General features: G+C 46.1%; 4 protein-coding genes and 1 long non-coding RNA gene across 8 annotated transcripts; 1 reads left to right on the forward strand and 4 right to left on the reverse strand.

The window, feature by feature from the left end:
• The first annotated feature begins 13,224 nt into the window (after positions 1-13,224).
• On the forward strand, positions 13,225-27,582 carry LOC124012568 (probable histone deacetylase 1-B). Its single transcript, XM_046326343.1, has 14 exons — positions 13,225-13,381; positions 14,396-14,508; positions 15,594-15,711; positions 15,988-16,062; positions 16,171-16,309; positions 20,193-20,334; positions 20,998-21,090; positions 21,306-21,414; positions 22,401-22,541; positions 23,182-23,290; positions 23,380-23,510; positions 26,197-26,352; positions 26,660-26,708; positions 27,445-27,582. Exons 1-14 carry the CDS (start codon positions 13,327-13,329, stop codon positions 27,470-27,472), a joined length of 1,458 nt encoding a protein of 485 aa, XP_046182299.1. The 5' UTR covers positions 13,225-13,326; the 3' UTR covers positions 27,473-27,582.
• Positions 27,583-32,992: 5,410 nt separating this feature from the next.
• On the reverse strand, positions 32,993-38,712 carry eif3i (eukaryotic translation initiation factor 3, subunit I). The gene is made up of 10 exons (XM_046327386.1): positions 38,555-38,712; positions 37,913-38,005; positions 37,615-37,702; positions 36,996-37,061; positions 36,626-36,775; positions 36,237-36,364; positions 34,388-34,498; positions 34,179-34,268; positions 33,932-34,098; positions 32,993-33,507 (listed from the first exon to the last, which is right to left on the reverse strand). Exons 1-10 carry the CDS (start codon positions 38,555-38,557, stop codon positions 33,426-33,428), a joined length of 978 nt encoding a protein of 325 aa, XP_046183342.1. The 5' UTR covers positions 38,558-38,712; the 3' UTR covers positions 32,993-33,425.
• A 2,172-nt stretch (positions 38,713-40,884) lies between these two features.
• Positions 40,885-56,677, reverse strand: txlna (taxilin alpha). Its single transcript, XM_046326263.1, has 12 exons — positions 56,558-56,677; positions 55,660-55,862; positions 51,912-52,355; positions 51,516-51,607; positions 49,339-49,509; positions 47,095-47,160; positions 46,605-46,733; positions 44,847-44,966; positions 44,361-44,435; positions 43,917-44,009; positions 43,451-43,546; positions 40,885-42,224 (listed from the first exon to the last, which is right to left on the reverse strand). The coding sequence occupies exons 2-12, from the start codon at positions 55,850-55,852 to the stop codon at positions 41,913-41,915; spliced, it is 1,791 nt and encodes a 596-aa protein (XP_046182219.1). The 5' UTR covers positions 55,853-55,862; positions 56,558-56,677; the 3' UTR covers positions 40,885-41,912.
• An 8,217-nt stretch (positions 56,678-64,894) lies between these two features.
• On the reverse strand, positions 64,895-67,842 carry LOC124012623. Of its 3 annotated transcripts, none has more exons than XR_006834750.1 (3): positions 67,193-67,842; positions 66,274-66,944; positions 64,895-66,208 (listed from the first exon to the last, which is right to left on the reverse strand). It is a non-coding gene; the product is annotated as an uncharacterized LOC124012623 (long non-coding RNA). The 3 variants fall into 3 exon arrangements; XR_006834749.1 differs by having other exon boundaries at positions 64,895-66,171; positions 66,302-66,944; positions 67,001-67,842; XR_006834748.1 differs by having other exon boundaries at positions 67,001-67,842.
• A 1,400-nt stretch (positions 67,843-69,242) lies between these two features.
• kpna6 (karyopherin alpha 6 (importin alpha 7)) lies at positions 69,243-96,865 on the reverse strand. 2 transcript variants are annotated; one of them, XM_046326443.1, is made up of 12 exons: positions 96,739-96,865; positions 89,946-90,079; positions 89,062-89,257; positions 88,353-88,447; positions 87,998-88,129; positions 87,797-87,885; positions 87,588-87,687; positions 82,629-82,792; positions 82,033-82,237; positions 77,562-77,689; positions 72,436-72,626; positions 69,243-70,622 (listed from the first exon to the last, which is right to left on the reverse strand). In XM_046326443.1, the coding sequence occupies exons 1-12, from the start codon at positions 96,740-96,742 to the stop codon at positions 70,435-70,437; spliced, it is 1,626 nt and encodes a 541-aa protein (XP_046182399.1). In that variant the 5' UTR covers positions 96,743-96,865; the 3' UTR covers positions 69,243-70,434. The 2 variants fall into 2 exon arrangements, with proteins under 2 accessions (XP_046182399.1, XP_046182396.1); XM_046326440.1 differs by lacking the exon at positions 96,739-96,865 and having other exon boundaries at positions 89,946-90,098.
• Between the last annotated feature and the right edge of the window lie 47,314 nt (positions 96,866-144,179).

The raw sequence follows: 144,179 nt of genomic DNA on the forward strand, positions 1-144,179 counted from the left end.
TAGGAATGTGATTCCTCTAGCTACTAGGTGCTTTCCAATTCCAACAAATCAATACGTTTAGGAATGTGATTCCTCTAGCTACTAGGTGCTTTCCAATTCTAACAAATCAATACGTTTAGGAATGTGATTCTTATACATTTACATTTAAGTCATTTAGCACATTGGTGTGTTTCAGACTTGTCGTAGTCTACAATCCAAATACTATTATCCAGCAGAGAGAGAGCCTCACATTCTTGAAAAACCTGACCAATTACATGTGTCATCAATCACACATAGCAGTAAACCACTGGTCTGTGTCCCCCACTACCAACCATATCATGCACAGATATTCACAAATGTGACGAAGAGTGGACAATACCTCATTTGTCATACTTTTGGACAACGGCTACTAAGTATCGGTAAGCGCTGACAGAGTGGAGGGACTACTGCGGACTGAGATGCACACCCCACGGTTCCACCTGTGATGCTATATTCTAGGAATCTCAATTGAGTTTCCTTGGCTCATTGCCTCCTCAAAGCCAATCGGATGAGTTAAGAGGTGCCTACCATCTGACCTCCAATAGGTTTTGAGGACGCGAGGAGTCAAGGAAACAATAGAGATTGTACCATGATCTCTCCACCCCAAAGTGCACTGTTCCCTTCACTGAGTTGAAAGGAAATGATTGGTATAAAAAACAGGGTTGAAAACTCCCACTAGCCCCTCCATCAATCCAATATTTTTAGTTTTCTAAGAACAAGCTCACACTTCCGGAGATTTATTTTAATTTTATTTTACCTTTATTTAACCAGGCAAGTCGGTTAAGAACAAATTCTTATTTTCAATGACGGCCTACCTGGGAACAGTGGGTTAACTGCCTGTTCAGGGGCTGAACGACAGATTTGTACCTTGTCAGCTCGGGGGTTTGAACTTGCAACCTTCCGGTTACTCTAACCACTAGGCTACCCTGCTGAGAATTGGAAGACAGCCAATGACCGACCTTTGGTTGCAACCCAACATTATCCCCGTGACCTCTGTAGCCCCTGTAGCACCTCTCAAGAAGTCACAACGAAGAGCTTCCTCACATCTCTACCATTTAACCCATTTAAGAAATAACTTCTCAACATTGTTTATTTTTTTTACCTAAAATAAAGTTCATTCAATTCAAATTGAGCTATAAATCGTTGATCCTGATCAGGGTTGGTTGTAAGAGTGAGAGCATGCATCCCAAATGGTACTCTATTCCCTACGTAGGGCACTACTTTGGACAGAGTCCTATGGGCAATAGGGCTGTCATGCAGGTGAAAGAGGACCCAAAAGCGACTTAACAGAAACAGAGTTTATTTAAGTCCAAAACGGAATAACAGAAATCCTCTAGACTTGTAGAGGGGAAACAACTGGAGAAGCGGCCACAGACTGCAGGTCGCTTCGGGTAGGCGCAGGCCGTAGTCGACAGAGACACCTGCTCACACGCAGCATCTGATGAAGGCAAAAAACACGACAGGACAGGGCGATACACAATCACAGCAAAAACACGACAGGACAGGGCGAAACGCAATCACAGCATGGTGAATACAATACAAGGAACCGACGGGACAGGAACGGATCACAAAGGAATAAATAGGGACTCTAATCAGGGGAAAGGATCGGGAACAGGTGTGGGAAGACTAAATGATGATTAGGGGAATAGGAACAGCTGGGAGCAGGAACGGAACGATAGAGAGAAGAGAGAGCGAGAGAGTGAGAGAGGGAGGGGGAGAGAGAGGGATAGAAGGAGGGAAAGAACCAAATAAGACCAGCAGAGGGAAACGAATAGCATGGGGAGCACAGGGACAAGACATGATAATAAATGACAAACATGACAGTACCCCCCCACTCACCGAGCGCCTCCTGGCGCACTCGAGGAGGAATCCTGGCGGCAACGGAGGAAATCATCGATGAGTGAACGGTCCAGCACGTCCCGAGACGGAACCCAACTCCTCTCCTCAGGACCGTAACCCTATTGGCGGCTCTCACCGTCTGTGCCCTGTAACGGCAAAGTGCAGACCTCACCCTCCTCCAGGTGCGCTCACAACGTTGGACAAACGCTTGAGCGGAGGGAACGCTGGACTCGGCAAGCTGGGATGAGAACAGAGGAGGCTGGTAACCCAGACTACTCTGAAACGGAGATAACCCGGTAGCAGACGAAGGAAGCGAATTGTGAGCGTATTCTGCCCAGGGGAGCTGTTCTGCCCAAGACGCAGGGTTTCTGAAAGAAAGGCTGCGTAGTATGCGACCAATCGTCTGATTGGCCCTCTCTGCTTGACCGTTAGACTGGGGATGAAACCCGGAAGAGAGACTGACGGACGCACCAATCAAACGACAGAACTCCTCCAAAACTGTGACGTGAATTGCGGGCCTCTGTCTGAAACGGCGTCTAACGGGAGGCCATGAATTCTGAATACATTCTCAATAATGATTTGTGCCGTCTCCTTAGCGGAAGGAAGTTTAGCGAGGGGAATGAAATGTGCCGCCTTAGAGAACCTATCGACAACCGTCAGAATCACAGTCTTCCCCGCAGACAAAGGCAGACCGGTAATGAAGTCTAAGGCAATGTGAGACCATGGTCGAGAAGGAATGGGGAGCGGTCTGAGACGACCGGCAGGAGGAGAGTTACCCGACTTAGTCTGCGCGCAGTCCGAACAAGCAGCCACGAAACGGCGCGTGTCACGCTCCTGAGTCGGCCACCAAAAGCGCTGGCGAATAGACGCAAGAGTGCCTCGAACACCGGGATGACCAGCTAACTTGGCAGAGTGAGCCCACTGAAGAACAGCCAGACGAGTGGAAACAGGAACGAAAAGGAGGTTACTAGGACAAGCGCGCGGCGACGCAGTGTGCGTGAGTGCTTGCTTAACCTGTCTTTCAATTCCCCAGACTGTTAACCCGACAACACGCCCATAAGGAAGAATCCCCTCGGGATCAGTAGAAGCCACAGAAGAACTAAACAGACGGGATAAGGCATCAGGCTTGGTGTTCTTGCTACCCGGACGGTAAGAAATCACAAACTCGAAACGAGCGAAAAACAACGCCCAACGAGCTTGACGGGCATTAAGTCGTTTGGCAGAACGGATGTACTCAAGGTTCTTATGGTCTGTCCAAACGACAAAAGGAACGGTCGCCCCCCAACCACTGTCGCCATTCGCCTAGGGCTAAGCGGATGGCGAGCAGTTCACGGTTACCCACATCATAGTTGCGCTCAGATGGCGACAGGCGATGAGAAAAATAAGCGCAAGGATGAACCTTATCGTCAGACTGGAAGCGCTGGGATAGGATGGCTCCCACGCCTACCTCTGAAGCGTCAACCTCGACAATGAATTGTCTAGTGACGTCAGGAGTAACGAGGATAGGAGCGGACGTAAAACGTTCTTTTAGAAGATCAAAAGCTCCCTGGGCGGAACCGGACCACTTAAAACACGTCTTGACAGAAGTAAGAGCTGTGAGAGGGGCAGCAACTTGACCGAAATTACGAATGAAACGCCGATAGAAATTAGCGAAACCTAAAAAGCGCTGCAACTCGACACGTGACCTTGGAACGGGCCAATCACTGACAGCTTGGACCTTAGCGGAATCCATCTGAATGCCTTCAGCGGAAATAACGGAACCGAGAAAAGTAACGGAGGAGACATGAAAAGAGCACTTCTCAGCCTTTACGTAGAGACAATTCTCTAAAAGGCGCTGTAGAACACGTCGAACGTGCTGAACATGAATCTCGAGTGACGGAGAAAAAATCAGGATATCGTCAAGATAGACAAAAACAAAAATGTTCAGCATGTCTCTCAGAACATCATTAACTAATGCCTGAAAAACAGCTGGCGCATTGGCGAGACCGAACGGCAGAACCCGGTACTCAAAATGCCCTAACGGAGTGTTAAACGCCGTTTTCCACTCGTCCCCCTCTCTGATGCGCACGAGATGGTAAGCGTTACGAAGGTCCAACTTAGTAAAGCACCTGGCTCCCTGCAGAATCTCGAAGGCTGATGACATAAGGGGAAGCGGATAACGATTCTTAACCGTTATGTCATTCAGCCCTCGATATCCACGCAGGGGCGCAGAGTACCGTCCTTTTTTTAACAAAAAGAACCCCGCCCCGGCCGGAGAAGAAGAAGGCACTATGGTACCGGCGTCAAGAGACACAGACAAATAATCCTCGAGAGCCTTACGTTCGGGAGCCGACAGAGAGTATAGTCTACCTCGAGGAGGAGTGGTCCCCGGAAGGAGATCAATACTACAATCATACGACCGGTGAGGAGGAAGGGAGTTGGCTCGGGACCGACTGAAGACCGTGCGCAGATCATGATATTCCTCCGGCACTCCTGTCAAATCGCCAGGTTCCTCCTGAGAAGTAGGGACAGAAGAAACGGGAGGGATGGCAGACATTAAACACTTCACATGACAAGAAACGTTCCAGGATAGGATAGAATTACTAGACCAATTAATAGAAGGATTATGACATACAAGCCAGGGATGACCCAAAACAACAGGTGTAAACGGTGAACGGAAAATCAAAAAAGAAATAGTCTCACTGTGGTTACCAGATACTGTGAGAGTTAAAGGTAGTGTCTCAAATTTGATACTGGGAAGATGACTACCATCTAAGGCAAACATGGGCGTAGGCCTGTCTAACGGTCTGAAAGGAATGTTATGTTTCCGAGCCCATGCTTCGTCCATGAAACAACCCTCAGCCCCAGAGTCAATCAAAGCACTGCATGTAGCACCCGAACCGGTCCAGCGTAGATGGACCGACATAGTAGTACAAGATCTAGATGAAGGGACCTGAGTAGTAGCGCTCACCAGTAGCCCTCCGCTTACTGATGGGCTCTGGCCTCTTACTGGACATGAATAAACAAAATGTCCAGCAACTCCGCAATAGAGGCACAGGCGGTTGGTGATCCTCCATTCCCTCTCCTTATTCGAGATGCGAATCCCTCCCAGCTGCATGGGCTCAGTCTCAAAGCCAGAGGAGGGAGATGGTTGCGATGCGGAGCAGGGAAACACCGTTGATGCGAGCTCTCTTCCACGAGCCCGGTGACGAAGATCTACCCGTCGTTCTATGCGGATGGCGAGAGCAATCAAAGAATCCACATCTGATGGAACCTCCCGGGAGAGAATCTCATCCTTAACCACTGCGTGGAGTCCCTCCAGAAAACGAGCGAGCAGCGCCGGCTCGTTCCACTCACTAGAGGCAGCAAGAGTGCGAAACTCAATAGAATAATCCGTTATGGACCGTTCACCTTGGCATAAGGAAGCCAGGGCCCTAGAAGCCTCCCTACCAAAAACTGAACGGTCAAAAACCCGAATCATCTCCTCTTTAAAGTTCTGGAATTTGTTAGAGCAATCAGCCCTTGCCTCCCAGATAGCTGTGCCCCATTCTCGAGCCCGGCCAGTAAGGAGTGAAATGACGTAAGCAACCCGAGCTCTCTCTCTAGAGTATGTGTTGGGTTGGAGAGAGAACACAATCTCACACTGCGTGAGAAAGGAGCGACACTCAGTGGGCTGCCCGGAGTAGCAAGGTGGGTTATTAACCCTAGGTTCTGGAGGCTCGGCAGGCCAGGAAGTAACAGGTGGCACGAGACGTAGACTCTGGAACTGTCCAGAGAGGTCGGAAACCTGAGCGGCCAGGTTCTCCACGGCATGGCGAGCAGCAGACAATTCCTGCTCGTGTCTGCCGAGCATGGCTCCTTGGATCTCGACGGCAGTGTAACGAGCGTCTGTAGTCGCTGGGTCCATTCCTTGGTCGGTTCCTTCTGTCATGCAGGTGAAAGAGGACCCAAAAGCGACTTAACAGAAACAGAGTTTATTTAAGTCCAAAACGGAATAACAGAAATCCTCTAGACTTGTAGAGGGGAAACAACTGGAGAAGCGGCCACAGACTGCAGGTCGCTTCGGGTAGGCGCAGGCCGTAGTCGACAGAGACACCTGCTCACACGCAGCATCTGATGAAGGCAAAAAACACGACAGGACAGGGCGATACACAATCACAGCAAAAACACGACAGGACAGGGCGAAACGCAATCACAGCATGGTGAATACAATACAAGGAACCGACGGGACAGGAACGGATCACAAAGGAATAAATAGGGACTCTAATCAGGGGAAAGGATCGGGAACAGGTGTGGGAAGACTAAATGATGATTAGGGGAATAGGAACAGCTGGGAGCAGGAACGGAACGATAGAGAGAAGAGAGAGCGAGAGAGTGAGAGAGGGAGGGGGAGAGAGAGGGATAGAAGGAGGGAAAGAACCAAATAAGACCAGCAGAGGGAAACGAATAGCATGGGGAGCACAGGGACAAGACATGATAATAAATGACAAACATGACAAGGGCACCATTTGAGACCCACTGACCTAGTTCACATGCTGACATGATGAGTTCAGAGCAGAGTTCATTTTAGTCCTCACAGCCTTCAAACAACGATTCATTATTCAAACACGGATGTAGCCTCACATTTTGGTATGCTTCAGGCATTTGTCACAGATTTCAGAGGCATTTGTTGAACTCACAACGCATGTTGATATAATCACTGAACGGACAATATGTGATTGAGGTCGTTAGGTAGCTTAACACTGTGATTGAGTTCTTTAGGTAGCTTACAACTGTGATTGAGGTCGTTAGGGAGCTTAACACTGTGAATGAGGTCGTTAGCTAGCTTACAACTGTGATTGAGGTCGTTAGGTAGCTTAACACTGTGATTGAGGTCGTTAGGTAGCTTAACACTGTGATTGAGTTCTTTAGGTAGCTTACAACTGTGATTGAGGTCGTTAGGGAGCTTAACACTGTGAATGAGGTCGTTAGCTAGCTTACAACTGTGATTGAGGTCGTTAGGTAGCTTAACACTGTGAATGAGGTCATTAGGTAGCTTACAACTGTGATTGAGGTCGTTAGGTAGCTTAACACTGTGATTGAGGTCGTTAGGTAGCTTAACACTGTGATTGAGTTCTTTAGGTAGCTTACAACTGTGATTGAGGTCGTTAGGGAGCTTAACACTGTGAATGAGGTCGTTAGGTAGCTTACAACTGTGATTGAGGTCGTTAGGTAGCTTAACACTGTGAATGAGGTCATTAGGTAGCTTACAACTGTGATTGAGGTCGTTAGGTAGCTTAACACTGTGATTGAGGTCGTTAGGTAGCTTAACACTGTGATTGAGTTCTTTAGGTAGCTTACAACTGTGATTGAGGTCGTTAGGGAGCTTAACACTGTGAATGAGGTCGTTAAGCTTACAACTGTGATTGAGGTCGTTAGGTAGCTTAACACTGTGAATGAGGTCATTAGGTAGCTTACAACTGTGATTGAGGTCGTTAGGTAGCTTACAACTGTGATTGAGGTCGTTAGGGAGCTTAACACTGTGAATGAGGTCGTTAGGTATCTTACAACTGTGAATGAGGTCATTAGGTAGCTTACAACTGTGATTGAGGTCGTTAGGTATCTTAACACTGTGAATGAGGTCATTAGGTAGCTTAACACTGTGATTGAGGTCATTAGGTAGCTTACAACTGTGAATGAGGTCGTTAGGTAGCTTACAACTGTGAATGAGGTCGTTAGGTAGCTTAACACTGTGAATGAGGTAGTAAGGTAGCATACAACTGTGATTGAGGTCGTTAGGTAGCTTACTACTGTGGATGAGGTCGTTAGGTAGCTTACTACTGTGATTGAGGTTGTTAGGTCTTACTACTGTGAATGAGGTAGTAAGGTAGCATACTACTGTGATTGAGGTAGTAAGGTAGCATACTACTGTGATTGAGGTCGTTAGGTAGCTTACTACTGTGAATGAGGTAGTAAGGTAGCATACTACTGTGATTGAGGTAGTAAGGTAGCATACTACTGTGATTGAGGTCGTTAGGTAGCTTACTACTGTGAATGAGGTTGTTAGGTCTTACTACTGTGAATGAGGTAGTAAGGTAGCATACTACTGTGATTGAGGTAGTAAGGTAGCATACTACTGTGATTGAGGTTGTTAGGTAGCTTAACACTGTGAATGAGGTCATTAGGTAGCTTACAACTGTGATTGAGGTCGTTAGGTAGCTTACAACTGTGATTGAGGTCGTTAGGTAGCTTACAACTGTGATTGAGGTCGTTAGGTAGCTTAACACTGTGAATGAGGTCATTAGGTAGCTTACAACTGTGATTGAGGTCGTTAGGTAGCTTACAACTGTGATTGAGGTCGTTAGGGAGCTTAACACTGTGAATGAGGTCGTTAGGTAGCTTACAACTGTGAATGAGGTCGTTAGGTAGTTTACAACTGTGATTGAGGTCGTTAGGTAGCTTAACACTGTGAATGAGGTCATTAGGTAGCTTAACACTGTGATTGAGGTCATTAGGTAGCTTACAACTGTGAATGAGGTCGTTAGGTAGCTTACAACTGTGAATGAGGTCGTTAGGTAGCTTAACACTGTGAATGAGGTAGTAAGGTAGCATACAACTGTGATTGAGGTCGTTAGGTAGCTTACTACTGTGGATGAGGTCGTTAGGTAGCTTACTACTGTGATTGAGGTTGTTAGGTCTTACTACTGTGAATGAGGTAGTAAGGTAGCATACTACTGTGTTTGAGGTAGTAAGGTAGCATACTACTGTGATTGAGGTCGTTAGGTAGCTTACTACTGTGAATGAGGTAGTAAGGTAGCATACTACTGTGATTGAGGTAGTAAGGTAGCATACTACTGTGATTGAGGTCGTTAGGTAGCTTACTACTGTGAATGAGGTTATTAGGTCTTACTACTGTGAATGAGGTAGTAAGGTAGCATACTACTGTGATTGAGGTAGTAAGGTAGCATACTACTGTGATTGAGGTCGTTAGGTAGCTTACTACTGTGATTGAGGTTGTTAGGTCTTACTACTGTGAATGAGGTAGTAAGGTAGCATACTACTGTGATTGAGGTAGTAAGGTAGCATACTACTGTGATTGAGGTAGTAAGGTAGCATACTACTGTGATTGAGGTAGTAAGGTAGCATACTACTGTGAATGAGGTAGTAAGGTAGCATACTACTGTGATTGAGGTAGTAAGGTAGCATACTACTGTGATTGAGGTCGTTAGGTAGCTTACTACTGTGAATGAGGTAGTAAGGTAGCATACTACTGTGATTGAGGTCGTTAGGTAGCTTACAACTGTGATTGAGGTCGTTAGGTAGCTTACTACTGTGCTTGAGGTAGTAAGGTAGCATACTACTGTGCTTGAGGTCGTTAGGTAGCTTACAACTGTGATTGAGGTCGTTAGGTAGCTTACTACTGTGAATGAAGTAGTTAGGTAGCATACTACTAGTGTACTACTATAGCCCAGTGTGTACTACTATAGCCCAGTGTGTACTACTATAGCCCAGTGTGTACTACTATAGCCCAGTGTGTACTACTATAGCCCAGTGTGTACTACTATAGTCCAGTGTGTACTACTATAGCCCAGTGTGTACTACTATATTCCAGTGTGTACTACTATAGCCCAGTGTGTACTACTATAGCCCCGTGTGTACTACTATAGCCCAGTGTGTACTACTATAGCCCAGTGTGTACTACTATAGCCCAGTGTGTACTACTATAGCCCAGTGTGTACTACTATAGTCCAGTGTGTACTACTATAGCCCAGTGTGTACTACTATAGCCCAGTGTGTACTACTATAGCCCAGTGTGTACTACTATAGCCCAGTGTGTACTACTATAGCCCAGTGTGTACTACTATAGCCCAGTGTGTACTACTATAGCCCATACTGACTCCTTCCTGGTCTACTACTCTGGCTGATCTGGTACTGCATGTCTCTCTAGGCCTGATGTAACACACACTTCCACAGTATCTCTGGTCTCCATGCATCTCCCCTTCTCCTTACAGGGAAAGAACAGGCCAACTCTGGCAGGTCTGAACAACAGTCTGAAACGGTCAGCGTGTCATAGTCCGAGTTCACTAACTTGCCCCTCTGGTAGAGATGGATGGAGCTTCCAGGTGTGGAATCATCTGCATTGGTGAACTCGAGTGACTCATTCGTCTTCTTAAAATCCACAAATGCACTGAGAGCCTTAGTGAATCTCTTCCTGTTCTCCTTGGTTCTGAATCAGGGCTGACTGTCCTTGAAGGTGCATGGGTAAGGCCCGGTCTGGTAGATTGAACCAGGCCCGGTCTGGTAGGTTGAACCAGGCCCGGTCTGGTAGGTTGAACCAGGCCCGGACTGGTAGGTTGAACCAGGCCCGGTCTAGTCGGTTGAACCAGGCCCGGACTGGTGGGTTGAACCAGGCCCGGTCTGGTAGGTTCAACCAAGCCCGGTCTGGTAGGTAGAACCAGGCCCGATCTGGTAGGTTGAACCAGGCCCGGTCTGGTAGGTTGAACCAGGCCCGGTCTGGTACGTTGAACCAGGCCCGGCCTGGTAGGTAGAACCAGGCCCGATCTGGTAGGTTGAACCAGGCCCGGTCTGGTAGGTTGAACCAGGCCCGATCTGGTAGGTTGAACCAGGCCCGGCCTGGTAGGTTGAACCAAGCCTGGTCTGTGTGTTTGACTGCGTCAGGGCTAAGTTAGGGGTTTTAGAGTGAAATGCTCTGTCATTGGGTCACTGATATCTCGAACATTGTCCTATGAATGTGATCAAATCGAATCATATTGTATTTGTCACATGCGCCGAATACAACAGGTGTAGACCTTACAATGAAATGCTTACTTGCATGCCCTTAACCTGGGCTGAGATAAGGCAGGGCTTTACCTAGCAGAGACTTGTAGATAGTGACTATGCATAGATATCATTAGCCCTTTGATTTCATTGTGACTCGATGACAGTAACTTTATCTCAGCCGTTGCCTAGTTGCACCAGCACTGAAAAGGGTCAGAGAATGATCATTTAGGGCTACTCTCAGTGCCTCCTCATCCTCCTCTCCTGACCCCACAGACACCAGAGCTCTTCCCAGCTTCCCTTGGAGTTGGGTGTGATACTTTAGAAGCAGATCATTGAACTGGACCAATTTAGTCTTGGGCTTTGGTGACCCAATCATGAGTTTGTCAACTCTTTTACACCTTCCTCCTTCCTCTCGGTGTGTCTGCAGCACTCAGGGTTTCTCTTTACCTTTGTACTGCAGGTTTTCAGTCATCTCCCGCCCACAAGCTAATGCACAGTCAAACTGTCAGAGGAACAGTATTCTCTTCACCGGGCCCCAGCAGCTTTGGGAGAGACTTTTACAGAACTCAACTATGTCTTTGTAACCAGTTACCTCTCTCTCTCTGCCCTCCACAAATCGTTGAAGTACATGCAGAAGAAATAGAATTGGTAGAAATGAACACATTTATCATATTCAGGGGTTTCGGTCTCTTCTGCTCAATGAAAGATCATGTCCTTCATAACTTCAATGAGTGTTCTCCCATTCACAAAGTATTTGTTTGTTTGAAAGACGAGGAAGGCCTGACCATGTGTGTTACTGAATCAGTTCAGGAATAGTAACCTCTAACAGGTTAAGAGTCAACTGAAGCCTTTTGGATTGTTCACCTATAGTGAAGAGTGACACGGCCATATGTGTCCTTTGGACGGTGTAAATACACTGCAGCTCCACCCACCTCCAGACAGAAAGCTGGCTCTGATTGGCTGATTCAGCCCCAGAGCTGTGAACCTATCTGTCTCTATTATGCAGGGCCTTTCACAGAGACACTAGCGAGCACAAATAAGTATTCAGACCCTTTACTCAGTGCTTTGTTAAAGCACCTTTGGCAGAGATTCCAGCCTCTAGTCTTCTTGGGTATAACACTACAAGCTTGGCACACCTGTATTTGGGGAGTTTCTCCCATTTTTCTCTGCAGATCCTCTCAAGCTCTGTCAGGTTGGATGTAGAGCGTCGCTGCACAGCTATTTTCAGGACTCGCCAGAGATGTTCGATCGGGTTCAAGTCCGGGCTCTGACTGGGCCACTCAAGGACATTCAGAGACTTGTCCCGAATCCACTCCTGCATTGTCTTGGCTGTGTGCTTAGGGTCGTTGTCCTGTTGGAAGGTGAAACTTTGTCCCAGTCTGAGGTCCTGACCGCTCTGGAGCAGGTTTTCATCAAGGTTCTCTCTGTGCTTTGCTCAGTTATTTTTTCCCTTGATCGTGACTAATCTCCCAGTCCATGCCTGTGAAAAACATCCCCACAGCATGATGCTGCCACCACCATGCTTCACCGTAGGGATGGTGCCAGGTATCTCCAGACGTGACGCTTGGCATTCAGGCCAAAGTTTCAATCTTGGTTTCATCAAACCAGAGAATCTTTTTTCTCATGGTCTGAGAGCCTTTAGGTGCCTTTTGGCAACTCCAAGGGAGCAACCTCCATGTGTGCCTTTTACTGAGGAGTGGTTGCCGCCTGGCCACTCTACCATAAAGAACTGATTGGTAGAGTGCTGCAGAGATTGGAGAACCCTCCAGAAGGACAAGGACAATGCTGCAGAGCGACCATCAGTGCCAGAGATAGTAGGCCTATAGCCAACAACTCTGTGAGCAGATTTTGATAAGTAACACACATGTAACACGGAGCAGATTGCTTATTGTATAGTACAATGGCACCATCTGGTGGCTAAAAGCTGAACTATTGTAGTACAATGGCACCATCTGGTGGCTAAAAGCTGAACTATTGAAAATGATGTGTGAAAACGACTTACTGTATACAGTATATAGTAGGCTGTCATCATCATCCTTTTCATCATATTTTTGACTATGTACTTCAGTATCCAGCTCAATGAGAAAAACAACTATTAATGTGCAAGATCAAAGTACAGGAATGTGCCGATTTATGTGCAATATCATTAGTGTTGCAGTGTTAGGTGGCAACGTTGGCGTTCATCATACAGCAATAGGAGGAATATATATAAGGGTTTATTTATTCAATGTACACTTGGGGGAGTGGGGGGTTGTTAGCAGCACATAACTGACACCACAGACCGGTGCACCACAGATAGTGGGTAGAACATCTTTTGGTCCTTCTGTAGCTCAGTTGGTAGAGCATGGCGCTTGTAACGCCAGGGTAGTGGGTTCAATCCCCGGGACCACCCATACGTAGAATGTATGCACACATGACTGTAAGTCGCTTTGGATAAAAGCGTCTGCTAAATGGCATATATTATTATTATTATTATATTATCTTTGGGTGGCACCACAGATAGATGACTAGAACATCTTTGCGTGGCACCACAGATAGATGACTAGAACATCTTTGGGTGGCACCACAGATAGATGACTAGAACATCTCTGGGTGGCACCATGCAAACAGAAAGAGTGCAACAACGCCTTCGAGCAGAGCAGACTTCGGTGATTGGACGAGACGACAGTGGGGGGAAAAAATCCCCGGCGTGGACACAAAGAACTGTGCGCTTACTAATTGTGGAGTAAAATGGCGCTGTCGTCCGCAGGAGGAACAAAGAAGAAAGTTTGCTATTATTACGACGGTAAGAGTTGATGTTATATTGTAGCTCGTCGGTTTTTCCGTGGTATTATTAGTTTTGTCGGAGAGGATTCGCTGTGTCGAAAGGCCCTTATGTCCCCTCTGAGAGAGAAGTGCCGTAAGGCGAGTTAGCAGCTAACTAGCTACCGAGTGGTTAGCTTACCATCATCAGCTAGTTAGGAAGAAGACTTTTAGTTAGCTTGCCAAAGCAACTTGAGACTCGTTTTTTCCCTCCCCACCCTCATTATTTTGTAATGTTGCAATCAAATGAATTGCCAATCTCTAGCTAACTAGTAAATGGAGTATATTAATTTGTGCCAACTTGGCTAGCTAACGTTATAGCAGGCTTATGACTGAGTTAGCATGCACAACTAGCTAACGTTAAAATAGCCAGAAAAATGTTTTTTTTTAGTGTTACTTATAAGTATCTTTGAATCACGAATAACCTCTTGTACGTTTTTAGTAAAGTGGGGTTTTTGTCAGTTAAACGTGGCTAGCGGTGTTTTGATAGACACCTTGTGGGTTAGTAGTGAATTGTGCTGGAGGGAGGTTGTTGTATCTGCGCTATGAAGACTTAGACCTCTTTGCAGAGGCTGATCATTTGATTTAAAATGATTTAAAATATAAAAACTAGTACAGGTATGTTGTTTCGTGCTGTGCAGTTACCAGGCTGTATGTTTGATAGTGCTGCTCAAAGCGGCAGGAAGCCTATAGCGGTTAAGGGCGCTGGGACAGTAACCGGATGGTCGCTGGTTCGAATCCCAGAACCGACTAGATGAATTTTATTTTATATGTATATATATATATATTACATACATATATATATATATATGCCGATGTGTCCTTGAGCAAGGCACTTAATCCTAATTGCTCGTGTAAATCGTTCTGGATAAGAGGGTCTGCTAAATGACTAAAATGTAAAGCCCAGAGTTACTCTACATCTGGGTTCAGGGAAGGACATATGGTTTGTTGTTTCACTAGTTTTGTCTAAAACTCTTTGTTTCTTTCTCTCCCCCAGGCGACGTGGGTAATTATTACTATGGTCAGGGTCATCCCATGAAACCCCACAGGATCCGTATGACCCACAACCTGCTGCTCAACTATGGACTGTACAGGAAGATGGAGATCTACGTGAGTACAACAAGCCACAGGCCACAGTGGGCTTATGTATAGATATTATTTTTTTCTTCGATAGATTAGTTTGATATTTATGGTATAAATACATGTTTTCAACTGCACTGTTGAATAATTGTTTCTGATTGGCTAGGATGGCATTCTAAATTGGCCATTTATAGCCAGATAACGGGACAGTTGGAAAAGCTATCGGCACATCTTGCAATCATGAGGCAGTATGCTCATACAAATGCAGACAGTACTTGCTACAAATGTACAGAAAGCTAAACCAACAACCACACGAACTGAAATTAGATGCATAGGTCCAACAATGGGGGAAGAAAGCGTAGCTAGCATTTATTTGTTTTTGCAGAGACATGTTATTTTTGGGGCAGGTTATTCTGGCTGCAGAGGTTAACTGTGTAGCTAGTTGACTGGCTAGACGCAAGCAAGGGATAGTAATAATAACAACGTTGCCACTGAGCATGGCAGCTGCACGTAAAGAACTGAACGATTGGGTCACGTCTGTAAATATCGAACAAATGACAAACCCAAATATGAATTAACTTTTTCAAAATGGATGTCAACAAACCCCCCCCCCCCAAAAAAAAAACAAAATGTCTCTTCGGTAAATGTGTGCTTCCGTATTGATTTATTTGGCAGCTGTGGTATCAGCGGGTCAAACACCTCCATTCTGTAACGTTACATTACCTGGGTAAATTAACTCCACAAAGGGACTCGGCTCCTCTTCATAACGCTGCGTTTTCCATTATTTCCAAGGTGACGTACAGAATATGTGGCCATTTTATCACTTAGATATTGTATAGAATTGAAGCTGATGGGACTGGACTCATTCTTCAACGCAGAAAATTACTTTTTTTTTCAACACGTGTTTGAAGTAACATTCTGTATAGTTGAGCTGTCCTCTAGACTTTGTAAAAGACTAAATTGGATAGTTGTGGACTACAAGTTTTCTGACCGCCCCGTATGTTTTGATTATTGAAAAATACATTATCTAAAGTGAAATCAGGCGAACGTTTTTAGCAACGAATGTTTTTCTACATATTGCATCCCCCTTGCAACACACTTTTCTGACCTCCTAGAGACCCCACAAGGCCAGTGGAGAGGAGATGACCAAGTACCACAGTGACGACTACATCAAGTTCCTACGTTCCATCCGGCCAGACAACATGTCAGAGCACAGCAAGCAGATGCAGAGATGTGAGTAGCAGACAGTGTTTTCCCCCTAGCATTGCTCAGGTGGGGGGGGGGTGCATTTTTAAAGGGATATTTCACCCCAAAACTATAGCTTAGCATACCTTGTAATACCTTGTTTTTTTGTCGTGTTTTCATATGGGCTAATGTTGAGCTGAGTCGAGTCTAGACTCCACACTCGCATCTGTTGTGTAGGTTACAGCTTTACACATTGAAACAAACCTGCAGGCCTCAATCAAACATCTCAAATGAATGTCTTTTATCCTTGCTGCTCTCTAACAGTTAATGTGGGAGAGGACTGCCCAGTGTTTGACGGCCTGTTTGAGTTCTGTCAGCTCTCAACGGGAGGCTCTGTCGGTAAGTCTAGTTTCTTTCTCCATCTGCCTTACTGTCTACCACTGACTTCGCTTGCCTCTCTACCTCTCACTTCCTATGTTGACTCTTCCCTCCTCCCTCTGTGTGTAGCGGGGGCAGTGAAGCTGAACAAGCAGCAGACGGACATCGCCATCAACTGGGCCGGAGGACTCCATCATGCCAAGAAGTCTGAGGCCTCTGGGTTCTGCTACGTCAACGACATCGTCCTCGCCATCCTGGAGCTGCTCAAGTAAGAGCCCTGTGTGGTCACCCCCTCACCCCGGTGGGCCCGCCAACTCCCCCCACCCCGGTGGGCCCCATCTTCTTGTCTGTGTCTTTCTCCTTCTCTTTCACTTTTGAAGAAAGACAGTAGAGGTCGACCGACTCCCTAAATAAAATTAAATCCGATACCGATTTATTGGCGGACCAAAAAAAGCCGATAACGATAAATCGACCGAGTTTAAAAAAAATATATATATATTTGTAATAATGACAATTACAACAATACTGAATGAACACTTATTTTAACTTAATATAATACATCAATAAAATCTATTTAGTCTCAAATAAATAATGAAACATGTAGTCTTCATTTAGTTCGCAACGAGCCAGGCGGCCCAAACTGCTGCATATACTCTGCTTGCACAGAATTCAAGAGGAGTGACACAATTTCCCTAGTTAATATTACCTGTTAACATGCATTTCTTTAAACTGAATATGCAGGTTTAAAAAGATACACTTCTGTGTATTGATTTTAAAGGCATTGATGTTAGTGGTTAGGTACATTTGTGCAACGATTCTGCTTTTTTCGTTAATGTGCTTTTGCTAAATCATCACCCGTTTGGAGACATTGAAGTAGACTGTAATTTGATGATAAATGAACAGGCACCGCATTGATTACATGCATCGCAGGACAAGCTAGTTAACTACACATGGTTGGTGATATTACTTGGTTAACTAGTGATTATGTTAAGATTTATTTTTATTTTTACAAGATACGTTTAATGCTAGCTAGCAACGTACCATGGCTCCTTGCTGCACTCGCATAACTGGTAGTCAGCCTGCCACGCAGTCTCCTCGTGGAGTAACAGCCTGCCACGCAGTCTCCTCGTGGAGTAACAGGCGGTCAGCCTGCCACGCAGTCTCCTCGTGGAGTAACAGGTGGTCAGCAGTCTCCTCGTGGAGTAACAGGTGGTCAGCCTGCCACTCAGTCTCCTCGTGGAGTAACAGGCGGTCAGCAGTCTCCTCGTGGAGTAACAGGTGGTCAGCCTGCCACTCAGTCTCCTCGTGGAGTAACAGGTGGTCAGCCTGCCACGCAGTCTCCTCGTGGAGTAACAGGTGGTCAGCCTGCCACACAGTCTCCTCGTGGAGTAACAGGTGGTCAGCCTGCCACACAGTCTCCTCGTGGAGTAACAGGTGGTCAGCCTGCCACGCAGTCTCCTCCTGAAGTAACAGGTGGTCAGCCTGCCACGCAGTCTCCTCGTGGAGTAACAGGTGGTCAGCCTGCCACGCAGTCTCCTCGTGGAGTAACAGCCTGCCACGCAGTCTCCTCGTGGAGTAACAGGTAGTCAGCCTGCCACGCAGTCTCCTCGTGGAGTGACAGGTGGTCAGCCTGCCACGCAGTCTCCTCGTGGAGTAACAGGTGGTCAGCCTGCCACGCAGTCTCCTCGTGGAGTAACAGGCGGTCAGCAGTCTCCTCGTGGAGTAACAGGCGGTCAGCAGTCTCCTCGTGGAGTAACAGGCGGTCAGCAGTCTCCTCGTGGAGTAACAGGCGGTCAGCAGTCTCCTCGTGGAGTAACAGGCGGTCAGCAGTCTCCTCGTGGAGTGACAGGTGGTCAGCCTGCCACGCAGTCTCCTCGTGGAGTAACAGGTGGTCAGCCTGCCACGCAGTCTCCTCGTGGAGTAACAGGTGGTCAGCCTGCCACGCAGTCTCCTCGTGGAGTAACAGGTGGTCAGCCTGCCACGCAGTCTCCTCGTGGAGTAACAGGTGGTCAGCCTGCCACGCAGTCTCCTCGTGGAGTAACAGGTGGTCAGCCTGCCACGCAGTCTCCTCGTGGAGTAACAGGTGGTCAGCCTGCCACGCAGTCTCCTCGTGGAGTAACAGGTGGTCAGCCTGCCACGCAGTCTCCTCGTGGAGTAACAGGCGGTCAGCCTGCCACGCAGTCTCCTCGTGGAGTAACAGGCGGTCAGCCTGCCACGCAGTCTCCTCGTGGAGTAACAGGTGGTCAGCAGTCTCCTCGTGGAGTAACAGCCTGCCACGCAGTCTCCTCGTGGAGTAACGGGTGGTCAGCCTGCCACTCAGTCTCCTCGTGGAGTAACAGGCGGTCAGCAGTCTCCTCGTGGAGTAACAGGCGGTCAGCAGTCTCCTCGTGGAGTAACAGGTGGTCAGCCTGCCACTCAGTCTCCTCGTGGAGTAACAGGCGGTCAGCAGTCTCCTCGTGGAGTAACAGGCGGTCAGCAGTCTCCTCGTGGAGTAACAGGCGGTCAGCAGTCTCCTCGTGGAGTAACAGCCTGCCACGCAGTCTCCTCGTGGAGTAACAGGTGGTCAGCCTGCCACGCAGTCTCCTCGTGGAGTAACAGGTGGTCAGCCTGCCACGCAGTCTCCTCGTGGAGTAACAGGCGGTCAGCAGTCTCCTCGTGGAGTAACAGGCGGTCAGCAGTCTCCTCGTGGAGTAACAGGCGGTCAGCAGTCTCCTCGTGGAGTAACAGGCGGTCAGCAGTCTCCTCGTGGAGTGCAATATAATTGGCATCCAAAAAGGCCGATTTATATGATTTTTGTTATGAAAACTTGAAATCGGCCCTAATTCATCGGTCAGCCTCTAAAAAACAGAACAGTATGGTGACGTGTCCTTGGCTTGTCATGGTGTGTGTTTCTCTTGTTGAAATGAATAGTCACCCAGGCTCTGATGAGAAACCTAGATATGGGTGTATTCATTTAATTGAATAGTCTGTCTTGTCAGGTAATGTGAATCTAACATAGATATTGTCTGTCCTGTCAGGCAATAGAATAGAATGTAGATATTGTATGTAATGAGTTGTCTGTCCTGTCAGGTAATAGAATCTAACGTAGATATTGTCTGTCCTGTCAGGTAATAGAATAGAATGTAGATATTGTATGTAATGAGTTGTCTGTCCTGTCAGGTAATAGAATCTAACGTAGATATTGTCTGTCCTGTCAGGTAATAGAATAGAATGTAGATATTGTATGTAATGAGTTGTCTGTCCTGTCAGGTAATAGAATCTAACGTAGATATTGTCTGTCCTGTCAGGTAATAGAATCTAACGTAGATATTGTCTTTCCTGTCAGGTAATAGAATCTAATGTAGATATTGTCTGTCCTGTCAGGTAATAGAATCTAATGTAGATGTTGTCTGTCCTGTCAGGTAATAGAATCTAATGTAGATGTTGTCTGTCCTGTCAGGTAATAGAATAGAATGTAGATGTTGTCTGTCCTGTCAGGTAATAGAATCTAATGTAGATGTTGTCTGTCCTGTCAGGTAATAGAATAGAATGTAGATATTGTATGTAATGAGTTGTCTGTCCTGTCAGGTAATAGAATCTAACGTAGATATTGTCTGTCCTGTCAGGTAATAGAATAGAATGTAGATATTGTATGTAATGAGTTGTCTGTCCTGTCAGGTAATAGAATCTAACGTAGATATTGTCTGTCCTGTCAGGTAATAGAATCTAATGTAGATGTTGTCTGTCCTGTCAGGTAATAGAATCTAATGTAGATGTTGTCTGTCCTGTCAGGTAATAGAATCTAATGTAGATGTTGTCTGTCCTGTCAGGTAATAGAATCTAACGTAGATATTGTCTGTCCTGTCAGGTAATAGAATCTAATGTAGATGTTGTCTGTCCTGTCAGGTAATAGAATCTAACGTAGATATTGTCTGTCCTGTCAGGTAATAGAATCTAATGTAGATGTTGTCTGTCCTGTCAGGTAATAGAATCTAACGTAGATATTGTCTGTCCTGTCAGGTAATAGAATCTAATGTAGATGTTGTCTGTCCTGTCAGGTAATAGAATCTAATGTAGATGTTGTCTGTCCTGTCAGGTAATAGAATCTAATGTAGATGTTGTCTGTCCTGTCAGGTAATAGAATCTAATGTAGATGTTGTCTGTCCTGTCAGGTACCACCAGAGGGTCTTGTACATAGACATCGACATTCACCATGGAGACGGAGTGGAAGAGGCTTTCTTCACCACAGACCGGGTCATGACGGCCTCCTTCCACAAGTATGGAGAATACTTCCCTGGTACCGGAGACCTGAGGGTGAGTGTGTCCTCTGGGAGAATACTTCCCTGGTACCGGAGACCTGAGGGTGAGTGTGTGTGTGTCCTCTGGGAGAATACTTCCCTGGTACCGGAGACCTGAGGGTGAGTGTGTGTGTGTCCTCTGGGAGAATACTTCCCTGGTACCGGAGACCTGAGGGTGAGTGTGTGTGTGTCCTCTGGGAGAATACTTCCCTGGTACCGGAGACCTGAGGGTGAGTGTGTGTGTGTCCTCTGGGAGAATACTTCCCTGGTACCAGAGACCTGAGGGTGAGTGTGTCCTCTGGGAGAATACTTCCCTGGTACCGGAGACCTGAGGGTGAGTGTGTGTGTGTCCTCTGGGAGAATACTTCCCTGGTACCAGAGACCTGAGGGTGAGTGTGTCCTCTGGGAGAATACTTCCCTGGTACCAGAGACCTGAGTGTGTGTGTGTGTCCTCTGGGAGAATACTTCCCTGGTACTGGAGACCTGAGGGTGAGTGTGTGTGGAAGAAGGGAAAAAATAAATAGGGGGAATCAGAAATAAGCAAAGTACATTTCAGTGTGTGTTCCGGTGTGTGTGACTGCACTCCCCTTTCAGTGTGTGTGTGTTGGATTGTCAACCTACATTTGAGTAATTTTGTATTCTAGTATGTACACTAACGTGTGTGTGTGTGTGTGTGTAGGACATTGGAGCAGGGAAGGGGAAGTACTACGCTGTAAACTACCCTCTCAGAGACGGCATCGACGATGAGTCTTACGAAGCCATCTTCAAACCTGTGAGTCTCCTGCTGCAAGGCATTCAGTGTTTTGGTTCCTTACAGAGGTCAAATGGATTCTACCTCTTTTTGTTTGTGTGTTTCTCACTTTCTATACATTTATCATCTTATTAATTTGGTGTTGTTGTTGTAATCCGTGTGTGTGTGTTGCTAGGTGATATTTTTGTGTGTTTCTCACTTTCTCTTTTTTATTTTGTGTGTGTGTGTGTTGCTAGGTGATGGCTAAAGTGATGGAGATGTTCCAGCCCAGTGCAGTCGTGTTACAGTGTGGAGCCGACTCTCTCTCAGGAGACAGACTGGGCTGTTTCAACCTCACCATCAAAGGTAACGCACCTGAAGGAGGGCTGTCTTCACTGTGTGTGTGTGTGTGTGTTGTCTTCAGGGCTCTGACGGCCGTGGGATGTTTAGACGACCGTTTGTTGGTCAGCCAAACGTCTGGGAGGAAAACCCTGGTTGTCTGCTGGGAGACATTGTGCATTCTGGGAAAAGTATTCAGACCCCTTCACTATTTTCTACATTTTGTTACGTTACAGTCTTATTCTAAAATTTATTATTATTATTTTTTTAAACAACCCTGTCAATCTACACACGACACCCCATAATGACCAAACGAAAACAGGTTTTTAGAAAAATGTAGCAAATTTATTTAAAAAAAAAAACAGATACCTTATTTACATGAAGTAGTCAGACCCTTTTGCTATGAGACTTTTTAATTTATCTCGGGTAAAAGGCACATACACAGCCCCACTTGGAGTTTGCCTGAAGGTCATTATGGGCTATTGTGTGTAGATTGACAACAACAACAAAAACAACAACGATTGAATACATTTTCTAATAAGGCTGTAATGTTAAGGTAGGAATACACATTACTGAATGTCCTGTGCCTTTCTACACGACAAAAACCTAAAACAAGAAGGCCAAAGATACAGTAGCTTACCAAGACATTGAATGTTCCTGAATGGCTTTAGTTTCAGTTTAAACTGAAATCCGCTTGAAAATGGCTGTCGAGTAACGATCAACGATGACAGCAGAGCTTGAAGACTGTACAAGAGCTTGAAAATTGTACAATCCAGGTGTGGAACAGATTAAGAGATTTACCCAGAATGCCTCACAAGCTCAAATCACTGCCCAAGGTGATTCTAACATGTATTGATTCAGGGGTGGGAGTGATTTTGTAAATGAGATTTAATTCTCAGAACATTTGAAAACATGTTTTTCACTTTTGTTATGGGGTTGTGTGGGGATGGGTGAGAAACGCAACAAAATGAGGAATAAGTCGAAGGGTAATTAGTTAAGGCGCTGTGTTTCAGGTCATGCTAAGTGTGTTGAGTACATAAAGAGTTTCAACCTGCCTCTGTTGATGTTGGGAGGAGGAGGTTATACCATCCGTAACGTGGCTCGCTGCTGGACCTACGAGACCGCCGTGGCTCTGGACAGCATTATACCTAACGGTACACACACACACACACACACACACACACACACACACACACACACACACACACACACACACACACACACACACACACACACACACACACACACACACACACACACACACAGCATTATACCTAACGGTACACACACACCATCATACCTAACGGTACACACACACACACACACACACACACACACACACACACACACACACACACACACACACACACACACCATCATACCTAACGGCACACACACACACCCACAACACCATACCTAACGACACACACACACACACACACACACACAGCACCATACCTAACGACACACACACACACACACACACACAGCACCATACCTAACGACACACACACACACACACAGCACCATACCTAACGACACACACACACACACCATCATACCTAACGGTACACACACACACACACACACCATCATACCTAACAGTACACACACAGCATTATACCTAACGACACACACACACACACACAGCACCATACCTAACGACACACACACACACACACACACACACACCATCATACCTAACGACACACACACTCTGTTCATGTATTACTTTGATGTAACCTGGTAGGTTGTTTTATTACAACAACCTGACGATCTCTCTCGTCCAATCAGAGCTGCCGTACAACGACTACTTTGAGTACTTTGGTCCTGACTTCAAGCTCCACATCAGCCCGTCTAACATGACCAACCAGAACACTAATGATTACCTGGAGAAGATCAAGTAAGTTACACAGACAGATGTGTGTGGTGTGTATATACGGACAGACATACTGTGGTACAACGCACACTAACGTCTCTCTCCCTCCCCAGACAGAGGTTGTTTGAGAACCTGCGCATGCTGCCCCACGCCCCGGGGGTGCAGATACAGGCCATCCCAGAAGACGCTCCACACCCGGACTCTGGAGATGAGGAGGACGAGGACCCTGACAAACGCATCTCCAGTAAGTATGGTTTCAGTCAGGGTCCAGGATAAGAGGATGGTTTTGTTTCAGTCAGGGTCCAGGATAAGAGGATGGTATTGTTTCAGTCAGGGCCCAGGATAAGAGGATGGTTTTGTTTCAGTCAGGGTCCAGGATAAGAGGATGGTTTTGTTTCAGTCAGGGTCCAGGATAAGAGGATGGTATTGTTTCAGTCAGGGCCCAGGATAAGAGGATGGTTTTGTTTCAGTCAGGGCCCAGGATAAGAGGATGGTATTGTTTCAGTCAGGGCCCAGGATAAGAGGATGGTATTGTTTCAGTCAGGGTCCAGGATAAGAGGATGGTATTGTTTCAGTCAGGGCCCAGGATAAGAGGATGGTATTGTTTCAGTCAGGGCCCAGGATAAGAGGATGGTTTTGTTTCAGTCAGGGTCCAGGATAAGAGGATGGTATTGTTTCAGTCAGGGCCCAGGATAAGAGGATGGTTTTGTTTCAGTCAGGGCCCAGGATAAGAGGATGGTATTGTTTCAGTCAGGGCCCAGGATAAGAGGATGGTATTGTTTCAGTCAGGGTCCAGGATAAGAGGATGGTATTGTTTCAGTCAGGGCCCAGGATAAGAGGATGGTATTGTTTCAGTCAGGGCCCAGGATAAGAGGATGGTTTTGTTTCAGTCAGGGTCCAGGATAAGAGGATGGTATTGTTTCAGTCAGGGCCCAGGATAAGAGGATGGTATTGTTTCAGTCAGGGCCCAGGATAAGAGGATGGTATTGTTTCAGTCAGGGTCCAGGATAAGAGGATGGTATTGTTTCAGTCAGGGCCCAGGATAAGAGGATGGTATTGTTTCAGTCAGGGCCCAGGATAAGAGGATGGTATTGTTTCAGTCAGGGTCCAGGATAAGAGGATGGTATTGTTTCAGTCAGGGCCCAGGATAAGAGGATGGTATTGTTTCAGTCAGGGCCCAGGATAAGAGGATGGTATTGTTTCAGTCAGGGCCCAGGATAAGAGGATGGTATTGTTTCAGTCAGGGTCCAGGATAAGAGGATGGTATTGTTTCAGTCAGGGTCCAGGATAAGAGGATGGTATTGTTTCAGTCAGGGCCCAGGATAAGAGGATGGTATTGTTTCAGTCAGGGCCCAGGATAAGAGGATGGTAATTGTTTCAGTCAGGGCCCAGGATAAGAGGATGGTATTGTTTCAGTCAGGGCCCAGGATAAGAGGATGGTATTGTTTCAGTCAGGGCCCAGGATAAGAGGATGGTATTGTTTCAGTCAGGGCCCAGGATAAGAGGATGGTATTGTTTCAGTCAGGGCCCAGGATAAGAGGATGGTATTGTTTCAGTCAGGGTCCAGGATAAGAGGATGGTATTGTTTCAGTCAGGGCCCAGGATAAGAGGATGGTATTGTTTCAGTCAGGGCCCAGGATAAGAGGATGGTATTGTTTCAGTCAGGGCCCAGGATAAGAGGATGGTATTGTTTCAGTCAGGGCCCAGGATAAGAGGATGGTATTGTTTCAGTCAGGGCCCAGGATAAGAGGATGGTATTGTTTCAGTCAGGGCCCAGGATAAGAGGATGGTATATTGTTTCAGTCAGGGCCCAGGATAAGAGGATGGTATTGTTTCAGTCAGGGCCCATGATAAGAGGATGGTTTTGTTTCAGTCAGGGCCCAGGATAAGAGGATGGTATTGTTTCAGTCAGGGCCCAGGATAGGAGGATGGTATACTGTTTCAGTCAGGGCCCAGGATAAGAGGATGGTATTGTTTCAGTCAGGGCCCAGGATAAGAGGATGGTTTTGTTTCAGTCAAGGCCCATGATAAGAGGATGGTATTGTTTCAGTCAGGGCCCAGGATAGGAGGATGGTATACTGTTTCAGTCAGGGCCCAGGATAAGAGGATTGTATTGTTTCAGTCAGGGCCCAGGATAAGAGGATGGTTTTGTTTCAGTCAGGGCCCAGGATAAGAGGATGGTTTTGTTTCAGTCAGGGCCCAGGATAAGAGGATGGTAATTGTTTCAGTCAGGGCCCAGGATAAGAGGATGGTTTTGTTTCAGTCAGGGCCCAGGATAAGAGGATGGTATTGTTTCAGTCAGGGCCCATGATAAGAGGATCGTATATTGTTTCAGTCAGGGCCCATGATAAGAGGATGGTATTGTTTCAGTCAGGGCCCAGGATAAGAGGATGGTTTCGTTTGTCAGGGCCCAGGATAGGAGGATGGTATTGTTTCAGTCAGGGCCCATGATAAGAGGATGGTATACTGTTTCAGTCAGGGCCCAGGATAAGAGGATGGTTTTGTTTCAATCAGGGCCCATGATAAGAGGATGGTATTGTTTCAGTCAGGGCCCAGGATAAGAGGATGGTTTCGTTTGTCAGGGCCCAGGATAAGAGGATGGTTTCGTTTGTCAGGGCCCATGATAAGAGGATGGTTTTGTTTCAGTCAGGGCCCATGATAAGAGGGTGGTATATTGTTTCAGTCAGGGCCCAGGATAAGAGGATGGTTTTGTTTCAGTCAGGGCCCATGATAAGAGGGTGGTATATTGTTTCAGTCAGGGCCCAGGATAAGAGGATGGTTTTGTTTCAGTCAGGGCCCATGATAAGAGGATGGTTTTGTTTCAGTCAGGGCCCAGGATAAGAGGATGGTTTTGTTTCAGTCAGGGCCCATGATAAGAGGATGGTTTTGTTTCAGTCAGGGCCCATGATAAGAGGATGGTTTTGTTTCAGTCAGGGCCCATGATAAGAGGATAGCCTGTGAAGAGGAGTTCTCCGACTCTGAGGATGAGGGACAGGGAGGAGGGGGAAGGAGGAACGCTGCCAACCATAAGAAGACCAAACGAGTCAAGACTGAGGAGGAGAAAGAGGAGACTGAGGAGAAGAAAGGTAAAGTAAACCTCACACAACTCCGTGACTGGCCCAGGACACTGGGGGCGTAACGCCTCCCGTGACTGGCCCAGGACACTGGGGGCGTAACGCCTCCCGTGACTGGCCCAGGACTCTGGGGGTGTAAGGCCTCCCGTGACTGGCCCAGGACACTGGGGGCGTAAGGCCTCCCGTGACTGGCCCAGGACTCTGGGGGCGTAACGCCTCCCGTGACTGGCCAAGGACACTGGGGGCGTAAGGCCTCCCGTGACTGGCCCAGGACACTGGGGGCGTAACGCCAGGTCAACATTCTTTTTGTTTTCCCCAGAAGTGAAAGATGAGGATAAAGACGCTGAAGAAAAGATGGACACAACAGGGTGAGTAGTGACCACATGAAATATAACATCGAGGAATATGTCTTGTGTGTCCGTGTCCAGTCTTTGTCCAGTCTTGTGTTTCCATGTCCAGTCTTGTGTATCCAGTCTTGTGTGTCCGTGTCCAGTCTTGTGTGTCCAGTCTTGTGTGTCCGTGTCCAGTCTTGTGTGTCCGTGTCCAGTCTTGTGTGTCCGTGTCCAGTCTTGTGTGTCCGTGTCCAGTCTTGTGTGTCCGTGTCCAGTCTTGTGTGTCCGTGTCCAGTCTTGTGTGTCCGTGTCCAGTCTTGTGTGTCCGTGTCCAGTCTTGTGTGTCCGTGTCCAGTCTTGTGTGTCCGTGTCCAGTCTTGTGTGTCCAGTCTTGTGTGTCTAGTCTTGTGTGTCCGTGTCCAGTCTTGTGTGTCCAGTCTTGTGTGTCCAGTCTTGTGTGTCCAGTCTTGTGTGTCCAGTCTTGTGTGTCCAGTCTTGTGTGTCCGTGTCCAGTCTTGTGTGTCCGTGTCCAGTCTTGTGTGTCCGTGTCCAGTCTTGTGTGTCCGTGTCCAGTCTTGTGTGTCCGTGTCCAGTCTTGTGTGTCCGTGGCCAGTCTTGTGTGTCCGTGGCCAGTCTTGTGTGTCCGTGTCCAGTCTTGTGTGTCCGTGTCCAGTCTTGTGTGTCCGTGTCCAGTCTTGTGTGTGTGTCTATGTCCAGTCTTGTGTGTATCCAGTCTTGGCCCATTTAACTAACTAATTTTTCTTCATTTCAGGCCAAAAGAAGAAACTAAGACGTGTTGAAGCATCCAGTGTGTGTGTGTGTGTGTGTGTGTGTGTGTGTGTGTGTGTGTGTGTGTGTGTGTGTGTGTGTGTGTGTGTGTGTGTGTGTGTGTGTGTGTGTGTGTGTGTGTGTGTGTGTGTGTGTGTGTGTGAAATGATTATCTTAATGCTGTGTTAGTATTTCCTCATACTCCGGTAAAATCTTTTGGGCTTTTGTCAGTGTTGAAATGCAAGGTGTTTTCAAACATATTTTTTACTCGCATCTCTACCACATTCTTTTTTCTTCCCTGAACCACGTGAGAATCTGAAGCTGTAGTGGGGTCTGTATGTAGAGGTGCCTGTATGTAGTGGGGTCTGTATGTAGTGGGGTCTGTATGTATTGGGGCCTGTATGTAGTGGGGCCTGTATGTAGTGGGGTCTGTATGTAGTGGGGTCTGTATGTAGTGGGGCCTGTCTGTAGTGGGGTCTGTAGAGGTGCCTGTAGTGGGGCCTGTATGTATTGGGGTCTGTATGTAGTGGGGTCTGTATGTAGTGGGGCCTGTATGTAGTGGGGTCTGTAGTGGGGTCTGTAGAGGTGCCTGTAGTGGGGCCTGTATGTATTGGGGCCTGTATGTAGTGGGGCCTGTATGTAGTGGGGCCTGTAGTGGTGCCTGTAGTGGGGCCTGTATGTAGTGGGGTCTGTAGTGGGGTCTGTAGAGGTGCCTGTAGTGGGGCCTGTATGTAGTGGGGTCTGTAGTGGGGTCTGTAGAGGTGCCTGTAGTGGGGCCTGTATGTAGTGGGGCCTGTATGTAGTGGGGCCTGTATGTAGTGGGGCCTGTATGTAGTGGGGCCTGTATGTAGTGGGGCCTGTATGTAGTGGGGCCTGTATGTAGTGGGGTCTGTATGTAGTGGGGCCTGTATGTAGTGGGGCCTGTATGTAGTGGGGCCTGTATGTAGTGGGGTCTGTAGAGGTGCCTGTATGTAGAGGTGCCTGTATGTAGAGGTGCCTGTATGTAGAGGTGCCTGTATGTAGAGGTGCCTGTATGTAGAGGTGCCTGTATGTAGTGGGGCCTGTATGTAGTGGGGCCTGTATGTAGTGGGGCCTGTATGTAGTGGGGCCTGTATGTAGTGGGGCCTGTATGTAGTGGGGCCTGTATGTAGTGGGGCCTGTATGTAGTGGGGCCTGTATGTAGTGGGGCCTGTATGTAGTGGGGCCTGTATGTAGTGGGGCCTGTATGTAGTGGGGCCTGTGGAGGAGCCTGTATGTAGTGGGGCCTGTGGTGGGGCCTGTATGTAGTGGGGCCTGTGGTGGGGCCTGTCGTGGAGACTGTCGTGGGGCCTGTCGTGGGGCCTGTAGAGGGGCCTGTAGTGGAGACTGTAGTGGGGCCTGCTTTAGATTCTCAGGTGGTGTTGAGGGGAAAGGTGGATACCTAGTTGTACGAAGGGTTGCAAGTTCAAATCCCCGAGCTGGACAAGGTACAAATCTGTCGTTCTGCCCCTGAACAGGCAGTTAACCCACTGTTCCTAGACCAGTTAACCCACTGTTCCTAGACCAGTTAACCCACTGTTCCTAGACCAGTTAACCCACTGTTCCCCGGGCATCGAGGACGTCAATTAAGGCAGCCCCGCCCCCGCACCTCTCTGATTCAGAGGGGTTGGGTTAAATGTGGAAGACAAAAAATGTCTTTACAAAAACTTAATTGTCTGATGCGCTGCTTCTTAACGCTCCTTGGATTTGAATCACAGGCTTCTTTAGTTCCTCCATCTTCACTTGACCTGAGGTAACGTCAGTGAAAGCCAATCCCCCCCTGAGGTAACGTCAGTGACAGCCAATCCCCCCTGAGGTAACGTCAGTGACAGCCAATCCCCCCTGAGGTAACATCAGTGAAAGCCAATCCCCCCTGAGGTAACATCAGTGAAAGCCAATCCCCCTGAGGTAACATCAGTGAAAGCCAATCCCCCTGAGGTAACATCAGTGAAAGCCAATCCCCCTGAGGTAACATCAGTGAAAGCCAATCCCCCCTGAGGTAACATCAGTGAAAGCCAATCCCCCCTGAGGTAACATCAGTGAAAGCCAATCCCCCTGAGGTAACATCAGTGAAAGCCAATCCCCCTGAGGTAACGTCAGTGAAAGCCCTGATTAATTTATTATCTTTTTTTTACCTTTATTTAACTAGGCAAGTCAGTTAAGAACAAATTCTTATTTTCAATGACGGCCTGGGAACAGTGGGTTAACTGGTCTAGGAACAGTGGGTTAACTGGTCTAGGAACAGTGGGTTAACTGCCTGTTCAGGGGCAGAACGACAGATTTGTACCTTGTCCAGCTCGGGGATTTGAACTTGCAACCTTCCAGTTACTATTCCAACGCTCTAACCACTAGGCTACCCTGCTGCCGGTCATACCACTTTCACCTGTCCAGCTGGACTGATCCAAGAGTTGAAAAGGAATCCCACTTTTCCACTGCAGACATTCCCCCTTTTTGAACAAAAAGTCACCAGACCCTATTCTACAGGAAGTTCTACAGGAAGTTCTTTTGAATCATGGATCAACAAAACATTTTTACGGCTGCTATATGTAACTTTTTGGGTGACTTGACCCAATTGAAGTGTGTGTGTGTTATAGATCTGTCATTTTTAATTGAAAGGAAGTAGATCTGTTTGGTCTTAATTCTATGCTTCCTTTTTTAAGTTTTATTTTGAAGCACTTTGTTTTTATAAATCAGCTTCAAACAGCTGACAATACAATTTGTTTATTTATTATGGAAAAGATGGTACAATATACGTGTTTTGTCAAACTGAAATTAGACAAATTATTCAAATTTTAACAACTAGGAAATGGCAGAGATTTTTGCGTAGTGCAGCCTTTTTAAGCACACTTTCCTAATATTGAGTTTCACCCACTGTCCTTACGCCCTCAGAACAGCCTCAATTCATCGGGACATGGACTCGACAAGGTGTTGAAAGCGTTCCACAGGGATGCTGGCCCATGTCGACTCCAATGCTTCCCACAGTTGTCAAGTTGGCTGGATGTCCTTTGCTTGCTGGATGTTTCTTGATACAGACAGGAAACTGTTGAGCGTGAAAAACAGCGCTGCAGTTCTTGACTCAAACCGGTGCACCTGTCACCTGCTATCGTACCCTGTTCAAAGTCACTTGGATTGTGTGTGTGCGCAACATTGAGGGTGAATGAGCAAGATAAAAAATTAGTCTCGGTTTAAAAATCCTTCTTTAACCTGTCTCTTCATCGATGTTGATTTAACAAGTGACTATCTATTTTAATTTAACCAAGCAAGTCCGTTAAGAACAAATTCTTATTTACAATGACGGCGAAACCCCGATGACGCTGGGCCAATTGTGTGCCACCCGATCGCAGCTGCATCAGATACAGCCTGGAATCGAACCGGGGACTGTAGTGGTGCCTCTTTCACTGAAATGCAGTGCCTAGCCCAAATAAATAAATTCAGCTGATTTCACCTGGCCAGTCTGTCATGAAGAGATGTTGATGTTTTATATACTATACATTCTGCTTTACTCTGTTCCCTGGGTTGGTTTCTCTCAGATGACTACGCTCCACACTCCTTCCTTTTACCTCGTTTTATATTTCTAAAAGGAAATGTTTTTTTTTTTTTTGGTCATCGGGTATGTTGAACGTTCAAGGGTGAGGTTTCCCCCTCAGGGGCAACTTCACCCTACATCGTTGGGAACCATGTTTTAAACCCTTGGTATTTTCTACTGTAATAAGTGAGAATATGTTGTTTACAAATGTGTGTAACTTGTTTTTATAATGGAAAAAATAATTGATTTTGTGCTTGGTTGTTTTTCTTAAGGTCTCTTTTTTTATAAGAACTTATAAAGGCAATCATTTGATTGTCTGTAGAGATTTGATTACCAGATTATGGTTATCCAAGTCTAGTGGGGGGGGAAATGACTTCTCACTTGTTAGGTTACTACAGCGCATGTCTTCATTTATACTCTCAATTTCACACTAGCTTGGTTTCCATCCAATTGGTGACCAGATTCTCATGCAAATATTCTGAAACCCGTTTAAAAACGACATGCGCACTTTACCCATAAGTCAGTGCACAACATTCAGAGGTTAAAATAAAACGGGTTTCCATCTAACTACGGATGGTTTTGTTGTGAATCTGCCCACATTATCTCTAAACAGGCTACCTAATGTTGAAGTCGGAAGTTTACATACACCTTAGCTAAATACATTTAAACTTAAAGTTTCACAATCCCTGACATTTAATTCTAGTAAAAATTCCCTGTCAGTTAGGATCACCACTTTATTTTAAGAATGAAATGTTAGAATAGAGAAATGGATTTATTTCAGCACATTCCAAGGGGGACTCATAGTATTGGGTAACATTGCCTTAAAATTGTTTAACTTCGGTCAAACGTTTCAGGTAGCCTTCCCACAAGTTTAGTGAATTTTGGCCCAATCCTCCTGACAGAGTTGGTGTAACTGAGTCAGGTTTCTAGGTCTCCTTGCTCGCACAGGCCTTTTCAGTTCTGCCCACACATTTTCTATAGGATTGAGGTCAGGGCTTTGATGATGGCCACTCCAATACCTTGACTTTGTTGTTCTTAAGCCATTTTGCCACAGCATTGGAAGTATGCTTGGGGTCATTGTCCATTTGCAACCAAGCTTTAACTTCCTGTCTGATGTCCTGGAAAAGTACGTCTGGCTTTTTTAAGGCGGTTTTGGAGCAGCGGCTTCTTCCTTGCAGAGCGAACTTTCAGGTTATGTCGATATAGGACTCTTTTACTGTGGATATAGATACCTCTGTACCTGTTTCCTCCAGCGTCTTCACAAGGTCCTTTTCTGCGATTGATTTGCACCAAGTACTTTCATCTCTAGGAGACAGAACATGTCTTCTTCCTGAGTGGTATGACGGCTGCTTGGTCCCATGGTGTTTGTACAGATGAATGTGGTACCTTCAGGCATTTGGAAATTGCCCCCAAGGATGAACCAGACTTATGGTCTACAATTTTTTTCCCTGAGGTCTTTGCCTGAAATCAGCCAAGAGGCACTGAGTTTGAAATATCAATAAGCCTTTAAAGCCATGACATAATTTTCTGGAATTTTCCAAGCTGTTTAAAGGCACAGTAAACTTCTGACCCATTGGAATTCATCTGTACGTGGGTGTGGACTTGCCAAAACTATTAGTTTGTTCACAAGAAATGCGTGGAGTGGTGGATTAAATGAGTTTTAATGGCTCCATCCTAAGTATGGACAAGAGCTGAGATTATTTGTCAAACAGCAATCATTGATAATGTCATCAGAACAAGCCCCTCTATTCGTTGGAAAGGCGAATCAGTCTCACCGCTGCCCTGTCATGTTCATAGGCTTCATATCAGGTACAAGCCGGGAAAGCGTGCAGTTAGTGGGAGGACCACATGTTAACTTTAACCAATATTCGCCCCCATGAAGGTATTTCTTAAAAACGGATCCAACATGTACTTCACTTGGATGGAAACCTGGTTTATCGCCATTTTCAGGTTTGGCTAGTACCCTTTAAACATGTACACAGAAAAACCCTGCAATAAAACGAATCAATTTAGCTCAAAAATCATTTGTTTAATCAGTTTAGATACACTGGAATGGTGGTGAGGGTAAAACCAAGGGTACATTTTTTATTAATTTTTATTTCTATACTGTCAGCTGTGACAATCCAAACGATTTATGATGACCAGCCAAAATAATTCTCAAAGGCCTAATGTCCCCCCTCCCATCACTAGAGGTGCATCTCAATCGTCTTCAGTGGCTTCTCTCCATCACAGATAATAAAAACCACTGAACAAGTAACAAACAATTCCTGGTAGTCCATCCACCACCATTATTATTGCTGTCCCCTATCCTGCGTCCTCAGATCAGGAGAGGAGGCTACTACAGAGTATTGAGATGCACCCCTGGTGTCCTGTTATTGTTTCCTGTCTGGTGTTATCAGCTAAAGAAAAAGAAAACAAGAGTATCGCTGCTGGTCTTCTGTTTACGCCTCCAGCTCAAAGTCAAAGTACTGAGGGTCAAAGTGATGGATCCTCGTATAGCCGTCTTCTCCCCCACTGGAATAGCTGAAGACGAGAGGCAAAAGACAGGTTTGTTTTTCAGAGACACTGGTCAGAGTTGGACAGTTGGTCATAGTGTTGACAATTACACGATTGAGTTCCAAAATGGAACCCAAAAACTGTTACTCGCGTACAACGAGAGCTGAGAATGATCACCAATTAAATATAGATTTGTCTTATCACAAGGCAACTCATTTCCATCACAAATGCTTGCTTATTAGCATGTACCGCTTCCCCCGTTTCAGCTCACAACCAAAGCTCCAACCCAGAACCCTGGAAACACGACCGTCTTTCCACGAAGCGTCTTACCAGTCGCGTCACCAAAAAGCTAGCTATTCAGCAGCGCCAGTGGGGACTCTTAGGTCGAGGACTGTGTGCTACACTTGGAAGGATAACGAAGTCCTATTCTTTAGTGCCTTTTGGACCTTACCTCTTGCCGTCTGGGTGGAACGCCACACAGTTGATGGGTCCGAAGTGACCCTTGACCCTGCCAAACTCCTCTTCGTAAGCTGCGTGGAAGAACCTGGCCTCGAACTTGCCGATCCTGGTGGAGGTGGTGGTGACCTCCATGGCCTCTTGACCTCCTCCCATCACCACCTACAACACACACACAGGGGTTAAAAGGTCAGCTCTGGGAAAAAGAGGTGCTGCAGAAATGGTTGTCTGGAGTGTCTTACGTGGTCCATGATGGGGGAAATGGCGGCAGAGTTGACAGGTCTCTCAGTCTTGAAGGACTTGATGTGATCTAGAGTTGTAGAGTCAAACAGCTGTGGGGTAGACAGACAAGTCAGTCAGACATTACTTATATAGGCAGTCAGCTGTTGAACTCAACTAGTTAAGAAGCCCCAGTCCATCACTCTTCCACTGGACAGTCATCCCTGGATACCTTAGAGGAGCAGTCTTTAGATGCGGTGATGACCATGGTCAGATCAACGGAGGTCTGGATGTCGTTGATCTGTTTGTTGTGTTCTTTCACCTTCTTCAGCACCTCTCCAGACTGCAACACACATCAGAGACAATACTGTCAGTATAATGATGTCCTGCATGTACTTCTTCAGCACCTCTCCAGACTGCAACACACGTCAGAGACAATACTGTCAGTATAATGATGTCCTGCATGTACTAGATTATCCACTTCTCTCTCCTCAGTCTTCAATAACTGTCAAAAAACTTTATTTGTCACACGCGCCGACTACAACGTGTAAACTTTACCGTGAAATGCTTACTAACAAGCCCTTAACCAACAGTGTAGACCTTACAGTGAAATGCTTTACTTACAAGCCCTTAAACAACAGTGTAGACCTTACAGTGAAATGCTTTACTTACAAGCCCTTAAACAACAGTTCAAGAAGAGTTAAGAAAATAGTAAAAAGTAACACAATAAAATAACAATAACAGCTCTATACAGGGTGGAGTCTATACCGGTACCGAGTCAAATCAAAATGAAGGAAGGGGGGTGACTGGAGTCTGACAATTTTTGGGGCCTTCCTCTGACACCGCCTAGTAGATAAATCCGGGATGGCAGGAAGCTTGGCCCCACACACCACCCTCTGTAGTGCCTGCCGAGCAGTTGCCATACCAGGCGGTGATGCAACCGGTCAGGATGCTCTCGATGGTGCATTTGTAGAACATTTTGAGGATCTGGGGACCCATGCCAAATCTTTTCAGTCTCCTGAGGGGGAAAGGGTGTTGTCGTGCTCTCTTCAAGACCGTCTTGGTGTGTTTGGACCATGATAGTTCGTTGGTGATGTGGATAACAAAGAACTTGAAACTACTTAACTCTCGACCCACTCCGCTAAAGACCCGTCGATGTTAATGGCAGGTCGAACAGGCCTCATTTTCCTGTAGTCCACGATCATCTCCGTTGTCTTGCTCACATTGAGGGAGAGGTTGTTATCCTGGCACCACACTGCCAGTTCTCTGACCTCCCTATAGGCTGTCTCAACGTTTTCGGTGACCAGGCCTACCACTGTTGTGTAGGGTTAGGGTTAGCAAACTTAAATGGTGTTGTTGGAGTCGTGTTTGGCCACGCCGACGTGGGTGAACAGGGAGTACAGGAGAGGACTACGCACGCACCCCTGAGGGGCCCCCGTGTTGAGGATCAGCGTAGCAGATGTGCTGGTACCCACCCTTACCACCTGGGGGGCTGGTGTAACCACCTGGGTGGGTGGGGCTGTCAGGAAGTCCAGGATCCAGTTGCAGAGTGAGTTTTTCGTCCCAGGGTCCTTACCTTAGTGATGCACTTTGAGGGCACTATGGTGTTGAACGCTGAGCTGTAGTCAATGAACAGCATTCTCACATAGGTGTTCCTTTTGTCCGGGTGGGAAAGAGAGGTATGGAGTGCGATATCTCTGGATTTGTATGCGAATGGGAGTGGGTAAGGGTATCCGGGAGGATGCTGTTAATGTGAGCCATGACTAGCCTTTCAAAGCACTTCACGGTGAGTAATTTAGGCAGATTACCTTCGACTATGGTTGTCTGCTTGAAACATGTCAGTATTACAGACTCGGTCAGGGAGAGGTTGAAAATGTCAGTGAAGACACTTGCCAGTTGGTCCGTGCATGCTCCGAGTACACGTCCTGGTAATCCGTCTGGCCCTGTGGCTTTGTGAATGTTGACCTGTTTAAAGGTCTTGCTCACATTGACTACCGAGAGCGTTATCGCACAATCATCCAGAACAGCTGGTGCTCTCATGCATGCTTCAGTGTTGTGTGTTAATGTGTCAGTGTGTGCACCTTGGCGCTGAACTGGTTGATCTCCCCGTTCTCATGACCAGCAATAACAAACTCTCCCAGAGGCCCCCACACAGCACTGGTGATCTTAGACTCAGCGCAGGGCACCGTCAGGTATGGCTGGTTGTCCTCTACAGCGAGCGAGAGACGAGGACAGAGAGAGACATGGACAGAGCGAGAGAGAGAGGTAGGGAGATAGTGGGAAAGATAGCAAGAAACATCCTCAGACAACTGATGGCTGTGAAACCAGATATATACATTCAGATCTAAAGGACACCCCAGAAAGCCTATCAGAAGGCAAGGGAAAGTTATCACAATGTTGCGTTCAGCTTCACCTGCAAACAGCAGTTTCTATCCTGTTTTAATACTAATCTGAAGTGTACACTACTTACCGATCTGCTGGGGGTCCCGTAGGTCGAAGTAGTTGAGGAAACACTGGTAGCCCATCTGCTTGTCTGTAGAGAACATGATGATGTTGCCACTGAAGTCAAAGCCACAGGTCCTCACAGCCGAGCTGGTGTTCAACATGGCTAGTTGTTTACCTGAGAGAGAGAGGGGTCATATCACACACACAGTTGCATCACAAACCCCAGTCACATACAGCCGTGCGCTAACACACATACAGCCGTGCGCTAACACACATACAGGTATCCAAGCACCAAAAGGAGTTATCTTTTGTTCTCTCGCACACACACACCTACGTACCAGTCCCACAGTCTGCGGCTGTTGTTCTCTCTCAAACACACACACACACACACCTACCAGTCTCACAGTCCCATAGTCTGCAGCTGTTGTCTGCCGATCCCGTCAGCACGTTCTTGGTGTCCCCTGAGAGCTTAAGTTAAGGACAACCAACAATCCTATTGCCTAACCCCTTTGTAAATTAATGTTGCCCATAACAAGGAACCGAAACAAAAATCCCAACACTCAATGGGGCTCGCGCAGCAGTTATAGAGCACAATTGGCCCAGCGGCGTCCTGGTCTGGCCGGTGTAGGCCATCATTGTAAATATGAAATTATTTTTTTAACTGACTTGCCTAGTTAAATAAAGGTTAACTAACTAAATAAAATGCCCTTCTAGAAACATCATATACACCCAAATCAAAACCCCCAACACTCAATGACCCTTCTAGAAACATCACCCAGACCTTTAAAGCTTTTTCATCAAACTGTCCCTTTTCTTTGATGGTCCTCAAACAAACATTTTTATTTTTGTTGCTGTAAAAATTCTCATTTTTGGAAAGGGCTTCAAATTAAGTTTAAAAATCTTGTTCATTATAAATGGCCATTATAAATGGTAACTAATTATTGATGGCCATTATAAATGGTAACTTGTACCACGGCGCACATGGCTGTTAAGAGGTCTTGAGTAAAAGGATACAGTCACAGTCCACACACCACAAAGCTCCAGTGTGTCCATTGTAAGTTCCAAGCCTCTCCCCGTTCACCGAGTACCACACGTTCGCTACCTGTCAATGAAGCACGCGCGCACACACACACACACACACACACACACACACACACACACACACACACACACACACACACACACACACACACACACACACACACACACACACACACACACACACACTGAATTGTTCAACTTACTGGTGGACGAGTGATATATTTTCTACATACATGGCATTGTTCTGTGTTGTCTATAATTTCTTATTTACCGTGTCTTTGGCCACAGAGAATATCAAGTCTCCCTCTCGGTTGTATTTGATCTGTGTGATAGACCTCTCATGGCCCTGGAGCAAGATGGGTTTCTGCAAGGCACAAGAATAAGACATGTTATAGACATATTAACTGCACAGACAGTTTAATATTGCCAGCTTTTTTTTACTAGTACTAGCAGCTTGCTAACTGAACCAGTATTTAAAGAGACGAGACCGAAAAGAAGACTAAGAGATGTTTATAGCTGGCTAGTATCTAAATCTTCTAAAACTATTGAGAATGGGACTAACTTGCTACCTAGCTATGTGCTAACGGGTGGCTCATTGACTGTATGGAGAAGCAATCAAACATCTGGGGCAACCAAATAATAACTTATTAGCATTATGCTTAACATCGACAATGTTGGGGATGACCAGCGTCATAAAATGATCAACCAAAGAGGAGCCACATGTTTCGATGTACTTGCCAGCTTGTATTATACTATTAGCCAGCTCGACTGACAACGCATCATCCTTCTCATGCTAACGAGTTAGCCACCATCGAGCTATCTGGTAAACCATCTGCATAAACCGCCGACAATTTCCCTGAAGTTCAGCACATATTGGCTCATCAAATTTAAGCAGTTCTAAATATATACTCACCATAGCCGAAGCTTTACACTGGTCGCTTTATCCGTTGTAATCGTTATATGTGCCACAAAAAACGAGAAAGGATGAAGACTCGTGTTGTTCAGCGCCGGGACAAAGGCGGAAAAGGAGCGATAGTACTTCCGTGTCAAGCAGTGACCCCCCTGAACATTCTAAATGGCGCATTTTGCTCAGGCTAAAAGTGCCCCCCAGTGTCTAGTTTAGATATTATATAATAATAATATATGCCATTTAGCAGACGCTTTTATCCAAAGCGACTTAGTCATGTTCACTGGGATAAACTATTAAGGATGTAAAGAAAAGTCATTGGAAATACTCAGGTAATTTAAGAAGTTGTACAGCTGCAGTGAATTGTACATTGTTGCCAAGTTAAAAAGGTATTGGCTCAGTGGTTCTCGGCACTGCATCTCGGTAACACTATCTGATCCTGGTTCGAGTCCAGACTATCACAACCAGCTGTGATTGGGAGTCCCCATAGGACGGCGCACAATTGGCCCAGCGTCTTCTGGGTTAAGTCGTCATTATAAATACTGACTTGCCTAGTTAAGTTTTTTTGAAATGGTCAACGTCTCGAAAGTACTTGCAGGGGAGGGGGGGGGGGAGAAATAAAGACCAATGACCAAATCACAACATGTACATATTTTAATTAGCAAGACTTTAAGGATACAGGGTAAGAAAAATACATGGAAAATAAAATGGGGAAAACCCCAAAATAAGAGAAACCATCTTGGGTTCTTAATCAACATGGATGAATCCCTAAAACACATTTTGAAGCTCAGGAAAGTTAGTCAGTCTTTATTTTATTTTTTTATGTAATAAAGAAAAGTATTGCATTCCTCAAACGGCAGCCCCCAGAGCCAGACCAACACTACAAACTAAAACGAGGAAGACATGTGATGCTAACAAGGAAAGACTCTACAGAAATTATTCATGTACTTTCATTGCAATAAAGCTATCATTCTTCCAACATAACTCTGATGGTGAAAACTGAATGTTCCCCCCAGAGAGTATGAACACACTGACCGCACCACAGCATATACACATTGTGTCAACATAACACTACACAGTACAGAGAAAATAAGCAAGTTGTTTTGTGACACGGTTTATATAGAAGGAAGAATTTGCAATTAACCACTGAGGTTCAGGTTCAACATGTAGCACAGACAGTCTCACAAACAGGAACACCTTTTGCAACACAAATGTGAGTTTCTATTGGGAGAAATTCAGGTTGGTCCCTCCCCGTTAGATTCTGTTCGCTAACATTTGGTTCCTAGTGAACACACCCCAGGCCAGTGGGAAAGGGAGTTGATAATACCTTCTCAGTTAAGTGCTTCTCAAATCAAACGGACACAGAACTAGATAACAAATGCTAAGGTTGCATAGAAATCTGTTTAAACGTATTTTACTTGACCTGATTGAACCAAAACTTTTCCAAGGTGAGTTACAATCGTGTTAAAGATATGTATTCTCAGAAAGACACACGGAATAGAGAAAGTATCATTGGTAGCCACCTGTGTCAGTACATTTCCACATCCGTTTTCAGTGGAATCTATACATCCTTAAGCATAAACGATCACGTTCGCAAAGACAGCCAGCATGAAAACGTTAAAACATCCTACATTGGAACCTGTTGTAGAATGACATTGAAAAGCACGTCATACGAGTGTGGAATGGATACTTGCATATTGTGGGAATGAGGAGGAACGTCAAATTGGTCAATGAATTATTAAAATGAAAATTTAAAAAATAGAAATATTTGTTATATATATATATATAGCGGTGTTTTGACTCTTCCTTAGATATATATATTTTTTTAACAGTTGTATATCAAACAAATACAGTGTACAAACTCTGCTGTGCAGTCTTTGCAACATAAAGGAAGTCCAAAGTACAGAATGATATAAAGCAGAGTCGGGGTCAAATTCCACATTTTCCGAATTGAAAACTATTGAGGATAATTGAACGGAATTAAAACCCAACACTGATATAAAGAAGCAAACCCAAAACCAAACGAAAAAAACAAGGCTATTTTAGTCTAATCTCCAGGTGTATTCATTAGTACAAACCGTAACAAAACATTTTGCAAGCGGGAAAACATTTAGCAATGAAAACAATTTTCTTGTTGGCCAAATTCAGCTCAGGTCCCTCCTCATTTCACCCCCCCCCCCCCCCCATTTGCTTTCAGTTGGTTCCTCGTGAATAAAACCCTGGTCTAAGAGCATTTTGTGTGGATCCAACGATACTGCAAGATTCATAAAGAATATCTACACCATCCCTTTAAGTGTTTTGATGCTCTGGACCTAAACAAGGACGTCTGAAATGGAATGAAAGTATATACACTCTGCTCTCTGTACCGAACGAAAGGTCAGGTGATTCCGACATGTGCTGATGAGTTAGCCATGCTTTCAGTGTGTTCAACTTTAAAAAATAATAATAATAAAAAATAAAAATCCAAGAATTCAAGTTTAACTGTGGCCGTACATTTGCAGATACACTACATCTTAACCTCTATGACTGACAGACACACGGACGCGCGCACACACACGAAAAAGAGGGACTGATGGAGACAAGCACACACGCACACAAAATACCCTCCTGTCCCAACATCTTTACTGTAGATTTACCTTCCTAAGCAGCCAGTGTCCCAAATACCACCCTATTCCAACAGAGCTCTGGTGAAAAATAGTGCACTATATAGGGAATAGGGTTCCATAGGGCTCTGGTCTAAAGTAGTGCACTATATAGGGAACAGGCTTCCATAGGGCTCTGGTCTAAAGTAGTGCACTATATAGGGAATAGGCTTCCATAGGGCTCTGGTCTAAAGTAGTGCACTATATAGGGAATAGGGTTCCATAGGGCTCTGGTCTAAAGTAGTGCACTATATAGGGAATAGGGTGCCATTTGGGATGAAGCCTCTTTTTTAAGCTTGCTTTGCCCCGCATAAAAGCTGTGATTTCCATGAACATTTGTGTACTAGTCTCAAAGGAAAATGTTTTAAAAATACCAAAAAAACAAAACACGCAGGATGAAGAACCTCTAATAATCGTCCCTGACTGACACCACCACCATCATCATCACCTTCAACACTCCAGGAGCCAACAGAGTAGGTAGAAGCTGCTAACTGACTACAGATCCAGGGTCAGATGTTCTTGCACCGCCCTATTGGTTTTAAGTTGGACGTAAGGGAATCTGATCCTAGATCTGTGGTTAGGGGACAACTTTATCTAACTCTGGGGGAAATCATACAGACCCACACTCTTAACTCCCACAAATAGTGGCTTGGCTTGCAGGCTGGTAGTTGGTAATCGGTTGGTGAAGGGGAGACTGAGCGGTGTTGCCCAGGCAAGAGGTCTCATTCCTGGACAGTGAGGGTGGCTGCACAGGCCTGGTTCTCAGTGTCCAACTCTGGGCCGCAGTGGCAGCCGTGGGAGCAGGGTATTGGGGAGCTAGGGGTGGTGGTGTCGGGGTCTGGGCTAGGCTCCTGGGAGTCTGTGGGGGGTAGGGAAGGGGATTCAGTCCCTGGGCTGTTGTCCCCGGGGCCGGTGCTCAGGCCCTGAACCTTCTTGCTGAGTTCGTTGCGTTCGTTCTGCAGCGCCCGGCAAAGCTTTTCCAACTTCCCTACCTTCCCCTGGAGGCTGTCAAACTCACGGTCCTGCAGAGTTTTCTACAGAAAGCACACAGATACACAAACTTACACTTAGTGTACAAAACATTAAGAACACCTGCTCTCCCCATGACATTTCACCTGGTCAGTCTATGGTCACTTGTTATATCCACTTCAAATCAGTGCAGATGAAGGGGGGAGATGAAGGGGGGAGACGACATGCAGATGCAGATGAAGGGGGAGACGACATGCAGATGAGATGAAGGGGAGACGGGGAGACGACATGCAGATGAAGGGGGGAGACGACATGCAGATGAAGGGGGGAGACGACATGCAGATGAAGGGGGGAGACATGCAGATGAAGGGGGGACATGCAGATGAAGGGGGGCAGCAGATGAAGGGGGGAGACGACATGCAGATGAAGGGGGGAGACGAGATGAAGGGGGAGACATGCAGATGAAGGGGGAGAGATGAAGGGGGGACGACATGCAGATGAAGGGGGGAGACATGAGATGAAGGGGGGAGACATGCAGATGAAGGGGGGAGACGACATGCAGATGAAGGGGAAGGGGAGACGACATGCAGATGAAGGGGAAGAGACGACATGCAGATGAAGGGGGAGACGACATGCAGATGAAGGGGGGAGAGATGAAGGGGGAGGCGACATGCAGATGAAGGGGGAGACGACATGCAGATGAAGGGGGGGAGACGACATGCAGATGAAGGGGAGGAGACTGGTTAAAAATGATTTTTCAACCTTGAGACATGGATTGTGTATATGTGCAATTCAGAGGGTGAATGGACAAAAAAATATATATTTAAGTGCTGGGTTATGGTAGTAGGTGCCAGGCGCACCGGTTTGTGTCAAGAACTACAACGCTGCTAAGATTTTGGCACTCAACAGTTTCCTGTGTGTATCAAGAAAGTTCCTAATGTTTCATACAATCAGTGTATATTTACATTTAAGTCATTTAGCAGACGCTCTTATCCAGAGCGACTTACAAATTGGTGCATTCACCTTATGACATCCAGTGGAACAGTCACTTTACAATAGTGCATCTAACTCTTTTAAGGGGGGTGAGAAGGATTACTTTATCCTATCCTAGGTATTCCTTAAAGAGGTGGGGTTTCAGGTGTCTCCGGAAGGTGGTGATTGACTCCGCTGTCCTGGCGTCGTGAGGGAGTTTGTTCCACCATTGGAACAAATCTTGCACTTTTCCCAACAAAACACAAAATACAGACACACCAATAGAAAAGCCCCATTCAGTGAGTAAAACCCAGCCTACCTCCTCAGCCATGTTCAGCAGGGCCTTGTTGCTGCTCTCCCACCTGGAACGGTACATGGTCGTCTCCTTCTCAAGCTTCTTGATCTTCTTCGTCATCTATGGACACACACACACACACACACACACACACACACACACACACACACACACACACACACACACACACACACACACACACACACACACACACACACACACACACACACACACACACACACACAGGGTCACATGACCGCGGACTACAACCAAGACAGACCATCTTCTGACCGCGGACTACAACCAAGACAGACCATCTTCTGACCGCGGACTACAACCAAGACAGACCATCTTCTGACCGCGGACTACAACCAAGACAGACCATCTTCTGACCGCGGACTACAACCAAGACAGGCCATCTTCTGACCGCGGACTACAACCAAGACAGACCATCTTCTGAGATCTGTGCTGATGTGTGACAGACACTCACCTTCTCCATCTCCTGTTTGAATGTGGTGAACACCTCGTTGCTCTTGGACAGAGTCGTCTGGAACTCCTCAAACTTCTCTGTGTATAAGGACAGCTGGATGGGCAGGATGGAGGGGAAACAGGGTGAAACAGAGGGGAAACAGGGAAAGGATGGAGGGGAAACAGGGAAGGATGGAGGGGAAACAGGGAAAGGATGGAGGGGAAACAGGGAAAGGATGGAGGGGAAACAGGGTGAAACAGAGGGGAAACAGAGGGGAAAGGATGGAGGGGAAACCGGGAAAGGATGGAGGGGAAACAGGGAAAGGATGGAGGGGAAACAGGGAAAGGATGGAGGGGAAACAGGGAAAGAGAGGAAGGTCAGTTCCAACTCATTAACTTCCCAGCTGGTTGTTTACCAGAGATGGGACAGAGTGGATGCATCTGAGATCGTTCTTAAATAAGATACCTGTTGTTTGAGATGGACTTCCTGCTGCTTCATCAGCTCACACATCCTCTGAGACTCGACCGCTTCCTTCAACAGCTGGAGAGAAGAGGAGACTTAACATGAAATCAACCCTAACACATCGTCTGAGACTCGACCGCTTCTTTCAACAGCCGGAGAGACATCAGAAGACCAAAATAAAGAGTTGTGGGTTTGATTTAAGCAATAAGGCACGAGGGGGGCGTTGCGTCATGGCTAAGAAAAGCCCTTAGCCGTGGTATATTGGCCAGATACCACAAACCCCCAAGGCGCCTTATTGCTATTATAAACTGGTTACCATAGGTAATTAGAGCAGTACAAGTAAACGTTTTGTCATATTCGTGATATACTTTCAGCCAATCAGCATTCAGGGCTCGAACCACCCAGTTTCTAATCCCACATGATATAGTTATTGAGTTGAACACGTCGACTTGAGCGTTCACCAAACAACCATATTCAATTGTTACTCACAAAGTCCTTCTCTCTGTGATGTCGGTCCTCAGACTCCAGGAGCAGTTCCTGAGCCTGTTGTAGCTTCGCATCCACCAACTGCTGCTGCAGGTCCTTATGCTTGAACACTTTGTCAATGTGCTGAGAGAGGACAGGGGGTTATAATACTCACAGGACCAGAACATCGTTAGACCTTTTCTGCAGTTGCACCTTATGTGCTTTAGTTATGCAAGTAAATGTCCATGTCCTTCCTGGCAGAGCTGCAGCACTCCTGTCTGCTCCCCACTCCAAACCCCACTCCCACCATTCTCCACACTCCCACCATTCTCCACACTCCCACCATTCTCCACACTCCCACCATTCTCCACACTCCCCCCATTCTCCACACTACCCCCATTCTCCACACTCCCCCCATTCTCCACACTACATACCACACTCACCATTCTCCCCACTTCATACCACTCACCATTCTCCCCACTCCCCCCATTCTCCACACTCCCCCATTCTCCACACTCCCCCATTCTCCACACTCCCCCATTCTCCACACTCCCCCATTCTCCACACTCCCCCATTCTCCACACTCCCACCATTCTCCACACTCCCACCATTCTCCACACTCCCACCATTCTCCACACTCCCACCATTCTCCACACTCCCACCATTCCCCCACACTCACCATTCCCCCCACACTCCCACCATTCCCCCACTACATACCACTCCCACCATTTTCCCCATTCCCACCATTTTCCCCACCATTCTCCCCTACCATTCTCCCCACTCCCACCACTCTCCCCACTCTAAACCACTCTAAACCACTCTCCCCACTCTAAACCACTCTCCCCACTCTAAACCACTCTCCCCACTCTAAACCACTCTCCCACCATTCTCCCCACGCTCCCACCATTCTCCCCACCATTCTCCCCACGCTCCCACCATTCTCCCCACGCTCTCACCATTCTCCCCACTCCCACCACTCTCCCCACTCTAAACCACTCTCCCCACTCTAAACCACTCTCCCACTCTAAACCACTCTCCCCACTCTAAACCACTCTCCCCACTCTAAACCACTCTCCCCACTCTAAACCACTCTCCCCACTCTAAACCACTCTCCCCACTCTAAACCACTCTAAACCACTCTCCCACCATTCTCCCCACCATTCTCCCCACGCTCTCACCATTCTCTCCACGCTCTCACCATTCTCCCCACCATTCTCCCCACGCTCCCACCATTCTCCCCACGCTCCCACCATTCTCCCCACCATTCTCCCACCATTCTCCCCACCATTCTCCCCACCATTCTCCCCACCATTCTCCCCACCATTCTCCCACCATTCTCCCACCATTCTCCCACCATTCTCCCACCATTCTCCCCACCATTCTCCCCACCATTCTCCCCACCATTCTCCCACCATTCTCCCCACGCTCCCACCACTCTCCCACCATTCTCCCCACGCTCTCACCATTCTCCCCACCATTCTCCCCACGCTCTCACCATTCTCCCCACTCTAAACCACTCTCCCCACTCTAAACCACTCTCCCCACTCTAAACCACTCTCCCCACTCTAAACCACTCTCCCCACTCTAAACCACTCTCCCCACTCTAAACCACTCTCCCCACTCTAAACCACTCTCCCACCATTCTCCCCACGCTCTCACCATTCTCCCCACCATTCTCCCCACGCTCTCACCATTCTCCCCACGCTCCCACCATTCTCCCCACGCTCCCACCATTCTCCCCATTCTCACCACTCTCACCACTCTCCCCACTCCAAAACACACCTCCTCTCGTAGTTCGTACTGTTGGATGAGTTTCTTGAGCTTCTCTGCCAGCTCAGAGTTCTCCAGCCTCAGACTGGCATTCCTCTCATTATGCTGCTCCATCTGGGCCTGGATGTCATTCAGAGTCACCTGGGAACACACACACACACACACACACACACACACACACACACACACACACACACACACACACACACACACACACACACACACACACACACACACACACACACACACACACACACACACACACACACACACACACACACACACACACACACACACACACACACACACACACACACACACACACACGAGGATGTTACATCATGACAGACAACCAGGAAGTGCTTAATCCTGGGGTGAAAGTCATTAGTACTTCCTTGATTGTTGGCCTACTTCTCAACACTCATTGGGAAAAGATTGTGGCAATAAATCAAGGAAAGACGAGAGATTCATCCCTTCTTTAGACACAATGCTAGTGGCTCACCTGGAAGTGTGATGTCACCACCTTCCTCTTCTCCTCCTCCACGCGTGCACGCTGTGTCCCGTCCTCCTACAAGAGCAAGTTAGGTTTAAAATGCACAGCTCCATTTTAATCAAAAAAAGTTGTTTACTTCATAAATCATTAAAAATAAAAAACATTTTGGTTCACAAAGATATGGTCCTAGCAATCAGAGAACTAGAAGACTCATCTTCTAGTTTTTGGAATGTGTAAGTGAGTCGGAGCAGATCACATTTGTCAAGTCGTTGAGCATCATTGGTTACCGCCTTTCAAGGGATCAAATTGTCAGACTTGCGTCTATGATGTCGACTGCACGAAACTTGACAAATATCATGGTGATCAAAAGTCATCAGGTTCACCGCAGTCGACAGTTGCTCTTCGCCAACTTAATCCTGAATACCGACTTACACCACACTGTGCTGGCCTGAATACAGACTTACACCACACTGTGCTGGCCTGAATACAGACTTACACCACACTGTGCTGGCCTGAATACAGACTTACACCACACTGTGCTGGCCTGAATACAGACTTACACCACACTGTGCTGGCCTGAATACAGACTTACACCACACTGTGCTGGCCTGAATACAGACTTACACCACACTGTGCTGGCCTGAATACAGACTTACACCACACTGTGCTGGCCTGAATACACTTACACCACACTGTGCTGGCCTGAATACCGACTTACACCACACTGTGCTGGCCTGAATACAGACTTACACCACACTGTGCTGGCCTGAATACAGACTTACACCACACTGTGCTGGCCTGAATACAGACTTACACCACACTGTGCTGGCCTGAATACAGACTTACACCACACTGTGCTGGCCTGAATACAGACTTACACCACACTGTGCTGGCCTGAATACAGACTTACACCACACTGTGCTGGCCTGAATACAGACTTACACCACACTGTGCTGGCCTGAATACAGACTTACACCACACTGTGCTGGCCTGAATACAGACTTACACCACACTGTGCTGGCCTGAATACAGACTTACACCACACTGTGCTGGCCTGAATACAGACTTACACCACACTGTGCTGGCCTGAATACAGACTTACACCACACTGTGCTGGCCTGAATACAGACTTACACCACACTGTGCTGGCCTGAATACAGACTTACACCACACTGTGCTGGCCTGAATACAGACTTACACCACACTGTGCTGGCCTGAATACAGACTTACACCACACTGTGCTGGCCTGAATACAGACTTACACCACACTGTGCTGGCCTGAATACAGACTTACACCACACTGTGCTGGCCTGAATACAGACTTACACCACACTGTGCTGGCCTGAATACAGACTTACACCACACTGTGCTGGCCTGAATACAGACTTACACCACACTGTGCTGGCCTGAATACAGACTTACACCACACTGTGCTGGCCTGAATACAGACTTACACCACACTGTGCTGACTTACACCTGAATACAGACTTACACCACACTGTGCTGGCCTGAATACAGACTTACACCACACTGTGCTGGCCTGAATACAGACTTACACCACACTGTGCTGGCCTGAATACAGACTTACACCACACTGTGCTGGCCTGAATACAGACTTACACCACACTGTGCTGTCCTGCATACAGACTTACACCACACTGTGCTGGCCTGAATACAGACTTACACCACACTGTGCTGGCCCGTCCTTTCCAGCAGTGTTAAAGCAATAATGGTGGCCAGCACATTCAAGCTCAGCCCGGTTTGGCTCAGTAAGTGTGAAAAGGGTACAGCGTCATCATCCTTTACCTCAGGGATCATTACCTAGATTCAGCCAAGGGGCGATTTTTTTTCTTGAGCAGATGGTCAAGGGACCGGAACATAATTTTGAATAATTTGTAGACTGCAAATTGAACTGCAAGAAGCCCAAACAGATATTTGAATAAAACATAATAATTTCATAAATATAAATAAATATGTGCCATTTAGCAGACGCTTTTATCCAAAGCGACTTACAGTCATGTGTGCATACATTCTACGTATGGGTGGTCCCGGGGATCGAACCCACTACCCTGGCGTTACAAGCGCCATGCTCTACCAACTTGCTTAATATATTTGTATATGATCAGATCTCTCTATTATGCGTGGGAATACTTTGGAATCAAACGTACAACTCCGTAAACTTTGGGGGCCCAAATTAATATCACCCGGGGCCAAATTCGGCCTGGGTGCCACCAGTTGGGGAATCCTGCCAACCTTGAGTGTGCGGTTGTGTCTCTGCAGCTCCCTACAGAGTGACTCCAGTTTGCTGCGTGCCAGGATAGCCTTGCTGTGTTCCTTCTTTAGGTGGTCTGTCTCCTGCACCAGCTGAGACTGTTTCTTCTGTAGGACCCGCATTTGCTTCTGACTGTTCCGCTGCTCCTCCAGCTACGTGCACCACACCACACCACACACACACCACACCACACCACACGCCACACCACACGCCACACCACACCACACGCCACACCACACGCCACACCACACACACCACACACACGCGCACCACACACACGCGCACCACACACACGCGCACCACACACACACACACACACCACACCACACACACGCACCACACCACACACACGCGCACCACACACACGCGCACCACACACACGCGCACCACACGCGCGCACCACACGCGCGCACCACACACACACGCGCACCACACACACGCGCACCACACACACGCGCACCACACACACGCGCACCACACACACGCGCACCACACACACGCGCACCACACACACGCGCACCACACACACGCGCACCACACACACGCGCACCACACACACGCGCACCACACACACGCGCACCACACACACGCGCACCACACACACGCGCGCGCGCACACAGAGAAATTAGAGTTTAATTTATAAAAACACTATTAAATGTTGAATTAATAATAATAATAAAACATTAAAACTCCACTTAAATGAAAAGCCATTGATAAAATGGCTACAATGAGACAAATGAAGGCTAGAGGGGAAACAAACAAGGCTGCCAAGGGTGGCTGGGTGTGTTAGCCATGTCCTTGTCCTTAGCCTCCCTCCCCTCCATCAGCCAGCCAGCCTCCCTCCCCTCTATCAGCCAGCCTCCCTCCCCCTCTGGGCTCCCTCCCCTCCATCAGCCAGCCTCCCTCCCCCTCTGGGCTCCCTCCCCTCCATCAGCCAGCCTCCCTCCCCCTCTGGGCTCCCTCCCCTCCATCAGCCAGCCTCCGTCCCCTCTGGGCTCCCTCCCCTCCATCAGCCAGCCTCCGTCCCCCTCTGGGCTCCCTCCCCTCCATCAGCCAGCCTCCCTCCCCTCTGGGCTCCTCCCCTCCATCAGCCAGCCTCCCTCCCCCTCTGGGCTCCTCCCCTCCATCAGCCAGCCTCCCTCCCCTCTGGGCTCCCTCCCTCCATCAGCCAGCCTCCCTCCCCTCTGGGCTCCCTCCCCTCCATCAGCCAGCCTCCCTCCCCTCTGGGCTCCCTCCCCTCCATCAGCCAGCCTCCCTCCCCCATCTGGGCTCCCTCCCCTCCATCAGCCAGCCTCCCTCCCCCTCTGGGCTCCTGGGCTCCAAGGCTCCCCTCCATCAGCCAGGCTCCCTCCCCCTCTGGGCTCCTCCCCCTCTGGGCTCCCTCCCCCTCTGGGCTCCTCCCCCTCTGGGCTCCTCCCCTCTGCCCTCCCCCTCTGGGCTCCTCCCCCTCTGGGCTCCCTCCCCCTCTGGGCTCCCTCCCCCTCTGGGCTCCCCCCCTCTGGGCTCCCTCCCCCTCTGGGCTCCCTCCCCCTCTGGGCTCCCTCCCCCTCCGGGCTCCCTCCCCTCCATCAGCCAGCCTCCCTCCCCTGGGCTCCCTCCCCTCCATCAGCCAGCCTCCCTCCCCCTCTGGGCTCCCTCCCCTCCATCAGCCAGCCTCTCTCCCCCTCTGGGCTCCCTCCCCTCCATCAGCCAGCCTCTCTCCCCCTCTGGGCTCCCTCCCCTCCATCAGCCAGCCTCTCTCCCCCCTCTGGGCTCCCTCCTCTCCATCAGCCACATCCAGAAAAGGCCTTAAAAACACATAGGCCTGTCACACATACACCCCCTTGATCAGTTACATACAATCTGTCACGTAATCACACCTCACATGTTATGGATACACAGGACAGACCTGCATCACATATTCATAAATCTGCAATAAATCCACGACTCATTCCCACATGGAAGGTCAGCGTACGTTGAGCCGCCCTGCCCATGATGACCAGACAGACAGACAGACAGACGAGACAAACTACTACTGGCTGATACACAGATGGAGGCTACATATAAAAGAGGGCTGCTAGCATGCTAAAATGAAACAAATAAAAAAGTTACTAAACCAACAGCCTTTGTGCCACACACACCCACCACACCAGAGACTTTATTAAGAGTCACTACTAACCAGATCAGCATACTTCTTACAGAGGCCTGCCAGTTTCTCCTCTGGTGTACTCAGAGTATTCAGGGTCTGCATCAGCAGGGTGATCTCTTTACCTGCAACACATAGGATGGAGGAAGGGAGACATTCAGCGCAACACCACCTCATCACAACAGGGACCCAGCAACACACAAGGGGAAGCTGTCCGGTCCGAAACCCCGAGCCACCACCTGTATGAATAAAGGAATCTGATGGATGACAGCTAGATATATTAGTGATCAATATGGATGGGTCAGAGCTCCATACTGTTCTTCAGGACCAGGGTTGGAGGTCACCGACCTACACCAAGATCCAACGACAAGCACCTAGGAATACACCCTAGGGGTTGATTTCAGACAGAGCAACAGAACCAGTCCTTACCCAGACCCTTCACCTTCTTCTTGTCCTGAGTCTTCGCTTTCTCCTTCTCCGCTCCGCAGGCATTCACTTTGACACCGTCTGGCTTCACGTCCAGCTCCTTCTCATTGGCCAGGCCATTGAGCACAGGGCCGTGTGATTGGCCGTTGGGCAGGTTAACCCCGTCTTCCCCATTGTCCTCCAGACAGTAGGTGTTGAGGATGTCCTCCAGCTGGCGGCTCAGCTCCTCAGCCATGTCACACTGAGACGACACCCCCTCCGCTGCAGTAGAGACGGGTACGGGGTCTGCTATAGTAGAGACTGGGACGGGTACGGGGCCTGCTATAGTAGAGACTGGGACGTGGTCTGCTACAGTAGAGACTGGGACGAAAGCAGGCTCTTCTAGAGGTGGGACCGCGGGGAGAGCTGCAGACTCTGCTGTGTTGGGAACGGCAGACACCTCACCCACTAGACACAGAAGGGAAGGACAAATATGTTATTACAACATTAGCTAAGGTGTACCGGCTGTATGGCCATGCTGCTGCCATAGTGACACTGTGCAGTCCTGCTTATGTGTACTAAGGATGAAGGGTGGGAACACAGCTACTGAGATTTACCACCCCAAATCACTCCCTTTACTCAGGATAAATAACTGAGAATTATTTTTAAAAATAACAGCATGTTGTGAAATGGAACTGTTATATGATATGCATTGTCTAAATCTGGGTGGGGGGGCAGACAGCAGATTTTTGATAGATAGACACAGACACACACACTAGACTACCCCTTTCAGGCAATAAATTCAATGCAGAATTAGCCTTATATTTAGTTCATTATGACGGGTTAAGCAAAATGAGCTCGTAACTACGCCTTTAGCACCTGTTTCTTGAGCAATACACACACCTCTGCTTCACTGGCCCCTCCCTTAAAAAAAAAAAAAACCTTCCTTAGCTCTTGGGGTCCCATGCAGGAAAAGCTAGATTAGAATAGCTTGCCGGAAATTCTTTTTTGTAGCTTTTCTTCTACCAAAAGACTATTCCAAGAGGGACGTAAGTTTGCTGAATGTTAAGTACAGCAGCCAACAGAAATCACAGGTAGTTTGAAAGAAGACCAAACATGCAATGGTGGTAGACTATAGCAGTTATTAATTCAGACCCACAACCATTCAGATGGCAGTGGGCTATAGCAGTTATTAATTCAGACCCATAACCATTCAGACCCATAACCATTCAGATGGTGGTAGACTATAGCAGTTATTAATTCAGACCCATAACCATTCAGATGGTGGTAGACTATAGCAGTTATTAATTCAGACCCATAACCATTCAGACCCATAACCATTCAGACCCACAACCATTCAGACCCATAACCATTCAGACCCATAACCATTCAGATGGTGGTAGACTATAGCAGTTATTAATTCAGACCCACAACCATTCAGACCCATAACCATTCAGATGGCAGTGGGCTATAGCAGCTATTAATTCAGACCCATAACCATTCAGATGGTGTTAGACTATAGCAGTTATTAATTCAGACCCATAAGCATTCAGATGGTGTTAGACTATAGCAGTTATTAATTCAGACTATAACCATTCAGACCCATAACCATTCAGATGGCAGTGGGCTATAGCAGTTATTAATTCAGACCCACAACCATTCAGACCCATAACCATTCAGATGGTGGTAGACTATAGCAGTTATTAATTCAGACCCATAACCATTCAGACCCACAACCATTCAGACCCATAACCATTCAGATGGTGGTAGACTATAGCAGTTATTAATTCAGACCCATAACCATTCAGATGGCAGTGGGCTATAGCAGCTATTAATTCAGACCCATAACCATTCAGATGGTGTTAGACTATAGCAGCTATTAATTCAGACCCATAACCATTCAGATGGTGGTAGGCTATAGCAGCTATTAATTCAGACCCATAACCATTCAGATGGTGGTAGACTATAGCAGCTATTAATTCAGACCCATAACCATTCAGACCCATAACCATTCAGACCCATAACCATTCAGACCCATAACCATTCAGATGGTGGTAGACTATAGTAGTTATTAATTCAGACCCATAACCATTCAGATGGTGTTAGACTATAGCAGCTATTAATTCAGACCCATAACCATTCAGATGGTGTTAGACTATAGTAGTTATTAATTCAGACCCATAACCATTCAGATGGTGTTAGACTATAGCAGCTATTAATTCAGACCCATAACCATTCAGATGGTGGTAGACTATAGCAGTTATTAATTCAGACCCATAACCATTCAGATGGCAGTGGGCTATAGCAGCTATTAATTCAGACCCATAACCATTCAGATGGTGTTAGACTATAGCAGTTATTAATTCAGACCCATAAGCATTCAGATGGTGTTAGACTATAGCAGTTATTAATTCAGACCCATAACCATTTAGACCCATAACCATTCAGATGGTGGTAGACTATAGCAGTTATTAATTCAGACCCATAACCATTCAGACCCATAACCATTCAGATGGTGGTAGACTATAGCAGTTATTTATTCAGACCCATAACCATTCTTGAAGAGAAGTGAAGTGCATCTAATTCTAGTCCTATATTATTCACAGATGTCACTAGAATGACGAAGGACAATGAAACACTCTTTCATTTAACATTTGAAAGTGAGGAAGGAAGCAACAATACACAGAGGTAGGCTAATAACAGGGGAACTATTATGAAAGATATATACACACATACCACACACACACACACACACACACGCGCGAGTCAGCTTAATTATACAAATAGGCCCATTTATATTTCAAATGAAAAACAAATTCACTAGCCTATACTTGTAACTTGGGTGGCGCAGAAATTGTCTCAGCGTCAGCTGGGTTAGGGATTTTAAAAAACAACACAAGAACCTTTATTTAACTAGGCAAGTCAGTTAAGAACAAATATTTATTTACAATGACGGCCTACCCCGGCCAAACCCGGACGAAGCTGGGCCAATTGTGCACCGCCCTACAGGACTCCCAATCACAGCTGGATGTGGTGCAGCCTGGATTCGAACCAGGTACCGGCAGAGTTGAAAATAAGAATTTGTTCTTAACCGAGTCGCCTAGTCAAATAAAGGTTCAATTAAATAACTTTTGTAGGACGCATGTGCTGCACCAGAATCATGTTCTCTCCCTGCTTTATCGCAGTTTGAAGGATGTGCATAATTCCAGTCCCAACAATACAGTTCACACCCAAAATGATGAACCTACTGAAGCTAGTTTCATTTATTTACCCAAGAGAGCTAAGAGCTAGCCACATCTATGGGCTTTTATGTTTTTCTGTGTTGGATAACGGCACAATCATTTGGGCTTTTTTTGGGCTTGGGCTCATGAAATGTCTAATGTAGGGCTGATAAAAATGTATTTAATGTATGGCTCATCAGGATCAGATAGCATCAGGCTTGAATTTTCAATCAGAATAGTGATTTATTCTGCAGATGGAACATTCATAACAATAGCGTGAAAATATCCAACCCTAAAGTGTAAACAGGAATTCAGTGTCATGAGCGTTGTTGAAGGTTCCTAGCGCAATAGACGTGGAGTTACGTTCATTATTTTAATACGGCAAAACTTGACACGTTGTGGCTGAAAGATGTGATAGCTACTCAAAACTACAGTGACAAATAGCCAACCCTGTCAAAAGAAACATTGAAAATGGGTTTATTTGACTAGTGTTACTAGTTCCATCACATCTGTGACAACCAGTGTCACCTAGGACACAGTGCTCACGTTACCTGAACTTTCAGCCCCATCAATCTGTGAAGGTCTGTCTGGCTCGTTGGGGCTGACAGTATCTATAAGGTCTTTTGGGATACTGGTCTCTGTAACGTCCTTTGCCGCTGTGCTTCCCTCCATCTCTCCAGTGCCAGGTGGTGGAGCCGCGTCACTGCCCTGCGTGGCCGACTCTTCCGTGTCCTGTTTCTTCATGATGAAATGGCTGAAACATAGTATTTTTTTTTTTTTTTAAATGGTAATCGATCATTATGTTTGTATATGGAAAAATCTAACTGTGCCGAGTCTGTTACAGATCCGAATATTAAAATGTTCGCTGGCTATTATAAAACACATGTTGCACCTGCACTTGAGAAAAAGCAAGAAACGTAACTGCCAAACGTCTAGTTAAACCTTTAAGTTAGCTAGCTTTCGGTCAGCTGGTCACCAGTAATCACGCTTATACTAATGTAAAAAATGTTATCTGAAATGGCGAACGACAGTTAACGTTATAGTTAGCTAAGTTACCAGCATAGCAACGAATTAACGTGGACGAAGTTACATTTTCAACACGGCCAAAGTCTAGCTAGCTATATGCTAGCCAGTGGAAGAGTTAACCATTGTGGAAAGTCATCAACTCGCTAGCTTTGTCAAGCAAGTGAAACAAATACCCCTAATATTAGCAACCAAAACACACAACTTAGCTACTGGAAAGTGAAACTAGTTTTAACAAATGACAGTGTCGTTTAGAAGAGTTCGCAAGCTAGCTAAGTTCGCTAGTTAGCATTTAGCTTTCTAGCTTGGCTCTACGCTAGGGAACAAACCAAAGAAACACGACACCCTCATATGGCACAGTCATTATTAATTCGTTGGGATAAGCTTTAGGCTAATTTATTAGAAAATAAAAAATTACGGTTTTACCTTCTTCCAACTCTATAAATACACGTCTGTGTTGCCTGCTGCTTTTCCTCCTACCAACCTTGACAGGAAATACACAAGGCACAGCGGAAGTGCATAGCTAACAATTGGGGGTAGGTGGAATATGTCGTTCAAACGCCCTACTCAGAACTACAAAAACTTTTATTCACGGTTTCGAAACTGAACAAAAATATAAACGCAACATGCAACAATTTTAACAACTTTACTGAGTTACAGTTCATATAAGGATATCAGTTCATTTAAATAAATTCATAAATCTCTAATCTATGGATTTCACATGGGTGGTTCAGGGAGGGCATAGGCCCACACACTTGGGAGCCAGCCCAGCGCATCTGAATGATTTTTTCCCAACAAAAAGGCTTTATTCCAAACAGAAATACTCCTCAGTTTCATCAGCTGTCCGGATGGCTGGTCTCAGATGAATAAACAGAAATACTCCTCAGTTTCATCAGCTGTCCGGATGGCTGGTCTCAGATGAATAAACAGAAATACTCCTCAGTTTCATCAGCTGTCCGGATGGCTGGTCTCAGATGAATAAAGAATAAAGCAAAGCAGTTCGACACATATAACAACACAGAGTTACACATGGAGTAAAACAAACATACATTCAATAATACAGGAGAAAAATAAGTCTATATACAATGTGAGCAAATGAGGTGAGATAAGGGAGGTAAAGGCAATAAATAGGCCACGATAGCGAAGTAAATACAATATAACAATTACAACACTGGAATGGTAGATTTGACAGTAGATGAGTGTGTTAAGTAGGAATACTAGGGTGGAATACCATTAAAAATAATGGGGTGCAAAGGAGCAAAATAAATACAGTAGGGGATGAGGTAGTTGTTTGGGCTATTTATAGATGGGTTATGTACAGGTGCAGTAATCTGTGAGCTGCTCTGACAGCTGGTGCTTAAAGCTAGTGAGGGAGATGTGTTCCCAGTTTCAGAGATTTGTGTAGTCCGTCCCAGTCATTGGCAGCAGAGAACTGGAAGGAGAGGCGGCCAAAGGAGGAATTGGCTTTGGGGGTGACAAGTGAGATATACTTGCTGGAATGCATGCTACGGGTGGGTACTGCTATGGTGACCAGTGAGCTGAGATAATTCGGGACTTTACGTAGCAGGGTCTTGTAGATGACCTGGAGCCAGTGGGTTTGGCGACAAGTATGAAGCGAGGGCCAGCCAACGAGAGTGTACAGGTCGCAGTGGTGGGTAGTATATGGAGCTTTGGTGACAAAACAGATGGCACTGTGATAGACTGCATACAATTTGTTGAGTAGGGTATTGGAAGCTATTTTGTCAATTACATCGCCAAAGTCGAGGATCGGTAAGATGGTCAGTTTTACGAGGGTATGTTTGGCAGCATAAGTGAAGGATGCCTTGTTGCGAAATAGGAAGCCAATTCTAGATTCAACTTTGGATTGGAGATGTTTTATGTGAGTCTGGAAGGAGAGGTAACAGTCTAACCAGACACCTAGATATTTATAGTTGTCCACATATTCTAAGTCAGAACCGTCCAGAGTAGTGATGCTGGACGAGCGAGCAGGTGCAGGCCGCGATCGATTGAAGAGCATGCATTTAGTTTTACTTGTATTTAAGAGCAGTTGGAGACCACGGAAGGAGAGTTGTATGGCATTGAAGCTTGTCTGGAGGGTTGTTAACAGTGTCCAAAGAAGGTCCAGAATTATACAGAATGGTGTCGTCTGCATAGAGATGGATCAGAGACTCACCAGCAGCAAGAGTGACATCACTGATGTATACAGAGAAGAGAGTCGGCCCAAGAATTGAACCCTGTGGCACCCCAATAGACTGCCAGAGGCCCGGACAACAGGCCCTCAGATTTGACACACTGAACTCTGTAGGAGAAGTAGTTGGTGAACCAGGCGAGGCAATCATTTGAGAAACCAAGGCTGTTGAGTCTGCCGATGAGGATGTGGTGATTGACAAGTCGAAAGCCTTGGCCAGGGGGCCTCTGGGGTGGCGCAGTGGTTAAGGGCGCTGTACTGCAGCGCCAGCTGTGCCATCAGAGACTCTGGGTTCGCCGTGTATATTGGTTTTGTAACTTCCCTGAAAAGTTGCATTTCACGGGGGCTGTTCGATGCGAATACAGAACGCCACAGGATGTATTTGTGTTGGTTAAGGGCAGTCAGGTCTGGAGAGAATCAAGAACCAAGACGTGGAGGTCCTTGATATGCGACACCTGTCAGGTGGATCGATTATTTTAGCAAAGAAGAAGCGCTCACTAGCAGGGATGTAAACAAATTTGTGCACAAAATTTGAGAGAAGTAAGCTTTTCGTGAGTATGGAACATTTCTGGGATATTTTATTTCAGCTCGTGAAACATGGGACCAACACTTTCCATGTTGCGTTTATATTTTTGTTCAGTATAGTTTCTTCTCACACATACAGAAGCAAAATGCATTCACATTTTGGTATCTTTTTGTCATTCAAACCACGTTCAAGCAATGGAAAATCAACAGACATTAAAAGGGTTGCAACATTTGTTTTAATATATATATATATATATATCTCTTACATTTTCCACAACTTTCACTTGTACACAATTCCAATATTTGTTAATGCATTTTGTTGTTGTTTATGTATTCCCGTTTGTGTCATGTTCCGTTGATGCGTATCAGTTTCGTGTCACTCATTCATACCGTCGGTAAAGTCAAGTCAAGTCACAGTACAAGATGGGTTATCGAAAGCTAAAAAAAAAAAAAAAAATTGAAAAAAAAAAATGAAAATATTTGTTTTTAGAAATAAATACATTGCGAAAGATGAATGAGAGGATCAAAGAGTATACACAAAGACTGGTCAGTTATGACATGTGAAAAATACTTTACAAACGTGTTGCATTGTAAACAATTGTGGAACAGAGAGCATTAATTTGACAAAGCTGAGCACTAAAAGGCGTGGCTTGGGATTTTCGGAGATATACACATTTACAGGATCTAGGACGGACGACAAGAAAAGTCCCATTTGAATGTTATCTTTAATATTTTTTTTCAAATCTTTGCCTAGGGGTAGGAGTTATTCCTGACCATAGGGCCTGACAGGGAAACACTATAGCAAATAACTACAACCCAGTAGGCCCTCCCAAATGGCACCCTATTCCCTATATAGTGCACTACTTTTGATCCCAAATGGCACCCTATTCCATTTATAGTGCACTACCTTTGACCATGGCCAATAGGTTTCTGGTCAAAAGTAGTGCACTATATAGGGCCCTCAAACTCAACGCTGGACCTCGAAGCCAGTTTCACTGCACTTTTTCATTGTTCTCTTCTAAATCAGGGACTGATTTAGACCTGGGACACCAGATGGGTGATTCCCCTCTAACCAGGGACTGATTTAGACCTGGGATACCAGGTGGGTGATTCCCTTCTAACCAGGGACTGATTTAGACCTGGGACACAAGGTGTGTTTCCCCTCTAACCAGGGACTGATTTAGACCTGGGATACCAGATGGGTGATTCCCCTCTAATCAGGGACTGATTTAGACCTGAGACACAAGGTGTGTGATTCCCCTCTAACCAGGGACTGATTTAGACCTGGGACACAAGGTGTGTGATTCCACTCTAATCAGGGACTGATTTAGACCTGAGACACCAGGTGGGTGATTCCCCTCTAACCAGGGACTGATTTAGATCTGGGATACCAGATGAGTGATTCCCCTCTAATCAGGGACTGATTTAGACCTGGGATACCAGATGGGTGATTCCCCTCTAACCAGGGACTGATTTAGACCTGGGATACCAGATGGGTGTTTCCCCTCTAACCAGGGACTGATTTAGACCTGGGATACCAGATGTGTGCAATTAATTATTAAGTAGAGGAGAACATATCCCGGCTATAGGGAATATTTATGCCATTTGGGACACAGGCATTTTAGTAAATAAATACTTTTAACACTTTCTTCTTAAAACTGGTTGAGATCAGTTGGTTGAGATCTACACCTGGTGTATTGGACGAATGTCTCAAATAACATTTGATTTTCTCCTGGTCAGGAAAAACCTCCTGTCCCTTCTACTAATTGCCATATGGAGCATTTCAGCACTTTGCAGAAATCATTAGGCATGTGTAAGGATTCATTCAGCTCTGTTAATTGCACTGAAGCGGGAGAAGGGAGGAAGGAAAGAAGGTTCTGTCCCAAATGACAGTCTATTCCTGATTTACTGCACTACTTTTCACCAGAGCCCCATGGACCCCTGGGACGTTAAGATGGGAAATAGGATGCACTTTTGGAAACAGTCTTAAATGCATCCCTGGGGATGGTTGACTTTTAGAGAATATTCTATTGCAGCTCTGATTGGTTGGTTCATTCTCAGCCAAGGATGTAGCTTCTGATTCATTGTGCTCAATCAAGAGATAGCTGAAAGCTGTCTCTAGTCAAGTGATTGGTTGATTGAGTGACTGGGTCTGGACAGCCAATAATAATTATATACCCTCCATATCCAAGTCAATGTACATGCAATGGCAAAGCACCACAGAGTCAACAAAAAAAAAACTTTTTTTTAAAGAAGAAAAAAAAGAGTCTTCTCCATTTTGAATTAGCTGTTAGCTGTTTGTGGGTAGATGGGTCGTGCATTATGTGGCTGTTTGTGGGTAGATGGGTCGTGCATTATGTGGCTGTTTGTGGGTAGATGGGTCGTGCATTATGTGGCTGTTTGTGGGTAGATGGGTCGTGCATTATGTGGCTGTTTGTGGGTAGATGGGTCGTGCATTATGTGGCTGTTTGTGGGTAGATGGGTCGTGCATTATGTGGCTGTTTGTGGGTAGATGGGTCGTGCATTTTGTGGCTGTTTGTGGGTAGATGGGTCGTGCATTTTGTGGCTGTTTGTGGGTAGATGGGTCGTGCATTATGTGGCTGTTTGTGGGTAGATGGCTCGTGCATTATGTGGCTGTTTGTGGGTAGATGGGTCGTGCATTATGTGGCTGTTTGTGGGTAGATGGGTCGTGCATTATGTGGCTGTTTGTGGGTAGATGGGTCGTGCCAACGTGGAAGTTCAAGTTGAGCAGACCGTTCAGCAGGGCACAACAGCTTAGAACATTAAGATAGAAATATGCTATGTAGAACAAACATGCCTCTAAAATGTAGAATGAATCACGTGGGCTCCTCTATCTGCAACGTTTAGCTACTGAACGTGGCCCTGTATTGGCCTGGGCTCGGAGCTTTTCCAGGCCATATTACCCGATTAAGGAAAAACTCAGGGACCTACTAATGTGCAATGCAGTCTGTTCACTTGATGGCTCTGCCTTTCTCTAATCAAACCCATGTCTGGACTGGCGGTCCTGCAGTTGCATCAGCGTGAGGGTCTGAACAGTGAAAACAACACCTTAAAACGGAAGAAGCATCATTATTCACTTTAGACGGATCACCATGATAGAATAAAAGACCTTTTTTGTCGATTAAATTATTCCTCTGTTCTGACTCAATCCCAGTTTTTTTTTTTGTTGTGCAAAAGCAGTAAAGAATGCCACTTGTTTAGAGAAACCACGGCAAGTCATGGAACTAGAAGATAAGGAAAAAAAAAAAACATCAACAGTATTTTGCACTACAAACGTGCACATTCAAGGAAATAAAAAGAACAGATTATGATCACCAACTCAAGACATTGAAATCAACCTCATGTCTTTAGTTGGTCAGGATTGGCACTTCAGTGAATAGGAGTGCATTTTCATTTTTCACAATTAGAAATATATATTTAATCCACCGATTTGTATAATATCTTACTATTCTGGTAGTCTTTGTTGATAGACTGCACACAAAAGTACACCCAAAAAAAACAAAACAAAGACTACTAATATATAAATGCTGCTTCACATGTTAGTGATGTAGAGAAAGTTATTTAGCTAATGTTTCATTCTTTTCTAGATTTATTTAGTCTCAAATGTCTGTTTGTTTTTTTTTTTGGGGGGGGGGTCACTTGTTCTGTGGACAACCATTTCCCTTTAGACAACCATGGTGTACAGAATCCTAAAATAGCCTGTAGTCTATGACCATTACCAGCTGCTCTATGTCAGAACCTTTGCCAAGCTTAGTCTCTTAACAAATTTGAATACATTTGGCATGTCAACCAAAGCATGGCAAACCATAAATCATCCTCATCACTGCAAACCATAAATCATCCTCATCACTGCAGACCATAAATCATCCTCATCACTGCAGACCATAAATCATCCTCATCACTGCAGACCATAAATCATCCTCATCACTGCAGACCATAAATCATCCTCATCACTGCAGACCATAAATCATCCTCATCATTGCAGACCATAAATCATCCTCATCATTGCAGACCATAAATCATCCTCATCATTGCAGACCATAAATCATCACTGCAGACCATAAATCATCCTCATCACTGCAGACCATAAATCATCCTCATCACTGCAGACCATAAATCATCCTCATCATTGCAGACCATAAATCATCCTCATCATTGCAGACCATAAATCATCCTCATCATTGCAGACCATAAATCATCCTCATCATTGCAGACCATAAATCATCCTCATCATTGCAGACCATAAATCATCCTCATCATTGCAGACCATAAATCATCCTCATCATTGCAGACCATAAATCATCCTCATCATTGCAGACCATAAATCATCCTCATCATTGCAGACCATAAATCATCACTGCAGACCATCATCATTGCAGACCATAAATCAGACCATAAATCATCCTCATCATTGCAGACCATAAATCATCCTCATCATTGTAGACCATAAATCATCCTCATCATTGCAGACCATAAATCATCCTCATCATTGTAGACCATAAATCATCCTCATCATTGCAGACCATAAATCATCCTCATCATTGCAGACCATAAATCATCCTCATCATTGTAGACCATAAATCATCCTCATCATTGTAGACCATAAATCATCCTCATCATTGCAGACCATAAATCATCCTCATCATTGTAGACCATAAATCATCCTCATCATTGCAGACCATAAATCATCCTCATTGCAGACCATAAATCATCATCATTGCAGACCATAAATCATCCTCATTGCAGACCATAAATCATCCTCATTGCAGACCATAAATCATCCTCATTGCAGACCATAAATCATCCTCATTGCAGACCATAAATCATCCTCATTGCAGACCATAAATCATCCTCATCATCATTGCAGACCATAAATCATCCTCATCATCATTGTAGACCATAAATCATCCTCATTGCAGACCATAAATCATCCTCATTGCAGACCATAAATCATCATCATTGCAGACCATAAATCATCCTCATCATTATTGTAGACCATAAATCATCCTCATTGCAGACCATTTAGCTCAACCCAGTCGGTTCAACTCCACAAGGGGAAAATGGATGGTTCCACAGAACAAGCTGCTCCCAGACTCCGATGGGAATATAACCATTGGACATATATGTCTCTTCCCTCACACAACTGCCGTCAGTGGTCACACTACCAGACGTTTGGGATCCATAAGCCCCACTCAACCCATAGACACTGATCCGAGTTCAGCTTTAAATGAACACCCCCCCCCCCCCCCAATTGATATTTAAGGTTATGATTGAAGGTAAGCTGATCCTAGATCTGTGTCTAAGGGCATAACATCAAACCATCTTCAGTCAGAGGAAGAAAATAGGTTTCTTTAATATCAGGAAATACACCGTAAATTTCCTCAAGAATAAAAATACCAGAAATGTCACATTATCTCTGATATTCTTAAAGAAAAAGAGGTATGAAATGATGCTGTGAATTTGATTGTTTCACTTTAATAATCCTTTGTGTCATAACTTCCACCTCCAGTATTAATCTAAGCTTTTCAATAGGAGCAATGCACTGTGGGTGGGTGGGTGGGTGCATTATTGAATTAAAACATGTTTTTCGAAGTGCATAACTTCAAAAAGTGCCTAACAGGAAGTGGCAAAACGATGCAATAAAAAAAAACATTAAATGAACATAGTGCATCGGAAACCCAAACCTGTAGAAATAGAACACAGAAAAAGAAAACCCAAGTTCATAAAAAAAATATTTTAAAAAATACTGGATTATGGAAGTGGATTTTCCTTGTTGTGTGACACTCGTCCGTGTGTACTGTGTTCTGTGTACTGTGTTCTGTGTACTGTGTTCTGTGTACTGTGTTCTGTGTTCTGTGTTCTGTGTACTGTGTTCTGTGTACTGTGTACTGTGTACTGTGTACTGTGTACTGTGTTCTGTGTACTGTGTTCTGTGTTCTGTGTTCTGTGTACTGTGTTCTGTGTTCTGTGTACTGTGTACTGTGTACTGTGTACTGTGTACTGTGTACTGTGTACTGTGTACTGTGTACTGTGTTCTGTGTTCTGTGTTCTGTGTACTGTGTTCTGTGTTCTGTGTTCTGTGTTCTGTGTTCTGTGTTCTGTGTTCTGTGTTCTGTGTTCTGTGTTCTGGTGTTGTATGTATGAAGTGTGTGTGCAAATACATCTTTACTAGAATTTCCACGGTTAGGTTCGTCACGGTCTAAATGAATAGACGTATCCCTTGCCAAACCCCGGTTGTCGTTAGATCTACATTTTCATTTCAAAATGACACGCTGTCCGATATAGAGGTTCTCTACGTGGCTCCTGTCAAAACGAGTGGCCTCTACCTCTGGTCAGAGGCTCCCTAGGTGTCAAAACCAGTGGCCTCTACCTCTGGTCAGAGGCTCCCTAGGTGTCAAAACCAGTGGCCTCTACCTCTGGTCAGAGGCTCCCTAGGTGTCAAAACCAGTGGCCTCTACCTCTGGTCAGAGGCTCTCTAGAATAATACACATCAATACCTAGTACATATCCTCATAACCATGACACCTAGTACTTTTCCCCATCACCATGATACCTAGTACTTATCCCCATCACCATGATACCTAGTACTTATCCCCATCACAACGATACCTAGTACTTCTCCCCATCACAACGATACCTAGTACTTCTCCCCATCACAACGATACCTAGTACTTCTCCCCATCACAACGATACCTAGTACTTCTCCCCATCACAACGATACCTAGTACTTCTCCCCATCACAACGATACCTAGTACTTCTCCCCATCACAACGATACCTAGTACTTCTCCCCATCACAACGATACCTAGTACTTCTCCCCATCACAACGATACCTAGTACTTCTCCCCATCACAATGATACCTAGTACTTCTCCCCATCACAATGATACCTAGTACTTCTCCCCATCACAATGATACCTAGTACTTCTCCCCATCACAATGATACCTAGTACTTCTCCCCATCACAACGATACCTAGTACTTCTCCCCATCACAACGATACCTAGTACTTCTCCCCATCACAACGATACCTAGTACTTCTCCCCATCACAACGATACCTAGTACTTCTCCCCATCACAATGATACCTAGTACTTCTCCCCATCACAATGATACCTAGTACTTCTCCCCATCACAATGATACCTAGTACTTCTCCCCATCACAATGATACTTAGTACTTCTCCCCATCACAATGATACCTAGTACTTCTCCCCATCACAATGACCCATGCAACGTTACAAGTTCTCATTCCCATTTCTTTTAAACACGGCAGAGTTGTAGTAACTTACCTCAAATAGATGGTATTACCTCACCGCCAACTAGATGATAGATGGTATTACCTCACCTACCAACTAGATGATAGATGGTATTACCTCACCTACCAACTAGATGATAGATGGTATTACTCACCGCCAACTAGATGGATAGATGGTATTACCTCACCGCCAACTAGATGATAGATGGTATTACCTCACCGCCAACTAGATGATAGATGGTATTACCTCACCGCCAACTAGATGATAGATGGTATTACCTCACCTACCAACTAGATGATAGATGGTATTACCTCACCGCCAACTAGATGATAGATGGTATTACCTCACCGCCAACTAGATGATAGATGGTATTACCTCACCGCCAACTAGATGATAGATGGTATTACCTCACCGCCAACTAGATGATAGATGGTATTACCTCACCGCCAACTAGATGATAGATGGTATTACCTCACCGCCAACTAGATGATAGATGGTATTACCTCACCGCCAACTAGATGATAGATGGTATTACCTCACCGCCAACTAGATGATAGATGGTATTACCTCACCGCCAACTAGATGATAGATGGTATTACCTCACCGCCAACTAGATGATAGATGGTATTACCTCACCGCCAACTAGATGATAGATGGTATTACCTCACCTACCAACTAGATGATAGATGGTATTACCTCACCTACCAACTAGATGATAGATGGTATTACCTCACCGCCAACTAGATGATAGATGGTATTACCTCACCGCCAACTAGATGATAGATGGTATTACCTCACCGCCAACTAGATGATAGATGGTATTACCTCACCGCCAACTAGATGATAGATGGTATTACCAACTAGATGATAGATGGTATTACCTCACCGCCAACTAGATGATAGATGGTATTACCTCACCGCCAACTAGATGATAGATGGTATTACCTCACCGCCAACTAGATGATAGATGGTATTACCTCACCGCCAACTAGATGATAGATGGTATTACCTCACCGCCAACTAGATGATAGATGGTATTACCTCACCGCCAACTAGATGATAGATGGTATTACCTCACCTACCAACTAGATGATAGATGGTATTACCTCACCGCCAACTAGATGATAGATGGTATTACCTCACCGCCAACTAGATGATAGATGGTATTACCTCACCGGCCAACTAGATGATAGATGGTATTACCTCACCGCCAACTAGATGATAGATGGTATTACCTCACCGCCAACTAGATGATAGATGGTATTACCTCACCACCACTGATATGTGATAAACTCTGCCCCCTGTACTTTTTCTCTTCTCAATGGGACATGAAATTCTTATAGATTGTTAGATTTTCTAAAAACCTAAATTACGACCCTCTCCCCAGCCTACCCTCTTCCTCCACCCCCCCCCCCCCCCATCCTGTGTACTACCAGGTGTTTGGCAAAGGGATACTTCGTGACAGTAGGTAAGGCAATAGAAACACCATGCAAATCCCACCACAGACACACCGGGGGAGGGGGGGGGGGGGGCACAACACCTCATCACATTCCAGGGCCTTGAACAACTCAGCACAAACATGTATTTACCCCAGGGGTCAAGTCCCAAATGGCACACATATATATATATTTATTACACCGCTTTTGGCCAGAGCCCATAGGGTCAGAAGTAGTGCACTATATAGGGAATATGGTTCTATAGGGCTCTGGTCAGAAGTAGTGCACTATATAGGGAATAGGGTTCTATAGGGCTCTGGTCAGAAGTAGTGCACTATATAGGGAATAGGGTTCTATAGGGCTCTGGTCAGAAGTAGTGCACTATATAGGGAATAGGGTTCTATAGGGCTCTGGTCTAAAGTAGTGCACTATATAGGGAATAGGGTTCTATAGGGCTCTGGTCAGAAGTAGTGCACTATATAGGGAATAGGGTTCTATAGGGCTCTGGTCTAAAGTAGTGCACTATATAGGGAATAGGGTTCTATAGGGCTCTGGTCAGAAGTAGTGCACTATATAGGGAATAGGGTTCTATAGGGCTCTGGTCAGAAGTAGTGCACTATATAGGGAATAGGGTTCTATAGGGCTCTGGTCAGAAGTAGTGCACTATATAGGGAATAGGGTTCTATAGGGCTCTGGTCAGAAGTAGTGCACTATATAGGGAATAGGGTTCTATAGGGCTCTGGTCAGAAGTAGTGCACTATATAGGGAATAGTGTGCCGATTGGAACGCATCCCAGGGGTCAGAGAAAAACTAAAAAGCCCATATCCTAACCGGACATGCGTGTGAGTAACTACAATATTTATTTTGCATAAATCTGATGTTGCCATCTGACTAAGGTTTGACTGAGTTACAGCGTGTTTTTCCCAAGTAAGGAATCATCCCTAATCCCTATATAAAAGAGCAACGATCCCTTGAAAGCCAAATGGAGATCTGACAAGTGTCTGTATTTATATATAAAAATAAGTTTGGTTTGGATAATCACTAATTTTCTCGTGCTATGGCTAGCGTAGTGCCCCCCCCAGCGGTGTTCTGTTTAAACATTTACAATCACTTCATAATTCAAACGTAACATTATTAAGAACACGGCACACAACAAACATATTGCTAGTTATAATAAAGCTTGGATCAAGCTAGTAACCTAGGTAACTTTATATATCTTTCAATATCCCTACACACCTATACTCCCTTCCCCCTCACACCTATACTCCTTCCCCCTCACACCTATACTCCTTCCCCCTCACACCTATACTCCTTCCCCCTCACACCTATACTCCCTTCCCCCTCACACCTATACTCCCTTCCCCCTCACACCTATACTTCCCCCTCCCCCTCCCTTCCACCTCATATCCCTTCCCCCTCACACCTATACTCCCTTCCCCCTCACACCTATACTCCCTTCCCCCTCACACCTATACTCCCTTCCCCCTCACACCTATACTCCCTTCCCCCTCACACCTATACTCCTTCCCCCTCACACCTATACTCCCTTCCCCCTCACACCTATACTCCCTTCCCCCTCACACCTATACTCCCTTCCCCCTCACACCTATACTCCCTTCCCCCTCACACCTATACTCCCTTCCCCCTCACACCTATACCCCTCCCATCCCCCCACCCTTCCCCAATCAACATCCTCCCTTAGCCCCAGACGTTTACCTGATTTTACGATTCAGATCCCAACATGCTCCTCCTCCACAAGCACAAAACTAAAAGTTCAAAAAAAAAAAAGACATTGTAGAGAAAGGACTCAGTTCGAGAAGGGGAGAACCTTGGCTCTACACTTCAAACCATAGTTCTAGAATTCCTAAGAATCCCCAGAATTGCTTATTGGAACCCTGTATGTCCGATATAGACAGAAAGCAATATGAATGAGGGTTTGGCCTCCGATTTGAGAATACATCCCGATTGTTTTATTGTTTACAGTAGAGAGAGGCCATTCTTCTGTCCTGGGACACTTCAGTCTTCAGGTGGTGCGTGTAGATGCAGTACGTTTTAGAACAAGCCAGAGAGAAACACAGGGTGGACAACAGCTAAAACGAGGGGAAACAGATAAGGACTAGGAAGATAATTGTCGTAAAGGAGCTGGGTAAAAATTAAATAAAAATACATCTCTCCCACTGGTCAGGTTTGACCAATCAAACCCCTACATCCCGAAGGACGACATCCCCTATGGGCAGACAGGAAGCACTAATAACCAAATCAAACCGCCGTTACGGTCAGAAGAATCAGGGAATCAACAGCACTGGCGGTGTATCTGTTATTGTATCTGTGCATTGCCGAAACCTGGACTGGACCAAACCTCGGCCCTGGTTGTGTGATCACTGATCAGGAAGAGCTGTGTTTTATCGTCAGGTCAAGCGGGTTGAGTTCAGGTCTCCTATTGGCTCTCCAGCCCAGACTCTGTCATTCCGTTAGAAGCGTCTGATCTGTTAGGGTAAAGCCAGCTCAAAGACTGTAAATACAGGTTGGATAGTTACATCTGTAAAGCCTTCCATGGGAAAGGAGGGAGAGGACAACGCTCTACCTTCCATAGGGGGTGGAGGATATAAGGTGGATAAGGTCATTGCTTCACAGGTGGGGGGGGGGGGTTCACCTCCACCCTTCATCTGTTGGGGCTAAAACTAGCCCCTTGGGCTCAGGCTGGGTATAGAGGATGGGGCAATGGTTGGACATGGAGGGTGGAGGGGACTGATTATACGCCAAATTCCTCCATGGGTATGAGGATAAGGGGGGTGGATGTTTCATCTGAAACTCCACCATGGGTATGAGTGATGGTTGGTTAAGATGAACCAGATGAGAACCAGAGGACAGGGAGGGCGTTATAGCTGAAAGCCCTCCATGGGTGCCTCCTGCTGGGGGAAGAGGAACTGCTGATTGGCCTGGTCCACCGGAGGAGCCAGGTTCTGGTCCTCCTCCTCCACTCCAAAGTAGTGCTCTATCAGATCAAAAGCCTTCTGGTAGATCTCCTGGTTCTCATGGCTCTGAAGGAACTCGATCTTATCCAGACCTGGAGAGAGATGATCTATTAATTCACATGATAGATTGTGCAAGTGTGTGTCCTGTATGTATGTATGCATGTATGTCCTGTGTGTGTGTCGGTCCGTGTGTGTGTGTCCTGTATGTAAACTCAGCAAAAAAAAGAAACGTCTTTTTCAGGACCCTGTCTTTCAAAGATAATTTGTATAAATCCAAATAACGTCACAGATCCTCATTGTAAAGGGTTTAAACACTTTCTCGAGCTTGTTCAATGACAAATAAACAATTAATGAACGTGCACCTGCGGAACGGTTGTTAAGACACTAACAGCTTACAGACGGTAGGCAATTAAGGTCACACTTATGAAAACTTAGAACACTAAAGAGGCCTTTCTACTGACTCTGAAAACCACCAAAAGAAAGATGCCCAGGGTCCCTGCTCATCTGCGTGAACGTGCCTTAGGAATGTTGCAAGGAGGCATGAGGACTGCAGATGTGGCCAGGGCAATAAATTGCAATGTCCGTACTGTGAGACGCCTAAGACAGCGCTACAGGGAGACAGGACGGACAGCTGATCGTCCTCGCAGTGGCAGACCACGTGTAACAACAATTGCACAGGATCGGTACATCCGAACATCACACCTGCGGGACAGGTACAGGATGGCAACAACAACTGCCCGAGTTACACCAGGAACACACAATCCCTCCATTAGTGCTCAGACTGTCCGCAATAGGCTGAGAGAGGCTGGACTGAGGGCTTGTAGGCCTGTTGTACAGCAGGTCCTCACCAGACATCACCGGCAACAATGTCGCCTACGGGCACAAACCCACAGTCGCATGGCCTGTACCCTGGCCTATACTCTGTACACAGAGGCCTGTACACCGAGGCCTGTACTCTGTACACCGAGGCCTGTACTCTGTACACCGAGGCCTGTACTCTGTACACCGAGGCCTGTACTCTGTACACCGAGGCCTGTACTCTGTACACCGAGGCCTGTACTCTGTACACCAATCGCTTTGGAGGTGGAGGGTCCGTCATGGTCTGGGGCAGTGTGTCACAACATCATCGGACTGAGCTTGTTGTCATTGCAGGCAATCTCAACGCTGTGCGTTACAGGGAAGACATCCTCCTCCCTCATGTGGTACCCTTCCTGCAGGCTCATCCTGACATGACCCTCCAGCATGACAATGCCACCAGCCATTCTGCTCATTCTGTGCGTGATTTCCTGCAAGACAGGAATGTCAGTGTTCTGCCATGGCCAGCGAAGAGCCTGGATCTCAATCCCATTGAGCAGATCTGGGACCTGTTGGATCAAAGGGTGAGGGCTAGGGCCATTCCCCCCCAGAGATGTACGGGATCTTGCAGGTGCCTTGATGGAAGAGTGGGGTAACAGCTCACAGCAAGAACTGGCAAATCTGGTGCAGTCCATGAGGAGGAGATGCACTGCAGTACTTAATGCAGCTGGTGGCCACACCAGATACAGATTGTTTTTTTGACCCCCCCCTTTGTTCAGGGACACATTATTCAATTTCTGTTAGTCACATGTCTGTGGAACTTCAGTTTATGTCTCAGTTATTGAATCTTATGTTCATACAAATATTTACACATGTTCAGCAGTAGGGGTTGATGTGTGTATGTACGTACCACAGGCCTCCTCTATGAGAGAGCAGTAGGGGTTGATGTGTGTATGTACCATAGGCCTCCTCTATGAGAGAGCAGTAGGGGTTGATGTGTGTGTGTACGTACCATAGGCCTCCTCTATGAGAGAGCAGTAGGGGTTGATGTGTGTACGTACCATAGGCCTCCTCTATGAGAGAGCAGTAGGGGTTGATGTGTGTACGTACCATAGGCCTCCTCTATGAGAGAGCAGTAGGGGTTGATGCCGGCACCACTGGGTCCTGCATCCTGCTTGGCCTCTTGGTCTCCCAGTCTCAGAATGTTCTCCAGACCGTTCAGAGACACCTGGACTATCTTACTGTCCATCACGGTCAACAGGTCACACAGAGGCTTGATACAGCCCAGGTTCACCAGGTACCTAGAGAGAGAGACAGAGACAGAGAGAGAGAGACAGAGAGAGAGACAGAGAGAGAGAGAGTGAGAGAGAGACAGAGAGACAGAGAGACAGAGAGACAGAGAGACAGAGAGACAGAGAGACAGAGAGACAGAGAGAGAGAGACAGACAGAGAGAGAGAGACAGAGAGAGAGACAGAGAGAGAGACAGAGAGAGAGACAGAGAGAGAGAGAGAGAGAGAGACAGAGACAGAGAGAGAGAGACAGAGAGAGAGAGACAGAGAGAGAGAGACAGAGAGAGAGAGACAGAGAGAGAGAGACAGAGAGAGAGAGAGAGAGAGAGAGAGAGAGAGAGAGAGAGAGAGAGAGAGAGACAGAGAGAGAGAGAGAGAGAGAGAGAGAGAGAGAGAGAGAGAGAGAGAGAGAGAGAGAGAGAGAGAGAGAGACAGAGAGAGAGAGAGAGAGAGAGAGAGAGAGAGAGAGAGAGAGAGAGAGAGAGAGAGAGAGAGACAGAGAGAGAGAGAGAGAGAGAGAGAGAGAGAGAGAGAGAGAGAGAGAGAGAGAGAGAGAGAGAGAGAGAGAGAGAGAGAGAGAGAGAGAGAGAGACAGAGAGAGAGAGAGAGAGACAGAGAGAGAGAGACAGAGAGAGAGAGACAGAGAGAGAGAGACAGAGACAGAGAGAGAGACAGAGAGAGAGACAGAGAGAGAAGGGGATAGAAAGAAAATACAGATTTAAAAAAACAAAAAGAGGGAGAAGGAGAAAGATGCATTGAACCTCAAAGAAAAATAGGGAGGAGAGAAAGTGTGTCGTCGAAGAAGGAGAGGAGAAAGCAAGACAGGGAGAAAGAGAGAAACCTATGTAATAAATCTGGAATGTGTTTGGTACAATCCAGACGCTTGCCAAATGCAGCAGCCTTGAGACAGGAGTGTTATTGTCTCGTGACACTCCAGGGAAAAATAACTGCAAAGAAACTCAATATGGACAAACAGCTCCCAACCAGGCCTCAGACACATGCAAGTTCACCAAATGTAGCTCCTGTCTGATATCGCCGGGACAACAAGGGAATTTAAGGATACACGCCGTGGAAAAACAGCTGAGCCTGGAATCTCAGACCACACGAGTAGGAGAGGAAAACTAACACCAATCCACCTCTTCTTGACCCCTCCCCCTTTCCTACTCCGACATGACTAGGATTCTTGACCCCTCCCTCTTTCCTACTCCGACATGACCAGGGTTCTTGACCCCTCCCTCTTTCCTAATCCGACATGACCAGGGTTCTTGACCCCTCCCTCTTTCCTACTCCGACATGACCAGGGTTCTTGACCCCTCCCTCTTTCCTACTCCGACATGACCAGGGTTCTTGACCCCTCCCTCTTTCCTACTCCGACATGACTAGGGTTCTTGACCCCTCCCTCTTTCCTACTCCGACATGACTAGGGTTCTTGACCCCTCCCTCTTTCCTACTCCGACATGACCAGGGTTCTTGACCCCTCCCTCTTTCCTACTCCGACATGACCAGGGTTCTTGACCCCTCCCTCTTTCCTACTCCGACATGACCAGGGTTCTTGACCCCTCCCTCTTTCCTACTCCGACATGACCAGGGTTCTTGACCCCTCCCTCTTTCCTACTCCGACATGACTAGGGTTCTTGACCCCTCCCTCTTTCCTACTCCGACATGACTAGGGTTCTTGACCCCTCCCTCTTTCCTACTCCGACATGACTAGGGTTCTTGACCCCTCCCTCTTTCCTAATCCAATCCGACATGACTAGGGTTCTTGACCTCTCCCTCTTTCCTACTCCGACATGACTAGGGTTCTTGACCCCTCCCTCTTTCCTAATCCAATCCGACATGACTAGGGTTCTTGACCCCTCCCTCTTTCCTAATCCAATCCGACATGACTAGGGTTCTTGACCCCTCCCTCTTTCCTAATCCGACATGACCAGGGTTCTTGACCCCTCCCTCTTTCCTACTCCGACATGACTAGGGTTCTTGACCCCTCCCTCTTTCCTACTCCGACATGACTAGGGTTCTTGACCCCTCCCTCTTTCCTACTCCGACATGACTAGGGTTCTTGACCCCTCCCTCTTTCCTACTCCAATCCGACATGACTAGGGTTCTTGACCCCTCCCTCTTTCCTACTCCGACATGACTAGGGTTCTTGACCCCTCCCTCTTTCCTACTCCGACATGACTAGGGTTCTTGACCCCTCCCTCTTTCCTACTCCGACATGACTAGGGTTCTTGACCCCTCCCTCTTTCCTACTCCGACATGACTAGGGTTCTTGACCCCTCCCTCTTTCCTACTCCGACATGACTAGGGTTCTTGACCCCTCCCTCTTTCCTACTCCGACATGACTAGGGTTCTTGACCCCTCCCTCTTTCCTAATCCAATCCGACATGACTAGGGTTCTTGACCCCTCCCTCTTTCCTACTCCGACATGACTAGGGTTCTTGACCCCTCCCTCTTTCCTACTCCGACATGACTAGGGTTCTTGACCCCTCCCTCTTTCCTACTCCGACATGACTAGGGTTCTTCTTCTTCTTCGTATCTCATCTGTCCAGGTGAGAGGTAGGTGTAGGTCATATCTCATCTGTCCAGGTGAGGTGTAGGTCATATCTCATCTGTCCAGGTGAGAGGTGTAGGTCATATCTCATCTGTCTAGGTGAGAGGTAGGTGTAGGTCATATCTCATCTGTCCAGGTGAGAGGTAGGTAGGTGTAGGTCATATCTCATCTGTCCAGGTGAGAGGTAGGTAGGTGTAGGTCATATCTCATCTGTCCAGGTGAGAGGTAGGTAGGTGTAGGTCATATCTCATCTGTCCAGGTGAGAGGTAGGTCATATCTCATCTGTCCAGGTGAGAGGTAGGTCATATCTCATCTGTCCAGGTGAGAGGTAGGTGTAGGTCATATCTCATCTGTCCAGGTGAGAGGTAGGTGTAGGTCATATCTCATCTGTCCAGGTGAGAGGTAGGTGTAGGTCATATCTCATCTGTCCAGGTGAGAGGTAGGTGTAGGTCATATCTCATCTGTCCAGGTGAGAGGTAGGTGTAGGTCATATCTCATCTGTCCAGGTGAGAGGTAGGTGTAGGTCATATCTCATCTGTCCAGGTGAGAGGTAGGTGTAGGTCATATCTCATCTGTCCAGGTGAGAGGTAGGTGTAGGTCATATCTCATCTGTCCAGGTGAGAGGTAGGTGTAGGTCATATCTCATCTGTCCAGGTGAGAGGTAGGTGTAGGTCATATCTCATCTGTCCAGGTGAGAGGTGGGTGTAGGTCATATCTCATCTGTCCAGGTGAGAGGTGGGTGTAGGTCATATCTCATCTGTCCAAGTGAGAGGTGGGTGTAGGTCATATCTCATCTGTCCAGGTGAGGTGTAGGTCATATCTCATCTGTCCAGGTGAGAGGTGTAGGTCATATCTCATCTGTCTAGGTGAGAGGTAGGTGTAGGTCATATCTCATCTGTCCAGGTGAGAGGTAGGTAGGTGTAGGTCATATCTCATCTGTCCAGGTGAGAGGTAGGTAGGTGTAGGTCATATCTCATCTGTCCAGGTGAGAGGTAGGTAGGTGTAGGTCATATCTCATCTGTCCAGGTGAGAGGTAGGTAGGTGTAGGTCATATCTCATCTGTCCAGGTGAGAGGTAGGTAGGTGTAGGTCATATCTCATCTGTCCAGGTGAGAGGTAGGTAGGTGTAGGTCATATCTCATCTGTCCAGGTGAGAGGTAGGTGTAGGTCATATCTCATCTGTCCAGGTGAGAGGTAGGTGTAGGTCATATCTCATCTGTCCAGGTGAGAGGTAGGTGTAGGTCATATCTCATCTGTCCAGGTGAGAGGTAGGTGTAGGTCATATCTCATCTGTCCAGGTGAGAGGTAGGTGTAGGTCATATCTCATCTGTCCAGGTGAGAGGTAGGTGTAGGTCATATCTCATCTGTCCAGGTGAGAGGTAGGTGTAGGTCATATCTCATCTGTCCAGGTGAGAGGTAGGTGTAGGTCATATCTCATCTGTCCAGGTGAGAGGTAGGTGTAGGTCATATCTCATCTGTCCAGGTGAGAGGTAGGTGTAGGTCATATCTCATCTGTCCAGGTGAGAGGTAGGTGTAGGTCATATCTCATCTGTCCAGGTGAGAGGTCTGTCCAGGTGAGAGGTAGGTGTAGGTCATATCTCATCTGTCCAGGTGAGAGGTGGGTGTAGGTCATATCTCATCTGTCCAGGTGAGAGGTGGGTGTAGGTCATATCTCATCTGTCCAGGTGAGAGGTGGGTGTAGGTCATATCTCATCTGTCCAAGTGAGAGGTGGGTGTAGGTCATATCTCATCTGTCCAGGTGAGAGGTGTGTGTAGGTCATATCTCATCTGTCCAGGTGAGAGGTGTAGGTCATATCTCATCTGTCCAGGTGAGAGGTGTAGGTCATATCTCATCTGTCCAGGTGAGGGTGTAGGTCATATCTCATCTGTCCAGGTGAGGTGTAGGTCATATCTCATCTGTCCAGGTGAGAGGTGTAGGTCATATCTCATCTGTCCAGGTGAGAGGTATCTCATCTGTCCAGGTGAGAGGTGTAGGTCATATCTCATCTGTCCAGGTGAGAGGTGTAGGTCATATCTCATCTGTCCAGGTGAGAGGTAGGTGTAGGTCATATCTCATCTGTCCAGGTGAGAGGTAGGTGTAGGTCATATCTCATCTGTCCAGGTGAGAGGTAGGTGTAGGTCATATCTCATCTGTCCAGGTGAGAGGTAGGTGTAGGTCATATCTCATCTGTCCAGGTGAGAGGTAGGTGTAGGTCATATCTCATCTGTCCAGGTGAGAGGTGTAGGTCATATCTCATCTGTCCAGGTGAGAGGTAGGTGTAGGTCATATTTCATCTGTCCAGGTGAGAGGTAGGTGTAGGTCATATCTCATCTGTCCAGGTGAGAGGTGTAGGTCATATCTCATCTGTCCAGGTGATGTGGGTGTGACTTTATACCTGATCTGTTCAGGCATTCCTCCAGAGGTGGCGTTAGTGATGGCCCAGGCTGCTTCCTTCCTGGTTCTGAACTCTGCCTTCTGCAGGATGTCGATCAGCACAGGGAAGATGTTGGCATCAATCACCGTCTAGTAGAGCAGAGGGGGAACACGAGAGGAGGAGAGGGGGAACACGAGAGGAGGAGAGGGGGAACACGAGAGGAGGAGAGGGGGAACACGAGAGGAGGAGAGGGGGAACACGAGAGGAGGAGAGGGGAACATGAGAGGAGGAGAGGAAGAAGAGAGAATAGTAGTAGATAGAAAGATAAGAGATGTCTTACTAAACTGGAGAGCAGCACAAAACCATTTCCTTTATTCAAACGAAAGACTAAAGAAAAGACCTCGTACCTAGGTCTTGAAGACCTCTTTGGCCCTGTATAGTCTCTGTACTGTACCAGTCTGTGTTATGCATCTGTAACTGTAGAGAACTGTAGCAGTCTGTGTTATGCATCTGTAACTGTAGAGAACTGTACCAGTCTGTGTTATGCATCTGTAACTGTAGAGAACTGTAGCAGTCTGTGTTATGCATCTGTAACTGTAGAGAACTGTAGCAGTCTGTGTTATGCATCTGTAACTGTAGAGACCTGTAGCAGTCTGTGTTATGCATCTGTAACTGTAGAGAACTGTAGCAGTCTGTGTTATGCATCTGTAACTGTAGAGAACTGTAGCAGTCTGTGTTATGCATCTGTAACTGTAGAGACCTGTACCAGTCTGTGTTATGCATCTGTAACTGTAGAGAACTGTAGCAGTCTGTGTTATGCATCTGTAACTGTAGAGAACTGTAGCAGTCTGTGTTATGCATCTGTAACTGTAGAGACCTGTAGCAGTCTGTGTTATGCATCTGTAACTGTAGAGAACTGTAGCAGTCTGTGTTATGCATCTGTAACTGTAGAGAACTGTACCAGTCTGTGTTATGCATCTGTAACTGTAGAGAACTGTAGCAGTCTGTGTTATGCATCTATAACTGTAGAGAACTGTAGCTGTATGTGAACAGCTATGTTGTAGCTAGCTAACGTGTGTCTGAGATGTCTCACGCTCTACACCCGGCTGCCTCTACACCCGGCTGCCTCTACACCCGGCTGCCTCTACACCCGGCTGCCTCTACACCCGGCTGCCTCTACACCCGGCTGCCTCTACACCCGGCTGCCTCTACACCCGGCTGCCTCTACACCCGGCTGCCTCTACACCCGGCTGCCTCTACACCCGGCTGCCTCTACACCCGGCTGCCTCTACACCCGGCTGCCTCAGTAGGAATACAGAGGGTACACAACCATTTGCTACAGATGCCTATTAGCGTTTCGTCATTCTCTTAGACAATACCGCTTGGTGGAGTTAGTTCTATGTGGGGAGAAGATGGGCACAGGACACTGAATTCCCGTGCCTGTGTGTGTTTTTGGGGGACATTTGAGCTATTCATCCCTATAAGCAGTGTTGGGAAAAAGTACTCAATTACATACTTGAGTAAAAAGATACACCTCATGACAAACAGAATGTGGACCCCTGCTCGTCGAACATCTCATTCCAAATTCACGGGCATTAATATGGAGTTGCCCCCCCCCCTGCTGCTATAACAGCCTCCACTCTTCTGGGAAGGCTTTCCACTAGATGTTGGAACATTGCTGCTATAACAGCCTCCACTCTTCTGGGAAGGTTTTCCACTAGATGTTGAAACTTGTTGATGTTGAAACTTGCTTCCATTCAGCCACAAGAGCATCAGTGAGGTTGGGCACTGATGTTGGGCGATTAGGCCTGGCTCGCAGTCGGCATCCAATTCATCCCAAAGGTGTTCGATGGGGTTGAGGTCAGGGCTCTGTGCAGGCCAGTCAAGTTCTTCCACACACATCACAACAAATCATTTCTGTATGGACCTTGCTTTGTCCATGGGGGCATTGTCATGCTGAAACAGGAAATGCCTTCAAAAAACTGTTGCCGAAGTTGGAAGCACAGAATCATCTAGAATGTCATTGTATGTTGTAGTGTTAAGATTTCCCTTCACTGGAACTGAGGGGCCTGAACCATGAAAAACAGCCCCAGACCATTATTTCTCCTCCAACAAACTTTACAGTTGGAACTATGCATTGGGGCAGGTAGCGTTCTCCTGGCATCCGCCAAACCCAGATTTGTCCGTCAGACTGCCAGATGGTGAAGCGTGATTCATCACTCCAGAGAATGCATTTCCACTGCTCCAGAGTCCAATGGTGGCGAGCTTAACACCACTCCAGCTGACGGTTGGCATTGCGCGTGGTGATCTGAGGCTTGTGTGCGGCTGCTCTGCCATGGAAACACACTTCATTAAAGCTCCCGACGAATAGTTATTGTGCCGACGTTGCTTCAAGCGGCAGTTTGAAACTAAGCAGTGAGTGTTGCAACCAGAGGACAGACGATTTTTTACACGCTACACGCTTCAGCGGTCCAATTCTGTGAGTTTGTGTGGCCTACCACTTCGCGACTGAGCCGTTGTTGCTCCTAGACGTTTCCACTTCACAATAACAGCACTTACGGGGTAGCTCTAGCAAGGCAGAAATGTTTCGAAATGACTGACTGCGACACGTTAAAAGTCACTTTGTGCTCTATTTAATACACCTGTAAGCAACGGGTGTGGTTGAACTAGCCCGAATCCACTAATACGAAGGAGTGTCCTCATACTTTTGGACATGTCATGAACAACTATCATGAACATGTATGTTTATTTGTATGGTACCGGTAAAGTCTGTATGTATGTCTGTGTGTGAAGTCTGGACCTCACCTGTATCTGAGCCCTGTTGCCAGGGGTGATGTTTATAGTCTGTGTGTGAAGTCTGGACCTCACCTGTATCTGAGCCCTGTTGCCAGGGGTGATGTTTGTATGTCTGTGTGTGAAGTCTGGACCTCACCTGTATCTGAGCCCTGTTGCCAGGGGTGATGTTTGTATGTCTGTGTGTGAAGTCTGGACCTCACCTGTATCTGAGCCCTGTTGCCAGGGGTGATGTTTGTATGTCTGTATATAAAGTCTGGACCTCACCTGTATCTGAGCCCTGTTGCCAGGGGTGATGTTTGTATATCTGTATATAAAGTCTGGACCTCACCTGCATCTGAGCCCTGTTGCCAGGGGTGATGTTTGTATGTCTGTATATCAAGTCTGGACCTCACCTGTATCTGAGCCCTGTTGCCAGGGGTGATGTTTGTATATCTGTATATAAAGTCTGGACCTCACCTGTATCTGAGCCCTGTTGCCAGGGGTGATGTTTGTATATCTGTATATAAAGTCTGGACCTCACCTGTATCTGAGCCCTGTTGCCAGGGGTGATGTTTGTATATCTGTATATAAAGTCTGGACCTCACCTGTATCTGAGCCCTGTTGCCAGGGGTGATGTTTGTATATCTGTATATAAAGTCTGGACCTCTCCTGTATCTGAGCCCTGTTGCCAGGGGTGATGTTTGTATATCTGTATATAAAGTCTGGACCTCACCTGTATCTGAGCCCTGTTGCCAGGGGTGATGTTTGTATATCTGTATATAAAGTCTCTGGACCTCACCTGTATCTGAGCCCTGTTGCCAGGGGTGATGTTTGTATATCTGTATATAAAGTCTGGACCTCACCTGTATCTGAGCCCTGTTGCCAGGGGTGATGTTTGTATATCTGTATATAAAGTCTGGACCTCACCTGTATCTGAGCCCTGTTGCCAGGGGTGATGTTTGTATATCTGTATATAAAGTCTGGACCTCACCTGTATCTGAGCCCTGTTGCCAGGGGTGATGTTTGTATATCTGTATATAAAGTCTGGACCTCACCTGTATCTGAGCCCTGTTGCCAGGGGTGATGTTTGTATGTCTGTATATAAAGTCTGGACCTCACCTGTATCTGAGCCCTGTTGCCAGGGGTGATGTTTGTATATCTGTATATAAAGTCTGGACCTCACCTGTATCTGAGCCCTGTTGCCAGGGGTGATGTTTGTATATCTGTATATAAAGTCTGGACCTCACCTGTATCTGAGCCCTGTTGCCAGGGGTGATGTTTGTATATCTGTATATAAAGTCTGGACCTCACCTGTATCTGAGCCCTGTTGCCAGGGGTGATGTATAAAGTCTGGACCTCACCTGTATCTGAGCCCTGTTGCCAGGGGTGATGTTTGTATATCTGTATATAAAGTCTGGACCTCACCTGTATCTGAGCCCTGTTGCCAAGGGTGATGTTTGTATATCTGTATATAAAGTCTGGACCTCACCTGTATCTGAGCCCTGTTGCCAAGGGTGATGTTTGTATATCTGTATATAAAGTCTGGACCTCACCTGTATCTGAGCCCTGTTGCCAGCGGTGATGTATAAAGTCTGGACCTCACCTGTATCTGAGCCCTGTTGCCAGGGGTGATGTTTGTATATCTGTATATAAAGTCTGGACCTCACCTGTATCTGAGCCCTGTTGCCAGGGGTGATGTATAATGTCTGGACCTCACCTGTATCTGAGCCCTGTTGCCAGCGGTGATGTTGGAGACGGTCCAGCAGGCTTCTTTCCGGATGGATTCTTTTGGACTACTCAGCAGGTGGAGCAGACAGGGCAGGGCTGAACAGTTCAACACCACCTGCGTCTGGATGTCGTCTCCCGTGACGATGTTCCCCACTGCTCTCAGAGCAGGAGACGCCACCTTGTAGTCCGTGTGCCTGACAGAGGGGAACATTCAAAAGTTACTACGCTGAGGCCCCTGAAGTCCGCACACACACCAGCAGCTCTACGAGGCGCCTGCACACACGCTTACATGAGCAGCTCTACGAGGCGCCTGCACACACGCTTACATGAGCAGCTCTACGAGGCGCCTGCACACACACTTACATGAGCAGCTCTACGAGGCGCCTGCACACACACTTACATGAGCAGCTCTACGAGGCGCCTGCACACACACTTACATGAGCAGCTCTACGAGGCGCCTGCACACACACTTACATGAGCAGCTCTACGAGGTGCCTGCACACACACTTACATGAGCAGCTCTACGAGGCGCCTGCACACACACTTACATGAGCAGCTCTACGAGGCGCCTGCACACACACTTACATGAGCAGCTCTACGAGGCGCCTGCAGACACCGGAGTCGATGACAGCCTGGATCTTCTCGTTGGGTCCGTCAGAGAGGTAGGACAGAGCCCAGCAGGCATCTGCTAACAGATCTGAATCACTGCTGAACAACAGTCTAGACAGGACCTGCAGACAAGGGGACACCTGGGGGACAGAGGACCGACACGGGGACATTTAGTGTATTCTATCAGAAAGGTAGGACAGAGCCCAGCAGGCATCTGCTAACAGATCTGAATCTCTGCTGAACAACAGTTCAGACAGGACCTGTCGACAGGGAGACACCTGGGAGACAGAGGACAGACCAGGAGACACCTGGGAGACAGAGGACAGACCGGGAGACACCTGGGAGACAGAGGACAGACAGGGAGACACCTGGGAGACAGAGGACAGACAGGGAGACAGAGGACAGACAGGGAGACACCTGGGAGACAGAAGACAGACAGGGAGACAGAGGACAGACAGGGAGACAGAGGACAGACAGGGAGACACCTGGGAGACAGAAGACAGACAGGGAGACAGAGGACAGACAGGGAGACACCTGGGAGACAGAGGACAGACAGGGAGACACCTGGGAGACAGAGGACAGACAGGGAGACAGAGGACAGACAGGAAGACACCTGTCATTATGGGGTATTGTGATGTCATTATGGGGTATTGTGATGTCATTATGGGGTATTGTGATGTCATTATGGGGTATTGTGATGTCATTATGGGGTATTGTGATGTCATTATGGGGTATTGTGTGTAGATTGATGAGGGAAATAAACAATTTAATCCATTTCAGAATAAGGCTGTAACAAAATGTGGAAAAAGTCAAGGGGTCTGAATACTTTCCGAATGCACTGTACATCTTTATTCTGAGTCCGTTAATGTTGTGTCAACACAAAAATGCGACACATCCTCTCCAATGTGACATTTCTTAATTTGTTGATTAATATTTCTAAGTAATAACCTAAATAATATTTAAATGCCAGGATAATAGCAAAGTGTTAATGGCATGTTTCAAATAGGTTTAATTAAAAAGCTTATCCACATAAACAAGGGTACAAACAGAATTGTGATCTCCCCTCACACCTCTGAAATCTGTCTTCTCATTCTGATATGACATCACACCTCTGAAATCTGTCTTCTCATTCTGATATGACATCACACCTCTGAAATCTGTCTTCTCATTCTGAAAATGACATCACACCTCTGAAATCTGTCTTCTCATTCTGAACATGACATCACACCTCTGAAATCTGTCTTCTCATTCTGAACATGACATCACACCTCTGAAATCTGTCTTCTCATTCTGAACATGACATCACACCTCTGAAATCTGTCTTCTCATTCTGAACATGACATCACACCTCTGAAATCTGTCTTCTCATTCTGATATGACATCACACCTCTGAAATCTGTCTTCTCATTCTGATATGACATCACACCTCTGAACTCTGATATCCTCTTTGTAAAATGCGTAGGGATGCATTCTGTGCTTTAGTCAATGATTTTGATAAGAGAAACCGATACTCGAACACGTCCTCTTCTCCTTTAGCACTACTGACAGGGCTGAATACTCTGCCCTCTCTGACCCTGTAACATCCCAGTACTGTAAGGGAAAGGTGACAAGGCAAGGGAATCATCTAAGTGTATTGGGACACAGCCAAGATCTGGTCTTTTACCTTGAGTAAATCTGAAGTAGTTCTAAAATGGCTTCCTGTCCCTCTTATATTAATGCCAAGGGAACAATTTAAGTGTATTGGGACACAGCCAAGAGCTGGTCCTTCACCTTGAGTGAATTTGAAGTAGTTTTAAAATGGCTTCCTGTCCCTCTTATATTAATGCCAATAGAGAAACAGAGCTGAAGAGAACAATAACACAGGGTGAGAGAAACTCCTGCCTCGTCACACGCTGTCCCCTGGTCACACGCTGTCCCCTGGTCACACGCTGTCCCCTGGTCACACGCTGTCCCCTGGTCACACGCTGTCCCCTGGTCACACGCTGTCCCCTGGTCACACGCTGTCCCCTGGTCACACGCTGTCCCCTGGTCACACGCTGTCCCCTGGTCACACGCTGTCCCCTGGTCACACGCTGTCCCCTGGTCACACGCTGTCCCCTGGTCACACGCTGTCCCCTGGTCACACGCTGTCCCCTGGTCACACGCTGTCCCCTGGTCACATGCTCAGTCTCTGAGTCACTGGAGCTTTTGTGTGTTCTGGCCGGCCAGAGTCAATAGCAGATAAAACCCATCAGCTAGCTAACTAGCGAACAGACCGGCATAACACTAGCTCCATTGAACCCAAACAGAGTCAACTGACACCTCGTCGCCTACCACTATTAGTGCACCACTTGACCGGGGCCTACCACTATTAGTGCACCACTTGTGACCGGGGCCTACCACTATCAGTGCACCACTTGTGACCGGGGCCGACCACTATTAGTGCACCACTTGACCGGGGCCTACCACTATCAGTGCACCACTTGTGACCGGGGCCTACCACTATTAGTGCACCACTTGTGACCGGGGCCTACCACTATTAGTGCACCACTTGTGACCGGGGCCTACCACTATTAGTGCACCACTTGTGACCGGGGCCTACCACTATTAGTGCACCACTTGTGACCGGGGCCTACCACTATCAGTGCACCACTACCACTATCAGTGCACCACTTGTGACCGGGGCCTACCACTATCAGTGCACCACTTGACCGGGGCCTACCACTATCAGTGCACCACTTGTGACCGGGGCCTACCACTATCAGTGCACCACTTGTGACCGGGGCCTACCACTATTAGTGCACCACTTGTGACCGGGGCCTACCACTATTAGTGCACCACTATGTGACCACTTGTGACCGGGCCTACCACTATCAGTGCACCACTTGTGACCGGGGCCTACCACTATCAGTGCACCACTTGTGACCGGGGCCTACCACTATCAGTGCACCACTTGTGACCGGGGCCTACCACTATCAGTGCACCACTTGTGACCGGGGCCTACCACTATCAGTGCACCACTTGTGACCGGGGCCTACCACTATCAGTGCACCACTTGTGACCGGGGCCTACCACTATCAGTGCACCACTTGTGACCGGGGCCTACCACTATCAGTGCACCACTTGTGACCGGGGCCTACCACTATCAGTGCACCACTTGTGACCGGGGCCTACCACTATCAGTGCACCACTTCCGGGGCCTACCACTATCAGTGCACCACTTGTGACCGGGGCCTACCACTATCACCACTTGTACCACTATCAGTGCACCACTTGTGACCGGGGCCTACCACTATCAGTGCACCACTTGTGACCGGGGCCTACCACTATCAGTGCACCACTTGTGACCGGGGCCTACCACTATCTGTGCACCACTTGACCCGGGGCCTACCACTATCAGTGCACCACTTGTGACCGGGGCCTACCACTATCAGTGCACCACTTGTGACCGGGGCCTACCACTATCAGTGCACCACTTGTGACCGGGGCCTACCACTATCAGTGCACCACTTGTGACCGGGGCCTATAGGCGTCCGGACGCCAAAAAGACTGACTAGCTAGATGGTTTACATTCAGAACTCAATGAACTCATTCAGAACTTGCGCTGTTAACCTACTTACTCATTTGAGCTGTTAGTTTAGATTCAAGGAGCTGTGAATGTAGCAATACACACACTAAATAGAGGTGAAATATTGCTTCTTTTTTATTTTTTTATTTAACAAGAGTGGTTGTGGTTATGGGGCGGCAGGGTAGCGTTGGACTCGTAACCGGAAGGTTGCAAGTTCAAACCCCCGAGCTGACAAGGTACAAATCTGTCGTTCTGCCCCTGAACAGGCAGTTAACCCACTGTTCATTGAAAATAAGAATTTGATCTTAACTGACTTGCCTTGTTAAATAAAGGTAAAATAAAAATAAATAAACAGGCGCACATACCAAACAGAGGTATTCATTTTACATATGGAATTGTTAAGATGGATCATTAAGCTTTTTGATTTAGAATTTAAGGACCCCTTTAGACAAGTGCAATGACACTTGTTGGGGTCGTAGTGCAAAACACCAACATCATGTTCGTGACAATCTGCCCTTTCCACATAAGTTGGTAGCGGTTCGAACAGCGTCTCAGATACCATTTGGCCTTATTTATACAGCGTCTCAGATACCTGGGGCCTTATTCATGTACAGCGTCTCAGATACCTGGGGCCTTATTCAGACAGCGTCTCAGATACCTGGGGCCTTATTCAGACAGCGTCTCAGATACCTGGGGCCTTATTCAGACAGCGTCTCAGATACCTGGGGCCTTATTCAGACAGCGTCTCAGATACCTGGGGCCTTATTCATACAGCGTCTCAGATACCTGGGGCCTTATTCAGACAGCGTCTCAGATACCTGGGGCCTTATTCATACAGCGTCTCAGATACCTGGGGCCTTATTCAGATACCTGGGGCCTTATTCATACAGCGTCTCAGATACCTGGGGCCTTATTCATACAGCGTCTCAGATACCGTTTGGCCTTATTCAGACAGCGTCTCAGATACCTGGGGCCTTATTCATACAGCGTCTCAGATACCTGGGGCCTTATTCAGACAGCGTCTCAGATACCTGGGGCCTTATTCAGACAGCGTCTCAGATACCTGGGGCCTTATTCAGACAGCGTCTCAGATACCTGGGGCCTTATTCATACAGCGTCTCAGATACCTGGGGCCTTATTCATACAGCGTCTCAGATACCTGGGGCCTTATTCAGACAGCGTCTCAGATACCGTTTGGCCTTATTCAGACAGCGTCTCAGATACCGGGGGCCTTATTCAGACAGTGTCTCACAGTAGGAATGCTGATCTAGGATCAGCCCCCCCCCCCTGTCCATGTAATCTTATTAATTACGATTTAAACGGAAACACTGATCTTAGAGCAGCACTACTACCGTGAGATGTTAAATGAATATCGAGTTGGATGTTACCTTCTCAAATACAGGTGGGGGGCTCTTCCCTCTGCACAGGTTAGACAGAGCCCACACTGCATTCCTGGTCATTGTCAGTCTGGTGGATTTAGTCAGAAGCCTGGAGAGGAGCCGGGAAGAGGAACCATGAGCTATCTTTTTATGTGGAGTAGTAGATAACATCAGAGGACACAAGACATAAACAGTAGTGTGTGATTGTGTGTGCTCACATTAATAGTGGTGGCAGTATATTACAGTTGAGTACGTAGTCTCTGCACACTGGACTGTCCCCTGCTATGTTACCCAACGCCCACACCGCCTGGCAGAGAGGAGAACGAAGAGAGAGAAAGTAGGTAGAAATTATAGATGGTCTTGTAATACATTTTTGTTCCATGACTGTTTATATTATGTACAGGGTTTCAGGCCTTTACCTGTTCCTGAACATCTTCAAAGTCTGAGGTGAGTAGTTCTATAAAGATGGGGACTGCTCCTGCCTCGATTACTATGTTAGTCTGCATGGATGTACCTGATGCTATGTTGGTCAGGGCCCAGGCTGCCTCAAACTACACACAGACAGACACTTTATTAAAATGACACATGGAAACTTGATACAAAAAAAATAAAAAATAAAACATTTAATGACAGAAATGTTATTGTAGATTGCAATAATTGACAATATATCCACAATGATTTACTAGGTATTTAAGTCAGACCATTCTCCATTTTAGGTTAACTTTTTATATTTGACCAATAAAGAGTGGTTCCTAATATTTCACAAGGTCTCACCTGTAATGTGCAGTTGACGCTCCTCTTCAGGAACTCTACAAACCTCTCTACAATGCCTGGGGTGTTGATGACCTCGTCAATAGGTGGATTGGGTTCTGGAACAGATCAGACAGACTATATGAGTAATAGTGTAACAATTAGCACCATATTCTCAACCTTTACCACCCTAGAGGGAGGTAGCCGAATCATCTGAGTTAGTACTGGGCTTGAAGCAAAAGCCTGCAGACTGAGGGCCAGGGGGGGGTCCCTGAGGGTCCCCAGGAGGGCCAGCAGCCTGAGGGTCCCCAGGAGGGCCAGCAGCCTGAGGGTCCCCAGGAGGGCCAGCAGCCTGAGGGTCCCCAGGAGGGCCAGCAGCCTGAGGGTCCCTAGGAGGGCCAGCAGCCTGAGGGTCCCTAGGAGGGCCAGCAGCCTGAGGGTCCCCAGGAGGGCCAGCAGCCTGAGGGTCCCCAGGAGGGCCAGCAGCCTGGGGGTCCCCAGGAGGGCCAGAAGCATGAGGGTCCCCTGGAGGGCCAGCAGCCTGGGGGTCCCTAGGAGGGCCAGCAGCCTGAGGGTCCCCTGGAGGGCCAGCAGCCTGGGGGTCCCCTGGAGGGCCAGAAGCCTGAGGGTCCCCAGGAGGGCCAGGGGGGGGGGGGGGGGGTTCCTCAGGAGGGCCAGCAGGACTAAGTGTGCACGGCCATACGCAGGTAATATTCACTGAACAGCCTGGTACCTTTGGACAGTAGTTTCCTGAATGTCTGTGTGGTGGCGAGTTGGAGCTCTGGGTCCTCTGAGAAGAGCATCTCTACCAGGTCTTTAGTTAGGACTCCTTCCTCTGTGGCTGTGGAGGTGACATACGAGTCGACCAGTGGACTCTCAAACATGACTCCTTCCTCGTTCAACATGTCAACGTTTCTCCTCTTGAACAGCTGCCAAATACAGGAGAAACAACACAGCAGTGTGTGCGCTGTGGCCCTTGGACGTTTTACGTTGCTATAGTTTCTGCTTCCTGAGCTAGGTGCCCTCCTCTCGCCTGTCTAGACACCAGCAGTGGGCTAGGTGTTCTAGGCTAGGTGTTCTAGGCTAGGTGTTCTAGGCTAGGTGTTCTAGGCTAGGTGTTCTAGGCTAGGTGTTCTAGGCTAGGTGTTCTAGGCTAGGTCCTATACAGGGGGATTATGTTGTGTACCTGTTTAGACACTAGCAGTGGGCTAGGTGTTCTAGGCTAGGTGTTCTAGGCTAGGTGTTCTAGGCTAGGTGGTCTAGGCTAGGTGGTCTAGGCTAGGTGGTCTAGGCTAGGTGTTCTAGGCTAGGTCCTATACAGGGGGGTTATGTTGTGTACCTGTCTCCTGTTTAGACACTAGCAGTGGGCTAGGTGTTCTAGGCTAGGTGGTCTAGGCTAGGTGGTCTAGGCTAGGTGGTCTAGGCTAGGTGGTCTAGGCTAGGTGGTCTAGGCTAGGTGGTCTAGGCTAGGTCCTATACAGGGGGGTTATGTTGTGTACCTGTCTCCTGTTTAGACACTAGCAGTGGGCTAGGTGTTCTAGGCTAGGTGTTCTAGGCTAGGTGTTCTAGGCTAGGTGTTCTAGGCTAGGTCCTATACAGGGGGGTTATGTTGTGTACCTGTTGTTCTCGTTTCTGCTTCCTCAGCTGGACACCCTCCTCCTCTCTCCTGCGTCTCATCTCCTCCACATTCAGGGCTTTGTTCTTGTAGCTGTTCATCCTGTGGTTATCCTTCGCTGGACTGGCTGCCGGCTCTGAAACACAAACAATCATCTTCATTACAAATCTAAATCTTTTAACAGTACTTTATTTTGTATTTTTACACAAAGTTTGTCATAGAACGGTTAGGCATTTAACAAAATGAAGTTTAGCAACAGTCGGTCGGGAAAATCACTGCCAAGAGAAGGAACACATTCCACATTCCAAGGAACCAGACTCTTCCAGGGATGTCAATGCGTGCGTGTATGTGTGTGTGTTTATTAGGTTTGTGAGTGGATAGTCAGACAGTAACTTAGGATGCATGTAAGACTGAGTTGCATAACTGTGTGTGTGATGTGTGTGTCAGATCCCAGGGAGAAATAGCGCTTGGTGATGACACAGGGGTACATGAGCCCCAGTATAACAAGCTCCCGGACACATGGTTAAAAATACACTGGAGCATATGCTGCGCAGTACACACACACACACACACACACACACACACACACACACACACACACACACACACACACACACACACACACACACACACACACACACACACACACACACACACACACACACACACACACACACACACACACCTCTTCTCTCCAGCAGTGAGCTGTCAGACAGAACAAACATATTTATTCAGGCGATTTAATTGCAGAGTTAGCAGGAAGCGCCTGAACTGCCTGACAGCCAGTCGCCTGACAGCCGGCCAAACTGCCCCGACTCAGCATTTGTGCAATCATGGCACGCGAAGCAGCCAGACTGGGCACTAGACCCGCGTCACCAGAACCAGCCAGACTGGGCTCCAGAACCAGCCAGGCTGACCCGAGTCACCAGAACCAGCCAGACTGGGCACCAGACCCGCGTCACCAGAACCAGCCAGGCTGGGCACCAGACCCGAGTCACCAGAACCAGCCAGACTGGGCTCCAGAACCAGCCAGGCTGACCCGAGTCACCAGAACCAGCCAGACTGGGCACCAGACCCGCGTCAACAGAACCAGCCAGGCTGACCCGAGTCACCAGAACCAGCCAGGCTGGGCACCAGACCCGCGTCAACAGAACCAGCCAGGCTGACCCGAGTCACCAGAACCAGCCAGACTGGGCACCAGACCCGCGTCAACAGAACCAGCCAGGCTGACCCGAGTCACCAGAACCAGCCAGGCTGGGCACCAGACCCGCGTCACCAGAACCAGCCAGACTGGGCACCAGACCCGCGTTACCAGAACCAGCCAGGCTGGGCACCAGACCAGAGTCACCAGAACCAGCCAGACTGGGCTCCAGAACCAGCCAGACTGACCCGAGTCACCAGAACCAGCCAGACTGGGCACCATGGAGTGTGATTGTAACATCACAGGCGAAGTGCATGGCCACGCAGACATGGCCTTATTTCTATTACAGCATATTGGATGATAGATTCATATTCCATTCACCCAGTTCAATATAACATCAATAGGTTTAGGGTACTACATGATACTATAATTTTCCCTATAGCCATCATGAGGTTCCTACAAAGCAGCCTATAAAATTAAAGTTAACAACTTAAGTGCACACAGGTTGAGAGAAAAATGTGAGTAATCAAGTGGACAGACTGACACGTTCAGTAACACCTTGCACACTCTTGCCTGCATATACAGTTGACGTTGGAAGTTTACGTACACCTTAGCCAAAACATATTTAACTCAGTTTCACAATCCCTGACATTTAATTCTAGTAAAAATTCCCTGTTTTAGGTCAGTTAGGATCACCACCTTATTTTAAGTATATGAAATGTCAGAATAATAGAGAAAATTATTTATTTCTTCATCACATTCCAAAGGGGTCAGAAGTTTACATACACTCAATTAGTATTTGGTAGCATTGTCTTTAAATTGTTCAACTTGGGTCAAATGTTTCAGGAAGCCTTCCACAAGCTTCCCACAATAAGTTGGGTGAATTATGGCTCATTCCTCCTGACAGAGCTGGTGTAACTGAGTCAGGTTTGTAGGTCTACTTGCTCGGACACGCTTTTTCAGTTCTGCCCACACATTTTCTATAGGGTTGAAGTCAGAGTTTGTTGATGGACACTCCAATACCTTGACTTTGTTGTCCTTAAGCCATTTTGCCACAACTTTGGAAGTATGCTTGGGGTCATTGTCCATTTGGAAGACCCATTTGCGACCAAGATTTAACTTCCTGACTGATGTCGCTTAAATATATCCACATAATGTTTCTTCCTCAGGATGTTATCTATTTTGTGAAGTGCACCAGTCCCTCCTGCAGCATAGCACACCCACAACATGATGCTGCCACCCCCATGCTTCAAGGTTGGGATGGTGTTTTCAGCTTGCAAGCCTCCCCCTTTTTCCTCCAAACATAACAATGGTCATTATGGCCAAACAGTTCTATTTTCGTTTCATCAGACCAGAGGATATTTGTCCAAAAAGTACAATCTTTGTCCCCATGTGCAGTTGAAGACCATAGTCTGGCTTTTTTATGGCGGTTTTGGAGCAGTGACTTCTTCCTTGCTGAGTGGCCTTTCAGGTTGTGTCTTCACAAGGTCCTTTGCTGTTGTTCAGGGATTGATTTGCACTTTTCAACACCAAAGTACGTTCCATCTCTAGGAGACAGAATGAGTCTCCTTCCTGAGCGGTATGACAGCTGAGTGGTCCCATGGTGCTAATACTTGCGTACTATTGTCTGTACAGATGAACGTGGCGCCTTCAGGCATTTGTAAATTGCTCCCAAGGACCTCCACAAGACTTGTGGAGGTCTACAATTGTTTTCTGAGGTCATGGCTGATATCTTTTTATTTTCCCATGATGTCAAGCAAAGAGCCACTGAGTTTGGAGGTAGGCCTTGAAATGCATCCACAGGTACTCATCCAATTGACTCAAATGATGTCAATTAGCCTACCAGAGGCTTCTAAATCCATGACATCATTTTCTGGAATTTTTCAAGCCGTTTAAAAGGCACAGTTAACTTAGTGTATGTAAACTTCAGTAGTAGCCTACAGCAAAGTGTGTTTGAATCATTTCAAGCTAGTTCGTTTTTGCTACCATGTGGGGTTTAGCTCGCTTGAGCCTGCTAACCGAGGAGTGTTAATTCACCTGTTTCCATACACGTTTCATTTTAAAACATTTATCTTACAAAGGAGTTGTTTAATCTAACTGCTTAACTATTTATCTGTACATGGAATTGTATTTGGTGTTTTTTCCTCATTTTCTTTCTCGTCTTTACCGGAAAATACCACTGGGACTATCTGATGTGTGGAGACATTTCACAGCACCTTATGTAGAAGGAAAAGCTGTGTACATTTTCAAATACTGTACCAAATCACATGTGAAGAATGCAACAAAGATGCAGAATCATCTGGCCAAGTGCATAAAGTTCCCTCAGCACTCACAACAAGCAACCTCTGACAAAAGTCCCTCTACTTATATTGGAGGTGAAAATTATGAATCAGACACCTTATCGATAGCAACAGCTCATGGTCCTCCTGGAATCAGAAGATTTTTTTGGCTCAATGGAGGAACGTAGTCAGAGAAATGCTGATGAATGTCTTGCTCGAGCTGTGTATGCAACTGGTTCACCTCTGATGCTCATAGGCAATGTGTATTAGAAGAGATTTCTGAATGTTCTTTGCCCAGCATACACCCCTCCAACCAGACATGCTTTATCTACTAATTTGCTGGATGCAGAGTTCAACAGAGTTCAAGTGAAGTTCAAGCAAATCATAGAAAAAGCAGAATGTTTTGCAAGCATCTCTAATGGGTGGTTTAATGTTCGTGGGCAAGGAATAATTAACTACATGTCCATCCCTCAACCAGTATTCTACAAGAGCACAGACACAAGGGACAACAGACAAACCAGTCTCTACATTTCAGATGAGCTGAAGGCAGTCATCCATGGCCTTGGACAACAGAAGGTATTTGCACTGGTGACAGACAATACTGTGAACATGAAGGCTGCTTGGTCTAAAGTGGAGGAGTCCTACCCTCACAACACACCCATTGGCTGTGCTGCTCATGCATTGAATCTGCTCCTCAAGGGAACCAAGGAAATGGTTAGGTATGGGAAGGGTCATCAAGTTATAGCAGCAAACTACCTCACCAAGCAAAGTGAGAAGAATAAGAGCACCACATTGAAGCTGCCCAGCGACACCCGTTGGGGTGGTGTTGTCATCATGTTTGACAGTCTCCTGGAGGGGAAGGAGTCTCTCCATGAAATGTCCATATCACAGTCTGCCGATATGGACAGCCCCATCAAGAGGATCCTCCTGGATGATGTATGTTGGGAGAGAGTGGTAAGCAGCCTGAAACTCCTGAAACCTATAGCAGTAGCCATCGCACGGATTGAGGGAGACTATGCCATCCTGTCTGATGTTCAGACTCATGTATGCTGCTTGCAGATGTAAGAGAAGAAATCTGTACTGCCCTGCCCACTTCACTGTTGCGCCAAGCAGAGGAAACTGTAGTTCTGAAATACATCAAAAAGCATGAAGACTTCTGCCTGAAGCCCACACACACCGCAGCGTACATGTTGGACCCCAAGTCTGCTGGCAAGATCATCCTGTCTGGTGCAGATATCAACAAGGCCTATGGTGTCATCAGTACTGTGTCTCGCCACCTTGGCCTGGACGACCTCAGAGTTCCATTAGCAAATGTATGTTGCTGTTTACATTTTAACTACCAGCAACGTGGACAGGTCTCATTGCCATCAATAGCAAAGCAAGCATTGTGACGCAGAACAATAAAATGACAATAGAATGTTCGGAACACTATAGAACGAAGAGGAGCTGGCAGGGTGAAAAATACCCTAAAATAAGGCCGGCTTACAAATCAAATCAAATGTTATTTGTCACATACACATTGATAGCAGATGTTAATGCGAGTGTAGCAAAATGCTTGTGCTTCTAGTTCCGACAAATGCAGAAATAACCAACGAGTAATCTAACCTGACAATTTCACAACAACTACCTTAAACACACAAGTGTAAAGGGATAAAGAATATGTACATTAAAAAAATATATGAATGAGTGATGGTACAGAACGTCATAGGCAAGATGCAGTAGATGGTATCGGGTACAGTATATACATATGAGATGAGTAATGTAGGGTATGTAAACATATAAAAGTGGCATTGTTTAAAGTGGCTAGTGATACATGTATTACATAAAGATGGCAAGATGCAGTAGATGGTATAGAGGACAGTATATACATATGAGATGAGTAATGTAAGGTATGTAAACAAGATACAGTAGATGGTATAGAGGACAGTATATACATATGAGATGAGTAATGTAAGGTATGTAAACAAGATACAGTAGATGGTATAGAGGACAGTATATACATATGAGATGAGTAATGTAAGGTATGTAAACAAGATACAGTAGATGGTATAGAGGACAGTATATACATATGAGATGAGTAATGTAAGGTATGTAAACAAGATACAGGAGATGGTATAGAGGACAGTATATACATATGAGATGAGTAATGTAAGGTATGTAAACAAGATACAGTAGATGGTATAGAGGACAGTATATACATATGAGATGAGTAATGTAAGGTATGTAAACAAGATGCAGTAGATGGTATAGAGGACAGTATATACATATGAGATGAGTAATGTAAGGTATGTAAACATAAAAGTCACATTGAATGCGAAGCGAGGCGGCCATCTCTGTCGGCGCTGGAAGTACAATATAATTGAGCAAGATGTTTTCCGTGATTACTTCAAAACTATCAGCTGGGAACATATGGTAATATTATGAAACTGGGCTCCTCAGCAGATACAATGAACTAGTGTTTATGAGAAAAGGGGGGGAAAAAAAGCATTGTTGTTAAATATCATGTGCCCAGCCTACCTCAGAGGACGGACACTAGCTGTCCTCCAGCTACACCCGGGTGCTACACTAAAGAGTGCCTTTGAAGCTACTGTAGCCCTTCATTGCAAAACAGTGCGTTTTAATTAATGATTTGGTGACGTAAATATATTTACTATAGTTTAATGTAAAAAAATATATATATTTAAAAAGTGTAACTTTAATGGTTCACTATTTTTTATATAACTCACAGAGGAGTATGCCCTGACTAATGTGCATTCCCAGTAGGCGGTAATTACAGTCGGAAATTCAACAGAGTACGATAGCTTTTGCTAACGATAAATTAGTTCAGTTTATGAACCTCAAGTTGTAGCAACGACAAGCCTTTAGAAAGCGTAACGCTAACCAGTTAACTTGTCAACAAAACAATGTTTGTGTGACCCGCCCTAGTTAACTCTCAAGTAGGTGTCAACATGCAAGTAAACAGGGATATGACTGGTTACTCATTTCAGTCGAGGACCTCGCCAACGAGTTAATACATTGACGGGCGTTAAAACATGTTTTGCTAGTTTTATCTAACAACCTGGCTTCCATATTAACCTGGTAAGACAGACAACAACAACAAAAAACAGCTAACTACCTAACGTTAGCAGGGCGATGCATGTAAGGTTAGTTGGCGTTTGCTTCTGAAATTGCCACCTTGTGTCATTTGTAGACTTTCATGAAGGACACGTCGTCCTGACAACCTAGATAATACTGGTACCAGTAAAAGGTGGCAATCTGTAGGTGAAAACAATAACAATAGCTCGCTAGCTAGTGGGGGATTTGACAATCCTGTAAGTTATTCCAACACTAGTCCCGTGTATGAACCATACGGTCTAGAAACACATCATAACTTACCCATTTTTTTTTATCTTAAATGACAGATACTTCTTGTGTTTAGAGAGAAATCAATTGTAATTCTCTTTCCCAGTTTGCTTTTCAGAATTTGCTCCTCACAAACAATATGTCGTCGGAGAAATACGGATGGCGAGAGATGACAAATTTAATACCACTGTTTCCTACGGACGCTAGTGGGCGCCAATGAAATGATTGCGCAATACATTGTCACAAATTATATCAGTGGAATGTTCTTCTGATATAATTTGATAAAGATGTCCACAGACTGTTTTCATGAATTGTTAATTATGAAAAAATGCACAAACATATTTCACTATTCACCTCTCTCTCTCTCTCTCAATTCAATTCAAGGGGCTTTATTGGCATGGGAAACATGTGTTAACATTGCCAAAGCAAGTGAGGTAGATAATATACAAAAGTGAAATAAACAATAAAAATTAACAGTAAACATTACACATACAGAAATTTCAAAACAATAAAAACATTACAAATGTCATATTATACATATACACACATATATATATATCAGTGTTGTAACAATGTACAAATGGTTAAAGAACACAAGGGGAAATAAATAAGCATAAATATAGGTTGTATTTACAATGGTGTTTGTTCTTCACTGGTTGCCCTTTTCTCATGGGAACAGGTCACAAATCTTGCTGCTGTGATGTCACACTGTGGAATTTCACCCAGTAGATATGAGAGTTTATACAAATTGGATTTGTTTTCGAATTCTTTGTGGATCTGTGTAATCTGAGGGAAATATGTATCTCCAATATGGTCATACAGGAGGTTAGGAAGTGCAGCTCAGTTTCCACTTCATTTTGTGGGTCTCTCTCTCTCTCTCTCTCTCTCTCTCTCTCTCTCTCTCTCTCTCTCTCTCTCTCTCTCAATTCAGTTCAAAGGAACTTCATCGTCATAGGAAACAAGTGAAGACACAAAACATCAACAAGAATCTATCTCTCTTTTTGGCATTGAAAGCTCTCTCTGTCTCTGTCTCTGTCTCTGTCTCTGTCTCTCTCTCTCTCTCTGTCTCTCTCTCTCTCTCTCTCTCTCTCTCTCTCTCTCTCTCTCTCTCTCTCTCTCTCTCTCTCTCTCTCTCTCTCTCTCTCTCTCTCTCTCTCTCTCTCTCTCTCTCTCTCTCTCTCTCTCTCTCTCTCTCTCTCTCAATTTCAATTCAATTCAGTAGACTTTATTGACATGGCAAGTTAAATTACTTACATTCTCAAAGTATACATGTAACAAACACATGGTGGGACCAACAGCAATAAGGCATCAATAATTATAATATTAGTGGAAATGTGATTACCATTAACAGCAACTACAACAACAATAATAATACCTTAAAGCAATAGTAGTTGACCAGTCTCAACCTGACAGAGAAGCCACAAGGTATGGCATGGTCTCTATCTCTCTGTCTCTTTTTCCCCGAACAAGTTGTGGTAAATTACTGCTCTCTTTTGTCCTATGATATCCTGCCGGGTCCTCCACAGAGAGGTGCAGTACATAAAACCACCCGCAGGGGGCAGGGTACCATAAGCAGAGAACTAACAGGATGGAAAATCAGCTGTTTCTTTGATCAAATCCAGGGCGAGAGTTGACATGCTTTTGTCTTCACTGGGAGTAAGGTGAAAGCCCGTGTGACAGATCAGGTGAATGACAGCTGGATCCTGGTTAGCTGGTTAGCTGATGTTAGCTGGTTAGCTGATGTTTTAAAAATAACTACTGTGTTCAGGCATCGTGAGAGCTGGAATGCCTCTGCAATGAAGTAAAACCGGACGATTTTGGAAAAAGTAGACCCCTGCCTTTTGGCTGATCCATTTGTGGTTTCAAGGTGGGTGAAAACAGAGTTGGGGGGTGTGTGTAGAAAAGGTGAGGGTAACCAGAAGTGGTCTTGTGATAATTGTTTGTGTTTCTGCTGGTCAGAAGAAGCAGGCTATGGAGGCAAGAGATGTCTATTGTTTTGCTCTCAAGAAAAAAGTCATAATTGAAAGGAGTGATTACTGGGGTAGAGGTAAATGTGAAAGATGACCAATTGAAGGGGAAGATTCTCTGTGTTTGTGATGCTCGTCGTTTTGGTGCGACGCAGACAGGGTGGCGTGAGTGGTGAAACAGAGTTGTTGTCTGTTCTTTTGCCTGACAAAGTGATGTTAAGATATATACGTTATCCTGTATGAGCTTTTGTGCCGAATAAATGTACGTTGTTACAGGTGTCAAGCTCATGGGCAGGTGGCAGCAGTGTGTAGGAGGGAGGTTCCTAGGTGGCAGCAGTGTGTAGGGGGGAGGTTCCTATGCAGCAGTGTGTAGGGGGAGGTTCCTATGCAGCAGTGTGTAGGGGGAGGTTCCTATGCAGCAGTGTGTAGGAGGGAGGTTCCTACGGGGCAGCAGTGTGTAGGGGGAGGTTCCTAGGTGACAGCAGTGTGTAGGAGGGAGGTTCCTATGGGGCAGCAGTGTGTAGGGGGAGGTTCCTAGGTGACAGCAGTGTGTAGGAGGGAGGTTCCTATGGGGCAGCAGTGTGTAGGGGGAGGTTCCTAGGTGACAGCAGTGTGTAGGAGGGAGGTTCCTATGGGGCAGCAGTGTGTAGGGGGAGGTTCCTAGGTGACAGCAGTGTGTAGGAGGGAGGTTCCTATGGGGCAGCAGTGTGTAGGGGGAGGTTCCTAGGTGGCAGCAGTGTGTAGGGGGGAGGTTCCTATGCAGCAGTGTGTAGGGGGAGGTTCCTATGCAGCAGTGTGTAGGAGGGAGGTTCCTACGGGGCAGCAGTGTGTAGGGGGGAGGTTCCTAGGTGACAGCAGTGTGTAGGAGGGAGGTTCCTATGGGGCAGCAGTGTGTAGGGGGGAGGTTCCTAGGTGACAGCAGTGTGTAGGAGGGAGGTTCCTAGATGTTCCTATGTGACAGCAGTGTGTAGGAGGGAGGTTCCTAGATGTTCCTATGTGACAGCAGTGTGTAGGAGGGAGGTTCCTAGATGTTCCTATGTAGCAGCAGTGTGTAGGAGGGAGGTTCCTATGTAGCAGCAGTGTGTAGGAGGGAGGTTCCTATGTAGCAGCAGTGTGTAGGAGGGAGGTTCCTATGTAGCAGCAGTGTGTAGGAGGGAAGTTCCTATGTGGCAGCAGTGTGTAGGAGGGAGGTTCCTATGTGGCAGCAGTGTGTAGGAGGGAGGTTCCTATGTAGCAGCAGTGTGTAGGAGGGAGGGTCCTATGTAGCAGCAGTGTGTAGGAGGGAGATTCCTATGTAGCAGCAGTGTGTAGGAGGGAGGGTCCTATGTAGCAGCAGTGTGTAGGAGGGAGGGTCCTAGATGTTCCTATGTAGCATCAGTGTGTAGGAGGGAGGTTCCTATGTGGCAGCAGTGTGTAGGAGGGAGATTCCTATGTAGCAGCAGTGTGTAGGAGGGAGGTTCCTATGTAGCAGCAGTGTGTAGGAGGGAGGTTCCTATGTGGCAGCAGTGTGTAGGAGGGAGGTTCCTATGTGTTCCTATGTGGCATCAGTGTGTAGGAGGGAGGTTCCTAGGTGGCAGCAGTGTGTAGGAGGGAGGTTCCTATGTAGCAGCAGTGTGTAGGAGGGAGGTTCCTAGATGTTCCTATGTAGCAGCAGTGTGTAGGAGGGAGGTTCCTATGTAGCAGCAGTGTGTAGGAGGGAGGTTCCTATGTGGCAGCAGTGTGTAGGAGGGAGGTTCCTATGTAGCAGCAGTGTGTAGGAGGGAGGTTCCTATGTAGCAGCAGTGTGTAGGAGGGAGGTTCCTATGTGTTCCTATGTGGCATCAGTGTGTAGGAGGGAGGTTCCTAGGTGGCAGCAGTGTGTAGGAGGGAGGTTCCTATGTAGCAGCAGTGTGTAGGAGGGAGGTTCCTATGTAGCAGCAGTGTGTAGGAGGGAGGTTCCTATGTGGCAGCAGTGTGTAGGAGGGAGGGTCCTAGATGTTCCTATGTAGCAGCAGTGTGTAGGAGGGAGGTTCCTAGATGTTCCTATGTAGCAGCAGTGTGTAGGAGGGAGGTTCCTATGGGGCAGCAGTGTGTAGGGGGGAGGTTCCTATGGGGCAGCAGTGTGTAGGAGGGAGGTTCCTATGGGGCAGCAGTGTGTGGGAGGGAGGTTCCTAGAGGTTCCTATGTGGCAGCAGTGTGTAGAAGGGCATGAGACAAAGGAGTGTGTAGAATTTGGGAAAGTACTGGTATGTGTTAATTGTAGGGGTGTCCATGGGGCTGGGGATCCGAAATGTCCCGTGCGAGAGAGGCAGGTTGAGGTTTCCAGGGTTAAAGTAGTGCAGAAATTGTAATTTGCTGAGGCAGTGAAGAAAGTAGAGGAAGAAGGGGAAGGGATCCTGAGAGGATTGGAGTGACTAGTAGATCTGTACCAGAACAGAGGGTGGGATCCTGAGAGGAGAGGTGTGACTAGTAGATCTGTACCAGAACAGAGGGTGGGATCCTGAGAGGAGAGGTGTGACTAGTAGATCTGTACCAGAACAGAGGGATAAATCAACTAGTGATATGCGTTTCAGTAAGATTGCATTTGTAGCAATGGTTATCAACTGTAATGCAGGGATTGAACCTAAGTCGCAGAACATAGAGGTTGTGCTGGCAGCTGCAGAGAGGTATTTGGGTGTGAGAGATTTGATGTCAGAAGAGTTACAGGGTGTGGTAAGTGTTGGTGTCCCATCCTTTCAGGCCTGAAGTAGGACTAAGTAGATTGAAATTGTGGAGTAGGTTGTTTATTATTTTTATATATATATTTATTTTGTGAATGTAGTGTTAGGGTAGTTTAAAAAAAAAATGTATTCCAGCAAAGTATGAGGTAGTTATACTCCAGTCCAGTAGGTGGCGGTAATGCAACATTTATTGGATACCAACCACCGTTAAAACCTTAAATCGAAGAAGAAGATGCGCACTTGCTGCATAACTATGTGCACGTCACCAGCTCGCGGTCTCTAAACAGTCCACGGTGGTGAGTTGGTTAGGCCTACTGGTAAGCGATAAAAAGGCTGTGTTTCAAACTCAAAAGTAGACAGCCTTTTTGCCCTAAACCCTCAGCTCTTGAATTACGTGTCACATCGTCACATCCGAGTGTACCAACTTATCTGGTCAAATAACGGATAAAATACAAAATAAACAACATTAAAAAATGTCCTTTGCTCAAGTGAGGGAGAGTGATGATCGGAGCGGTAACGTCCTTGGTGTAAATCTTGAAGTTGAGCTTAAAAACAACCCAACTTAAAGCCATTAATGTAACCTTACCTAGTAAGCTAACGTATCTAGCGAGTACTTGTGTCAGGTAGCTAGCTATAGTTACTCATAGCTGGCTAGCTAGTTTTATAGTTTGGTAATTTATTACAATACATTTTAAAAAATGACAAAAAATATGTTTATGAATCTAGCAACATTTTGTAGGCTGCTCACTACAAGACTAAGCCAATTCGCCAAACGCTAAAATCGAAGTATATACACTACCTTTCAAAAGTTTGTTGTCACTTAGAAAGGCCCTTGTTTTTGAAAGAAAAGCACGTTTATTGTCCATTAAAACATCAAATTGATCAGAAATACAGTGTAGACATTGTTAATGTTGTAAATTACTATTGTTGCTGGAAACGGCAGATTGTACGCCCATGTAGATATTCCATTAAAACAGAGGCCCTCCCTCTTACTCCCCTCTCTCCCTCCCTCTCCCTCTTACTCCCCTCCCCCTCTCATCTCTAGGCGTACAGAGGCCAATTATCAGCAACCACCACTCCTGTGTTCCAATGGCACGTTGTGTTAGCTAATCCAGGTTTATAATTTTAAAAGGCGAATTGATCATTAGAAAACCCTTTTGCAATGATGTTAGCACAGCTGAAAGCTGTTGTTCTGATTAAAGAAGCAATAAAACTGTCCTTCTTTAGACTAGCTGAGTATCTGGAGCATCAGCATTTGTGGGTTCGACTACAGGCTCAAAATGGCCAGAGACACAGACCTTTCTTCTGAAACTCGTCAGTCTATTCTTGTTCTGAGAAATTAAGACTATTCCATGTCAGAATTTACCAAGAAACTGAAGCTCTCGTTGTGTACTACTCCCTTCACAGAACAGCACAAACTGGCCCTAACCAGAACAGAAAGAGGTGTTGGAGGCCCCGGTGCACAAAACCCCCCCAGCCGTTTCCAGCTACAAGAGTCATTTACAACATTAACAATGTCTGCACTGTATTTCTGATCAATTTGATTTTATTTTAATGGACAAACAATTGTCTTTTTGTTTAAAAGGATCCCAAACTTTTGAACGGTATTGTATTTGTTTTTTTTAGCAAGCTAGCTTCATACTTTTTTCTGACATGCCGAAAATGCAGCCTTTTTTGATACAATTTGACACTTCTCAGCCACCAGAGTTTGACATGTGACTACAGTTTGCATTGAATTGTGAGTCAAATCAACCCGGCAAGTGGCCAAAGTTGTTCACTCACTCCCTCGAGCCTTAGTAAATTGGACCTCCACTTAAGATGGCAATCAAACTGCATTAGGTTAGGGCAAGGGTTGAGGGGGTAAGTGGCTGGGGCTGAGGGGGTAAGTAGCTGGGGCTGAGGGGGTAAGTGGCTGGGGCTGAGGGGGTAAGTGGCTGGGGCTGAGGGGGTAAGTGGCTGGGGCTGAGGGTGTAAGTGGCTGGGGCTGAGGGGGTAAGTGGCTGGGGCTGAGGGGGTAAGTGGCTGGGGCTGAGTGGCTAGGGCTGATGGGCTGAGTGGCTAGGGCTGATGGGCTGAGGGGGTAAGTGGCTGGGGCTGAGGGGGTAAGTGGCTGGGGCTGAGGGGGTAAGTGGCTGGGGCTGAGGGGGTAAGTGGCAGTCTGTCCCATGGTCAGGTAAACAAGCAAGTTCATAGTCAACAAAGCAAGCATGAGTCATGAGACGAATAGCATAAAGCACAGGAAAAAATATATAATGACTAGCAATTAAATGGTCTAAGAGTCACTCGCCCAAACAAGATAACTTGAGGGTAGAGCTCTCTGTCCAGTAAGCTACAGAAGTATGCAATTAAATCCATAAATAGTAGGCCTATACTAGTTAATTAAAACTTCTTCGGGATCGGTTTCCCTTCCATGGGACGGTTGAGCTAATGTAGGCTAATGCTATTAGCATGAGGTCGTAAGTAACAAGAACGTTTCCCAGGACATGGACATATCTGATATTCTTGTTAATCTAACTGCACTGTCCAATTTTCACTAGCTAATACAGTGAAATAATACCATGCTATTGTTTGAGGAGAGTGCACAATTTTGAACATGAAAGGTTATTAATAAACAAATTAGGTACATTTGGGAAGTCTTGATACAAAATTTTGAACAGAAATGCAATGGTTAATTGGATCAGTCTAAAACTTTTCACCTACACTGCTGCCATGTTGTGGCCAACATCTAAATTGCACCTGAGCTGGAGTAACTGACTTGCCTCGTTAAATAAAGCAAAAACTGGATTGTTTTTGTGTCATGAGAACATTTTACATTTAAGTCATTTAGCAGACGCTCTTATCCAGAGCGACTTACAAAACGAATATTACGCAGAAATTTAAAGAACCAATTTTGGTTTGCTGTGTAGTTACCGTAGTAGCTTAGAGTAAGTCTGCAATGGTGGTCTGATATGGAGGGAAAAGAGAATAGAGATAATAGCTTATTTTATTTCAAAATGTCTGCTTATATGTGACAAGCAGGGATGTGTTTGTTACTGTAGGGTGACACTGTAGCTAAAGCCACAGCATGCACAGTAGGTGGCCTGATCTGAAATACACAGAATATTAAATTACATCTTGTTAAAAGGTGTCAATCTTTCCCAAACGTTTGATTGTGAGAGAAAAACTCTTCCGGGGCTGTGGAAAGGTTTGGATGACTTAATTGGAGGTGTTGCCCATCTTGAAGAGTCGTATAAAACAACTCTGTTCTGATTTTACATCGTGACTCTAACAGCTTATTTCATTATAACCCATCATTGAACGAGCCAGCCCCCCCCCCCCTTCCCCCTGGGGTAAATACCACAACAAAAACTCCCCCATGTACTTAAATCACGATTTTAAACGATTGGTGAAATCTGCCCGACCAAAAACAAAACTAATCACGTTAAGAGGAATATGAATCAACGGCTATATACAGGATAACTGCACAATTATGAAGAGTCTAAAACCTTTTTCTTGGTGGTACATTCATGAACACAGCCCGTGGTACAATCTCCTAATTCAATTACACCCAGTACGCTAATAGAACTACTTTGCTAAAAATGCATCTTGGGGAACGAACGGTTCATATATGCAGGAGAGGGAGAGAATATCTGAAAGGTTCCGCTCAGATCTTTAATAAAGGGAGAGAGATAGATGGGGAGGTAGGTGTGGGGGAAGGGGGTAGGTGTGGTGGGGAGGGGTGGGGGAAGGGGGTGTGTGAGGTTGGTGTGGTGGGGAAGGGGGTGTGAGAGGTGTGGGGGGAAGGGGGTGTGTGGGGGGAAGAGGGTGTGAGGTGGGTGTGTGTGAGGTGTGGGGGTAGAGGGTGTGTGGGGGAAGGGGGTGAGAGGGGAAGGGGGTGTGTGGGGGGGAAGGGGGTGTGTGGGGGAAGGGGGTGTGTGAGGTAGTGGTGGGGGAGGGGTGTGTGAGGTAGTGGTGGGGGAGGGGGTGTGGTAGGTGTGTTGGGAAGGGTGTGTGTGAGGTAGTGGTGGGGGAGGGGGTGTGAGGTAGGTGTGGTGGGGAGGGGTGGGGGGAAGGGTGTGTGTGAGGTAGTGGTGGGGGAGGGGTGTGGTAGGTGTGGTGGGGAGGGGTGTTGGGAAGGGTGTGTGTGAGGTAGTGGTGGGGGAGGGGGTGTGAGTTAGGTGTGGTGGGGAGCGGTGGGGGGAAGGGGCATTGAAAAGGTTTGGCATGGGCTTTCAAATCCTCAAACTTCTACAGCTGTACCATTGAGAGCATCTTAACCGGCTGCATCACTGCTTGGTATGGAAACAGCACCATCACATATGGTGGTGCGGACAGCCCAGTACTTCACTGGGGCCCAGCTCCCTGCCATCCAGGACCTCTATATCAGGTGGTTTTAAAGGTAGGCCTGGAAAATCGTTAGACTTCAGCCACCCAAGCCATAGACTGTTCTCTCTGCTTCCACACAGGCAAGCGGTACCAGTGCATCAAATGTGATACCAACAGGATCCCGAACAGCTTCTATCCCCATTTCATAAGATTGCTAAAGAGCTAACAAGATGGCTACACGGACTGAGTTGATCTTTGTATTTTATTTACATTTTATTTTCTCTATGCACACTCACAGAGCCCTACACACTATGCACACTCACAGAGCCCTACACACGATGCACACTCACAGAGCCCTACACACGACGCACACTCACAGAGCCCTACACACGACGCACACTCACAGAGCCCTACACACGACGCACACTCACAGAGCCCTACACACGACGCACACTCACAGAGCCCTACACACGACGCACACTCACAGAGCCCTACACACGACGCACACTCACAGAGCCCTACACACGACGCACACTCACAGAGCCCTCACAGAGCCACTCACAGAGCCCTACACACGACGCACACTCACAGAGCCCTACACACGACGCACACTCACAGAGCCCTACGCACACTCACAGAGCCCTACACACGACGCACACTCACAGAGCCCTACACACGATGCACACTCACAGAGGCCAAGAAACACGAGCAATGGACATTAGACCGGTGGAAATCTGTCCTTTGGAGACTTTTGGTTCAAACTACTCTGTGTCTTTGTCAGACGCAGAGTAGGTGAACGAATGATCTCTGCATGTGTAGTTTACGCTTGCATAGTTCCCACAGTGAAGCAGGGAGGAAGAGGTGTGATGGTGTGTGGTTCCCACAGTGAAGCATGGAGGAGGAGGTGTGATTGTGTGGGGGGTGCTTTGTTGACAGTCTGTGATTTATTTAGAATTCAAGGCACACTTAACCAGCATGACTACGAGGGCATTCTGCAGCGATACGCCATCCCATCTGGTTTGCGTTTAGTGTAGCAAAAACGCTTGTGCTCCTAGCTCCAACAGAGCAGTAATATCTAACAATTCACAACAATACAGACAACCTAAATGTAAAAGAATGGAATTAAGGAACAAAGAAATATTAGGACGAGCAACGTCAGAGTGGCATAGACTAAGATACAGTAGAATAGAATACAGTATATACATATGAGATGAGTAATACATAGACTAAGATACAGTAGAATAGAATACAGTATATACATATGAGATGAGTAATGCATAGACTAAAATACAGTAGAATAGAATACAGTATATACATATGAGATGAGTAATGCATAGACTAAGATACAGTAGAATAGAATACAGTATATACATATGAGATGAGTAATACATAGACTAAGATACAGTAGAATAGAATACAGTATATACATATGAGATGAGTAATGCATAGACTAAGATACAGTAGAATAGAATACAGTATATACATATGAGATGAGTATAACAAAAACGTGTAATCTATTAAAGTGTTCCAGGCCAGGGATTTCAAGTCTTTGTACTGTATATGGGGCAGCAGCCTCTAAGGTGCAGGGTTACGTAACCGGGTGGAAGCCACCTTGTGATGGCTATTTAACAGTCTGATGGCCTTGAGATAGATGCTGTTTTTCAGTCTTGTCTGTCCCAGCTTTGATGCACCTGTACTGACCTCACCTTCTGGATGACAGCGGGGTGAACAGGCAGTGGCTCGGGTGGTTGTTGTCCTTGATGATCTTTTTGGCCTTCCTGTGACATCGGGTGCTGTCGGTGTCTTGGAGGGAAGGTAGTTTCCCCCAGTGATGCGTTGTGCAGACCTCACTACCCTCTGGAGAGCCCTGAGGTTGCGGGTGGTACAGTTGCCATACCAGGCAGTGATACAGCCCGACAGGATGCTCTCAATTGTGCATCTGTAAAAGTTTGAGTGTTTTCGGTGAGTAGCCAAATTTCTTCAGTCTCCTGAGGTTGAAGAGGCGCCGTTCACCACACTGTGGGTGGGCCATCACAACTTTCTCCCATTGACCTTTGTCGATAGTGCCTGATAAATTCCTGTCAGCAATGTTACTGAGAGCAGGGGACACATAAATGATTTGTAGTTCACCATAGCTAACGTTATATCTTAATAAAAAAACTACAGTAGAATGGATTATCTACACATAACGAGGAGCTCATTTCATAGACAGAAAGATGCTACACACGCAGACCAATCCGAAACTCATCTCTTGGCATGTCCAGCCCATTCATTATCTCAGCCAATCAGTGCTAGCGGGAAGGTTCCACAGTGTTTTTCTGTGGCTAAACCAACTAGCCTGGTAATTTGACAACTTTATTCATACACATTTGTCATTAAGGTGAAAGTTCAAATGTTCATTTCTGCCCCCCCAAAAAAAGCATTTTGATAAATAATAAAAAAATAAATGTTCTTGTGAAGTCGTGACTTGCGAAATTAGTCACATATATCCTGATGTCTACTCACATTACCCCTATGCATATCTACCTCTGTCGATCCAGTATCCCTCCACATTGTAAATATGGTACTGGAACTGACCGTGTGTGTGAAAATAGTATGCTTACTTAATTTAATTAGTTCTTCATAATTTTTTTATATCTCGTCTATTTTTGTTCTTCTTTGTTTAGTATTACATGTTGATTGATTACTGTATTGTTGGGGTTCAGGAAAGGAATCTCTCTCTCTCTCTCTCTCTCTCTCTCTCTCTCTCTCTCTCTCTCTCTCTCTCTCTCTCTCTCTCTGTCTCTCTCTCTCTCTCTCTCTCTCTCTCTCTCTCTCTCTCTCTCTCTCTCTCTCTCTCTCTCTCTCTCTCTCTCTCTCTCTCTCTCTCTCTCTCTCTCTCTCTCTCTCTCTCTCTCTCTCTCTCTCTCTCTCTGTCTCTCTCTCTCTCTCTCTCTCTCTCTCTCTCTCTCTCTCTCTCTCTCTCTCTCTCTCTCTCTCTCTCTCTCTCTCTCTCTGAATGGAATCCAGTCTCCTCTGTTCTATGTACACGACCGTTCAAAAGTTTGTGGTCACTTAGAAATGTTCTTGTTTTTGGAAGAAAAGTTTATTTTTTTTGTCCATTTAAAATGACATCAAATTGATCAGAAATATAGTGTGGACATTGTTAATATTGTAAAGGATTATTACAGCAGGAAACGGATGATTTGTAATGGAATATCTTCAGAGGCGTACAGAAGCCCATTATCAGCAACCATCACTCCTGTGTTCCAATGGTACGTTGTGTTAGCTAATCCAAGATTATCATCTTAAAAGGCTTATTGATCATTAGAAAACCCTTTTGTAATTATGTTAGCTCAGCTGAAAACTGTTGTTCTGATTAAAGAAGCAATTAAACTGGCCTTCTTTAGACTAGTTGACTATCTGGAGCATCAGCATTTGTGGGTTCAATTAATATAATAATATATGCCATTTAGCAGACGCTTTTATCCAAAGCGACTTACCGTCATGTGTGCATACATTCTACGTATGGGTGGTCCCGGGGATCAAACCCACTACCCTGGCGTTACAAGCGCCATGCTCTACCAACTGAGCTACAGAAGGACCACAACACAATTACATATACTACCCCCTTCACAGAACAGTGCAAACTGGATCTAACCAGAATAGAAAGAGGAGTGGGAGGCCCCGGTGCACAACTGAGCAAGAGGACAAGTACATTAGAGTGTCCAGTTTGAGAAACGGACGCCTCAAAGTCCTCAACTGTTAACTTCATTAAATAGTACCTGCAAAACACCAGTCTCAACGTCAACAGTGAAGAGTTGACTCCGGGATGCTGGCCTTCTAGGTAGATTTGCAAAGAAAAAGCCATATCTAAGACTGGCCAATAAAAATAAAAGATTAAGATGGACAAAAGAACACAGACACTGGACAGAGGAAGATTGGAAAAGTGGAATGGACAGACGAATCTAAGTTTGAGGTGTTCGGATCACAAACCTTTGAACGGTATTGTCTTTACTGTATAATCAAATCAAATCAAATCAAATTTATTTATATAGCCCTTCGTACATCAGCTGATATCTCAAAGTGCTGTACAGAAACCCAGCCTAAAACCCCAAACAGCAAACAATGCAGGTGTAAAAGCACGGTGGCTAGGAAAAACTCCCTAGAAAGGCCAAAACCTAGGAAGAAACCTAGAGAGGAACCGGGCTATGTGGGGTGGCCAGTCCTCTTCTGGCTGTGCCGGGTAGAGATTATAACAGAACATGACCAAGATGTTCAAATGTTCATAAATGACCAGCATGGTCAAATAATAATAAGGCAGAACATATAACATATAACTGTATAATGATGATAGTTCATGGTGGTAATATCCTCAGCAATGTGTTGGATATGAAGACTGAAGTCTCAATAGGGACTGAATGTGGGGAACAGCTTGCAATCAATACGGTATCCATATTAGGAAATTCTCAGAGTAATCAATACGGTATCCATATTAGGAAAGACAGTAATTTTTCACCTATATAACCACTATAAAATATTTTTTTAAAGGATAAGCCTTACATTCTGACCACACCGCTCGTGTCACATGCGCGAGCGTTGCTAAATAATTGTACACATACATTTTATTCAACCATTGCACCCACAGCTCGAGCGTCTGCGTAGCCTGGCGCTAAAATATAACTAGGTTCTATTTGTGATGCTTGACGTGAAGTCCCGCCTCTCCCATCTCCTCATTGGTCTTTAGGAGCATATACCCACTTGGGTGATTTGAAAGATGGGACTGACATCCACACTCCAGTACAGTTGGTGGTGGTAATGCACCTTAAAGTTGGTTGCCAACCACCATATAAAGTCAAACAAAACAAGAAGAAGCCTGAAGGAGGAGAGATTACTAGAAACTAACTAACCCTTTTATCTGTGGATTATTGTCAGAGTAGAGGATCTTGTGCATTTCAGGTAAAATAACAACCCAATGTTTATATCCCAGGACAAATTAGTTAGCAACAGCAAGCTAGCTAGCTAAATTGCTATAAATGTTGAATGCTTTTCGACCTGTCCCCAAATTAATATGGTTGGTTCAGAGTTTGTTTTGATATTTCAACCATGGTGTTCCGATCGCGTCTGGTGTGGGTGGACACAATCAACAAGCAAGCGTTCTGGTCAGCATGTCAGAGTCCTAATGAGTAAGCTAGCACCAGCTCATTGTGACTCTGAGGTTGTCCTAATATGGACACCGTAACCCCAACATAATCTTGTGTCCGAGAGCCTGTGTCCCAAATGGCACTATTCTCTATATAGTGTACCATTTTTAACCAGGACCCGTAAAGTTTGAAAAAGTAGTGCACTATATAGGGAATAGGGTTCCATAGGGCTCTGGTCAAAGTTAGTGCACTATGTAGGGAATAGGGTGCCATTTGGAACACACATAGGGACTCTGATCACGGAGCCCTTAGGAACAGTACTAGATTAATTAATTTCACAGATCAACATGATACAATTATTGTACACGGACAGTAATTGATGAACATGTGCACTGGAGAGACGTGCCTCTCTGGTCTCTCAACTCTTCCCCCCCCCCCACCCCACTTACAAGATAATTCTAACTCGATCAAACACACTCAATAGGAACGTTTGAAAGTCAAAACTATTATATTTACCTGTGGCTGGAAAAAAGGCTTTATGGTGATTATTTTTTTATTTTTTTTATTTTTGGGTTAGTTAGGATATAAGTGACCATAAAACCACCAGCATAGTCAGTAATGTCCTGGCTGTATGACATGATAACAACCAGTATAGTCAGTAATGTCCTGGCAGTATAACATTAGTTAGTAATGTCCTGGCAGTATAACATTAGTTAGTAATGTCCTGGCAGTATAACATTAGTTAGTAATGTCCTGGCAGTATAACATTAGTTAGTAATGTCCTGGCAGTATAACATTAGTTAGTAATGTCCTGGCAGTATGACATGACAACAACCTGTATAGTTAGTAATGTCCTGGCAGTATGATAACAACCACTATAGTCAGTAATGTCCTGGCAGTATGACATGACAACAACCAGTATAGTTAGTAATGTCCTGGCAGTATGACAACAACCAGTATAGTTCGTAATGTCCTGGCAGTGTGACAACAACCAGTATAGTTAGTAATGTCCTGGCAGTATGACAACAACCAGTATAGTTAGTAATGTCCTGGCAGTATGATAACAACCACTATAGTCAGTAATGTCCTGGCAGTATGACATGACAACAACCAGTATAGTTAGTAATGTCCTGGCAGTATGATATGACAACAACCAGTATAATCAAATCAAATCAAATTTTATTTGTCACATACACATGGTTAGCAGATGTTAATGCGAGTGTAGCGAAATGCTTGTGCTTCTAGTTCCGACAATGCAATAATAACCAACAAGTAATCTAACTAACAATTCCAAAACTACTGTCTTATACACAGTGTAAGGGGATAAAGAATATGTACATAAGGATATATGAATGAGTGATGGTACGGGGCAGCATACAGTAGATGGTATCGAGTACAGTATATACATATGAGATGAGTATGTAGACAAAGTAAACAGTGGCATAGTTAAAGTGGCTAGTGATACATGTATTACGTAAGGATGCAGTCGATGATGTAGAGTACAGTATATACATATGCATATGAGATGAATAATGTAGGGTAAGTAACATTATATAAGGTAGCATTGTTTAAAGTGGCTAGTGATATATTTACATCATTTCCCATCAATTCCCATTATTAAAGTGGCTGGAGTTGGGTCAGTGTCAATGTCAGTGTGTTGGCAGCAGCCACTCAATGTTAGTGGTGACTGTTTAACAGTCTGATGGCCTTGAGATAGAAGCTGTTTTTGTCTCTCGGTCCCAGCTTTGATGCACCTGTACTGACCTCGCCTTCTGGATGATAGCGGGGTGAACAGGCAGTGGCTCGGGTGGTTGATGTCCTTGATGATCTTTATGGCCTTCCTGTAACATCGGGTGGTGTAGGTGTCCTGGAGGGCAGGTAGTTTGCCCCCGGTGATGCGTTGTGCAGACCTCACTACCCTCTGGAGAGCCTTACGGTTGAGGGCGGAGCAGTTGCCGTACCAGGTGGTGATACAGCCCGCCAGGATGCTCTCGATTGTGCATCTGTAGAAGTTTATGAGTGCTTTTGGTGACAAGCCGAATTTCTTCAGCCTCCTGAGGTTGAATAGGCGCTGCTGCGCCTTCTTCACGACGCTGTCAGTGTGAGTGGACCAATTCAGTTTGTCTGTGATGTGTATGCCGAGGAACTTAAAACTTGCTACCCTCTCCACTACTGTTCCATCGATGTGGATAGGGGGGTGTTCCCTCTGCTGTTTCCTGAAGTCCACAATCATCTCCTTAGTTTTGTTGACTCAGGTTATTTTCCTGACACCACACTCCGAGGGCCCTCACCTCCTCCCTGTAGGCCGTCTCGTCGTTGTTGGTAATCAAGCCTACCACTGTTGTGTCGTCCGCAAACTTGATGATTAAGTTGGAGGCGTGCGTGGCCACGCAGTCGTGGGTGAACAGGGAGTACAGGAGAGGGCTCAGAACGCACCCTTGTGGGGCCCCCGTGTTGAGGATCAGCGGGGAGGAGATGTTGTTGCCTACCCTCACCACCTGGGGGTGGCCCGTCAGGAAGTCCAGTACCCAGTTGCACGGGGCGGGGTCGAGACCCAGGGTCTCGAGCTTGATGACGAGCTTGGAGGGTACTATGGTGTTGAATGCCGAGCTGTAGTCGATGAACAGTATTCTCACATAGGTATTCCTCTTGTCCAGATTGGTTAGGGCAGTGTGCAGTGTGGTTGAGATTGCATCGTCTGTGGACCTATTTGGGCGGTAAGCAAATTGGTCTAGGGTGTCAGGTAGGGTGGAGGTGATATGGTCCTTGACTAGTCTCTCAAAGCACTTCATGATGACGGAAGTGAGTGCTACGGGGCGGTAGTCGTTTAGCTCAGTTACCTTAGCTTTCTTGGGAACAGGAACAATGGTGGCCCTCTTGAAGCATGTGGGAACAGCAGACTGGTATTGGCGATTGATTGAATATGTCCGTACACCGGCCAGCTGGTCTTCGCATGCTCTGAGGGCGCTGCTGGGGATGCCGTCTGGGCCTGCAGGGTTAACACGTTTAAATGTCTTACTTACCTCGGCTGCAGTGAAGGAGAGACCGCATGTTTCCGTTGCAGGCCGTGTCAGTGGCACTGTATTGTCCTCAAAGCGGGCAAAAAAGTTATTTAGTCTGCCTGGGAGCAAGACATCCTGGTCCGTGACTGGGCTGGGTTTCTTCTTGTAGTCCGTGATTGACTGTAGACCCTGCCACATGCCTCTTGTATCTGAGCCGTTGAATTGAGATCCTACTTTGTCTCTGTACTGACGCTTAGCTTGTTTGATAGCCTTGCGGAGGGAATAGCTGCACTGTTTGTATTCGGTCATGTTACCAGACACCTTGCCCTGATTAAAAGCAGTGGTTCGCGCTTTCAGTTTCACTCGACTGCTGCCATCAATCCACGGTTTCTGGTTAGGGAATGTTTTTATCGTTGCTATGGGAACGACATCTTCAACGCACGTTCTAATGAACTCGCACACCGAATCAGCTTATTCGTCAATATTGTTATCTGACGCAATACGAAATGGAAGCAGTCTTGGAGTGTGGAGTCAGCTTGGTCGGACCAGCGTTGGACAGACCTCAGCGTGGGAGCCTCTTGTTTAAGTTTCTGTCTGTAGGCAGGGATCAACAAAATGGAGTCGTGGTCAGCTTTTCCGAAAGGGGGGCGGGGCAGGGCCTTATATGCGTCGCGGAAGTTAGAGTAACAATGATCCAAGGTTTTACCACCCCTGGTTGCGCAATCGATATGCTAATAAAATTTAGGGAGTCTTGTTTTCAGTTTAGCTTAGTAATGTCCTGGCAGTATGATATGACAACAACCAGTATAGTCAGTAATGTCCTGGCAGTATTAGTAATGTCCTGGCAGTATGACATGATGTTATGCAGGTGAATGAGGACCCAAAAGCGACTTGGCGAAAACAGAGTCTTTAATCCAGTAAAGTAAATTTACAATCATAAGGCATAATTCCACTCGTAATGACGAGAACAGACTGGAGACTCGATCAAGAACTGCAGGTTGCCTCGGGAAGGCACTTGAACGTAGCAGACTCAGACACCTGCTCACCACGCAGCATCTCAGGGAAACACGACACGACAGGGCGATACACAGACACAGCACGGTGAACAATAGACAAGGATCCGACAGGACAGGAACGGAAAACAAGGGAAGAAATAGGGACTCTAATCAGGGGAAAAGATAAGGAACAGGTGTGGGAAGACTAAATGATTGATTAGGGGAATAGGAACAGCTGGGAGCAGGAACGGAACGATAGAGAGAAGAGAGAGAGGAAGGGAGAGAGAAAAAGGGGAACGAACCTAAAAAGACCAGCAGGGGGAAAATGAACAGAGGGAAAAGCAAAATGACAAGACAATCTAAGACAAAACATGACAGTACCCCCCACTCACCGAGCGCCTCCTGGCGCACTCGAGGAGGAATCCTGGCGGCAACGGAGGAAATCATCAATAAGTGAACGGTCCAGCACGTCCCGAGACGGAACCCAACTCCTCTCCTCAGGACCGTAACCCTCCCAATCCACTAAGTATTGGTGACCCCGTCCCCGAGAACGCATGTCCATGATCCTACGTACCTTGTAAATAGGTGCGCTCTCGACAAGGACGGGAGGGGGGAGGGAAGACGAACGGGGTGCGAAGAAAGGGCTTGACACAGGAGACATGGAAGACAGGATGGACGCGACGAAGATGTCGCGGAAGAAGCAGTCGCACAGCGACAGGATTGACGACCTGGGAGACACGGAACGGACCAATGAACCGCGGAGTCAACTTACGAGAAGCTGTCGTAAGAGGAAGGTTGCGAGTGGAAAGCCACACTCTCTGGCCGCAACAATACCTTGGACTCTTAATCCTGCGTTTATTGGCGGCTCTCACAGTCTGTGCCCTGTAACGGCAAAGTGCAGACCTCACCCTCCTCCAGGTGCGCTCACAACGTTGGACAAACGCTTGAGCGGAGGGAACGCTGGACTCGGCAAGCTGGGATGAGAACAGAGGAGGCTGGTAACCCAGACTACTCTGAAACGGAGATAACCCGGTAGCAGACGAAGGAAGCGAGTTGTGAGCGTATTCTGCCCAGGGAGCTGTTCTGCCCAAGACGCAGGGTTTCTGAAAGAAAGGCTGCGTAGTATGCGACCAATCGTCTGATTGGCCCTCTCTGCTTGACCGTTAGACTGGGGATGAAACCCGGAAGAGAGACTGACGGACGCACCAATCAAACGACAGAACTCCCTCCAAAACTGTGACGTGAATTGCGGGCCTCTGTCTGAAACGGCGTCTAACGGGAGGCCATGAATTCTGAACACATTCTCGATGATGATTTGTGCCGTCTCCTTAGCGGAAGGAAGTTTAGCGAGGGGAATGAAATGTGCCGCCTTAGAGAACCTATCGACAACCGTAAGAATCACAGTCTTCCCCGCAGACAAAGGCAGACCGGTAATGAAGTCTAGGGCGATGTGAGACCATGGTCGAGAAGGAATGGGGAGCGGTCTGAGACGACCGGCAGGAGGAGAGTTACCCGACTTAGTCTGCGCGCAGTCCGAACAAGCAGCCACGAAACGGCGCGTGTCACGCTCCTGAGTCGGCCACCAAAAGCGCTGGCGAATAGACGCAAGAGTGCCTCGAACACCGGGATGACCAGCTAACTTGGCAGAGTGAGCCCACTGAAGAACAGCCAGACGAGTGGAAACAGGAACGAAAAGGAGGTTACTAGGACAAGCGCGCGGCGACGCAGTGTGCGTGAGTGCTTGCTTAACCTGTCTTTCAATTCCCCAGACTGTCAACCCGACAACACGCCCATAAGGAAGAATCCCCTCGGGATCAGTAGAAGCCACAGAAGAACTAAACAGACGGGATAAGGCATCAGGCTTGGTGTTTTTGCTACCCGGACGGTAAGAAATCACAAACTCGAAACGAGCGAAAAACAACGCCCAACGAGCTTGACGGGCATTAAGTCGTTTGGCAGAACGGATGTACTCAAGGTTCTTATGGTCTGTCCAAACGACAAAAGGAACGGTCGCCCCTCCAACCACTGTCGCCATTCGCCTAGGGCTAAGCGGATGGCGAGCAGTTCGCGGTTACCCACATCATAGTTGCGTTCAGATGGCGACAGGCGATGAGAAAAATAAGCGCAAGGATGAACCTTATCGTCAGACTGGAAGCGCTGGGATAGAATGGCTCCCACGCCTACCTCTGAAGCGTCAACCTCGACAATGAATTGTCTAGTGACGTCAGGAGTAACGAGGATAGGAGCGGACGTAAAACGTTCTTTTAGAAGATCAAAAGCTCCCTGGGCGGAACCGGACCACTTAAAACACGTCTTGACAGAAGTAAGAGCTGTGAGAGGGGCAGCAACTTGACCGAAATTACGAATGAAACGCCGATAGAAATTAGCGAAACCTAAAAAGCGCTGCAACTCGACACGTGACCTTGGAACGGGCCAATCACTGACAGCTTGGACCTTAGCGGAATCCATCTGAATGCCTTCAGCGGAAATAACGGAACCGAGAAAAGTAACGGAGGAGACATGAAAAGAGCACTTCTCAGCCTTCACGTAGAGACAATTCTCTAAAAGGCGCTGTAGAACACGTCGAACGTGCTGAACATGAATCTCGAGTGACGGTGAAAAAATCAGGATATCGTCAAGATAGACAAAAACAAAGATGTTCAGCATGTCTCTCAGAACATCATTAACTAATGCCTGAAAAACAGCTGGCGCATTGGCGAGACCAAACGGCAGAACCCGGTACTCAAAATGCCCTAACGGAGTGTTAAACGCCGTTTTCCACTCGTCCCCCTCTCTGATGCGCACGAGATGGTAAGCGTTACGAAGGTCCAACTTAGTAAAGCACCTGGCTCCCTGCAGAATCTCGAAGGCTGATGACATAAGGGGAAGCGGATAACGATTCTTAACCGTTATGTCATTCAGCCCTCGATAATCCACGCAGGGGCGCAGAGTACCGTCCTTCTTCTTAACAAAAAAGAACACCGCCCCGGCCGGAGAGGAAGAAGGCACTATGGTACCGGCGTCAAGAGACACAGATAAATAATCCTCGAGAGCCTTACGTTCGGGAGCCGACAGAGAGTATAGTCTACCCCGAGGAGGAGTGGTCCCCGGAAGGAGATCAATACTACAATCATACGACCGGTGAGGAGGAAGGGAGTTGGCTCGGGACTGACTGAAGACCGTGCGCAGATCATGATATTCCTCCGGCACTCCTGTCAAATCGCCAGGTTCCTCCTGAGAAGTGGGGACAGAAGAAATGGGAGGGATGGCAGACATTAAACACTTCACATGACAAGAAACGTTCCAGGATAGGATAGAATTACTAGACCAATTAATAGAAGGATTATGACATACTAGCCAGGGATGACCCAAAACAACAGGTGTAAAAGGTGAACGAAAAATCAAAAAAGAAATAGTCTCACTGTGGTTACCAGATACTGTGAGAGTTAAAGGTAGTGTCTCAAATCTGATACTGGGAAGATGACTACCATCTAAGGCAAACATGGGCGTAGGCTTGTCTAACTGTCTGAAAGGAATGTCATGTTTCCGAGCCCATGCTTCGTCCATGAAACAACCCTCAGCCCCAGAGTCAATCAAGGCACTGCATGTAGCACCCAAACCGGTCCAGCGTAGATGGACCGACATAGTAGTACAGGATCTAGATGAAGAGACCTGAGTAGTAGCGCTCACCAGTAGCCCTCCGCTTACTGATGAGCTCTGGCCTTTACTGGACATGAATTGACAAAATGTCCATCAAATCCGCAATAGAGGCACAGGCGGTTGGTGATCCTCCGTTCCCTCTCCTTGGTCGAGATGCGAATACCTCCCAGCTGCATGGGCTCAGTCTCTGAGCCAGAGGAGGGAGATGGTTGCGATGCGGAGCAGGGAAACACCGTTGACGCGAGCTCTCTTCCACGAGCTTGGTGACGAAGATCTACCCGTCGTTCTATGCGGATGGCGAGAGCAATCAAAGAGTCCACACTGGAAGGAACCTCCCGAGAGAGAATCTCATCTTTGACCACTGCGTGGAGTCCCTCCAGAAAACGAGCGAGCAGCGCCGGCTCGTTCCAGTCACTAGAGGCAGCAAGAGTGCGAAACTCTATAGAGTAATCCGTTATGGATCGATCACCTTGGCATAGGGAAGCCAGGGCCCTAGAAGCCTCCCTACCAAAAACTGAACGGTCAAAAACCCGAATCATCTCCTCTTTAAAGTTCTGGTAATTGTTTGAACAATCAGCCCTTGCCTCCCAGATAGCTGTGCCCCACTCTCGAGCCCGGCCAGTAAGGAGTGAAATGACGTAAGCAACCCGAGCTCTCTCGCTAGAGTATGTGTTGGGTTGGAGAGAGAACACAATATCACACTGGGTGAGAAAGGAGCGGCACTCCGTGGGCTGCCCGGAGTAGCAAGGTGGGTTATTAACCCTAGGTTCCGGAGGCTCGGCAGGCCAGGAAGTAACAGGTGGCACGAGACGAAGACTCTGGAACTGTCCAGAGAGGTCGGAAACCTGAGCGGCCAGGTTCTCCACGGCATGGCGAGCAGCAGACAATTCCTGCTCGTGTCTGCCGAGCATGGCTCCCTGGATCTCGACGGCAGTGTTACGAGCATCTGTAGTCGCTGGGTCCATTCTTTGGTCGGATCCTTCTGTTATGCAGGTGAATGAGGACCCAAAAGCGACTTGGCGAAAACAGAGTCTTTAATCCAGTAAAGTAAATTTACAATCATAAGGCATAATTCCACTCGTAATGACGAGAACAGACTGGAGACTCGATCAAGAACTGCAGGTTGCCTCGGGAAGGCACTTGAACGTAGCAGACTCAGACACCTGCTCACCACGCAGCATCTCAGGGAAACACGACACGACAGGGCGATACACAGACACAGCACGGTGAACAATAGACAAGGATCCGAACAGGACAGGAACGGAAAACAAGGGAAGAAATAGGGACTCTAATCAGGGGAAAAGATAAGGAACAGGTGTGGGAAGACTAAATGATTGATTAGGGGAATAGGAACAGCTGGGAGCAGGAACGGAACGATAGAGAGAAGAGAGAGAGGAAGGGAGAGAGAAAAAGGGGAACGAACCTAAAAAGACCAGCAGGGGGAAAATGAACAGAGGGAAAAGCAAAATGACAAGACAATCTAAGACAAAACATGACACATGACAACAACCATTATAGTCAGTAATGTCCTGGCAGTATTAGTAATGTCCTGGCAGTATGACATGACAACAACCATTATAGTCAGTAATGTCCTGGCAGTATGACATGACTTTCACACATCCAATTTCCTCTTGGTGTAAATGAAATGGCTTATAGACAGCAAGCTGTGGTGGTGATTTGTAATCCTCAACATACGAGCTCTTTCATGTGGCTTCACATTTACAGCCTGTCATCCTAACAGCTTGTCAAATCCATAAAGCCCTTCAGCGTTATCAGACATGTGCTCCATATAGGGCCCTCAAATTCAAACCGGGACCTCGAAGCCATTTCCACTGCCCCCCCCCCCCCCCATTCTTCCCCTCTAATAAGGGACTGATTGAAACACCATGTGGGTGCAATTATTTCTCAGGTAGGATAGAAAAATCAGCAATAATCCAGACCTCATAAGGTATGATTTGAATACCCCTGGTATAGGGTAATCACCCACAACCTAATGGTTACCGGCAGCATGCTTCATAAACAACAGTGCTTGGTTAAATTTCAACATGTGTCCCGAATGGCACCCTATTACCCTATATAGTGCACTACTTTTGACCAGAGCCTTTAGACTTCTGGTCAAAAGTAGTGCACTATGTAGGGAATAGGGTGCCATTTGGGACACAAATATTATATTGGTCATATTTCATGCAGGACTTTCACATAAAAACAGGATGCTTATTAAATTTGAAGGACGGCAGTGATTGGAGGTGGGCATCAGTTCTTACCACTGGAGCCAGAGAACCTTCCTTGGTTCTACCGGAAAGACCACTAGCTTATGTTCCCCATTACCAATGTCGGTTACTCTGATGTTTGGCTGGTCACCCGCTAGGGTTATAGCTACTGTACAAATGTCTCAAAGAATCGTTCAGAATGACTCCCCGAGTAGTTTCCTTAGATGGTTGTAGCCAGGCTGCGGTCCACAGAGTTGTAGCCAGGCTGCGGTCGACAGAGTTATAGCCAGGCTACGGTCCACAGTTGTAGCCAGGCTACGGTCCACAGTTGTAGCCAGGCTGCGGTCCACAGAGTTGTAGCCAGGCTGCGGTCGACAGAGTTATAGCCAGGCTACGGTCCACAGTTGTAGCCAGGCTGCGGTCCACAGAGTTGTAGCCAGGCTGCGATCCACAGAGTTGTAGCCAGGCTGCGGTCCACAGAGTTGTAGCCAGGCTGCGGTCCACAGAGTTGTAGCCAGGCTGCGGTCCACAGAGTTGTAGCCAGGCTGCGGTCCACAGAGTTGTAGCCAGGCTGCGGTCCACAGAGTTGTAGCCAGGCTACGGTCCACAGTTGTAGCCAGGCTACGGTCCACAGTTGTAGCCAGGCTGCGGTCCACAGAGTTGTAGCCAGGCTGCGGTCGACAGAGTTGCAGCCAGGCTACGGTCGACAGAGTTGCAGCCAGGCTACGGTCGACAGAGTTGCAGCCAGGCTACGGTCGACAGAGTTGCAGCCAGGCTACGGTCGACAGAGTTGCAGCCAGGCTACGGTCGACAGAGTTGCAGCCAGGCTACGGTCGACAGAGTTATAGCCAGGCTGCGGTCGACAGAGTTGCAGCGGTCGACAGAGTTATAGCCAGGCCACGGTCGACAGAGTTGCAGCGGTCGACAGAGTTGCAGCCAGGCTGCGGTCGGCTTCAGAAAATGTCCTTCCTCTCATACATCCATTCTCACAGCCCACAGTTAAACGTTTATTACATATTCTGACTCTAAAAAATTGTTGTTTCATTCTGACCTTTTTAAATAATTGGGGTGATAAACTAAATTGGCTGCTGCTGAAAAATGAAGCGTAAATTGTGTTTATAATTAATTAGTTAGAAGAACGTCTGCATCCCAAACGGCACTTCTTCTCCATTTACCTGTCATTATGTAAACGCGGCAGTGGGCACACAAGATTTATCTATCTTCTTCAGCCTATTAATTGTTTCTGTTATCTGCAGTGTGCGTGTATGCATGTAATAGTGTGTGTCTGTGTGTGTCTGTGTGTCTGTGTGCGCGTGTGTGCGTGTGTGGGTGTATGCATGTAATAGTGTGTGTCTGTGTGTGTGTGCGTGTGTGCGCGTGTGTGCGTGCGTGTGTGCGTGTGTGTGTGTGCGTGTGTGTGTGTGCGTGTGTGCGTGTGTGGGTGTATGCATGTAATAGTGTGTGTCTGTGTGTGTCTGTGTGTCTGTGTGCGCGTGTGTGCGTGTGTGGGTGTATGCATGTAATAGTGTGTGTCTGTGTGTGTGTGTGCGTGTGTGCGCGTGTGTGTGTGTGTGTGTGTGTGTGTGTGTGTGTGTGTGTGTGTGTGTGTGTGTGTGTGTGTGTGTGTGTGTGTGTGTGTGTGTGTGTGTGTGTGTGTGTGTGTGTGTGTGTGTGTGTGTGTGTGTGTGTGTGTGTGTGTGTGTGTGTGTGTGTGTGTTGTGTAACATTTACCGTTCCAGCTCTGGGTCATTTCAGCCTGATAATTGCTTCTGATAACAAGTGAAACTCTTTCTGTTCATGTTTTTTGGTTATTTTCCCAAACTAACAAGCTAATCAATGGGGAGGTTTTTAACGCAAACTTTATCTATACTCATTGATTAAAAAAAGGAACGTTGTGCAGAATATTGCCAGAAGGACCAAAATAACAGTGTTTTTAACCCAACATTTGTTTCTGATTTCTCTGAAAAGTAACAGAGAATTTGTTGGGTCTGGATTGAGATTCTATCTGTAAGTCCGGTGACAAAGTCAGAATACCTTGATCAATGCACCAGACTGTGGGCCTTCACCAATCAATACCAAGTTTCCCTGCAATGTTGTTGTTGCTTTAAAAAAAAGTTTTACAAGGCTAGTCAGTTAATAAGAACAAATGATTACTTACAATGACAGCCTCCCAGGGAACAGTGGGTCAACTGTCTTGTTCAGGGCCAGAATTATAGATTGTCAGCTCAGGGATTTGATCCTGCAACCTTCTGGCTACTGGCCTAACACTCTAACCACTAGGCTACCTGTTTCCAGACAGAAAGAAAACACAATGTCCTTCCCTATAATTCTGACAATACTGACCATTATCCCAGCGGTATGGGATAAGCCAGATTGTGTCTCAGGTCCCAATAGGAAGGAAGGAGTTATAGATACGGTAAAGGGCGTTGATGGAATGCAGACCACGGGGGATAGAATGAGGACTGGTGCACATTCAACAAATCTGATCTAACTAAAGTGGATATTTGTCAAATCCGTCATGATTGATGTATTGTAACAGGCCCATAATGTGGTTAATAAAGTCTGGATTTGTGTAAATATCTGGCTGTTTTCACTGCATTACATTTAGAAGTTTACCCTTTTTTCATGTTTAGAATAAGTTACTGCTAAATGCTAACTCCTGTTCGTATAAACTGGTAGCATAGCTAGCGTACAAAGCACAGTGGTTGATAATCATAGTCGTTTTTTAACTGTTATGCAGTGAATTGGTGACGATGACATGGACACGTATTGGGGTTGACATCCATACAAGCATTACAGATGTCAGATCTTAACTCGATCACTCTTTTGTTGCAGAGAAATTTCCTGATGCATCAGGAAAATTCAAAATGAGCCTTGTGAGGTGTTAAACAGTTGTAGTTCTCTTTTTCTCAATGCGAAGGCAGTCGAGTCATTGTTATCTAAAATAATGTTCTCTCTCACTCGCTGAAATGTTAGGCCCACGTCCTATTACTGCATCATTCAAATGTACAAAAAATATAACTGAAATCCAGCCGTGCAGATCAACAACCGTTGTTTTATATAGCTTAATAACACACGATAGATATTCAATAGGCTTCACTAGTGTATCCTCATTGAGTTGAATCGTGGGCTGCCCTCGGCGCGTACAGAGCGAGACTACCCTGTCGGCATGGGTTTGACTCCGGCACCCTGCCATTCAGGCACAACAACGCAATCTCCCCGATTTTGATTTGATGGAGTTACACATCTCAAATATGGACAGTCCAGGGTTATGTTTACTCCGGGTCTTGATAACAAATTACCATACCGGACACTTTTGGATAACATAAGTAGGACAGTAATAAAATAGGTCAGTAGGCTGCACCATTCATACAACGTGTTGTGTAGATTTCCTGTGGAAAACGAACACACACTTTATATCTATTGTCAAATAGATAAATGGCTGTTAGTCTGTTCACTCCATGGCCAAAAGTATGTGTGTCCAGACCACTGTGGCTGATACTGTGACTAGATCCACAGGCCCTGGGTCCAGACCACTGTGGCTGATACTATGACTAGATCAACAGACCCTGGGTCTAGAACACTGTGGCTGATACTGTGACTAGATCAACAGGCCCTGGGTCTAGAACACTGTGGCTGATACTGTGACTAGATCAACAGGCCCTGGGTCTAGAACACTGTGGCTGATACTGTGACTAGATCATCAGGCCCTGGGTCTAGAACACTGTGGCTGATACTGTGACTAGATCAACAGGCCCTGGGTCTAGAACACTGTGGCTGATACTGTGACTAGATCATCAGGCCCTGGGGTCAGACTACTGTGGCTGATACTATGACTAGATCATCAGGCCCTGGGTCTAGAACACTGGCTGATACTGTGACTCGATCAACAGGCCCTGGGGTCAGACTACTGTGGCTGATCAGTAATCATGGTTGCTGTGAGTAAACTTCTAATCACTGACTTTTCTCGTCACTACCCTCCTGACTCCTGTGTCACACTGTATCTTGAAAGACTGGTTGCAAGCACGATTCAGGCGGAGAGGAAGAGGCTAATCTAGAGCGCTCACTCTCACCAAAATAAATCCAGAATAAACCCAAAACATTTTTATGGGCTTAATATGCAGACCTAAGCTTGTCGCCTGCCTTCCTGCTGCAAGACTGTCGAAGATAAATACACAACGCAGAGGATGAGAAGACTAGAATTAACGATAGATGAAAATGGTTGTTTTTTAGTTCAAAATCTGTTTAGAATCTTATAAGAATGTCAGTCTTAAACTCATAGCTACAGGGACTATGTTTTCATTGGTCTGAGTCTGAAATAGGATACTTGTTATTTGGCCATTGGCCCAGTTTTATTGCAAGGAATTCTAATTGGCCAACCACAGGCTCGGGCGGGGTTATAAACTACATCCTGTCCCTTTGTTCTGTGGAGAGAATCACTGAGGACAGGGAAGCGTGGACATCTACCATCCACCTCCCTGCATGATTTGTTCTCTTTGAATAAACCTATTTTCCTCCCCCTGATTTGCTATGGAGTCTGTGTTACTGAATAATATTTTTTTAATTTAAACTTTATTTAACTAGGTAAGTCAGTTAAGAACAAATTCTTGTTTACAATGACAGCCTAGCGGGGAACAGTGGATTAACTGCCTTGTTTAGGGGAACAGTGGATTAACTGCCTTGTTTAGGGGAACAGTGGATTAACTGCCTTGTTTAGGGGAACAGTGGGTTAACTGCCTTGTTTAGGGGAACAGTGGATTAACTGCCTTGTTTAGGGGAACAGTGGGTTAACTGCCTTGTTTAGGGGAACAGTGGATTAACTGCCTTGTTTAGGGGAACAGTGGATTAACTGCCTTGTTTAGGGGAACAGTGGGTTAACTGCCTTGTTTAGGGGAACAGTGGATTAACTGCCTTGTTTAGGGGAACAGTGGATTAACTGCCTTGTTTAGGGGAACAGTGGGTTAACTGCCTTGTTTAGGGAACAGTGGATTAACTGCCTTGTTTAGGGAACAGTGGGTTAACTGCCTTGTTTAGGGAACAGTGGATTAACTGCCTTGTTTAGGGGAACAGTGGATTAACTGCCTTGTTTAGGGGAACAGTGGATTAACTGCCTTGTTTAGGGGAACAGTGGATTAACTGCCTTGTTTAGGGGAACAGTGGATTAACTGCCTTGTTTAGGGGAACAGTGGATTAACTGCCTTGTTTAGGGGAACAGTGGATTAACTGCCTTGTTTAGGGGAACAGTGGATTAACTGCCTTGTTTAGGGGAACAGTGGGTTAACTGCCTTGTTTAGGGGAACAGTGGATTAACTGCCTTGTTCAGGGGAACAGTGGGTTAACTGCCTTGTTTAGGGGAACAGTGGATTAACTGCCTTGTTTAGGGGAACAGTGGATTAACTGCCTTGTTTAGGGGTAAAACGACAGATTGTTACCTTGTGGATTCGATCCAGAAACCTTTACGGTTAATGGCCCAACGCTCTAACCACTAACTACCTGCCACACCAACAACACTGCCTTTGGGACAACTCCTATTTGTGGGTGGAGACATCATTATATACAGATCTCTGACTAAGTTAACACCAACATAATATTTGGGGGATTGGTAGAGGTGACCAATAATGGCTGCAGTAGAGATCAGGGGCCTCATTTATAAACGTTGCGTAGGCACAAAAGAAGGCATACGCCACTTTCTAAGAAAACTTTGGGATTTATAAAAAATAAAACAACTTGACCGGAGAATGTGAGAAACTGTGCCTCCGATGGCTCGAGAAACGCTTTGAACTTGATACCAGTGTGTAAAATAAATTGAAATATAACCTCTCACATATTATATATGAACGCTTGATTTAAGATAATAAATACAAATGAACCCCTCAAATATGTTGTACAGATCAATCGGGAATCATATTTAATTATATCTGTCATTATTAAACAATACTTGTATGTTATAAAATGTATTCTCATAAATTATAAGGTAAACAGTAAGACAAATTACATTTAAACTAAGGACGTTTAAACTGATGCCGTTTTCGATGCTTTACTGGATTTACTGGACAATTATGACGAGTGACTTATGAGCTGGTTCTGATTACCAAGAGCTATTCTGTTGGATCTCTGTGCTGTAGTTGGCCCAGCTTTGCAGATAAGCACCCGCGGAAACCGTGCCTGTCCCACTTCAAGTCCTGCCAATCCTTGGATTTCTGGCAACCGGCACTTTTCAAAGGGAATTGTCAGGTCAGGGATCAGGGACAGGTCAGGGATCTCTCAGCCAACCGCTAGCCGCGTTATGCCAGACGTGTTAGGAGTTATAATTGGATTGACGCACCTCTACATGGTGGGTGAACAGGCAAATAAAAGAAAAAAGACATTTGAAGCAATGTCCTGGTTTCCCAAATGTAATCGGGGCTAATGACTGCACTCATGTTGCTATAAGGGCACCGAGTGAAAACAAATTTTCTTTAATTAATCGAAAGCGTTATCATTCCATTAATGTCCAAATCATATGTGATGCTACTGACTAGTGTCGTGGCCCATGACTCATTCATATGGAGAAATGGCAGCGAGTGGCACAGACTTGAGGCCGGAGCTGTGCGTGATGGCTGGCTTAATAGGTACGGATGAGCAATATAGAAATTATAAATCAATTGCAATTTCTCTACGGCTGTGGCTAACCCATTCACTAACCTTACAGGCAACAGTGGATATCCCCTCAAGCGGTGGCTGCTCACCCCTTTCACCAATCCACAGAGCACAGAGGAGAGGAACTGCAATGTGCACCATTGCCAGATATGTTGTGGAGCGCACCACCAGGATTCTGAAGGGCAGATGACGCTGATTCCTCAGGCGGGAAACCTTTTATGCAAGCCTGAAAAGGTCTGCGACATCGTGATAATGTGGCACAGCTAAAGAATGTGGCTTTTGGTTGTGTTGGCCCCAATCCCGACCCCGATCCCCAGGCATTTGAACCAAATGCAGCTGCTGTGTGCCAGCGTGTGAATGTGATGCGTCGCTTGTAAGAACACAAGGTATGGAAACTCTGTATTTCTATCAATGTACAGCTGATGTCACACACAACATTTCTTATTTCCTGCAACTCTTTGCATTTGCAGGACTGCATCTGTGAGGACACAGCCGTTGGAGAGTTGTGACACACGAGGTGTAGTGGAGACGGCTGGGTGCAAAAGGAGACGATTGTGGACTACAGGAAGAAAAGTACAGAGCACGCCCCCATTCTCATCGACGGGGCTGTAGTGGAGCAGGTTGAGAGCTTCAAGTTCCTTGGTGTCCACATCACCAACAAACTAGAATGGTCCAAACACACCAAGACGGTCGTGAAGAGGGCACGATAAAACCTATTCCCCCTCAGGAGACTGAAAAGATTTGGCATGGGTCCTCATATCCTCAAAACATTCTACAGCTGCAACATCACTGCTTGGTACGGCAACTGCTCGGCCTCCGACCGTAAGGCATTGCAGAGGGTAGTGCCTACCTCCCAGTACATCACTAGGGCTAAGCTGCCTGCCATCCAGGACCTCTATACCAGGCAGTGTCAGAGGAAGGCTTTTAAAATTGTCAAAGACCCCAGCCACCCCAGTCAAAGACTGTTCTCTCTGCTACCGCATGGCAAGCTGTACCGGAGCGCCAAGTCTAGGACCAAAAGGCTTCTCAACAGTTTTTACCCCCAAGCCATAACACTCCTGAACAGGTAACCTGGACTATCTGCATTGTGTCCCACCACTCCCCCGCCAACCCCTCTTTTACTCAGCTGCTATTCTCTACATATCATCTATGTATAGTCACTTTAACTATACATTCACATGCATATTAACTCAACTAGCCCGACTAACCGGTGCCCCCGCACTTTGGCTACCTGGACTATTTGCATTGTGTGCCCCCCCCTCCACCCCTCTTTTACACTGCTGCGACTCTCTGTTTATCATCTATGCATAGTCACTTTAACTATACATTCATGTACATATTTTCTCCATTAGCCGGACTAACCAGTGCCCTCGCACATTGACTCTGTACCAGTACCACCTGTATGTAGTCTCCACATTGACTCTGTACCAGTACCACCTGTATATAGTCTCCACATTGACTCTGTACCAGTACCACCTGTATATAGTCTCCACATTGACTCTGTACCAGTACCACCTGTATATAGTCTCCACATTGACTCTGTACCGGTACCACCTGTATATAGTCTCCACATTGACTCTGTACCGGTACCCCCTGTATATAGCCTCCACATTGACTCTGTACCGGTACCCCCTGTATATAGCCTCCACATTGACTCTATATACAGGTGGTACCGGTACAGTCTCCACATTGACTCTGTACCGGTACCACCTGTATATAGTCTCCACATTGACTCTGTACCGGTACCCCCTGTATATAGCCTCCACATTGACTCTGTACCGGTACCCCCTCTATATAGCCTCCACATTGACTCTGTACCGGTACCCCCTGTATATAGCCTCCACATTGACTCTGTACCGGTACCCCCTGTATATAGTCTCCACATTGACTCTGTACCGGTACCACCTGTATATAGCCTCCACATTGACTCTGTACCGGTACCCCCTGTATATAGCCTCCACATTGACTCTGTACCGGTACCCCCTGTATATAGTCTCCACATTGACTCTGTACCGGTACCACCTGTATATAGCCTCCACATTGACTCTGTACCGGTACCCCCTGTATATAGTCTCCACATTGACTCTGTACCGGTACCACCTGTATATAGTCTCCACATTGACTCTGTACCCCCTGGTACCCCTGTATATAGTCTCCACATTGACTCTGTACCGGTACCCCTGTATATAGTCTCCACATTGACTCTGTACCGGTACCACCTGTATATAGTCTCCACATTGACTCTGTACCGGTACCCCCTGTATATAGTCTCCACATTGACTCTGTACCGGTACCACCTGTATATAGTCTCCACATTGACTCTGTACCGGTACCCCCTGTATATAGTCTCCACATTGACTCTGTACCGGTACCACCTGTATATAGTCTCCACATTGACTCTGTACCGGTACCCCCTGTATATAGTCTCCACATTGACTCTGTACCGGTACCACCTGTATATAGCTTCATTACTGTTGTTTTCAGTGTTTTCTTTTTTCTTTTGTATTTCTTTACTTATCTATTGTTTACCTAAAACCAATGTTTTACTTAAATTGCAATGTTGGTTAGGGCTTGTAAGTAAGCATTCCACTGTAAGGTTGTTGTATTCGGCGCACATGACAAATACACTTTGATTTGACTCAGCTCAGCTGCAGCACCACCAACCCCTCTGAAACACTCAGCTCCTCCTCCACTGCAGCACCACCGACCCCTGCTGGAACACTCAGCTCCTCCTCCACTGCAGCACCACCGACCCCTGCTGGAACACTCAGCTCCTCCTCCACTGCAGCACCACCGACCCCTGCTGGAACACTCAGCTCCTGCCCCGCTGCAGCACCACCGACCCCTGCTGGAACACTCAGCTCCTGCCCCGCTGCAGCACCACCGACCCCTGCTGGAACACTCAGCTCCTGCTCCACTGCAGCACCACCGACCCCTGCTGGAACACTCAGCTCCTCCTCCACTGCAGCACCACCGACCCCTGCTTGAACACTCAGCGACTAAAAACAATAGAAAATGTCACAAATGTTTGTGTAAATAAATGTTTAAACACAACTTGAATGCATTTTGGTTTACTCTTTTCAAACAAGAGAATAAACTAATTACATACCTGGATCATCCGGAGCGTCTTGCTTGTCCGTGTACCCCTCCACCTCCGTCACTACTCCACTCAGGAGGCATTCGCTCATCAAGGGGGTTGAGCTCCGGTCTCCCCTTCCCCCGCTCAGTGGCACAAACACTTTGTCTGTGTAAGGCTATGCGCCTTTTGACCTCCACTTTTATGTCGGACCACTTTTTTTTATTTCTGAGAGGGTCCGACCTGAGCCAGCAGCATTCACAGCGTCCGCCACATAGTGCCACATAGTGCCACATAGTGCCACATAGTGCCACATAGTGCCACATAGTGCCACATAGTGCCACATAGTGCCACATAACGCCTTTCTGTCACACTGTCCACCAAACAATATCCTTTTTTCATGCTTCAACCTCCCAGTAAGAACTTCCATTTCACACTAGGATGAAATGTCTTCTTTTTTTTTTGGACTTTCTGTAAGGATTTGCCGTCATTGTCGTCATGCAGTCAGTATGGATGAATATTAATTAGGAGCGTTTCACTGACTATGATTAGGCAACTATGGGCGTTAAAAGGGTGGGACGAGACGCTCGCTCACGTGCGCCACACATCGAGATGATTGTGATTTATAAAGGGAAACCGACGTGCGTTGCCACTGTGTTATAAATCGGAATATTTTTGTGCGTTAGCACTTTCTGTCTTTCGTCCATGTGCCACCTTTTGACGTGAATCCTCTGCTGAGTTTTATAAATGAGACCCCAGCAGTGCAGGTGAATTTTGCACATATGGATGGTTTAACGAGAAATCCGCTTTCGATAATCTAGTGCCATCGATGGTTACAATAAGCCCCTTGTTAATTGATTACATTCCGATGAGGTTGCATCCTGTAGGCTACCCGTTAGCCTATCAATTGTCACATAATGAAAGGTGTGAAACCCCATAATGGGCTACAGGTTTGTTTCGCTGGCTGAGTTGATTAGGCCGACTGTGTGGATGCTTGCCCAGTGTAGATGCTTGCCCAGTGTGGATGCTTGCCCAGTGTGGAAGCTTGCCCAGTGTGGAAGCTTGCCCTGTGTGGATGCTTGCCCAGTGTGGATGCTTTCCCAGTGTGGATGCTTGCCTAGTGTGGATGCTTGCCCAGTGTGGATGCTTGCCCAGTGTGGATGCTTTCCTAGTGTGGATGCTTGCCCAGTGTGGATGCTTGCCCAGTGTGGATGCTTTCCTAGTGTGGATGCTTGCCCAATGTGGATGCTTTCCCAGTGTGGATGCTTGCCTAGTGTGGATGCTTGCCTAGTGTGGATGCTTGCCCAGTGTGGATGCTTGTCCAGTGTGGATGCTTGCCCAGTGTGGATGCTTGCCCAGTGTGGATGCTTGCCCACGTTTTATAGTTAGGCTATGTATCATTTGCAGAAGTGGGTAGTTACTGAAAATAAGTACTTAAGTAAAAGTGCTGTTACTTATCTAGATCGTCATTTACTCAAGTAAAAGTGTCCCTCATAAGAAACAACTCAAGTAAGAGTACAACGTATCCGGTCAGAAAACTACTTAAGAAATAGTTTTCAAATTTTGTTATGTCATTTTTACATCTCATGGTAAACTGAAACAGCAAAACAAAAAAGGACAACAATTTACTGCAAATGATTTGAAAATTTACTGCAACTTCGTGGGTGACTGTTGTTGATGTGTGGTTCACGCCCGGGTATGGGCGAGGGGACGGTCTAAAGTTATACTGTTGCACCAGCACCATCTTGTCCTCCGGCACAGATAATCTGCAACAAAGACTGAATTCAAACAAGGTCTGCACACTGTACTGTTTCAATTACGGCCAATCAAAGGTGACTTAATATCTATCAAAGTGCTCAACTTCATAAAAAGGTTAAATGGTAGACGAGACATTGGAATAATAATGAAAATGTCATATCATTTGAAGTACATGTGAATGTGAACAAAAGGTTTACACCAAGTGGGATGTTAAATTCCTGGTAAATTATCCTAACCTGCCACGAAAAGTCTTTTTTTTTTAACCAAAGCTGTATGCCTTCTAGACGACACCGTATTTACCCTCCAGCCTCGTCCTCTTCTTAACCTCTCCTTTCCACTCTGAAGGGAATTTCCTTTTTTTTCCCTGGTCCTTTCTCCTCCTCCTTGGTCGTGCCACTACAAGCTGTAGATAAAAAGACCCAAACAGCTTAGTGAGATGATGCACTGACTGTATGACAGATCTGCTTATACAGGCCTTGTTATGAAAACAGAATGCCTTTTAGACACACACACACACACACAAGCAATGCGTGGGAGGATGCTGTGGTGGACTGACCTGTTGATCTAGCTACATGGTTGACACTGCAGCTAGCTAGCTTTGCCAGTTGATCTGTTCATTCGTTATGCCATAAAGGTGGCTAGTTAGCCAACAAACGGATCATACAGGGAGCTAAAAACAGGAGATTAGGCCATTTGATCTGCACTCGCCCTCGAAACACAATTTCAACAGCAGAATTATCTCTTAGAAATACTTATCTTACTGTATATTACAAAAGCAAAAGGTAATTAAAATGCAACTTACCTCTGATTGTGTCTGGCAAAGAACCCAAGAACAAAAATATTGTCAGGAGTGAAGACATGTGCTTAACTTGAAGAGACAAGGTGAAGGTACAGGGTTTGTCGGACCACTCTGAGAGCCAATGGACTTAAGAGATTTAACTTCTTGCGTCGAGCCATCCCGGATCCGGTATTGTGACTACAGCCTCAAGCTCATTACCATAACGCAACGTTAACTATTCATGAAAATCGCGAATGAAATGAAATTAATCTATTTGCTCTCAAGCTTAGCCTCTTGTTAACAACACTGTCGTCTCAGATTTTCAAAATATGCTTCTCAACCATTGCAAAACAAGCATTTGTGTAACAGTATTGATAGCTAGCGTAGCATTTAGCGTAGCATTTAGCATTAGCATTCAGCAGGCAACATTTTCACAAAAACCAGAAAAGCATTCAAATAAAATCATTTACCTTTGAATAACTTTGGATGTTTTCAATGAGGAGACTCCGATAGCAAATGTTCAGTTTTTCCTGAAAGATTATTTGTTTAGGACAAATCGCGTTTAGCTACGAAAAAAACCTGTATTCAGGATTGTGTAAATCTATCCGCAAGCTCATTAGAATAACACAACGTTAACTATTCATGAAAATCGCAAATGAAATGTAATAAATCTATTTGCTCTCAAGCTTAGCCTTTTGTTAACAACACTGTCATCTCAGATTTTCAAAATATGCTTTTGAACCATAGCTAAACAAGCATTTGTGTAACATTATTGATAGCCTAGCATATGATTATGCCTGTCTTTCAGCATGCAACATTTTCACAAAAACCAGAAAAGGATTCAAATAAAATCATTTACCCTTGAAGAACTTTAGATGTTTTTAATGAGGAGACTCTCAGTTAGATAGCAAATGTTCCGTTTTTACAAAAAATATTATTTGTGTCCATAATATCGACAGAAACATGGCAAACCGATGTTTAGAATCAATCCTCAAGGTGTTTTTCACATATCTATCGACGATAAAATCCTTCGTGGCAGTTGACTTTCTCTTCTGAAGAAATGGAACGCGCATGGACCTACAGATTACGCAATAATTTTGACACAGGACACCGGGCGGGACACCAGGTAAATGTAGTCTCTTATGGTCAATCTTCCAATGATATGCCTACAAACACCTCACAATTCTGCAGACACCTTGGAGAAACGACACAAAGGGCAGGCTCATTCCTGGTGCATTGACAGCCATATAAGGAGATATTGGAACACAGCGCCTTCAGAATCTGGGGCATTTCCAGTATGAAACTTCATCTTGGTTTCGTCTGTAGCATTAGTTCTGGGGCACTCACAGATAATATCTTTGCAGTTTTGGAAACGTCCGAGTTTTGTCTTTCCAAGGCTGTCAATTCCATGCATAGTCGAGCATCTTTTCGTGACAAAATATTGTGCTTAAAACGGGCACGTCTTTTTATCCAATAATGACATAGCGCCCCCATAGGTTGAAGAGGTTAATGTCAAGCTCTTTTGAATACATTTCATTGGTCAAGGGGTTGAGAAACATATATACAAACATAAAGGGGAACCAACCATTCATGTAAAACAAATATGTGGCGGTAGGTTTTCATCCATTCCAACAGCGATGATGTAACAATGTAAATCACTGAAGTGATTTCGTAAAATGTAACAGAGTCAAAAGTATGTCACCGCGAGGTAGGCCAGTAGCCCAGTGGGTCGAGTGTTGGGCCAGTAACCGAAAGGTTGCTAGATTGAATCCCCAAGCTGACAAGGTAAAAATATGTTGTTCTGCCCCCTGAATAAGGTAGTTAATAAGAACCAACTGTTCCTAGGCCGTCATTGTAAAAAAAATCTCTTCTTAACTGACTTACCTACATTAATAAAAAAATATATATACTTCTTTAGAAATTACTTGAGTAACTAGAACTGTACTAGTTCCCCCAGACAGTAACTAGAACTGTACTAGGTCCCCCAGACAGTAACTAGAACAGTACTAGTTCCCCCAGACAGTAACTAGAAAAGTACTAGTTCCCCCAGACAGTAACTAGAACAGTACTAGTTCCCCCAGACAGTAACTAGAACAGTACTAGTTCCCCCAGACAGTAACTAGAACAGTACTAGTTCCCCCAGACAGTAACTAGAACAGTACTAGTTCCCCCAGACAGTAACTAGAACAGTACTAGTTCCTCCAGACAGTAACTAGTATCTTTGAACAGTACTAGTTCTCACTAGTTCCTCTGGACATTCAAAAGGCTGTGTTGAGCCAGATTCTAACCCATGCTGGCATCTGCCTGCTGTGATCAGTGTCACACGGAGACTACCATGCATTTTTTTCTGCTTATTGTTTACCTTCAACATATAATAAAACAATGGATCTAAAAAAACTGAGTGCATCTACCCCCCTACAAATATTTTCAATTTATTATCATCCACATAAGAATTCACACGAGACTGTAGCCTGTACATGTCTTACATAGGCTACTTCAACAGATGCCCAATGGGCCTGCAGTCTAATTTATTGTATAGCCCACAAACACCGCTTCCAGCTGCCCCCTGGTGGAGATTCTAAATATTATTATTTTTATTTGACTTAGTTCACCTTTATTTAACCAGGTAGGCCTGTTGAGAACAAGTTCTCATTTACAACTGCGACCTGGCCAAGATAAAGCAAAGCAGTGCGACACAAACAACTACACAGAGTTACACATGTGATAAACAAACATACAGTCAATAACACAATAGAAAAATCTGTATACAGTGTGTGCAAATGAAGTAAGAAGGTAAGGTAATAAATAGGCCATAGTTGCAAAGTAATTACAATTTAGCAGATTAATACTGGAGTGATACACGTGCAGATGAGGATGTGCAAGTTGAAATACTGGTTTGCAAAAGAGCAGAAAAAAAACAAATATGGGATGAGGTAGGTGGTTGGTTGGATGGGCTATTTACAGATGGGCTGGTTACAACTGCAGCGATTGGTAAGCTACTCTGACAGCTGATGCTTAAAGTTATTGAGGGAGATATGTCTCCAAATTCAGTGATTTTACCAACTGGAGTGCGTGCTACGGGTGGGTGTTGCTATGGTGACCAGTGAGCTGAGATAAGGCGGAGCTTTACCTAGCAAAGACTTATAGATGACCTAGAGCCAGTGAGTTTGGCGACAAATATGTAGTGAGGGCCAGCCAACGAGAGCATACAGGTCGCAGTGGTGGGTAGTGTATGGGGCTTTGGTGACAAAACGGATGGTACTGTGATAGACTGCATCAAATTGGCTGAGTAGAGTGTTGGAGGCCATTTTGTAAAGGACATCGCCAAAGTCAAGGATCGGTAGGATAGTCAGTTTTACGAGGGTATGTTTGGCAGCATGAGTGAAGGAGGTTTTGTTGCAAAATAGGAAGCCAATTCTAGATTTCATTTTGGATTGGAGATGCTTAATATAAGCCTGGAAGGAGAGTTTACAGTCTAGCCAGACACCTAGGTATTTACAGTTGTCTACATATTCAGAACTGTCCAGAGTAGTGATGCTAGACGGGTGGGCAGGTGCAGGCAGCGATCGGTTGAAGAGCATGCATTTAGTTTTACTAGCATATAAGAGCAGTTGGATGCCGGGGAAGGAGTGTTGTATGGCATTGAAGCTCGTTTGGAGGTTAGTTAACACAGTGTCCAAAGAGGGGCATCAGATGTATACAGAATGGTGTCGTCTGCATAGAGGATCAGAGAATCACCAGCAGCAAGAGTGACATCGTTGATAAATACAGAGAAAAGAGTCGGCCCAAAAATTGAACCCTGTGGCGCCCCCATAGAGACTGCCAGAGATCCGGACAACAGGCCCTCCGATTTGACACACTGAACTCTATCAGAGAAGTCGTTAGTGAACCAGGCGAGGCAGTCATTAGAGAAACCTTTTGAATCTGCCGATAAGAATACAAATATTAAATATCTATTAAATATCCATTCCATTCCATCCTGCTACAGGATTATTTTCCTTCTGACACGAAATGGGTCAAATTAAGATCCTACATCTGTATACTCCGATTTTTGCCTCAACATAGTGTGAAATACACATATAAACAGTATCCATTTTCATGATGAATCCATTTTGCTGGGGGGGGGGCAATAAGGAGATTCAGAATCTTTCCCAACCACGGGATCTCAATTGTTTTGGTCGAGTTCAATTGACCTCTTTACCTCATGTATGGACTATTACTATAGCAACATTGCAGACATAAAGTAGGCTTAACACTGTATTTTGGGTAGAGAAAGGTGTCATGTGGGGGCTGGTAGCCTAGTGGTTAGAGCGTTGGGCCAGTAACTGAAAGCTTGCTTTAATCAAATCCCTGAGCTGACAGGGTAAACATCTGTCATTCTACCCCTGAACAAGGCAGTTAACCCACTGTTCCCCGGTAGGCCGTCATCGTAAATAACAATTTGTTATTAACTGATTTGCCTAGGTGAATGCAAGTTCACTTTAAATGTGGTTTGCTTGTTGTGTGTACAGCATGTGTCACTGATTTCACTGTACACTCATTCAAAGCATATCATGTGTGCTTTATGTACATATTCTTTATCCCTTTACACTTGTGTGTGTATAAGGTAGTACTTTTGGAATTGTTAGTTAGTTGGTTATTACTGCATTGTCGGAACTAGAAGCACAAGCATTTCGCTACACTCGCATTAACATCTGCTAACCATGTGTATGTGACAAATAACATTGGATTTGATTTACATGTTAATGTATGTAAATTATAAAGTATTTTCTGTAATGTATTTTTTCATTATGTGTTTGACCCCAGTAAAACTAGCTGTCGCCATTGGCGTCGGCTAATAGGGATCCTAATAAATCAAAATCACATATATACACATGTATTGTGCCACTGACAAGGCAAATAAACATCTCTGCTCAATCGATGCTGGGTGAAATGACTGACTGAGTATTCACTGCATATAACATCTCTACGCAGGAGAAAATAAGTCTGCTATTGAATTATGCTTCTCAAGATGTTAGACATTACCGTGTCCTGAAAATAAGATCTTTTAGCTTCCCATTTTCACAGCAAGTTTGTTTTGGGGTAAGAGTTGAGCTATACAGTACTTGAGAAAAAGTTGTCCTCTTTCTAAGTCATCTTCTACTGACACACACACACACACACACACACACACACACACACACACACACACACACACACACACACACACACACACACACACACACACACACACACACACACACACACACACACACACACACACACACACACACACACACACACCAAACAGCGAGGCAGGAACTACATCCTAAAGAATTGAGGGGGACTGGGGAGCAATCACATTCAGCTGGAGACTTTTTAGTGCTCTCTCTCATGCTTTCCTCCTGCCTGTTCTCCTCCATAAACCCTCCTGGAAGATTAATCTCAAAGTCAAATAGAATAACTGCAGTCATTAAGGGCTGTATGGTGGTACATGGACCAGACAGGGGGACACCAGGGATAACCAGCCATGCTTGAAATGATTGGAAATATGGTACACTCAGACTACAGACCACAAATAGGATTTTGACCAATAATTGTTACGCTATCTTAACACTTACCCCAAGGGTTGGTTTGTCCACTAAGTGGTATGCTGTCTTAACCGTTACCCTAATGTTTGGTTTGTCCACTAAGTGGTATACTGTCTAACCGTTACCCTAATGTTTGGTTTGTCCACTAAGTGGTATACTGTCTAACAGTTACCCTAAGTGTTGGTTTGTCCACTAAGTGTTATACTGTCTAACCGTTACCCTAAGGGTTGGTTTGTCCACTATCTGTTATACTGTCTTAAGCCCTTCCTTTATCCCCATGCACAACACCCTGGCAAGCCTCAAGCCGACTCTGTCTCTATATACACACACACACACACACACACACACACACACACACACACACACACACACACACACACACACACACACACACACACACACACACACACACACACACACACACACACACACACACACACACACACACACACACACACACACACACACACACACACACACACACACACACACACACACACACACACACACACACACACACAGAGAGACAGAGTATTGTATACCTAACCTTGTGGGGACACACAATTCAGTCCCATGAAAATCCTATTGTCCCTAAACCTTACCTTAACACCTAAACCTAACCCTAGCTCCTAACCCTAAACCTAATCCTAGCTCCTAACCATAAACCTAATCCTAGCTCCTAACCCTAAACCTAATCCTAGCTCCTAACCCTAAACCTAATCCTAGCTCCTAACCCTAAACCTAATCCTAGCTCCTAACCCTAAATCTAATCCTAGCTCCTAACCCTAAACCTAATCCTAGCTTCTAACCCTAAACCTAATCCAAGCTGCTAACCCTAAAACTATCCCTCGCTCCTAATTCTAAACCTAACACCAATTTTAACCTTAAACCTAACCCCACAAGAATTCCAGTTGGTCCCCAGTTGGTCCATTTTTTTCCTCTGTTTACTATTCTTTACTAATCCGATGGACTGCCAATAGTTACTTATCACAGTAGGAGGCCGTTCCTTTTCTTGCTAGAACGAAAGACGTAACTGCTGTGTACCAACTTGGTTCATTTACATTTACATTTAAGTCATTTAGCAGACGCTCTTATCCAGAGCGACGAACCTGCCGTTTCTATTTGAAGAGTCGCAATGCTCTCCAGTGGCCAACAACTTGACTTTGAGCCAATCAGAGAGCACGAACATCCAAGTCCACATTTTCCAGTCTAATCCACCCATTTTCATCAGAATTGTTCTTACTAAAAGAATAAAGCTGTATGTATGTTTTCTTCTTCTTCTAGAGCGTGTCTTTTCATCTTTTACGTTTAGCTAAGGAGATTTATTGATAAATATATTGAAAAATATATTTATTTAGTTAGTTTTGATAACGTGCACTAGCTTTTTAGTTAGATAGCTAGCTAACTGAGCCCGGCAGTCAGACACACGTCACATATGAAACGCATGGCGTAGTTAGAAGCACATCACTAAATGCTTAACCAACCTAGCTAGTAACATTACAATGGATTACATTTCCATGAAACAACTGCCTGTCCAGAGTCAATGTTGTGTCTTTCCCAAGCGAGTGAAACATGCTAACGTTTAGCTAACGATAGGCAGCTAACTAAAAAAAATGTATCCATGGAGTGTATGTGATTTTGAAGAGTGGAATTAAATTCTTTCTTTGTTATCTTGCTAGCTAGTTATCTAGCTTTGACTAGATCGGGATAGAATCAACAAAGGGCTTTCTAAAACAATAGCAACATTAGCGCAGCTAGCTAGCTTGACTAAAGCAACACACACAGAAATGCATTGCCAAACAGCACTACTACAACCTTCTAGTTAAAAGTATTTTAAAAAGGCAGAGTGGCTGACGACTTCAAGGTCTTTGCTGTGTGAACACAAGTATGGTCGGCAGACAAACGTTTGACAATCCTACCGCTCTGTCTGAGCTTTAACTTTTACCCTAATTGTATCTCTAATCCAAACCCCTCATCCTAAAATAGCATTTTTTCCTTGTGAAATGTTCACATTAATAAGTATTTTCCTTATTTTACTATCCTTGTGAGGACCTCTGGTCCCCAAACGGATAGTAAAACCAAATACACACATTTTGGTTATTTCCCCATCATTTGTTTTTTGTTTGTCTTATTTTACGAGGTAACTTGACTGAGAACACATTCTCATTTACATTAACGACCTGGGGAATAGTTACAGGGAAGAGGAGAGGGGATAAATAAATAAATAAACCAATTGTAAACTGGGGGATAATTAGGTGGCAATGATGGTATGAGGGCCAGATCAGGAATCAGGACACCGGGGGTTAACACCCACTACTCTTACGGTATAAGTGCCATGGGATCTTTAGGGACCGCAGAGAGTCAGGACACCCGTTTAACATCCCATCTGAAAGACGGTAAACGTCAGAAGGTTAAACTGCATTTAAGAAATGCTGAATGTGTGTTTCTGCATGCATGGAGAGGTGGCTTATGTATTGCAACCAAAACAGTAGCTCTCCTCCTTCTCTCTCCACGGACCAAAAACTAAGTGCATTGCTCTGCCTTCTGTATGCATGTCTTTCTCTGTGCCTCCATGAGGGTGGTATGAGGGCCCGACGTCCACAGGTGGGGGTTGTGCTTACAGCCCAACACCGTGCAGGATGTTTAGCATTTGCCAGAGAACACCAAGATTGGCAAATTCGCCACTGGCGCCCTGTGCTCTTCACAGATGAAAGCAGGTTCACACTGAGGACGTGACAGACATGACAGTCTGTAGACGCCGTGGAGAGAACATTACATCATTGTTGGCCCGTAGTGTGGTTTTCCACCCTAATTAATTTACCAAATCCAGACCTCCATGGGTTGATAAATTTGATTTCCATTGATAATTTTTGTGTGATTTTGTTGTCAGCACGTTCAAGTATGTAAAGAAAAAAGTATTTACTAAGAATATTTCATTCATTCAGTTCTAGGATGAGTTATGTTAGTGTTCCCTTTATTTTTTTGATCAGTGTATATATATATATATATACTTGTGTGTGTCCTGGCTGTGCACTGTAGGACCCAGTGTGAGGTCCAGACAGACACAGCTTCGCCTGTATGAATAACCTCTTACTCTCCTCTGGTACTGCTCTCCTCAATCTACAACCAGTCTCTCTCTCTCTCTCTCTCTCTCTCTCTCTCTCTGTCTCTCCTCTTCTCTCTCTCTGTCTCTCTCTCTGTCTCTCTCTCTGTCTCTCTCTCTCTCTCTCTCTGTCTCTCTCTCTGTCTCTCTCTCTCTCTCTCTCTCTCTCTCTCTCTCTCTCTCTCTCTCTCTCTCTCTCTCTCTCTCTCTCTCTCTCTCTCTCTGTCTCTCTCTCTCTCTCTCTCTCTCTCTCTCTCTCTCTCTCTCTCTCTCTCTCTCTCTCTCTCTCTGTCTATCTCTCTCTCTCTCTCTCTCTCTCTCTCTCTCTCTCTCTCTCTCTCTCTCTCTCTCTCTCTCTCTCTCTCTCTCTCTCTCTCTCTCTCTCTCTCTCTCTCTCTCTCTCTCTCTCTCTCTCTCTCTCTCTCTCTCTGTCTCTCTCTCTGTCTCTCCTCTCTCTCTCTCTGTCTCTCTCTCTCTCTCTCTCTCTCTCTCTCTCTCTCTCTCTCTCTCTCTCTCTCTCTCTCTCTCTCTCTCTCTCTCTCTCTCTTTCTCTCTCTCTCTCTCTCTCTCTCTCTCTCTCTCTCTCTCTCTCTCTCTCTCTCTCTCTCTCTCTCTCTCTCTCTCTCTCTCTCTCTCTCTCTCTCTTCTCTTCTCTGTCTCTGTCTCTGTCTCTGTCTCTGTCTCTGTCTCTCTCTGTCTCTATTTCTGTCTCTGTCTCTGTCTCTGTCTCTCTCTCTCTCTCTCTCTCTCTCTCTCTCTCTCTCTCTCTCTCTCTCTCTCTCTCTCTCTCTCTCTCTCTCTCTCTCTCTCTCTCTCTCTCTCTCTCTCTCTCTCTCTCTCACTGTCTCCTCTCCCAATTCAATTCAATTCAATTCAAGTGCTTTATTGGCATGGGAAACATGTGTTAACATTGCCAAAGCAAGTGAGGTAGACAACATACAAAGTGAATATATAAAGTGAAAAACAACTAAAATTAACAGTAAACATTACACATACAGAAATTTCAAAACAGTAAAGACATTACAAATGTCATATTATATATATATATAAATAGTTAAAGGACACAGGATAAAATAAATAAGCATAAATATGGGTTGTATTTACAATGGTGTTTGTTCTTCACTGGTTGCCCTTTTCTCGTGGCAACAGGTCACAAATCTTGCTGCTGTGATGGCACACTGTGGAATTTCACCCAGTAGATATGGGAGTTTTTCAAAATTGGATTTGTTTTCGAATTCTTTGTGGATCTGTGTGATCTGGGGGAAATATGTCTCTCTAATATGGTCATACATTGGGCAGGAGGTTAGGAAGTGCAGCTCAGTTTCCACCTCATTTTGTGGGCAGTGAGCACATAGCCTGTCTTCTCTTGAGAGCCATGTCTGCCTACGGCGGCCTTTCTCAATAGCAAGGCTATGCTCACTGAGTCTGTACATAGACAAAGCTTTCCTTAATTTTGGGTCAGTCACAGTGGTCAGGTATTCTGCCGCTGTGTACTCTCTGTGTAGGGCCAAATAGCATTCTAGTTTGCTCTGTTTTTTTGTTAATTCTTTCCAATGTGTTAAGTAATTATCTTTTTGTTTTCTCATGATTTGGTTGGGTCTAATTGTGCTGTTGTCCTGGGGCTCTGTAGGGTGTGTTTGTGTTTGTGAACAGAGCCCCAGGACCAGCTTGCTTAGGGGACTCTTCTCCAGGTTCATCTCTCTGTAGGTGATGGCTTTGTTATGGAAGGTTTGTGAATCGCTTCCTTTTAGGTGGTTGTAGAATTTAATGGCTCTTTTCTGGATTTTGATAATTAGAGGGTTTCGGCCTAATTCTGCTCTGCATGCATTATTTGGTGTTTTACGTTGTACACGGAGGATATTTTTGCAGAATTCTGCGTGCAGAGTCTCAATTTGGTGTTTGTCCCATTTTGTGAAGTCTTGGTTGGTGAGCGGACCCCAGACCTCACAACCATAAAGGGCAATGGGCTCTATGACTGATTCAAGTATTTTTAGCCAAATCCTAATTGGTATTTTGAAATGTATGTTTCTTTTGATGGCATAGAATGCCCTTCTTGCCTTGTCTTTCAGATCGTTCACAGCTTTGTGGAAGTTACCTGTGGCGCTGATGTTTAGGCCAAGGTATCTATAGTTTTTTGTGTGCTCTAGGGCAACAGTGTCTAGATGGAATTTGTATTTGTGGTCCTGGTGGTTTCTCTCTCTCCTCTCTTCCCCCCCCCCTCTCTCTCTCTCTCTCTCTCTCTCTCTCTCTCTCTCTCTCTCTCTCTCTCTCTCTCTCTCTCCCCCTCTCTCTCTACTGCAGGGTAGAAGCAAACCGCTGAGTGATACACAAAGGAAACTAGACAGAATAAACAATAGGCCATTATAGACTGGACAGGAACAGCCCTGCGCTACTGCATCTTTCCATTCAGCCCTGAGCTACTGTATCTATCTATTCCATTACCACGGAGGAGAGGAAAACGCATTTCCTACAATTCTACACAGTTTGAATTATTATGTCTCTTTGTAGGGGGTAGTTTGAGGGGAATATGGAGGGGTATTTGTAAATGTTTTGGGAAACAGAATTATTTAACAGTTAACTTCCTGCATT

Source organism: Oncorhynchus gorbuscha, linkage group LG24 (assembly GCF_021184085.1).
Source record: "Oncorhynchus gorbuscha isolate QuinsamMale2020 ecotype Even-year linkage group LG24, OgorEven_v1.0, whole genome shotgun sequence".
NCBI lineage: Eukaryota > Metazoa > Chordata > Actinopteri > Salmoniformes > Salmonidae > Oncorhynchus > Oncorhynchus gorbuscha.

Excerpts from the sequence above, each read along its gene's own strand:
- LOC124012568 (XM_046326343.1), top strand. The coding sequence starts at position 13,327 with ATGGCGCTGTCGTCCGCAGGAGGAACAAAGAAGAAAGTTTGCTATTAT. Across the intron at positions 14,509-15,593 it reads ACAGGAAGATGGAGATCTAC|AGACCCCACAAGGCCAGTGG; the intron begins GTGAGTACAACA and ends CTGACCTCCTAG. Across the intron at positions 22,542-23,181 it reads GGACAGCATTATACCTAACG|AGCTGCCGTACAACGACTAC; the intron begins GTACACACACAC and ends TCGTCCAATCAG.
- eif3i (XM_046327386.1), bottom strand. Across the intron at positions 37,062-37,614 it reads GTGGTGTGTGGACTGTGACT|GGGACACCAAGAACGTGCTG; the intron begins GTATCCTTTTAC and ends TTAAGCTCTCAG. Across the intron at positions 34,099-34,178 it reads TTTCCCCCATCATGGACCAC|GTGGTGATGGGAGGAGGTCA; the intron begins GTAAGACACTCC and ends TGTGTGTTGTAG.
- kpna6 (XM_046326440.1), bottom strand. The coding sequence starts at position 90,098 with ATGATTGTTTGTGTTTCAGAGCCGGCAGCCAGTCCAGCGAAGGATAAC. Across the intron at positions 77,690-82,032 it reads GCAACAGGGCTCAGATACAG|ACGGTGATTGATGCCAACAT; the intron begins GTGAGGTCCAGA and ends CTGCTCTACTAG. Across the intron at positions 70,623-72,435 it reads TCTCATAGAGGAGGCCTATG|GTCTGGATAAGATCGAGTTC; the intron begins GTACGTACACAC and ends ATCTCTCTCCAG.
- txlna (XM_046326263.1), bottom strand. The coding sequence starts at position 55,852 with ATGAAGAAACAGGACACGGAAGAGTCGGCCACGCAGGGCAGTGACGCG. Across the intron at positions 51,608-51,911 it reads GAAGAAGGTGAAGGGTCTGG|GTAAAGAGATCACCCTGCTG; the intron begins GTAAGGACTGGT and ends TATGTGTTGCAG. Across the intron at positions 44,436-44,846 it reads ATCACAGAGAGAAGGACTTT|CTGTTGAAGGAAGCGGTCGA; the intron begins GTGAGTAACAAT and ends TCTTCTCTCCAG.